Here is a 109,281-nt window from a genome sequence, read left to right on the forward strand (position 1 = left end):
CATGAGAGAGAGAGAGAGAGAGAGAGAGAGAGAGAGAGAGGACCTGATTGAAGATGATGCGTCCCAGAGGAAAGTAAAGGCAAGAGACGGAAAGACATTCTGAATCCCTGGATCCAGCCATGCCTGAAGCCAATACTTAAGTTAATACATTCCCTTTTTTGCTTAAACTGGGAGAGGCAGATTGTTCTGTTTACACTCAGGAAACTGATCAGGGCTCCCCCTCTTTCATCCTGTCCCTGGGGATCCCAAAACCCACCAAGAATGCAAACAAGGATTTGGCAATGAGGACTTTATTGGAAAGGACAGCTTTGGCTTCCAGAAAAGGGGGGGAGATTGGGACCTCGTAACAGTGACCACTCTGAGGAGGACCTGGCCCTGAACCCAGGGCTCCCACAGAAAGCCAGGAGGAGGCACCTGAGTTCCCTGGGGTCAGGGTATCCAAAGGCACCATGGCAGTGTTCAAAAGGAAGTTTCATTGAGATTCTTCTTCGGAGGCATGAGGGGAGCCCCAAGCCCCGTGGAGGGCCGAGGGGCTGGTGTTGGTGGCCGGCGGGGCTCTGGTGCACTCCGCACGAGTTCCTGGCAGCGTTCCACGAAGCTGCCCCCACGGCGCCGTACCTCTGCCTGCGGGGGGCTTGGGCTGCCACGGCGGCCAGACAGGGAGGTGTTGCTGGAGGCTGAGTGTAGACTGAGGGGTGGGAGAGTGAGGGCCGGCATCCGGCAGTGGCCCCCCAGGCCTCCCCGCTGTCCCCTCCCTCACTGCAGCTACCTGGTGAGGGAGGCCCGGGGCGAGGCGCTGGGCAGAGAGCCCCGAGAGGAAGCCAGGGGGGCCAGCTCGCACTGCTCCAGCTGTCCCATCAGCTCTTCCTCTGTCAGGCCACCTGCTGAGGGGCAAGGACGCAGGGTTCAGGGGAGACAGGGCCTGGGGGGCAAGGGGCAGGGCCACACTGCGAGCATCAGGGCTGGACAGGTGGGAGGGCACAGACTGATGGGCAGGGTCAGTGGCTGAGGGAAGGGCATGGAGGGGTTGGCAGGTGGGAAAAGGGGTCAAAGGAGAAGGCAGGGGGCCAGAGGGCAAGGGCGTGGGCAGGGAGCATGCCAAGGAAGGTTCCAGATAGCCTGGGCGGGTGAGGGCTAGCTGGGTTTGGGGTAGGGTGGCGAGTACCAGGGGCCTGGCCAAGGCCGTCCATGGCGGTGGTCAGATCCCACATGGCCAGGCTGCCGTTGGCTTGGCCAGTGAGCAGGTAGCGCCGGGGCCGGGAGCCCAGCCGCCGGGAGCCCTCGCACTCCAGCACGGTGAAGGCGGTGGTGGGTGAGCCGTCCACTGAGCGCACCGAGCAGACGCTAAGGGGGTGTAAGGGGCGAGTGGTCACCCTGCACAGCCAGATCCCAGCTGGGTCCCTTGTCCCCGCATCCCTTTCCCAGTGCCTCACCACATAGCTTCAGTTCCTGCCCCTCCAATCACCACCCCCAATCCTTACGGCTGCCAATCCATGTTTTCCTTGAGCACCAGTGGCCTCTTGGACACCCCGGCCTGCCCACTCACCATGATGCCCACTGCGCCTCAGAGTCTCCCCAGATCTGCTGCTTGTCCCTGTTCCTCTCTTCAAGCCTCATCCAGAGGCCTCCCCCACCTGCTTCCCGCTGCCACCTGGCATCTCTCCACACCGGCCTCCTCCCTCTTGCACCAGGCACCCGGGTCTTGGCCTCTGGGGCGACTCTTGTTGGCCCTCAGGTCCCTGGGGCGCTCCTACACCGGGATGATGCCCCGGCTCTTCCACATGACTGACAAGACCTGCCCTCTCCTGCCGCCCACCCCTCCTCAGGCACCTGGCCTTTGGCCTTTGGGTCTTCTCAGTCCTTGCCCTCCTGCTTCCTCGCCGGGCACACTGTCTCCTGCCCTTCTTTCCTCTCTCCTGCTCAGAGTCCTCTCTTCAAGCCACCCTCCAGGCCGGAGTGAGCAGAGCTCTGGGATCCTACAGCTTCCTGGGCCCCATCCGGCCAAGACTCTGCCCGCCCTGTCCCACCCTTGCACTGGCCTGAGAATCCTCCAGTTTCGCCTCCCCAAGGCCTCTCACACCTTTGATCCCTCCAGTCGCCAAGGCCACCGGGCTGTTCGCCCTGCCAGCCTTCACTCCTTCCATGGCCCTTGGCTAGGACCGCTTTCTGGCCTCCAAGACCCAACTGCACCTTGTCCTCCCCTTGACCACCTCCCCATTTGGCGGACCCGTCTCACCGCTGTCCAGTGGATGAAAGACGCACAAAGAGCTGGCTGGCGTTGGGCACCACCTTCTGGATGAACACCTGCTGGTCGTCCCGCTCACCGTAGGGGCCTGGGTAGGCAGAAGCAGGGGCAGGGCTGGCCAGGGCCCCCTGGGCCTCCAGACCCTAAGGCTCTGCCCCTTCCCACTGTGGAACACCCTCCCAGACCTGGCCCCACCCTCAGGCTCCTGCGTTGGCCAGGGTCTGGTAGGGTGGGGTAGGTCGCAATGGTCAGTAGAGTCTAGGTCCATGAGGGATCCTGGGCCAGGTGGCTGGCAGTAGGAATCAATGGGGATGACAGAGGTAAACGGGTATCATTTAGGAGTCAGCGAAGGTCGAAAGGGGTCAGGTGCAACTCAGTAGAGGTCAACAGGGGTCAGCAATCAATGGAGTGGAAGTTGACCAGGTCAGCTGGTGGGTCAGGTAAGTGGGTCAGTGGGAGCTCATGGGGTCCAGCACATTAGTGGGGAGGGGGCCAGGGGTCAGTAGGCACCAATGTCGTTGCCAGCACTGCAGCCACCGTGCCCATCGGCTGACTCTAGCGCCAGGATCTTGAAGGATGCGAGTGGGGTGGAGCCAGGCTGGGTGGAGATCATGCCTCGGAATCGCGTCACAGACCACGTCCGCACGTGATTGTTGTCGGCACAGACTGCGGAGACCGAACGTGTAAGGTCGGGCCTGGCTGTGGTGTCAGCCCTGCCCAGCCTTCCTGAGCCCCAGGATGAGCCCTGCAGGGTTGCCAGGATCCAGCCCTCTCCTCATTCTTCCCTTCCAGAGAATTTTCTCTCCCCAGAATTCCAAATGGCCAAAAAGTCCGCTGGTTCTTTCTCAAAAATGGTTCCAGAGCCTAATCTCATGTTAGTCACCCTGTCCACAGCCTTCACCCTGGTCCTGTCTGTCTCATCTCCTGCTGGACCATCACAGCAGCCCCCTCCCTGGGCTCCCTGTTCCAATTCTGTCCCCACAGTCTTCTCCCACATGCAGTTAGAAACGGCCTGGGAACACCTAAGTCAGCCACCTCCCTCCTCTGCTCAGGGGTCCCCCCATCCCCCCCCCCCCCCCCCCCGCCTGGCTGCTGTCTATCACCTCTCTGCCCTCATCTCGCATTTCCTTTGTTGCTTACCCCACCGCAGGCCCGGGGGCTCCCTGCTCTCCCTCAGACACATCAAACATCCTCCCACTTCAGTCTTTGCAATGCCTGTTCCCTCTGCCTGGAATGCTTGTCCCTGCTGCTCTGCACAGCTCATCCCCTCAAGTTTGCTCAAAGGTCCTTCCTCAGGCCCTGCCTGACCCATCCCTCTCCACAACCCCTGTGCGCTGGTGAAGGAAATGTGAAAGTTATCAGAGTGAAAACGGAGTCCCTGGGTCAACTCTAACAACAAGAGTAAATAAAGCTGGGAGGCCGTGAAGGAAGGGTTCCTATGGCTGACTGCCTGACAGTAACCATCACAAAGACTCTGGCAATCCCAGGGACTCCGGAGGCTGAGGCAGGAGGACCACATGTTCAAGGCCAGCCTCAGCAACTTAGTAAGGTTGGAAATACAGTCAATGGTAGGGCACCCCGGGTTCAATCCCCAGTATGGTGGAGGAGCTGGGAGGGGGGCCCCCTTGCTGCACCTCTTGGAATGTGCCTAGAGTTCACTAGGCCACGTGCTCCCAGTGCAATGCTCTGCTATTCCTCTCATTATTCTTTGAAGACTCTGTTTTATTTAGGTTGACATTTTATAGCCACATACCACTTCACCTTGCTTTTTGGTGACACTGGGGAATGAACCCAGGCACACTCCACCACTGAGCAACATCCCTGGCCCTTTTTATTTTGAGACAGAGTTTTGCTAAAGTTGTCTAGGATGGCCTCAAACTTGTGATCCTCCTGCCCCAGGCTCCCCAGTAGCCGGATTACAGGTGTGTGCCCCTGCACCTGGCTACCACTTCATTTTTATTCATGGCCCTTTTCGTCACCCAGGGCTTATTTGTTACTATTTAGTTTTGTTTCTATTTTTCTGAGATAGGGTCTTACTACTTTGCCCAGGCTGGCCTTGAATTTGAGATTCTCTTGCCTCAGGCCCCTGGAGTAGCTGAGCCACCATGCCTGGTTTTCTTTCCTTATTTAGCAATGTTGGGGACAGAACCCAGGGCCTTGAGCATGTCAGGCAAAAACTCCAACAATGAGCTAAACCCAGCTACATGTTTACTTATTTACCTCCTGTGCCGTCCCCACTGCAATCTTAACTCCCCAAGGGCAGAGACGTGATCTGTCTTGTTCGTCACTGTATCTCCTGTGCCTGGCACATATTAGATGCTCAATAAATGCTTGTTTAACTGCACTGCATCAAGTTCAATTCACTCCCTCTCAGGCCGGTTCCTTAACAGTCTTCTTTCACTTCTGCAATCACCCTCCCTGGTGGGTTCTCCCCTTCACAGCATCCCCCTCCCACGGAAATCCTTAGCTTCCCGGCTTCATACTCCCACCTGAGCTGTCGCAGGTCACCTGCGGGGAGACCCACCTGAGATGAGGTGCTTCTCTGACAGCATGATTTTGGTGACAGGGCTGCGGTGCACAGTGAAGGTCTGGAAGAGCTGGGGTCCTGAGCCCACCGTCTCAGGGTGCTGCACGATGACCCGTACTCCCCCTGAGCTGGTGCCATAGGCGATCTCAATCCAGTTTCCACTGTCACCTGGTGAGGAGCCAAGGACAAAGAGAGGCCCCATGTCATGGAGAGACAGAAACCAGGGCAGAGAGAAAGACACGGCACAGAACAGAGTCAAAGCCAGAAAGGAGAGGGCGAAGTGGTGAGCTGGTGTGGGCGACGGAGGCACCAGGAGCCAAAGGCCAGAGCAGAGACCCAGGGACAGAGACGGAGCCCGTAGAAGAGCGAAGAGAGGTGGGGAAAGAGAGGCGTGGGGACTGAGAAGTAGAATCACATGGAGGGTTACAGAGACAGAGACAGAAAAACAGAGATGGCTTTGGAGAAAGGGGCAGAACAGACAGACACGAGAATGTGGCCCAGTGAGTCTGAGGACTCCAGCTGCAGCCGACTTTCCATTTTGAGAGCCTCGGAAACTTAATGACCAAGTTAAGGAATGTGGGCAGGTAAAATGTGGTTTCCATATTTTGCATTCATTTTATACCCACTGGCCGTGGATTAGTGTTACACACAGTAACCTAGATAGGCATCAAACCTTGGGCAGGCCAGGCCGGGGTTGCCCACAACTGTAATCCCAGCTACGAGGGAGGCTGAGCCAGGAAGATCGCAAATTCAAGGCCAGCCTAGGCAACTAAGTGAGACCCTTTTTACCTGAGATGCAAAGTTCAATTTGCAACGTGGGGTAGGTGAAGATCAGAAAGCACAACCATTAAAAAAATAACCATTATGCTAAGTGAGAAATGCCAGATACAGAAGGTCACATACTACAGGATTCATGCCATTTACATGAAATGTCCAGAATGAGCAAATCCATAGGAACAGAGAGTAGATAAGCGGTGTCCAGGGCTGTCAGGAGGGAGGACTGGTGAGTTCTGGAATCGGATGGTGGTGACGGTCACACAACTTTCTAAATATACTAAAATGCACTGAATTGTGCACTTCAAAATGGTGAATTTGGCTGGGGGTGTAACTCAGTAGAGTGCTTGCCTAGCAAATCCCTGGGTTTGATCTTTAGCACTGCCAAAAATAACAACAACAAAAAAAGGTGAATTTTGTGGTATGCAAATTGTCTGAAAACCAAAGTCTACCTTTTTTCTACATTTAACATCAAGAAAACAAAACAAGCCAGGTGTGGTGGCAAACACCTGTAACCCCAGCAGCTCAGGAGGCTAAGGCAGGAGGATCAAGAGCTCAAAGTCAGCCTCAGCAACTCAGCGAGGCCCTGAGCAACTCAGCAAGACACTGTCTCTAAATAAAATTCACATACAAGATAGGGCTGTGTATGGGGCTCAAGTGTTGAGTGCCCTTGAGTTCAATCACTGGTACTCAAAAATAAATAAATAAATAGTACAAAAAAGGGGCTGGGGGGCTGGGGATGTAGCTCAGTGGTTAAGTGCCCCGGGTTCAATCCCTGGTACCAAAAAAAAAAAAAAAAAAAAACCTTTCTTAAATAAAAACTTGGATTTGTCCACTATAAAACATGCATCCTCTTGGTTTTATGAACATGCACATCATGCCCTGATCAGAGGTGGAAAAGAAATACAAAGATGAATGGCCAGTGGTCCACTGTGCCTCCGGCAGAGAGGCAGGCCGGTTCAGCACCTGGAATAGTGCTTATGTACAAGAGATACTTAGGAAATGTTTGTTGAATGACTAAATGAGAACCGAATCTGTCCCTCCTTCTGATAAATCCCATGACATATCACACAAGCTGGGAGAGAGCTGCAGGCTGGGCCTGGCTGGAAACGGCAGGGGTGGAAGCTGGTCAGAGCTTACTGGTTTTGGGAGTGAGGTAGACACTGAGGGCAGTGACCCCATCCTCTGCAGGGTCCCGGTAGAGCTCGCTGACAAGGAGGTCATTGTCCTTCATGCGCAGGGGGAACTTCTGCACATCTGGAATGGGCGGAGGGTGGGTTTGTTTGTGGGTGCCTGGTCTGGCCCTGCCCTCCCACAGTCAGGGCTGCCTCTGCTCACCCACGTAGTAGATGGAGCCGTTGCTGCATCCCAGGAGGAGGAAGGAGCCGGCTGCATCGTAGCTCGTGATGGGCTGCACCTCCTGAACCTGGGGCCAGGCAGCGCAGCGATGCAGGCCTGGGGCCGGCCCTCCTCCCCCGAACCTACCCGGGCCCCACAGCCCACTTCTCCCAGCCCCTCTCTCCCCACCTTCCTCTGGCTCTCCCTGTGACTGTCCCTGAGTGTCTCCTGGCCTCTTCTACTCTCTATTGCTGATTATGATCCATCCCCCCGTGTCTCTATGTCCCCTGTCCCCTCAGTCATTCAGTCCTGGCTTTCCTCTGTGCTCTCTTTCTGACTTTCTGTTTCTATTTGTTTCTCTGTCTCCTCTGCCTCCCAAACACTCAGTTTTGTAGGACAAAAAAAAAAAAAAAAAAAAAACTGCAGGTTTGTTGTTTTTGGGGGGTGTTTTTGTTTGTTTGTTTGTTTGTTTTTTGGTACTGGGGATTGAACCCAGGGGCATTTTAACCACTGAGCCATATCCCCAGCCCTTTTTTGTATTTTATTCAGAGGCAGGGTTTCACTAAGTTGCTGAGGTTGGCTTTGAACTTGGGATCCTCCTGCCTCAGCCTCCTCAGCCACCAGGATCACAGGCATGTGCCACCATGCCTGGCTGCAGATTTTTTTTTTTAAAACATTTTGGACATGGCCTGGGGTGAGTGCAGAGTGACAGTGCATGTCTCTCTCTGGGTTCCTGCCTCCTACATCACCTCCCAGCACCTGCATCCCCATCCAGCGCCCAGAGAATCCCCTCTCCTTTCCAAAACCATCCAGCCTTCATGTGAGCTCTGTCACCCCTCCTCGATGCTCCACAGGCCTTTATCAGACACATGCAGGCTCTGGCCCACCACTGGGTTTTCTGCCTCTCTCCAGGGACAGTGGGACAGAGAAGAACCAGGCCCTGAGTCGATAGAGTCTGGACACTTGGGAAGGGGACTGGGCAGAACTCTAACCTGCCAGTGCTTGGTGACAGCATTCCACACCCCGATGCGCCCTGTGTGGCTTGTGGCGATGAGCTGGTTCCCCACGAAGAACAAGGCCTCCACAGGCACCCCCAAGTGGAAGACCCCTGTGGGGGGAAAGGAGGACTTCAGCGGGGAGGAGAATGGCAGCAGGAACACAAGGTGCCAGAAGATTCCACCGCGCCACGGCAGGAGATTCCAGCAGGAGTCACAGGGGATCTGTGACGGATGTGGGACTCCAGGGAGCTGTGGACTTCTAACACACTGAGATTTCCAACAAAGCAAAAACCTCTAGTGGTGACAGAGGATTCTTATGAGGATTGTTTCAGGGGAAAAGACTGGTCTAAAAAGTCAGAAGTTCTCAGTCACACAGATTGTCACAGGCTGGGAGGGTCTACTGTCACGCAGCATTCCAGCACAGCAAAGAGATCTAACAGGGCAGAGGCTCTAATGGAGAAGAGAATTACACGTGGTGGATTTTCTGAATAGGCCAAGGAATGTCAAGAGGACATGGAATGCTGAAGGGTTAGGTTACACAATGGGGCAAACATATCAAACAGAGCATTCTTATGGATTGGAGAATTTGTAACAGGCCACAGAATTCCACAGGGCAGAGGGTTCTAGAAAAGGTCTGGGGTCATACCTATCTCAGAGCCACCACCTTCTGCCTGCAGAGCCCACAACAGGATCTCGCTGCCAGTAGCTGCGGCCACCATCTTGTCATGTTCACCCAAAGCCCCACCAGGCACACGGGCTGTGAGTGCCAGGCGTTCGATGGGCCAGTCCAGGCGGGGGCTGGAAAACACCAGCTGCCAGCCAGATGCTTCCTTCAGCCTGTAGGATTGGAAGGATATCATTGATCCTCACCGCCAGCCCTGACTGTCCATCCACAGTGCTCAGAGCCTCCTGGCCACCCCCTCCTCCCAGCACCTATAGCAGACAAGGAACTGGGTATAGGCCACCGCAATCCAGCTGTGGTGTCCACACACAAGGCGCACCATCCCCGGCTCTTCTGGTTGCCCTTGGGGGGGAAAGAGAAGGATCAGGGCAGGTCACAGGGCCTCCCAGGAGCCTACCAGCTTTCCTAGCTCCCAGGATAGAAACTCACCTGAGGGGGAGGGAGGGGCTTTCTCCTCCAGCATCCGACCCAACAGCCCTGCATTGCCCAGGTTGGGGGGCATGGTGTTGCTCCGTCGAACAGGGGCCGGGCGTCCCCCTAACTGCTGGGGCCCCACCAGGCTGTGCCTGTTTCTCCGTTTCACTGGGAACACTAGAGTGGGGGAAAGTGGCAGAGTGACAGTAATTGAAATCATGGCTATCAGGCTGTAAGCACTTGAACTCTCACAAATACGGGTTTCTCTACATATGGAGCACAGTATCCTGGTGCTGGGACAAGCCATTCAATGCCACTGAGTCTCACAGTGGGTTACTTATTTTTCAGTGTCCTTGAGTCCATCACAGAGCAAGCTCAGTTTGGTGCTGTTGTGATACTAACACCTCTTCAATATTTGCTAATCTTCCTCCTAATAAACAGAAACCTGCACCTTTGGCAGGCACCAGCATCTACCCGGAATCTAATGATGCTGCTGTGTTTGGGTTTTATTTTCATGTCTGCCTTGTTATTGATGGTATAAAAATAGTGCTATAAAGCTTTTGTTTAAAATGATATTTTTGAAAATGAAGACAAACCAAGGAAAATAATAGTATAAGTCTTACATTCAGCAAATTTCATGAAAGTAGTAGATATTGACTAAGGTCAGGAAAATAAAACACATATATTTAAATTTCCCCACTCTATTCCTTCTGCCAATCTGCCAGCAAAGCCTAGTAGATTAAAGTTCCCAACAACCTCTGAGCACACTTTTCACAACAGGTAGACTGGCTGATTTGGGGGATTCTAGTGGCCCCTTTAATATTGCTCCCCTCTATGCAAAAGACCCTAGTTCTTTCAAAGTTTCCCACAAGGAAATCAAGCCTGGACTACAATACCCATCAGGCTCTAGCACAGGTTTCGGAGTTTAGGATAACTATCTGGCCCATTGTCCTAAGGAAATTGCTGCTTCCTATTTCCTTTCCAAGAATCAGCCCAAGCATCTGATACAGAATAACAACTCCCATTATGTCTAAGGATCACAGAACAGTACCCAAGGGCTAGACTTGTGGGAAATGTAGTCTTTAGCCACCCCCTCTTCCTTCCATCCATTGGGAGTGCACACCTGGCGGAGGCAGATAACCATTGAAGAGAACATTTCCACAAGAAGATCGATCCAACTCCTCCCTCAGCTGCAGACGACGAACTGCAATGGAAGAACTCAAAGCTGGGACTTGTGGGGTATGGAGGCAGACCCCTTTCACCCCTCTTTACCTCGTTCTCCGCAGAACACTCCCCTCAGAGCCAGGGATAAATCTAATGCTCTCAGCTCTAATCTAACCCTCTTGCAGGAGAGAGTATCAAGGGCAGGGAGTATTTAGGAAGCTTCAGTAAAGAGCTGGTTTTCCATACAATGAAGATGCTAATTGGGGGTCCCCACTTACCCAGTGGAGTGAGTCCATAGAACTGGGCTTCATGGAGCAGGCTGGAACCATGGACACCCCTGGGTAGTAGAATTGACTAAAGATCAGAGTCTGGGGCATGGGAATGGGCAGATTTTTTTATTTTGTTTGTTTGTTCTTAATACCAATAATTGAACCCAGGAGCACTTAACCACTAAGCCACATCCTCATCCCTTTTTATTTTTTATTTTGAGTCAGGGTCTCAAACCTGGCTTTGTACTTGTGATCCTCCTGCCTCAGGCTCCCTAGCTGCTGAGATTACAGGCATGCACCACTGTGTCTGGATTTCTTTTCTCTTTTCTTTCTTTCTTTTTTTCTTACTTTCTTTCCTTTTTTTTTTTTTTTTTTTGGTACCAGGGGCACTTGACGACTGAGCCACGTCCCCATCCATATTTTGTATTTTATTTAGAGACAGGGGTTCATTGCTTAGCCCCTGGCTAAGTGGCTGAGGCTGGCTTTGAACTTGTGATCCTCCTGCCTCAGCCTCTCCAGCCACTGGGATTACAGGTATGCTGGTGTGCTGGTGTGCACCAGCCCAGCAGGGTTGAGAATTTTTAAGAGGAAGTTTTCAGAAATTGTATAGAGAATGATGAAGGGTAGCTAATTTTGACAGGATCAAGATTCTAAGGAGCAAAGATATGGATGGTGAAAATGTGTGGGTGTGTTGGGGGAATGCTAAATAAAAGCAATTTAAACCTGATCAAGACTCCAAATAATTCTAATAGAATGGAGCTTATGTGAACACTCTGAAAGGGAGAAAAGACTTCATAGGAGGCCTAGACGGCGGGGGAACTCCCGGTTATTCACACGGACCTGGGATCCAGCTCTTTGGTGCGCAGAAAGTTGAGGATTGGGGCAAAGACGGTGGGGTCCCTGTCGATGAAGATCTGTGGGAAAGGGGGACAAAGGATGGACAAGGCAAAGAGCAAAACTGAGTGGGGGCCCTGTTCCTCCTCCAGTAGGCCACCCCATTTCAGCTCTTGCCCTACTCACCGCTCCGGTCTCATCTTTCAGAGTTGAGATGCGCCCGCTCAGAAGACTACGGGAAGGGGAAACAAAGCAGGTGTCAGGGCCCGGGCGGGGAGGTGACTGAGCGGTGGCAATTAGGGCTCTCCACAACTTCCCCTTCCAACCTGCCCCAAACTCGCTCTCCCGTTCACCTGGAGAAGAAGGAGTCTGGGATCCAGGTGAGAGTCTGGCGAGAGGTACTGAATCTAAGCGGGTAAGGTAAGTGGACGCAAGACACGACGGTGGTGAGGGAGCGAGGAACCGTGCGGACTCGCGCCAAATCCATTAGGTCCTCCCGTCTCCCAGGTGTTTTTCCAGGCTCCTCGCCTCCAGAAGAGGGCGGAGCAACTCTTGATGGACAGGGATTCCCCCCAGGAGAGGCGGGTACTCCCACCACGCTCCCAGCTGCCAAGGGTGAGGCCTAAAGGAGTTTCCCACACTCACCTCTTGCCTCCCACATTCAGATGAATCACTTCCCCTGGAGGCCCGCGAGCCGGGACCCCCTCGGCTGCAGTAGCCACCGCGGCCATGGCCCCCGGCGAGCCAGAAGGCCTGCGCCCACTTCCGGGTGTGTACCTAAACCCCGCCCTCACCGCGTCTTCATTGGACCGGAGACTCCCCGAGACACCGGTGATTGGACAAAAAGCTTGCTCATCGCAGTTAAGTTCTTCGCCTCCTTAAAGGAGCCGGCCTTTCCTGGCCTTTGACAGGGCGGGCAGGGCAGTTCCTTCGGGGAAGTTGAGTTACTTCTTCGTCCCGTTTTAGGTATGGCACTAGGTGATTTGTCCATGTGCATGCATATGTTTAGAATCCAAAATTAACCCATACCACAGGGTACATCTTGATGTTCTCTGAATCCCACCCCCAACCCCGCCACCTGCCCATCCTTCCATCCTCAAGGGGCAGCCCAAGAAATGCAAACAAACCAGCATAGACCGTCAAAGCCAAAGGGTTTATTATAGGTACATACAGTGTGCGCCCGCCACACCGTCCCACACCCCGGGCCCCAGCGGCTTCTCCAGGCGGCCATGGGGGGCTGCCCACAACCCGGTTCCCCCAAGTCCCAGGGAGGTGCTCCAGCCAGAAGCATGCAGGGGGGGAGGGCTTCCCCTCACCCCTCCCCTCGTGAAGTGTCATTTACAGTGGAGGGGGGAGGAGAGAGGAAGACAATTTTGAGCTTTGACGCCCCTCCCGTTAAAAGCCTTCGCGGATGCGGGGCGGGGGGAGGGGGAGGTCGACGTTTTGCAAAAATAAACTAAAGAATTAACCGCATGGCTCTGAGGCGACAGAGTGAAGGGGCTAGGGCCCTTCACTCCCCCCTCCCAGACAGAGATCAAGGCAGCATTGGAAGTGAGGTAAAGGCAGGGAGGGACTGTCCCCTCCCCACCCCCTAGCACCCTGGATGGTCCAGGGGACCTCACCAGCGCCCCCGTGCCCATCCTTAGGGCGGAGAGGAGGCCAGGAATTATCGCCCCCACCACCCCAGCTTCTTGGGGCAGGATCTGCAGATAGGGGCAGGGGGCTTGGCTCAACTGGCCCCCTATCCGCCCCCACCAAGCTCAGTTATTGCATAAAAATAATGGAGCCCCAGCACCTGGGGTAGGGATGTTGAGCGGGAAGGGGCCGAGATATGGCTATAGGGGTAGCAATCCCCCCACCACATTTTGGGGTGCAGGAGAAATCCCCTCCTTTCCAGTGCCCATCGTGGCGCGTCCGCAATGCTGGAACTAGGGACCCTGGCCCTGCCCTTGCGGAAGAGAAAGTGTCTTTGTGCCCACAGTGCAGAGAGGAGGGGCGGGGAGACTTGTCAGGTCCTGGGGGTAGGAGAGTCACTTCCGGCGCCCGCTGGCTCTGCGCTCCCCTCCCTCGCGCTTGGGGTTGCCCTCGTCTGTGGAGGACGTTGTGGGTAGTGTCTGGCCCCAGCGTGCAATCTCTGCGTGTTCTGTCACTGAGGCAGCCACAGCCTCTAGCCAACCGTTCATTTCCTCCTGAAGGAAAAAAATAGGGCACAGAGTCCATATTTGGAAGAGAGGAAATGGAGTAGATCAATCTTGAATCAGACTGCCTTCTCTGAACTTCAGTTTCTTTCTCTATTAAACTGAGGTAATAATGAGGATGCAAATAGTTAAATAGCAGGTGCCAGGCTCTGTCTAAGCACTTATGTGGATTCATTCACTCAAACTTTTGCAATAGGTAACTCCCACTACAAAGGTAAACAACAAAAACAGGGATAAGTACATTGTCCAAACACAGCACAGAGCACAGACACTTACCAAGCAATGTGCTAAGTGCTCTACATGTATCAACTAATTTCTCACAGAAACCCTATGATAAGAAACTATTTTTATCTCCATTTTACAGATAAGTAAAAGGAGGTAGGCAGAGGATAAGGCCTACTTCATAGCTTCCTATAAGGACTAATTGAGATAAAAAGTGTTATTTATTATTCTCAACATTTCCTGAAACCACCTCCATGCCTGATCCTTCCCCCTGACCTCACTCCTTAGCCCAGTTCCAATGTCCATTTTTGTTCTTATCTCCCTTACCTCTTCCCTCCTTTCCCCACAGGCCTGCATGTTCCAATTCTGTGCTTTCTTGGGTCCTGCCCAGCTGCAAGACAGGCTCCCCAACCCCACTGTTACCCCCTTCAATCTACCCTGAACCTAGTAATTAAAAGGATCTTTATTACCCATCACTTCAACCTTCCTTGGCTCAAAACTCTGCCATGGCTACCCAGTGCCCTTATAACAAAAATTCAACCTCTTCCAAGTGGCTCATAACAGGCTGGGAGATTCAGTTCCTGGGATCCTTTCTGGTACCATTTACCTCACTCCTTGAACTCTGTCCTCCAGCTGTTAACCTTGGAATTCACCATCAGGGCCTCCTTGAACTCCTCTTCACTACTCCTGGCCTAGGAACCTCCCCTCTGGGCTCTCACTGCGCGTGGGCTTTCCCATTATATCCCTGAGAATTTTTGCGGGTGTGCTTCCCTTCTAGAGCCCATTACTCTGGGCCAAAAACCAGCCAGGCAGTTATGTCACTTTGAGGTCACATATGGGGTTGAAAGGACCAGATCTCACCTCATCTTTAGCCTGGAGCAAAAATTCACTGCCATCCTGGGTCCTACAGGAGAGAACATAGGACTTGAGGAGATCCCAAGAGGCCAAGCCCCAGCCCCCAAAGCAAATGTGCTCCAAGGGAGCCAGGGTCCTGCTGGGAGGGGAAGTTGGGCCTGGAATCCCTCCCTCCTGCCCACTGAGGGACTCACTGGAGCTTGAAGACATGCTTCTTTTTCTTGTAGTCACTAGCCACCTCGCTGGTGGCCTTGTGCAGGCTGAGCAGTGGCTCCCCACCATGTGTTCCCCCTGATGCTGGGCCTTTGGAGTCCTTGTAGAAGCCCAGCTCCCCCTTGCTGAGGACGCAGTACAGGCTCACCCACGACCTAGGGTAACAATTCAGGGCTCAAGGCAGAGCTGTAGCACTCTGAAGGAGTACTCTTCATTAACATATTCATGGCCTAAATATGCTGAGACTTCCAACCTCTGGGACTTTGCCTTAGCCAGTGAGGCCACATGACCAGGAGGCTCTTCCTTATGTCTGTCCCTGATCTAAGCCTGATCTGAGAGGTTCATCTAAAATTCCCAGAACCAAGCCTTCACCCAGGATGGCCACTGTTGGGCTTGCTCTTCCTTTTCCTCTCCAAACTGAATTTCCTGAAGGCAAGGCTTATCTCCTATGTAGCTTTTGTTCCACTCATCCCACACAAACCCCCACCCCATTCCTCCACCCCTACGGAGTTCCTTCAAGGAAAATCTATTGGTTTACTGTTTGGAATGAGGAATTCCTGCTCCCTATCTAACCAAAGCCCCAATCCAGGAGAAATTTATCTTAGAGCAAAATATACCAGATGCCCCTGTTTATTCCCACTTTGGCCTAGGGACAAGGAAGAATGACTCCCTCCAGACCCCATCAACACAGTCTGAACCAGCTCTGCCCACTTCTTGTCTTGGGTCTAAGCCTCACTCCACTCACTGGCCAGTCCTATCCAGTCTGGCTCCACCTGTCCCCAGAGTTTACCTCCAGTTGGCCAAAAATGTGTTGGACAACCAGAAACTGGAATCCAAGAGTAAATACACACACACACACACACACACTGTTAAGCCCTCATTTGGAAACCTATTTCAGATTACCCCAACACACTCCACTCAGCCGAGAGTTTGGGCACCGCCCCTTCTCAGACACACCTTCCCCACTTAAAACCATCCCACTCTGGGTGGATGAGATTTTGAGGCTCAATTTCACACAACATTGGCACTTGATTACTCACTCCAGCTTACTCCTCAGCTGTACTCAGCTCCTGGGTTGGTCGCTATAAGAGTTGGGTCCCAATTTGTTCACTTTCATATTACCGTCCCTCTTCCGTTTAAGCTCCCCTACTCAGCCCGAAAACGCCTTAATCCTACACCGTACCACTCACGTACACAAGTTGGATTCCTTGAAGTTGAGCCCCTCCCTCCCTTGGGCTCCAACCTAACCCCCGCCGGTGGGAGGTTCTGAAGCTGAGCCCGCCCCTTCCCTGGCCCGACTATTCACTCATTGGACACTCTGCGCATGGCCCCCACCACCATTTCCCAAAGCCCCGCCCACGCGCTCACCGGTTGGATGACTTGCGGTTAGCGTCGAGCTCGCGCTTGCGCAGCAGGAAGCCCTCGTGCTGCACTGTGTGAGTGGGCGGTGGCGGAGGCGCGGGGGCGGAGCCGCCCTGGGCCGGGGCGGAGCGCGAGCGCCGGCTTCCCCCGCCCTCACCACCCTCTCGTGGCCGCGGCCGCCGTCGCGGCTTGGGCCGGTCCCGGGCCCGCGGCCGATCCGGCCGAGGTGTCCGCTCGGGCGGCTCAAGCCCGTTGGGCAGGCGGCCAGGGGGAAGCTCGCGAGGCTGAGGCAGCGACGGCTGTGTGAAGGGAGGGGGAAGAGGGGTTCTGTCCATGGGGAGGGGCTTCTGTCTGGGGGAACCCGTGGGTCTGGGGTCCCATCCGTCTGCAGGGTCATCTGTCTTGGAGGCGAGTATGGGAGGACTTCTGGGCTGGAGGCCCAACGGGTCTTGGTATCGGTTTGGACTTCCTCTCGTGGGAGGAAGACGCTACATCTAAGAGGTTGGGATGCTAGGAATTCCTGTAGGGAGAAATCTGGGCCTTCGGTGTGTATGTGGCCATCTATGATGAAAATTGGGACCCCTCTGGGCCGGGAACTAGACCCTGTTTATGTATGTGTGGAGGGGCGGGGGAATGGAAGGGTTTCTTGGATCCGTGGTCCCATTTTTCTAAGGGAGAAATTTTCAGAATTGGCAGGATTTCTGGGGGTCCTGAGAGTCCATGCTGACTCTGCAGGGTCCAGGTAGGAGGATGGGCTCAAGGCGAGGCACTGGTTACTTCTGAGAACCTGACTCCTGCTCTGAGGGTCCTCATACCCCCACCCATCCTCTGGTTCAACTTACCACCCCAACAGGGAGCCCCGGGCCCGCCTCTTTCTCCTGCAGCTGCTCCACAATGTCAGCCAGGGTGGCCTTCCTGGGGGAGGAGGGGACAGAAAGACCCAGTGGAACTCAGATGCTTTCTCCCAGGGACTTTCTTGGCTGTACAGAGGAGGCTTCATGCCTTATCCTGAAATGCCAAGACCTTGTTCACTTCTCAGCTGTCCCCTGCAGATGTGCACCTTACACTCCATGAGTGTCCCAAGCATTGCTGCTGAATGGAAAACTGAACTCCCCCCACTTTTGAGTTTTAAGCAGCATAAAAGCAAACTAGTTCCTTCAAGCTTTTGAACACAGTCACATTTCTGCATCCGCCTCCTGAATTATCAAGTCTCCTGGATTTCCCCCCACCCCATTCTGGGTCGTCACTGTCTGGTAACAAGTCTGCTTCTCCCACTAGACTGAGTGTCATGAAGGTAGGACTGGGGCTAGTTTGGTCACTGTTATCCCCAGCACATGCCACCCAGACACTTGTAAATGTTCATGAAACAGGCATTTTTTAAAGGGTAAAGAAGTCATTGTTTCCTGTCCTCCTGGGACATAGCAGGTTGGATTAATCTGCATATTATACTCTTGTTAACATTGGAATCTGAAAGACCTGGGCTCCAGCCCTGATTTATACAAGTTGAATGACTGACCCTCTTTGTGTCTCAGTTGTCCTATCCATTTAATGGCAATGACAATATCCCCCAATTCATAATGCTGTTGAGAGAGTTGTAATAAGGGGTCTTCTCTCCAATTAAGGCAGTGATGGTTCCACCCAGTGGAGAAACATAATCAGTGCAGAGGACAGAATTCAGGCCAGGGGATACCCAGGGGATTTGATGCAGGACCCAGTGGCTGAAAAACTGCCCCTGGAGGAAGGCACTCTGCCTTTTCATTCTGCAGGAAGAGCTGCCCCTGTGGAACAATGGGCATATCTGCTACCCTCTTTCAGCCTCAGTTTACACCTCTGCAAAGTGGATACCAAGAAGGTCTGGACCCAGAAGCCTCCCCACTGGGCCTTCGCGGCTGTTGGAGCTCTTGCTAATCCCCTTCCCTGGCTCCCCGGATATAAGGGGCCTCACCCTTTGGCCAGCTCTCCTCTTATGGGCGTCTCCTGTTCGCTGGACTCCTGCCGCTCCAACCGCCGCTCGCGCCGCTCGCGCCGCCTCTCCATCTGCTCGTAGCGGCCCAGTGTAAGGCTATGTGCCACCTCGTGCTCCGCGGATTCCTGTCGTTCTGGTCTCCTCCTCCGCGCAGACTCCTCGGGTTGGTCAGCCGATTCTTGGCGCTCTGGCCGCCGCCTCCGGGGCAGCTCCTCCGCGCGATCCGCTGACTCCTGGCGCTCCGGTCTGGGCCGGACCTGCTCCGCAGCCGCAGGGGTCCCGGGAGTCTCCGCTGCAACGTTCTCCGGTGCGGCCGGAGGGGCCGCAGGCTCTACCCTCCCGGGGACCTCCGGCAGCCGGTCAATGCGCGGCTGGAGGCGCTCGGGCTTGAGCTCCTGGCGCACGTACCCCACCCGGGTCCGCACCTCGGCTGATAGCGTGTCCGAGGCCCGGCGGGCCAAGGGCTCCAAGCCCCTTTCATAGCCCCCTGGCCGCAGTAGAGGCGCCGCCTTGGCCGCCAGTTCCGTGGGGTCCCCAAAGAACTTGCGCCCCAACAGGGGAGTGGGTGGTTGCTTGCTTTGTTCCGCCTTGAGTTTCTCAATCTGGGGACAGAAGGACCAGGGACAGGATGGGGTGGGAAGGTGCGGAGAGTGAGTGGTCTGACAGGCACTCTGGGTTTTCTGCTTCACCTCTAAACCTATTAGTTCCTTGAAGAAACAAGATACCCAATGCCCTGCCCCACTTTCTGCCAGGAGCTTGATCCCCGTTCTTCCTGCAAATACCTCTTGCTCTTGTAGGAATCAGCTAAATCAACGTTCTCTCTGGGTGCTTTTCTAAACTTCTTCCTTCTTTAATGTTTCCCACCCAGGAACTCAAAACTTTTTATTACAATGGTCTCTTTGCCTCATCTCTTGCCACCCATGTCCTGGGGATTGAACTCAGGATGCTCTACTACTGAGCTACATATCCAGGCTTTATTATTAATATTATTATTATTATTGGGTACCCGGGATTGAACTCGGGGGCACTCAACCACTGAGCCATATCCCCAGCCCTATTTTGTATTTTATTTAGAGACAGGGTCTCACTGAGTTGCTTAGCCCCTGGCTTTTGCTGAGTCTGCCTTTGAACTCAGGATCCTCCTAGTCTCAGCCTCCTGAGCCCCTGGGATTATAGGCATGCACCACCTTGCCCTGCTTATTGTGTTTAATTTTGAAACAGGGTCTTACTAAGTTGTGGAGGCTGGTCTTGAACTTCTGATCCTCCTACCTCAGCCTCCAGAATCACTGAGATTACAGTCATATGTCATAGCACTCTGCATTTCTTAACCGTGTTAAGTCTCAGATGGGACTCCCCCAGGCCAGGGCAAACATTTCTAGGCTCCCATGGTGCCCTATGCCTCCCCCCATTCTAGCCCTTAGCCCTCTGCCTGTACTTCTGCATCACATTCCTGACCCTCTGTACTGTCATTGTCTAGTGTCAGGTCTGTCCCCCAGCCCCACTGGGAGCACAGTATAGATCTCTTAGCCCTCATTCAACAAGGGACTAGGCACCAAGTCCAGGTGTGTCTCTCTCATGCAGGATGGGTGTGGGGCAGGAGGGCAGGATCTGGAGTGCTCACCGTGGTCAGGCGTCGCAGAGAGCTGAACCTCTCTTCCCAAGCTGCGGCTGCCTTGCGGAAGGCCTCATGTCTCCGGATAAGCTGCTCTACCTCATCCACACTGCTGCCCAGCTCCCGGCTCTGCAGGAGTGGCTCCTGGGCTGTCAGCCAGGCATCAGCCACCACTGCCTCCTGGGCAAACTGATGCACTTCCAGCACTAGGGGCAGACACACAGGGTAAGGGCACTGGGAACACACAGGGACCATTTTGGGGGCAGCAATTGTCCTCCCTGGCCCTCCACACCCTGCAGGTTCCCCATCCCAGTCCTGACCACTGTGGGCTCTGCAGGAGTGATAGGGGCTGGGGTTATTTTGAAGGTCCCAGTTTCTCCCCTAGGAGTCCGCCATGAAGGATTCAGTGGCACCCCATCATCCACCCTCCCAGGCCTTTATGTTCGCTTCTTGGGTGGTGTGCAAAATGTGGTCATGTCATCCTCTGGGCCTTAACATGCTGGAGCATGTCTTTGTGTCCTTGAGCCACATGTGTCTGGATCCCCACTCACTCTGCTGCAGCCACTCCCAATGGCGGTCCCATTTGTCTGACACCTCCTCCTTCCTGGTTCCCAGTTTGTCCAGCTGTGCCTGGATCTGGGTGTGGTGGGTGGGTGGGAAGGGGTGTCAGGGGTGGCTTCCACCTCAAGGAACCTGGGGGGCAGAAGAGGACCCCAGGTGCCCCCCCCTACCTCATCAGCCATGGCACTCTTGTTGAGCAGAAGGGAGCGCCCCAGCTCCTGGCAGGCAGTCAGCTCAGGCACCCGTGCCTCCAGCTCAGTCTTCAGGCCCTGGTGGTAGTTCATGAGCACCTCCACCGATGACACATCCCTGCAGTGGGCAGTGACAGGGATTTGAGCCACTGGAAGTCACCCTCAGCCCAACCCATATATGCAGTTCCCATCAATTCCCTTGAGGCTGATGCTTCATGGCATCTCAGGATACCTACCTTCTATGGCCAAGTTCTGAGGGTCCAATGGTCTTCACTAAATCAATGATTCCAATTTTCCAAGGTGTCAAAGTTTCATACTTGTGATTCTAACCTTCTAGGATTTCAAGGTCCAATTTTTCTAACTTGCTAGAGCTATGCTTGTGAAATTTCCACCAGCTGATGATTCTAACCCTACAACTCTGTGCTGTCCAGTGTATTAAACACTAGACACATGTTGCCACTTGAAATGTGGTAGTTCTGAACTGATGTGTTAAAGTGCACACCAGATTTTGAGGACTTAGTGTAAAAATGAATATAAAATATCTTATTAATATTTTGTTTTGTTTTAGAGATGGGGTCTTGCTATGTTGTCCAGGCTGGTCTCCAACTCCTGGGTCCAAGCTGTCCTCCAATTTCAGCCTCCTGAGTACCTGGGACTTCATGCCCATACCACCACTGCCAGTCTAGTTAACATTAATTGATAATGTTGATATTGACTATCTTGAGCACATAGGGTCAACCAATATGTATAGCTGCCTAGGCACAGTGGCATATGTCTATAATCCCAGTGACTCAGGAGGCTGAGGCAGGAGGACTCCAAGTTTGAGGCCAGCCCCAGCAATTTAGTGAGATCCTGTCTCAAAACAAAAAAATAGAAAGGACGGGGGATGTAGTTCAGTGGTAGAGCACTCTGAATTCAGTCCTCAATACTACGCAAAAAAAAAAAAAAAAAAAGTATTGTTGCCCAGCAGGGTGGTGCGCACCTGTAATCCCAGAGACTCAGGAGGCTGAGACAGGAGATCAGGGTCGAGGTCAGGGTCAAGGTCAGGCTCAGCAACTCCAGGAGGCACTAAAGCAATTTAGCAAGACCCTGTCTCAAAAAGGGCTAGGGATGTGGCTCAATAGTAAAAGCACCTCAGGGTTCAATACCCAGTACAAAAAAAGAAAAGGAAAGTATTGCTAAAATTCATTTTAATTTGCTTCCTTTTACTTTGTTAATGTGGTTACAAGAAAATTTTTAATTATATATGTGGCTCACATTTGTGGCTTGAAATATATAACTATTGGACAGGACCATTGTAAACTATCCAATGTCCAACACAAATTCTAAATTTCTGAAGGTTCCACCAGTTAGCAATTATAGTTTTATAATAATGTGTCCAAACTTATTTCTGAAGGCCCCACATTGTAATGAATTTTAATTTTAACATGTCAAGTGACCTTTCTGATTCTGTCCATCCCACAGATGTGCTCTCTCCTCTCCATCTCAGTAGATTCATCTATCATTCATCCATGACTAGTCATTTCCTTTTCTCTCCCCCTTGACCATCAGAGAAGACTGGACACTTATAATTTTAAAATATATGCTGTGAAATGATACAAAGCCTGAGATTTGTTTTGAAACAACACAGCATAAATGGAGGGAGAGTAGCTGAAATGAGACTGGTAGGATGTTGATTATTCAAGTCACATGTTCTCAATTCCCATGCAGCTTCACTATGTTGTTATATCTACTTCTGTATATTGGATACTTAAATTTTCTCATCATGAAGACATTTTAAGTCTGAAAATCGAGATTTCTTCTTCATCTTGACATAAACACCACTCTGGCTCAAGCCACCAATGGCTCTCACCTGGACCAGCTGGTCTACCTGTCTATTCCTCACTGATGCACTTTTCACCTTCCTCCCTGCTCTGAACTCTCCCATGGCTGCCAACTCAATCAGGGAAAAGGCAAAGCTTTTCCTGGTCTCCAGGGCCCTACTGGCCCTCTGGCCTCACTTCTTGCCACTCCTCACTCCTCCTCCTTTCCTTCCCTGCAGCCAAGGTGAGACTGTGGCTCCTGCTCAGACATACTTAGTCCACCGTAGGGTCTTTGGAACTCTCCTTCTCCCCCAAACCTAACCTGACTCACCCAGCACTTCAGTCAGGTCTCCCTCCACTCAAACATCCTATCCTCAGAGAGACCTTGCCAGTGTCACCTGGTTCCCTTACCTTGCTTTATGTTTCCTGATGGCACTTCTCACTCTCTGAAATGATATTAGGGGCTTGCTTGTTTACCAATTTGTTGCCTCTCTCCGCCCTTGGAGGCCAAGGGCTTGACCTTGTCCACTACATGGCCCACAACAAGTATTCAGTAAATATTTGCTAGGGGCTGGAGAGGAACGGCTCAGTGGTAGAGCATGTGCTTAGCATTGGAGGGGCCCTGGGTTCCATCTCCAGCACCTAATAAATATTCACTAAGTAAATGGATGAAGGCTCAAGGCCTTACCAGCACAGAAACAATACCATATGTCACCCTCTCCAGGTCCTTTTCTTCTTGGGCACACTGATGGTCTCAGCCTTCAGCCTCTCTGGGAGATAAACTGGCTAACTTACCAGCAGCATGTGAGACCCTCCTGCTGTCTTTTTCCCTTTGAGAGGGTTGAGGAAATGACCCCCAGGGCCAAATGGCAGGATCCTGGTTCCCAATCACTGTGGGACAGGTTTGGCTTCTGCTGGACACTGACATACTGCCATTATGTGAGCAGTAAATCAGTGCCTACTAGGTTAACCCCAAGATATGGGAATTGTCACAGTGTTCCTCCACCCTGACAGGGACCACACCTCCCCTGCACCCAACCTGGCCTCAGCCCATCCCATACTGTAACACCTGGAGATGGAGGGCAGTCTTAGGCACCTGGGAAGGACAGAGAGCAGGAGGCTGCCCCATGCTCTGAGACGCCAATGCCAGTCCCCAAAGGGGTCCAAATGCATGTGAAGTTTCTAGAACAGTGACAGGCACATGGGGTGCCATGCAGATACTGGCTGTTGTGGTTTCCTATGGGTAGGGGATTGTTGGTGGGCGGGGGACAGCTGAGAGAGGCTGCCAGTGGCACGTAGGAAGCCCGAGGTGGGATGAGGGGCACCTGGGCTTGTCAGCTGCCCCGATCTGGCCCGCGATGCCGTCCATCCAGGAGAGCAGGTCGCGGGCCTGGCTGTGGAAGCGCAGGGCGTCGGCCGTGGAGCTGACGTGCAGGCGGGCGTCCTCGCAGGCTGCCAGCAGCTCTTTCCAGCCCTGCAGCACCTCTTGCTCCCGGCTGGCGATGGCCTCGGCGTGCTCGCCCGCGTACACGGTCCGCAGCTGAGCAGCGCCCTCCTGCAGCTGCCGTACCTGAAGGGTGAGCCAAGTCTGGCGGCAGCCCTCCGCCCCGCCCAGGCCCCGCCCAGGCCCCGCCCTCCCCTTCTCGCGAGCGACCTAGGCTCCACCCTCTCCTTCCCCCGTTGCAGACGGAGTGCGGAGCCTGTTGCGCTCTGAGATCCCAAGACCCGGCTTCCCTCCCACCTGCTGCCTGATCCTCTGGCCTCTGCTCTCTGACTTCTTGTACACTCACTACCAACTACTCATGTCTGCTTCCTGATTCTTCTTCTGGGTTTTGACTTCTTTTAAATCTACCACTGCCTGATTTCTTTTGGTCTCCCACCTATTTTTTCAGGCAGGCCCACCTCTCTCTTGTTTCAGAGCAATCTGATTTCCCCAGGAAACCCCTTGCCGCCCTGATGTCCACTGGGTATGTTTCCCAACCTGCATTCTATTCATTCAGACCCACTGCTGATGAGTAGACCAGTTCCTTTAGAAACACTATTCAATTTATAGTCTCCTCTTCTCTCTCCCTCTCTTTCCTTCCTCGGCAGTGCTGGGGATGAAATCCAGGGTCTTCCTCGTGCCAAGCAGTGCTTTACCACAAAGCCATATCCCCAACCCTTTTCATTTTTTATTTTGAGACAAGATCTCCGTAAGTTGCCCAGGTTGGCTTCGCACTTGTGATGCTTCTGCCTCTGTCTCCCAGTAGCTGGGATTACAGGTGTGTGCCACTGTGTACTGCTTACCCACTCCACCCCCATTTCTAACAGATCCATCACTTAATTGCTATCTCTCTGAGTCCTATTGTAAAAACAATTGTCCAATTTCTATCTCCTTTTAGGCCTTCAAACCAGTTGCCTTCAGTCCTGCTGCCTGAGTTCTATTAGGCCCACAACTTCATTTCCACCCAATTTCTTAGGTCCACCTCCCAATTCCTCTCAGACCCTCCGCCTAATTTCTATTAGCTCTGTTGCCTTTTCCATTCAGCTCTTCCATATCAAAATAATTTCAGAAAAAATATTTTTAGCAGAGACCTGCTGTCTAATTTCTATCTGCCCACAGCCAAATTTCTCTTAAATCTCTCAAAATTATGCTTTAATCCTCCATCTAAATTTACCATACTGGGATCTTACCATTCACTTGGAACCACTGCCCAACTATATATGGAAACATCATATCTTTTCCACCAGCCCTACTACCTCATTTTTTTCTGTCACTACCCCATTTCCATGCACCATACAATCAGTCCAATTTCTTCCTCTTCTGAGGTCTACTTTCTATTTGTCCCACTGCCTCTTATGATCTCCTCCACAGCCTGACTTTTGTCTGCGTTGCTGCCCACATGCCTCCCACCTTGCCCAATGGCCACCATCGCCCCACCTGGGACACGAGCAGCTGCAGATCGTGCTCAAAGGCTCGCAAGGTCCTTTGCATGGAGCTGGCACTGGGTCTTGGCTCAGGTGGGGCAGTAAGGCGAGGCAGTCGCCTCCGCTTCTCCTCAATTTGTCCTTGAAGCTCTCGGGCATCACTGAAGAACTTATGTAGCTCCCGAGAAGCGGCCAGCAGCTGGGCCCGAGTACCCATGAGCTCCAGCAGCTCGGCCCAGGCCTCGTTCAGCCCATCCTTCCACTCAGCCATGGTGGCTGCTGCCGTATGGCCACACTCGATCAGCTCATCCACCATCTGGTTCACAGCTGCCAGCCGCTCACGTCCTGCCGTGCCCGTCTCACTGGCGAACTCTGAGAATTTCTCCTGCAGCACCTGCCACCAGGATGTATGGGGGGGGGGACACAGCAAGTGGGCAAAGGTGCTGCATGTACCCGTCCCCTCCAACTTGCTATCATGTGAGGGGCATGAGTCATTAAAAAAATAAATATCATTATAATAAAAAATAACATCCAATACTCTGTAGCAATAATAGAAATGACAATAATAAAATAGTAATGATGGTACAGTATTAATAACGAATCCTGTGCAAGACCCTGAGTATGCTGTGCAGGGTTCTAAGTCCTTTACGACATATTAATTCATTTGTCTCACAGTGGAGCCATGAGGTGAGTGCTATTACTATGCCCATGCTACAGATGGGGAAACGGAGGCCCAGAGAATATTAGGAGCATACCCAGTGGCCACTGTTTTTCCTAATGATGCTTACTTACCGAGACATGCTCGAAGTCCTGGCCCAGCTCTGGTGAACCAGCCACCACCTCCTTCTCAGCAATCCAGTGCTCTAGCTCATCCACCTGGCGACTGAGCTGGTACAGCCAGTACTGCTGCTCCAGGCCCACCCTTCGTTCCTCCCCAAGCTCCTTGAGCGCCACGTACAGGCGGTCCACCTGAGACTGCCGCCGGCTGATCTGCTCGCTAGAGAAGGGGGGAGGGGCAGGGGAGAGCCCCCTGAGACTTCTGGGGCAGTGCTGTGACCTCATCTCCCCCTCCCAAGGTATTTCCTCTCAGCTTCCCTCCAGCAGAGCTGTTTTCTGCCAAATCTCAGATTCAATTAGCTCTGGACTGGATCTCAGCACCCAGAGAAAGCTCTGCCTCCAGAGCTTGATAAGCTCACCTCCACTCCCCTGGAACTGCCTAATTTATTTTATGCTTTTGTCCTTTTTGTTGTTGTTGTTGTTTTGCCCAGTTTCTTATATCTTTGATCCCTTGTCCCTCTCATGCAGTGATATGGGTGGCCAGCCAACCCACCCACCTCCGGTCCTAATCTCGGGATTCACTGGAACAAGGCTCCTGCTCAGCGCCCCTCTTAGATCCCACCCTTAGAAAAAGATTTTCAGAGGCTTGGTCTAGCCATATCAGGAGGTCTCAGGTCCCATCCCCATGTCCAATCTCAGCGTTCCAGGCTTTTCTGTCCTCCCAAACACTGCCCAGACACTGGGTAGAAAGAGGACTTTCCTTTCCCTGGCTATGACTTCTCTAACTCAGTCGCCTCCCCCTTTACACCCAATAAGGTCCATTACAGCACTCAAATCCCAAAGCTACTGGCCCCGCCCTCTAAACCATGCCTGTGCAGTGCCTCTTTATTCTGGTTCCTCCCAGTGGCCAAGATCCGAGGGCGCCAGCCCCAATGTCCAGTTCTGGCCCTGCCAAGAGCTAACCTTTGGATCCTGATCCTGCTGGACCATTCCCTACAAACTGGCCCCGCCCCTAACTGGCCCCGCCCCCGCCCGCCCACCTGTCCGGGTGCCCCATCTCCAGCAGCGCCCGGCATTGGCGCGACAGCTGCGCGATGCTCTCTTCGTAGTTCTCCACGCCCTGCTCCAGCTGCAGGTGCTTCTTGAGCAGCTGCAGGGTGCTCTGTTCATCCTGGGGACACATGGCACCCGCGATGAGGCGGCAGAGGCCGGCCCCGGGCTCCTGCGCCCCCAGGCCCCCAGCACCCCCAGCCTGGGCGCACCTTGCCCTTGTCCTCACTCATCATGAGCAGCTCCTGCTCGCCCAGCCACGCCTCCACCTCGGCCACGTCGAAGTAGTACTGTTCCACCTGGAAGGCGGCGTCCAGCACCTGCTGCCTCCGCTCAGCCGCCTCGCGCAGTCCTGCCCAGGCGCTCTGCAGTTGCTCCAGGCCACGGCGCACGGCCTCCGCCTCTGGGCTGCGCAGCGAGGCCAGCGCGCCCGCGCGCTCCAACACCTCCTCCAGGCGCGGCCCATGCGCCTGGATCTCCCGCCGCAGGCCCTGGGATTGGAAGGTCCGAGTGGAGACCAGGATTCAGAGATTCCTCAAGGCCATGATCACCTACCTCTGTGACCAGCATGGGCCCGCGGAACAATTAGCAAATATTCCGATCGCTTACCAGATAGATACACAGGCCAGTTACAATATAAGCGTTTTGCCGTTACTCGCTAACTCATACCCCCATGTTGTGGGTGGGAAAGCAAGCAAGGAGAGAAGCTAGGATCCCAAGAACGAGTAGCTAGTTAAGGCTGCCAGGATTTGAACACAGAAGGCTGGCTCCAGACTGCTCCCTCAACCAATAAATTTGGTGATACAAGACAGCATCCAAAGGTTGAAACAGAGGCTTGCAAACTAGGCTGAAGTATAATTTATAAGTAGCTGCCCGTCCATATCTGTCGATCCTGCATGTGTAGCTCAATCAATGTGAGCTTCGATGATTCCCTTCGGCAGCCCCTGTAGATCCAGCACTCCCGTTGCACACACAGCCCAGCCCAGCCCACCCCCCGCCCGTTTTAAACATTAAGTGCTCTTAATTGGGTTTCCTCAACTGTGACAAGGGCCATGCAGTTCTGTTTGTTCCCAACACTGTCAAAGGCATGCAGTATTTTCATTAAGATAAAAAAGTAAAGTCTAAGAAAGACTCCAATCTCTGAAAGAACTTCATTTAATGCAACACAATCTCATGATCATGAACTTCTCAAAAGAGTTTGTGGCCCCACCTCCCGATATCCTTCGGCGTTGAATTCTACCAACTTATTTATGGGTAACATGGGGGAAATAAAATGACAATACCTGTCTCATAGGGTTGTTGAGGGAATTAAGTAATCCACATATCCCCTGCCATCATTCCCAGTGGGCAGTTCTTAGTACATATTAAGTCTTTCATCAAATATGATTACTATTATTTGCCTTACTTTGGGCTTTAGTCCTCTGCTACAGAGTTTGAGAACCTCTTTTCTAGACCAACTGTCCTCTTATTTGGATATAGAAATGAGGTCACAAGAGGTGAACAGATATCCAGAGATTTGGGGGGGGCTCAAATGCTCCTTCCCCCAATTTGCTCAACTTAGGGGTCAGCACCTGCTCTCTGATTATCTATATCTTTTGCCCCTAAGGACATTAAAAATTTTTTTTAGTTGTAGATGGACACATTACCTTTATTTTATTTATTTTTATGTGGTGCTGAGGATCAAACCCAGTGCCTCACTCATGCCAGGCGAGCCCGTTGCTGCTGAGCCACAACCTCCCCTATGGGTATTTTGAGGTTTTGTTTGTTGAATTTTTTCCTTGCCCCAAAGCCATTCCCCTTATTTCTAGTCACAAGACCTTCCTTTTCCTTTGGGGAACCCCCTTGTCTCCTTCTCAGGCCAGGTAATTTAACTGAAGCTCATTCCACCAGCAGGTTCCAGGCCCTCAGCCCTAGCTAGACTAAGGAACCAACCAAATCCCATCATGAATAGCTGGGGGCAGGGGGGGTGTCACATGACCCAAGTTGAGCCAATAAGAGTTATCCCTGGGACTAATGGAAATTTTTGAGAGGAAGAAATTCTCTTTGGTTTTTCTGCTGGGATGTAATCTGAACCTGCTGGAGGCCTTTCATCACCAGATAAAGAGAGGAAAGTTGACCTGAGAACAAAGCTAATATGAAGGGAAAAGAGAGAGAGGGAGAGAGAGAGAGAGACACACACACACACACACACACACACACACACAAGGCACCTGGATGTATCTGGACCTGCTGTCCACAGTCTTTTCAATTACAAGAGCCAATAAATTCTTTCAGGGGTTTTTAGCCACCTTGAGTTGTTTTCTGTCACTTGTTATCCAATTGTGTCCTACCTTCTCCCTCACCTGGCTCAGCTCACCTGGTTCTTTTTGATGTGCTGCTGGACAGCCTGTAAACCACTGCCTCGTTCTGTCTGCATGGCCAGTGGCAGCCGCTCCTGAACCCATGCCTGGAGAGGACACAAGGAGTAGGTCAAGGGGAAGATGCACCCAAAGACTGCTGTGTCCCACTAACACTCAAGCCCTCTGCGTGGCATCCGGTGGCCTTCCTTGCCTGAAAGCTCAGACACATCTTTCGCCTCCTCTAGTGACATGCTTTGTCTTGCTCTCTGCACTTGGGCAGCCTCCTGCTCACTGCTGGCTCTTGCACATGCAGGTCTGGCTTCCTGGAAGTCCCTTCCCATTCCTCCTCACTTGTGCTCTTCCTTCAGGTCTCAGCTCAGACATCCCCTCCTCCAGGAAGCTCTCCCTGACTTAGAACTTTGGTCAATTACCTTCTTGGGCTTCTACTGCTCCTTACACTCATCATCATGATCCTAACCACCCTGGGTTGTCACTGTCTGGGACAAGTCTGTTTTCCCCTTTGGATTCTGAACCTTCTATGGCCAGCAGCAGGGTCTGCGCTGGTTACCTGTGGGCCCCAGGTCCACAGGCTGGGCCCGGACTGATAAGTCAGTAACAAATTAGTCAAAGTGAATGAATGAACAAGCCAATCAGGGAGTGATTGAGTGAGGAAATGAATAGAAACGAGAAAATGAGCGAATAATGAGTGATAAGTAAATAGTGGAAGAAGAAATAAAGAATCAACTGGTGAGTATATAAATGACTTCATGAATGAATCAATGAGTGGTTGAAAGTGAGCATGAATATGAAAGAGTAAATGACCAAGTGAATGAATGACTGAGTCTGTCGGTGCCCTCCACTCTCAGACCCGCCCCCGTCCCCTACACCCAGCCCCCGCTGGTCCTCAACCTCGAGATCCCGGGTTCGTCCCACACCATTCTCGAAACTCCGCCCCTGATCCCGCCCAGGGTCCTGGCGCCCAGCCTCACCAGCTCGTCGTCTAGGTCGTGAGCCACCTGATGCAGCTCCTTGGAGGCCAGCAGCAAGCGGCGGCGCTCCTGCAACGGCTCCAGCAGGCGCACCAGCCGCTCGCCCACCGCGTTCTGCCGCTCGCCCACCAGCTCCTTGCTCGCCGGCTCCAAAGGAAGCGCCGCCGTCTGCGCCTGCAACTCTCCTACCTCGCGGTACCACTCCTCCACCTGTGACTCCATCGACTGCGGGAACAGGGGCAGGGTCAGCGGGGTCCACCTTCCCTCCGGATCCTCCTGTGGCTCTCCAGTACCACTCGCCTCCGCCCACCGTTCCACTCAGTCCCCTGCAGAAGCGCCACCATCCATCCCGGGGGCGGGTGGGGAGGGGATCCTGCAACCCCCTAAACTAGCTCCTGCCCCAGGGCTCGGCCTTATCTGCTCCCTCTGCCAGACACACTCCTCCTGGTCAGTCAGATTTCAGCTCAAATATTACCTTCACAAAAAGGCTTACCTGACCCTGGGACTCAAATGGTCCATCCATTCATTAATTGCCAGAACAACCCTTCAAGGTTGATAGTACCCCCGTTTTACAGAAGAGGAAACAGGCCCAGAGAAGTTAGGTAATTTGTCCAAGAGCTAATCTTGCCAGACATAAAAAATAAATACAAAGCTAGAGTGGTTTGGATGGTCGATGTGCCATAGGGATAGACCAAAAGTGCAAAAGCAGACCTAAATACACAGGAGAATTAACGGTTTATAGATGCCATTACAAATCCCCAAGGAAAAGATGGGCAGTTTAGTGAACGGTCATAGGCCAACTGGCTAACCAATTTAGCTGGATCCCTTCCTTGCTCTTTATACTAAAAACAGTCCCAGATGGATTAAAGACGTAAATGGAATAAGTAAATCCACAAGAAAACCGGGCAAGTTGCACTGATAATCTTGGGATGGAGAAAACTTTTCCAAGCTTAAACCCATAAAGGGAAAGAGTTATAAATCTGACCACATAAAAACCAACAAAATTTTTATAGATGTAAGTTAGAAGGCAAATTTCAACCTGAAAAAATATTTGATAAGAATTAGAACAAGGAACTGATTTCTTTAATCAGATAATTCCCCTGCATTCTGCTTACTCCGCCTCCATATTTACCACCACCATTCCATGACTGTATTTACTCATGTGCATCATGATGATGATGATGATGATGATGCACATGAGTGGGGATTTAACTCAGGAGCACTTTACCATTGAGCTACACCCCAGCCCTTTTTTATTTTGAGATAGGGTCTCACTAAGTTGCTGAGGGTCCCGCAAAGTTGCTGAGGCTGGCCTCAAACTTGCAATCCTCTTGCCTTAGCCTCCTGAGTTGCTGGGATTACTGAGGTGGGCTGCTGCATCTAGCTACTCATGAGCTTTTAATTGCTCTCCTGCTTCTAGAATGTGACCTCCCTGAAGACAGGGGCTGTGTCACATTCACTGCTGCATTTCTGAGTGCCCAGAACAGTGCCTGGCACACAATAGGCCTCCATTATGATTTATTCAAAGTGGGATATCAGCAAAGAAAAAAAGATGATAAATATTAAAAAAAAAAAAAAAGGCTGGGGATGTGGCTCAAGCGGTAGCACGCTCGCCTGGCACACATGTGGCCCGGGTTCGATCCTTAGCACCACATACAAACAAAGATGTTGTGTCTGCCGATAACTAAAAAAATAAATATTAAAAAAAAGAAAAAAAGATGGGACAAAAGAGAAACAGGTATCAAGGCTGGTGGTTGTGGCTCAAAGGCAGAGCGCTTGCCTAGCACACAGGAGGCACTGGATTCAATCCTCAGCACCATATAAAAATCAATAAGTAAAATAAATGTATGTCCACCTACAACTAAAAAAATTTTTTTAAATGTTTAAAAAAATAAGCATCAGATGCAAACAGGGAACACACATGTGAAAAGATGCCCAGTCTCTCCAGTCATCAGGAAAAAGCAAATTAAAACAAGATATCCTCTTGTACTCATCAGACGGGCAAAACTGTAAAAAGCAGATAATATCTAGTGTTGGCAAAGATGCAGGGAGAAGAGCATGCTCTGCCACTGTGGGTGGCAGTATAAATTGGCAGAGCTTTTTTGGAAGACAATTTGGCAGGTCCTATCAAAATGTAATATATGCATACAACTGACCAACACTTGCACTTCCACTCTTATGAATCTATCTAAAGAAATACTGGCACATATGCACAAAGATGTGTGTCCAAGGATTTCACCATCGTGAAGTTTATAATAGGGGAAAAAACTAGAAACAACCTCATTGCCCATCAAGAGTGAAATGCTTAAGGCTGGGGTTGTGGCTCAGGGGTAGAGCACTCCCCTAGCATGTGGGAGGTACTAGGTTCCAACCTCAGCACCACATAAAAAAAGTAAGTAAAACAAAGGTATTGTGTCTGTCTATAATTAAAAACAAATATTAAAAAAGAAGAGTTAAATGGTTAAACAAATCTTCATGAGTAAGGAATAAATAAGAAGAGTTACTGTGAGGAGGAAAGAACAATTTAGATCCTCCATATGATATAAATTTGTAGTGAATTGCGCATGCATAAAAATTCCCTGGAGTAAACAAGAAATTAATAACAGATGGTATCTATCGTGGAGGCATAAGAACCTAATGAAAAGATAACGGGGATAGAAAAAAATTTCATGTAGGATTTTTTTTTTTGTATGGTTTTTGATGTCTGAAGCATGAAAATTTATTTATTAAAAAATTCAAATTAAACATGAAAATAAATAAAACACAGGCACATTTGTAAATACATAGAAAAAGATCTAGGAAGATGTACACAAAATAATAACTAGGGTTCCTTTTGGAGTATAGGATTTGGAGGTGAATATTAGCCTCCTGAGTTGCTGGGGTTACTGAGGAGTGCCGCTGCATCTAACTATTCATGAGCTTTTAATTTTTTTTGTATTTTACTGAAGACTTCTAAGTTAGTAAGACATTTTGCCATAAAGAATATATTTACATATTATGTGATTCTAAACAGATGAAAGAAGTCTAGAGAAGAAAACAAAATAATAATAAAATTAAGTGGTAACAGATTACAAGAAATGATCGCAAACCAAAACTCAAGAAGCAAGGCAGGACTTTTACTCCAAGGTTCTGAGTGTACAGCTGTTGGCTTGTCCAACATGAAGTCCCTCCTTCCTAGCGCCTGGGATCCTACTCTCAGGTCCTGAGGAGCCAGTGGAATCTGGAGTCCCACTGTGGCCCAAGTGGGGCCAATTGGAACAATGAACTCCCCCTGGCCCCCAGGATTGGGTCAGGAATACCTAAACAGGGCCAAAGAAAACTCTTCCAGCTTCCTTAGGGGCTGAGGGAACCCTGTGGTCCAAGGACAGTCATGTGACTCAGGCCCGGCCAATGAGAACATGGAATCGCTCTGGCCATCAGACTGACGTAGCTGGGCATGTGACCTCAGAAGAGGCAAAGGAAAGTCTTCTCACTGTTGCTGGGAAAACTGTGCATCACAGCCGAGGCCCTCTTTCTTCCCGTGGGGCTCCTAAGCTGAGAGGATGGAGGCCTGCGGTACTAGGGACTGTCTTGTCACCAGAGGGAAGAGACCCCCTGAGAAAGAATGAGCCCAACACACAAAAGTGGGGCTCAGAAGTGAAGAGATTCCTGAGGCTATAATTTAAATGATCAATCCACCCGAGAGTCCCAGCTGATAGAGTTCACAATTCATAAGGAAATAAAAATGGGTTTAAAAAAATCAGACTTTATAACACATCAAAACCACACAAGATGGAAATTTAAAAGGTGCAATTACAAGAAGCAGAAGTGAAAGAAGGAACAGTCATCTTAGGATCTCCTTCACAAAGGATTGTTCTTCCTAAAAATCATCATAGTGATGAGTAGAAACAATACAATGTGTTAGAATTCAGGAAACTTAAATATGGTCTGAGATTTCATGGTTATAAGCTCCAACTTTTCATTAGAAGAAAACCCTCCGGCAAGTGGCCTCCTGACTTGAGATGGGATAATTTCAGGGACTGATACTTTTCTACTTCTGCAAAAGATGCTACATTTCTTTTAATGCTACATATTTTGAACACCCATTCAATGTGTATCCTTTTTTTTTCTACAAACATGAGTATAAGATTCATAATACAATGGTCACTAAATACACAAAAAGACACTCAACCTCCACTATTAAGGAAAATGCTAATAAAAATAATAACAATAGCTAAACTACAGAACCAACCTAGGTGTCCTTCAATAGATGAAGGGATAAAGAAAATGTGGTATGTATATTCAATAGAATATTACTCAGCGTTAAAGAAGAATGAAATTATGGCATTTGCCGGTAAATGGGTGGAGCTGGGAACATCATGTTAAGCAAAATAAGCCAATCCCAAAAAACCAAAGGCCAAATGCTTTCTCTGATAGGTGGATGCTAATTCACAATAAAGGCAGGGGCGGTGTTGGGAAGAATAGAGTTACCTTAGATTAGGTAGCAGGGAGTGAGGGGAGGGGAGGGGTGGAGATGTGGGGATAGGAAGGATAGTAGAATGAAAAAGACATTATTTCCTTATGTACATATATGACTGTATGATTGATGTGATTCTGCAACACGTACAATCAGAAAAATGAGAAATTATACCCCATCTATGCATGATATATCAAAGTGCATAAGTGCATCCTAATGTCATGTATAACTAATTAAGACATATTTAAAAATTCAAAAAAAATCACAAGCCAGGATCCCACCTCTCAAATTGGCAGAGATGAAAAGTTTGTGTCTAATGATGGTGAACATGTGGGGAGAAGACAGCTCTCAACCAACAGGTGTGGCCACTGTCTTTTCAGGAGAATATTTGGCAATATTGATCAAAAAAATAAAATGCATATCCTTTTGGTCTAGAGATTTTACTTTAAGGATCATTTTATACAGAAACACTTACTTGCACATGGGATCAAATATGTATGGACAGGAATGCTTGCTGCAGAAGGTTGGAACAGCCCAAAGGTCTCTGAACAGAAAGCTGGTTAGACAGACTGTCAGGATGGAGGTACAGCACTTGCCTAGCATGTGTGAGGCCCTGGGTTCCATCCCCAGCATCACACATGAGAGAGAGGGAGCCGAGAGGGAGAGAGAGGAAGAAGAGGAGGAGAGGAGAAGGGAGGAGAAGAGAAAGGAGGGGAGGGGAGAAAAGGGGAGGGGAGGGAGGAAGGAGAGAGGAGAGGAGATTGTCAAACCACCCTGTGGAATATTATGCAACAGTTTAAAAGAACAGGGTCCAGGAATTAAATTGACTACATTATGTTATGTACATAGGCCACAATGAAACCCACTATTCAGTATAATTATTAAGCACCAATAAAAATTTTAAGAAGATAAAATTTGGACCAAGGAAGGATGTCCAGGATATTTTGTGAAGTAAGAAAGGCAAGTTTGGGCTGGGGTTGTAGCTCAGAGGCAGAGCGCTTGCCTAACACATGTGAGGCCCTGGGTTCGATTCTCAGCACCACATAAAAATAAAATAAAGATATTGATTGGGTCTAACTACAACTAAATAAACAAAATATTTTAAAAAAGAAAGAAAGGCAAGTTCTAGTATGGGATACATACTGTGTGAGTATGTGTGTGTGTGTGTGTGTGTGTGTGTGTGTGTGTGTATACATGCACATGCATGGAATATTTCTAGAAGGACAGAGAAGAAAGTTTTCAAAGCCAATAAACCCCTGAGGAGTAGGACTACACATGGAGGATGTCTTACTTTTTATATAATATCCTTCCATTTGAGCTTCTCACCACAACACTGAGAGAAGGCACCACAAAAAACAGTAAAAATAAGAAATAAAAGCAGAGGAAACAGGAAGTAGTGATTCATCCTACAACATGGATGACCCTTGAAAACATTTTGTAAAGTGAAAGAAGTCAGGCATGAAGGACCATACATTGCTTGGTTCCATTTCTATGAAATGTCTAGAACGGGCAAATCCATAGAGATACAAATGACACTGGGCGGGAGGGAGGAAGATGGGCTGTGATCGCTAATGGATATGGGTTTCTTTGGGGATGATGAAAATGTTCTGCGATTGCTAGTGGCGAGGGTCGCACAACTTTGTAAATCTACCAAGGACCACTGAATTGTGAGCTTTAAAACTTGCACTTTATGGTTATCTGGTATATACAATATAAACTTCATGTTCATTTTTTGAAAAGACATCGAAGTTTTAAAAACACAACAGAATCTGAAAGGTGAGATTCTTGCTTACTTATTTTAATTTGCATCATCCTTAGTGGCAAAGGAAGCTGAACATTTCTGTGTGTTTTTAATGACCATTGTGCTTCTGAATCTTTTACCCATGTTTGAAAAAAAAAAAAAAAAGACACACATTAAATAGGTGTTCAAAATGGACAGCCTCAGGTGGGAGGGACACCTTAGGTAGGACACAGCAAGCCCTGACCCCCAGGTCAACCTTATTCCTACTTGGGCCCACCTTGCTGCCTTCCCAGTTTCCAGTTGAAGAGACCGAGGCTCAGAGAGCGGCTGGCCCAGAGTAGAAACTGCCAGAGTCAAAATTTAAACCCAGGACCATCAGAGCACAAAACTCAACCTTCTCTATAACTGGGCAGTGTGGCTCATAGAAGTGTGGTCAGTGCCCTGGATCACACAGTAGGGAAATGGAGAGTCAAGCCCTGGATCAAGACACTGAGCTGGACATAGAAAGTGGGACAGAGAAGGAAAAGGGGCAGAGGGGGTTTCCTTGGCTAGAGAAAGAGCCTTAGGTAGGTTGGAGGTGGGCGTGGCCAGGGGTCTCCAGAGACTCCGCCCACCAGCCTCAGAACCTCCAGTGGATTATCCTGCTGGTGCCCCTCAGATGGCCGGGGACCAGCCCCCAGCCCTCCAAGCAGGAGTCTTTGGCTGAGCCAGACCAGCTGGCCGGCCCCTGAGGGCTGGGAAGCAGGACTTGGGGCTCCACCATCTGGTCCCGCAACCAGTAAAGGACAGTTGGGCAGGGGCCCCTGAGAGAGGACTCTGGGTCACATGGCCTGGACCTGGAAGGTAGGGTCCCTGCTGCAGTGGCTGAGGGGACAGAGGGGAGCCCAAAAAGGATAAAAGGGGATCAAGGGAGGGTGGTTGAGACAGAGAATTCAAATGAAATGAGACAGAAGAGCCTGAGAAAGCAGAGTGGAAGGAAGAGACACCGAGATGGAGGCAGAAGGACAGACTGAGTGGGGAGCTGGGACACGGGCCAAGCTGGACGGCCAAGACCTCCCTCCTGCAAACACCCAGTGCCTGGGCCTGCAGGAAGGCCCCAGGGGACAGCAGGGCTTTAGGAGGCCCCTCCCTTCCCCAGTGCAGCTCCCAAAGCCCAGCTGGGCTCCATCTGGGGCCAGTGGCCCACTGGGTCACTCTCTGCCTTGGGCTCCCTCTGCTGGGGAAAAAGCCCGGGAGTCCTGTGCTGGAACTGCCTCCGGCCCCCGGGGCTGTGACTACTGGCCAGTCCTTTGTCCCATCTTCTTTGGACAAGGAGAACCCCATCTCATGGGCTGCTAGGTTTGGTTGGGACTAATGCTCCCACCCCAGAGTACACTCTGGCTGAAACCAGAGACCTTAAATCCCCTTTCTAAAACCTAAGGGGCCAAAAAGAGGGACAAGGATGCCCAAGTTCACCAGGCCTGAAAAATACGCAAGTGCAGAGGCCACAGTGAATGATCACTGCCCACCCTCATACCCAGGAGAATCTAAAAAGTCTGATGATACCAAGCTTGGCCAGGATGGAGGAACCGGGAGCACCTGCACTTGGGGGCGGGGGAGAGCCTCAATTGGCAGAGGACATGGGCATGGAGAAGGGGTAATGCCCTACATGGGATCTGAGCACAAACACAGTAACCAAGAATCACATAAATAGAACCAAAGCAAAGGTGGGGAGATGAGGAACTGAAGTAACTTCTGGATACCATATGGCATTGTCATACCCTCAGGTTGAAGGCAATTAACCTCAAAGACCTCTATACACACACTGAATCTCAGACTTGCTGGGGCTGCAGTTCTGAAACTCTATATTCTGCATTCTCATCTTCCCAAGGTACATAGGAGGTCATGACCTTTATGAGTGTGTCCATTTGATTGAAGAAGAAACTGAGGCACAAAGATAAGTAATGTCTCTAGGCCATGCAGTTGGTGAGTCCCACAGTCAGGGCTTGACCTCAGGACAGCATTTATGCCCTTGACTGTGATGTGGTATGGTCCACCACAGTTCTAGTGTCAAAGGGTGGGTAAGTACTGGGGTCCTTGTCACTAATCAGAGGAAGGGCCTGAGGCTCAGAGAGAGAGGTAGTCACTTGCTCAGCATCACACTGATAGGGGTGGAGCCCAGTCAAACACAGGCCTGCCTGAGTCCTGAATCTGTGCCTGCAGCCACTATCATATGCTGCTGGAGGAGAATTAGTGATTGTGGCAAAATAAGCAATAACCCTAGAGATAATGGTTGTCAGATGTCTTTCTTTGCCCCTTTTGACCTGCAGTCTAGCTTTCCACACTGCTCTCTGCCCAGGGGTAGGGGGAGAGGAAGAGACGATTCCACTATTTGCAAGGCATGGACTGGCTCCTGGCTCTGGCCTCCAGGTAGGCTGGACTCCGGATTGGCTACAGCAGTTGCAGGGTCCAGTGCAAATTGAAAATGCAGGATCCCTCGTTCAAATAGCACTAAGAATTTTTAACCGGACGTGGTGGCGCACACCTGTAATCTCAGAGGCTTGGGAGGCTGAGGCAGGAGGATCTCAAGGCGCTAAGCAACTCACAAAGACCCTGTCTCTAAATAAAACACAAAAAGAAAGGACTGGGGATGTGGCTCAGGGGTTAAACGCCCTGAGTTCAATCCCATGGGCTGCTAGGTTTGGTTGGGACTAAAGTGGCCAAAAAGAGGGACAAGGATGCCCAATCCCAGGTAGCAAAAAAAAAAAAAAAAAAAAAAAAAAAAAAAAAAAAAGATGGGACTCGGGAGAGCCCAGCAAGAGACAGGAAAGAAACAGGAGAGTCAAGTGAGATATTATTTCCCGGCTTTTCCCTGCGGTGGCACCCTGGGCTGGCTGCTCTGCCTGACTAAGGGTCCCAGCTTCTGTCTTGGTGGCTGTCTTCTTCCTAGTCCTGGAAGTTTCTTCCCTTCCTTCTCAGGAGGAGGTCAAGGCTCCTGGCTGCTCTGCCTGTGGCTCCCCACCTGTCTTGCACCTTGGCGCTGTACTGTGTCCTTTCTGTGCACAATCTCACCTGACCCGGGGAGCCCCACACAGGTACAGTCAGTCCTTTTTTGGTACCAGGGATTGAACTAGGGGACACTCAACCACTGAACCCCATCCCCAGCCCTTTTTTGTGTTTTATTTAGAGACAGGGGCTCACTGAATCGCTAAGCATCTGGCTTTTGCTGCGGCTGGCTTTGAACCTGTGATCCTCCTGCCTCAGCCTCCTGAGCTGCTGGGATTACGGCGTACACCACTGTGCCAGTGATACAGTCCGTCTTAAGGTGACAGATGAGGCTCAGGGAAGGACAGACACATGCCGGAGCTGAGACTGGAAACCCAGTCTGTCTGTCTCCTCCGTGCAGGCTCTTGTCCTGTGGCCTTTGGCAGCTTTTTCCGGTTGCACGCTCCTGTCTGACCACCTAGGCCACTGGCCACTCTCACCTCTGCCAACATTCTAGAACATTCCCTCAGAGCAGACTTGTGTCTGAGTTACCCCTGTGTGTCCACTGCCTATCCAGCCAGTGGAGTCTGCACCTCCATATGACTGATTTCTGAGACCAGTAAGAGGGTCACTACAGTTTCGCATTGTGGTCTGGGAGTATCAAGGGAGAACATGGACGGGAACTAAGCATGGTACTGAACGGTCACTTGGTAGCTGTGTGACCTTGGGCTAGTCATGGATCCTTTCTGTGCTGTGGCTTTCTCTAGGGTACCTGAGGATAGCAGAACCTCCCTGACTGGGCTGCAGCCAGGAGAGAAGGGTTTGCAGTTATCTAACTGTGGTCTGGGACCCCAGGGATCCTCAAGATCTTTTCTAAGCCTCTGCAAGGTTACAACTATTTTGATAAAATTACTAAGGTGTCACTGGATTGTAGCATTCTCATTCTCTCACGAGGATACAGTGGGTTTCTCAGAGACCAGAGGACCCAGGCGGTATCAATGACTGGGTCTTGCAGCGGGTGGGAGAGGCTGGCTCTTCTATTCCAGACTTGCGAGTTGCCAACATAGAAATGCCAATCTTCTCACTATCTTTTTTTATTTTTGGAAAATAAAGTTCTCATCTATGAAAGAGGGCCATTGGGGTTAATATGATGGATTTTAAATTGTTTAAAGTGAATCAATAATTGGAACATTTCTGTTTCCACTCTTCACCTGGTAAATATCAATAGGTCTAATCCACACAAACAAGGGCTCTTTGAAGATCTGCTAACTCTTGAGTGTCTAGCGGAGGAGATAAAGATGTGAGAGCCTCGTTGTATCAAGTCCTGACCTCAAGGGCCACCACATTCAGATCTGGTTTTCTCTGTGCTTCTTTGCCCGTCTTCCTCACCAGGACACGAGCCCTGTGAAGTCAGTGACCTTTCATCCAATTTATCTCCTGCTGTATTCCAACACCAGTGGGGGCCTAATAAATATTTGATGCATAAATGAATAAATAAATACTAATCAGTGACTTCTGCTTTTATTATCAGTCTATTTGTGTTCTTTTTTCTTTTTTATGGGAGGGAGATTGAGCCCAGTGGCATTCCGCCACTGAGCTAATTCAGCCCTTCTACTTTTTTTATTTTGAGACAAGATCTTGCGAAATTGCCCAGGCTGGCCTTGAACTTGTGATCCTCCTGCCTCAGACTCCCAAGTCACTGGGATTATGAGCACACACTTGAGGTTTTTTCTTTTTTCGGGTACACTCTATGCCAAGTGCTTCTAGTGCAGAGGCACATCCAGAAGGTACAGCAAAGAACTGAGAGACCAGGATTGGAATCAGAGCTCTGCCACTACGACCCCAGGCTAGGACAGCCCCCTCTCAGGTCCTCGGTCTCTCCTTGGCCACAGCCAGGCATTGCTCCTGCATATACAGACAGGAGCCAGCACACTTCAGGAGGGAGAAGCAACACCTACATTCACACTTTAAGACATATTCCACATCAGACCATCGTGCCCTGGGCATCGACCAGCTACCAAGCTGTGACTGTCATGGGGCCAAACATTTCACCTTCTGTGCCTGTTTCCCCATTGGTAAAATAGGGCTAATAATAGTATCAGTCTCCTAGGATTGGCGGGAGGGGTCAGTGGGGACTCAGTGCTTAGGCTGACAAGTGAGGAAGCTCTTGACTATGTTACATGATCCTGGGCAAAGCCACTCCCCCACCTCTGGACCTTTGTTTCTCCACTCGTGAAATAGGGCCAGGATCCTGAGAAACCTTCAGTGTGCTGATTATTTACCCACTGCTTCTTGGCTCTCAATGGCCCCTCTTTCCCTTGTGCCCCAGGCCCAGGTGGGGGATGGATGCTTCCCACAGTTCTTATTAGCTGGATCACCTCGGCACTCCCTTTCTGCTCTTCCAGCCCCGTCCACACACTTGAAATAGCCTCCTGCATTTAATCCCCTCAGTTTGAAGTCTCTCTGGTAGGGCTTGACCTTTGCCTACCCCACAGTGGTGCACGGAGCCCCCAGCTGGGCACCCCGTCCATACCTGCAATTTCTTGAGCTGGCTGTTGACAGTAGCCAGGTCCCCACCAGGGTCCACATCTTGGAGCTGGCTTTCCATGTGAAGGAGCTTCTTGTCCAGCTCCGCGAAGCTCTGCACCAGCTGGTCTGCCTTGCTGGCTTCGAAGAGCTGCCGGGCCTTGGCCTGGGTGGTACTCTCCAGCTCTGCCCAGCACTGCCGGATCTCACCCAGCTTCTTGCGCACGGAGGCCGCCAACTCCGGCTTCTCCTGCATCAGTTGCTGGCCCTCCTGCCCCAGGTAAGCAGATAGCAGAAGGTGAGGAGAAAAGGGCAGGTGATGGGGAGGGACAGGAAAATGCGGAGGGGGGTAACGGGACACAGGGAGATAATGGGGAGAGAGAGGGAGGCAGGGAGTTAGGGACAGAAGTGTGGATACAGAACTCAAAGCTCACTTCCCAGGCATGCTCCAGCCTGTCTCCTCGACCTTCTATCTTAGATACCCCAAGTGGTGTGGAAGGAAGTCTGGTGGAGGAGGTCATGAGAATGCATAAAAGAGTTAACAAACAGGAGGCTATAAGCAGCACCATTTAGAAGAGATCTGGCCATTTTATAGATAGGCAAACTGAGGCTTGAAGAGGTTACATGAATCACTTCAAGTCATATAGCTAGGAGCAGACAGGAAGCGGGCTTGAACCAGTTCAGGGGTACTGGGGCCAGCAGGTCAGCAGTAGAGAATGTAGGAAGTGATTCATGAGCTCCCGGTAGGCCTCCAGCATGTGGACCAAGAGGCCCCTCGCCTCCTCACCCTCTCGATCTTCTCCAGCCACTCCTTATTCTGAGCCAGCTCAGCCATGAACGCCTGGTGCCGGAGCCATCGCTTGTGCAGCTTGTGGCCGTCTTCTCGAGAACCATCTCGCGCCATCAGCATCTTCTCATGGATCCAGCCATCCAGCTAGGCAGGGAGGGTAGGAGGGCTAAGCTGGTCCCCCTCCCTGCCACCCTGGCACAGCCCCCCTCCCCTTCAGGAAGTCCCAGGTCCAGGTCCTGGGGTGCTAGGGGTGGGGAGTGGGGGGAGGAGGAAGAAATGGAAAAACTTTGGCAAGTGAGCCTTTATGTTGTGGGGCGGGGGATTTAAGCTCTTCTTGGGGAGGCCCCCAAACACAAAACCCTGTGGCTCTCCTGTTCTGGGGGCAGCATTCCTCTACCCTGCCAGCCCCCAGGTGGGACTCCTAAGTCAGTCAGCCTCCTATCACTGGAGGGACATCAATCCCCAAGATAAGTTCTCCAGTCCTAGTTTAGCTAACTTCCCATTCAGCCCCAGCCCCACCCAGAGTAACATTAGACCCTTCAACTCAGTGTTAGCCACTCCTAATGAGGACCAATTCAAGATCCTCAACCCCTTCCTGAGAGTATCAGTTGAAGTTCCCACTGAAGAATCCAGCCTCTGCCCTCCATGATGCCTAGATCAACTCCCAGAACAACCTCCCAACTATTGCCAAACCTAGATCCCTAAGAAACCAGGCTTCCAATCTGGAGTGGGATCATCTCCTAAAATTAAGATCCAGTACCCCTAATGAGTATACAGGGCACTCCAAATCTAGCCCTGGGATTTTAAGGCTACAGTTCCTCAAACCATGACCAGTTCATGCTTCTAACCTAAGCCAGTTCCCCAAATGTGAGTGACAAGGATGCCTTCCAGATCCCTGAACCTGCCTACCCCAAAATCTAGTCCTGGACTTCCCAGTACGGATCAGATCAAACCTCATAAGACAACCGACCCAAACCTAGAGCTAGTTCTAGTCCTCCTGTCCACCAACAAAACCCATCATCCAAAATGCAAGCTCTGAGAGTGGCTCCTGTCACTACCTACAAGACCAATCACAGTGCTGCTTTCTGAACCTCCTTCCTATCAAGGAAAAACTTGTTCCCCAAGCTAGAACCTCCCCACTCATGACCAAACCTGGCACCTGGGGCAGTTGGCTCCTCCCTCTTCTCCTCCCCCCTCCAGTCACAAGATACTCCTCCTCCCTCTTGGAAAAAAAAAAAAAAAAACAGACTCCAGCTCAGCAGTCTAGGGAGGCAAATGCAGTCATAGCCAAGGACAAACCCCAAGCGGTCCAAACCCCATCCCATATCCTGGGCACAGGGCTCCCCAGGGGTCCGGGACAGCTTCACACTCATATAAAACACACACACACACACACACACACACACACACACTCCAAATTAAATGCTGAATTCCCGAACTCAATTCACAGGTTCCCAACAGGCAAGGAAAAGTCCATTGGCAACCACAGCCCACAGTGACGGCAAAGCCGCTAAAGGGAGCTAGTACCCCGTCCTCAAGGTAAATCCCCCCAAAGCAATTGCCCCTCTCATCACCAAAGGCAAAGTCTGACTCCCCAACAACCAAGGAAAAGCCCTCCAAATCAGAGCTCCTCAGACCTGGAGCAAATCCAAGACTTTCATAGCCCAAAGAAGAGCTCCGCAAAAGTGACTAGCCCCCAACATCCAAGGCTGACAAACCCCGAAGGAACCAGGAATGCAAGTCCCCACAGACCGAGAATCCCCCAACTCCAGGGCAAATACCAAGCCCCTGTCATTACTCGGAGAAGTGCACCCTACAGACTCGAAAACCCCCTCGGCCCCCAGGGCAAATCCAGACTACCCTGGGAGAAGCCTTGGAAGTCCCCCCTGTTCCTCTTCCCTCCCCTGGGGTCCGGCCCCTCAGTCCTGCCAGCACCAGCACCAGCACCGCGGACAGCTCCCGGCGTCCTTGCCCCTCCCCCAGGGCGGGGGTCCCCGCGCCGGCCTGGCCCGCCCCCGCGCCGCCCCCGCCCCTCCCTCCCGCGGCCCCGGCGGGCGGGCACGCGCCCTGAGCCCCCCTCCCCCGCCCATCTCGGCGGGGGCGCGCTCCAGCCCCCTGCCCTCGCGCCCCCGAGACCTGAAGCTGCGGAGGCGTTGGCGGGGCGTCCCTGCGGCGGGCGGGCGGGCACTCGCCCCTCCACTGCGACGGCGGCGGCTGCGGCGGCGGCGGCGGCGGCGGCGGCGGCGACAGCTGAGCCTCCGGCGGACGCGCGCCCCCTCCTTCGCCCCCGCGCCGCGGCAGCGCGCCCGCCCGCGCGCGCCCCCTGCCTGCCTCCTTGCCCGCCTCATTGCGAGGCCCGGGTTGGGGGTGGAGGAGGAATCATCACCCTCTCCGAAATTCGGGTTGGGGGGACTTCTGCACCATCTCAGATCATTGCTCCATGGTCCGGAATAATCTCATGGCGAGGGGGGCCTCCTGGACTAGTGGCGGGAGCGGGGCTTGAGTCCCGGACTATCTCAACCATGTGAGGGTGGGGACTCTGAATAGCAGCTGGAGGGGCCTCCCGAACCATCTCTAATGGGATGAGGCTCAGGTTTCTGGCCACCATATGGGGGTAGGGAATGGAAGGGCGACCTGGAATATCTCTTATGATACTTCAGTTCAGAGCAGTCTCCAGTGGGAAGAGAGGGAACATGGATTCCTGGACTCCGCTCTAAGGGCTTCAATCCTGGCCTCCCTCGGCTATGGGGGAGGGGCGTGGAGGCACGAGTCTCTTTCATGTCTGGGGAGAATAATCTCCCATGGGGGGTTCAACATGGAGAGGGTCAAACCGTCTTTAGTTAGGGGTGGAAAGAGGGCAGGGATCTGGTTCCTGAACCATCTTTGGTTGGAGGAAACTTGGCTCCTGGGTCATCATGGGGGAGGAGATGATCCTGGGTCACATAGATAGAGGAATTGGGGGGCAGGCCCACCTCTTTTCGTGGAGTTAAGAAAATGGCTAGTGGGCCATCTGATGTGGCTGGAGTCCAGAATGGTGTCTATGGGAAGGAGGGGAAAGCAGCGAGGCTCCTGAACAGTCTCCACTGGGAAAGGGAGTTTGGACCATCTCTGATTTTGGCCCATTCGTGTGGTGTGTGTGTGTGTGTGTGTGTGTGTGTGTAGATCATCCCTAAGGAGAAAGAGCTTGATTCCTGGAGACCTTTAAAGGGGTTAAGGCACTGTTCAGGGCCATCTGTCACAGAAGTGCTCTTGGGAGCTAGTTCACTCCCAAACTCCAGAGGCTCCAACCCCTACTCTCACCCCCACTCTGCCCCTCTCCTGGAGCAGAGCACTTCTCACAGATCTCTGGAGAGAAAAGTGAGATCAGCGCTCGTCCCCGCGGGACCCGTTGTCGCGGACGCGCGCCGTTGCCAGGGGCGCCTGGGGCCCCTCCCTTTCTCCACCCCAGAGCCCGCGTAGGCGGGCTGGGATCTGTGGAGCATGCGCATTGCGCCCCAGCTCCGCGCGCCTCCTGGCGGCAGAGAGTGAACATCGCACTGCGACCCACTTAGACGGGGCGTCCCCGCCCCCCACCTCTCCCTGGGAGCACTTCTCTCCCTTTGAAAGGGGGCATCACTGTCCCCAGCACAGCTAGAGGTCCTACCTCGTGGCAGTCTCGGAGGAAGTGCTGCAGCCCAAGCTGGTCATGGAGCTTCTGCATCCACTGCTGAGCCAGTAGCTGGTTTTCTTGGCTCCTGGGGATGGGGAGAGAAGGGCTGGGGAGAGGCCCAGGTAGAGGGAGGCACTGGCAGCAGGACCACAAGGGCAGCAGGTTGGGTAGGGGCATGGCAGAGAGGGGAAGAAGAGAGCAAGGTGGGAACGTGGGAAAAGGCAAAGAAACATTAGTGGGATAGAGCCAGGGACAGGACCAGAGAGAGAGGAAAGAGAGGGAGAGAGAAAGAGATGGACGTCTGCAGAGAAAGTGATAGAGACAGAGATAGATTGGTAGACAGAGGCCAGGGATAACAGGTCTTGAGACAGAGCAAGAGATACTCAGAGACAGGGGCTGAGGAAGAGTGCTTGCCTAGCACAAGGAGACCCTGGGTTCTATTTCCAACATACGTGCGCGCGCGCGCGCACACACACACACACACACACACACACCCTGCCCACTCCTCCCACTCTGCCCCCCTCACCCACTCTGCCATGACTCTAGTGGCCTCCTTGCTACATCTTGAACAAGCTGCTCCCAGATCAGGGCCTGGCACAATGTCTAGTCGAATGCCACCTTCTTTGAGAGATCCCTCCTGACTACTCCCTGCCACTTTCTGGTTTTCTTTCTTCAGTTTTCTCCTTGGCACACTGACACTGTCTAACACACTGTAGATGTTCCTTTGTCTCTGGTCCTTCTCCCACAGTAGGGTGTCACCTTCCTGAGGGCAGGGATTTTTGACTGTTTTGTTCACCATTGAAAGTCCCATGCCTAGAAAAGGGCCTGACACATAGTAGGTGCTCAATATATCTTTGTTGAATGAATGGATGCTGGAAGGAAGGCAGGCAGAAGAGACCCAGAGGCAGACAGGAGAGAGGAAAAAACTACAATATCTAAAAGAAGCAGCAGAAGAAAAGACAGATATGCAAATGAAAGGAAATGGAAATGGAGCGGGAGGAAACAGACACAGAAATAAACAGGGCAAAGAGACGGTGTGTGGGAGACACTTCTGGAGAGCCAGAGGCAGACAGGAAGAAGTAGCAGGAAGGGACTGGGAGATCACAGCCTCCTGCCCTGGCTCGGCTCAGGAGGCAGGAAATAGGAAATGCCTCTGAAATTGATCTGCAGTCAATCCTCCAGGGCTTCACCTGCCAGACTGTCACACAGCAGTTCTAGAGGTGAGGGAAAGAAAATCCTCCTCTCCATGATGCTGAGACAGCGACAGTGGCTAGGCCACATCCTGGCTGGAACCTCGAGCAAGCTACTTCCCCTCTGAACCTCCTGAGCAGAATCTGTAGCTAAGAAAGAGACCTCACACACTGGCTTGGCCAGGTCCCCAGAGAGCCGAGGTGCAAGAGACAGTGACTCACCCTGAATCTCAAGGGTTGTGCACCCAGCGCTGCCCCACACAGGGCTGGGCTCAGTGCGTTTAACTGATTGAAGATTAAGTGAATAAGCAGAAAGGTGGAAGGAGCAATTAATGAATGACTGAAAAGGAATGAATGAGCAGTCAGGGACTGACAGTCCCCTGGGCCCCTCCTGCTCATTCTGCAGAGCCTGGCATACACAGGTGCCCAAGCAATGTGGGTCAAAGGAAGGAAGGATCTGGGGCTGGAAAGAGGAACCTAGAAGACACGTCTGAAACCCCAGAGCCAGGATCCCCATAACAGTGTCCCTTAGATACCTCCAGCTTTAGACCCCTTTATATGCCTCTCAGAGGCATTTGGGGGGAAGAATGCCTGAAACAGAGAAGAACTCAGGTCTCAGGTCCATGAGTGGTGGAGTGAAGCGATAAGGTTCCTTTGCCATTAGAATTAAGGAAGACCGAAGTAGGGGCACTGGGCCCTCTTACAGCCTGGATCATGCCATAGAGAAGACAAATCTGGGGCCACCAGGGGGGCAAGGAAAATTAACAGTGACAAGAGAGAAAGAGCTGGGCCTGAAGGGAGATGCTAGGAAGCTCTCTCTGGGAGGGCAAGGATTTGAGAGAAGCAGTGGTACTGTGTGTTCAGGCCCAGAATAGCATCTGGGAACAGTAGATGCTCAAGAAATGAACTGCTTGATTGGTAAAAGAACAAAAAGGGCAGTGGTGACAGAAGCAGAGAATTAGGTGCAAGAGAAGTGTGAAAGAGACACATGGAAACACTCTGGGTGCTTCCTAGAGAACTGAGTGCCTGGGGCCAAGGCAGGAGCACAGTCAAAATATTTGACAACCAGCATGACCAGGGACATCACCATCCAATCACCATCTGGAAAGCGGGAACCCACTCTAAGGTGGTCTCTAGTTATGGGATCTGGAGAGCCAAGGGGTTCCAAGGGAGGAAGTACTGGGGTTGAATTCAGGGGTGCTCTACACTAAGCATCACCTCCAGCCCTGTTTTATTTTGAGACAAAGTCTCGCTAAATTACTGATGCTAGGCTCGAACTTGTGAAATTGCTGGGATTACAAGCATGCATCCTGGTGCCCAGCTAATGAGTTCACATTTTAACCACAAGTCGGGATTTCAAGTTTTGGAGAGAAACTTGGCATTGTATATCCTCTATATCTTTCCGGTTTACAACTTCCTGTTACCTTGTTACAAAACATCCACTTCGATGAAATCTAAGACAATATGGAATTAAATAGAAATAAGAGAAGGGCAGAGAAGCAGAAAACTGGAATGGAAAGGAGGCAGATCCTGGTCTACCTCACTCCTCCCCTGTGCCAAGACCCCACCTTCCATGCCCCTGGGGTCTGGGGGACCTACTTCTCCAGCAGCCGGGCCACAGCCTCCTGGGCCTGCTCCCCGTAGGCGTTGCCCTGCCTCAGCAGGCCCTCAGCCGCCTGCACGGCCACCTGCATCTTCTGCTGGTTCAGCTCCATCGTGGTGAGAAAATCCCGGTGCCTTTTTATCGCCTCCTCCACAGACTCCACGGTGCCCGGGAGCTCCACACCAGACAGCGCCACCTCCTGGGAAGGCGGAGGGGTACGCAAGTCAGCCCCCTCCATTCCAGAACCGGAGAGGCTGGCTGCCAGCCTGGCTCGCCACTCTGCTCCTTCTCTGCGCTGGTATGGAACGTGCCCGGCATGGTCCACCTCAGGGCCTTTGCTCACGCTGGTCCCTCTGCCTGGTCATTTGTCCCTCCTTTCCTTTCTTCAGGTCTCTCACCACCCGGCCCAAACTGTCAACACCCCACTGGGCTTCTTTACCCTGCTTTATTTCTCATCTCCTGTAACGTGTAGGCGTTGCTTGTTTACTGTCCCCCCCCCAACACACACACACACACACACACTTGAATGTCAGCCCTATGAGAGTGGGACTTTGTGATTTGTTTCGTTTTTTAAAAAATGTTTTGGTAGTGCTGGGGATTGAACCCAGAGCCTTGTGCATATGAGGCAACCACTCTACCAACTGAGCTATCTCCCCAGCCCCCTCCCTGATTTGTTTCCTGAGTTGTGTCCAGTGCAAAGATCGTGCCTGGCACAGAGGGGACACTTGGGAGACTTACGTGGGTGTGTTTGTTTTTGGTGGTTCTCAAGATGGAACCCAGGGCCTTGTGCTTGCTAGCAAGCATCTTACCACTGAGCCACATCCCCAGTTCATCAGAGAATCTTTGGTTAATTGATGAGGACTAAAAGGGAGCTGTGTGACCTAAAGGAAAGCCCTCCCCTCTCTGGGGTTAGTTCTCTGACTGATGAGTGAATCTGAAAGGGCTTCATATTTAATAACCTCATGATTCAAGTGATGTCTAGCATTCCCCCTGCTACCTTCACAACACTCCCCCTGCGTGGGTCAGCATCGCCTAGATAACCAGCACAGGAGGTCACCCAAGATCACCCCTAAATATTAGGGTACTTCCTTTTGGACAATCTGAAAATTGGGTGTTCTATTGCCTAAATCCTTAATCTAGCTTGGGAATCATTCTGGTTTCTCTCCCAGAATGATCCCCAAACTGGAACAGCTGTCCCCAGATAACCACAACACTTAGTTCCTTAAGCTAGTCACTCTCTCCAGAGAACCCACCATTGTCATTCCCAATGAGGACAACTTGCTAACTTGGGCACCCATGACCATATTATCCACAATCAGTTACTGACTCTCCTAACCTCCCACCTTGCTACCTACCTCCACAATCTAAGTCCTTTGTTATCTACCCCAGGTCATTTTTTAACCCTATTTAACCATTACCTACCAACCTCATACTCTTATTTCCTTCCAAATAATCCACAAATCTAGGGAGCCATGCCAATAAATACCCCAATGCACCACTCATTTAGAATCGCCCACAAACTCACCTCCCATAAGCCCCAAGCCAGCCCACTCAACGTGAACCTCAAATTCTGTTAACTTGCCGCCCGTACTCACACTGGTTGATCCAAAATCCAGTCTTTCGGATAAATGGCTACCACTCAACTCCCACCCATCTCGAATATGCCTTGAGCCCAGTGGTCCCAGCAATCACACCTCCCAAACATTTCCTGCCCCCACAATCTCCCGAGGCCTTGGGTCCCCCACCCCGGAGCACCGCCAGCGGGCACCTGGTTGCGCAGCACAGCCAGCGCTTGGCGTAGGTCGCGCAGGAAGAGCTGGTAGACGTGCGCCTGGACCAGCGCCTCCCTGCGCGCCTCCCACAAGCCGAGCAGTTTGTGCCAGCCAAGTTCGAGGTGTGGCAGCCATTCGTCGAGCGCCAGGCCTGGGCCGAGCTCGGCGCCGTCTGCCGCCAGCAGCGCTTCGCTGGCTGCCACAATGCGCGCATAGTCCTCCTCGCGCTGGTCCACCTCCTCCTTGAGCGCCGCGTGGCGCGCCAACAGCGCGTCCGCCTCTTCCAGGCTGCTGGGCAGGGGGCCTTCCCCGCCGCCCGCCGCCTCCTGGGCGCGCACGAGCCAGTCCAGGAAAGCGTCCAGGTCGTGCAGGAAACGCTGTAAACGTCCGGCCGCCGCCACCGCCTCGCCGCAGGCCTGAGCTGAGCTGGCCAGGGCGCCCCACTCGGCACCCAGCTCCTCCGCGCCCTGGTGAAGCCGCGTCGCCTGTGCGGGGAAGCGCGCGGCCAGCAGGGCTGCCTCCTCCAGAAGGGCCGCCTGGCGCGGCTCGAGCGCTTGCAAAGCAGCCTCAAGGCCGCTGAGGCGCCACTGCAGGGCGCCGCCAGCGCGGGGTGCGCTCTCCACGGCTCGCCGCTTCTCGCGCACCTGGGCGCGCACCTCGGCCACCTCCAGCACGTGGTTCTCCACCAGCAGTACCGCGCTCATCTCCTCTTTGCGCTGTTCCACCAGCTCCACGATGCGGTTCCACCTGCCCAGGGGAGAGAGGACGACTTGAGGAGGGTAGGGACTCCTCTTGGACGCAGAGGACCCAGCCACCCACGGTGGAATCCAGTTCCTGGCCGGCCAGCCACTGTGCGACCTTGGAAAGTCGCTTTATCACACTGAGCCCCAGTTTCTGCCAGTGTAAAATGGAACCCCACCCTGCACATGTGCTTAGAGCAGTGGTTCTCAACGTGTAATACGAGAGGAGTCCTACGGTGGGTCTCCACGGTCACCCCACAGTTATACCACCAGGCTAAGGACGCTTCACTCTCTTTTCTCCCCGTGTTCTGGTGCGGTCTTCCAGAGGCTGCATATCAGAGAACGAATGCAGAAGCAGCCCTGAGAGCCGAGCTTCTTTCTCTTCAAGCCAGACATTAAAGAGATTTGCCAAAGCACAAAACAGTGCCACTCTTTTCACTATATTTTTGTGAAATACAAAATAATTTAAAGCAAAAAGTGATAGAATACTTGCCTAGCAAGCCCCAGGCTCTGGTTCCATTCCCAGTACCAGAAAACCACAAGTAAATTTATGTATTGTTTATTTTAGCTGGGTAGGGTGGTGCATGCCTGTAATCCCAACTACTCAAGAGGCTGAGGCAGGAGGATGGGAAGTTGGGAGGCCAAGACCAGTCACTTAGCAGGACCCTCACTTAGTCACTTAGTGAGACCCTGCCTCAAAATATAAAATAAAAAGGCCTGGGAATGTAACTCAGTGGTACAACACTCCTGGGTTCAATCCCCAGTATTCCTCCTGAAATAGGTTTATTAATTTTTAATGACAACAGTTTAAAATTTCTCAGTATTACGTTCTAATATGGTACCTATTGAGAACTTGGTGGCTTACCACATCAGGGTCCAACAAATAGCTATTGAACACAACACCTACCTACCTCAGAGGAACATTGTAAGGGTCAAAAGAGTTGCAATTTATGAAATGCTTATAGAAGTCCTTGTTGGCTACCATTATTGAGTGAGGATAATCTCTAGGAAGACACAAAGCCCTTTTCTGCCTCAGGCCCTTTGCTTTTAGGCTGTGCTTGCTGCCTAGAATATTCTGTGCCCTCCCTTGCCTTCCCCCAACCCCTGGCATGCTCTCCCCTTTCTTCCATAAAGCTTTACTGTTCTCTAAATATCTTGTTCATTAATTAGTTTATTTAACTGTCTGTCTAGAATGGACACACTAAAAGGGCAGAGATTAGGACTCTAAATCGGAGGGACTTGAGTTCAAGTTCTGTTCTGGCCAGATTTGCCACATGACCTTGGGTAAATAATTTCCCTCACTGATCCTCAGTTTTCTCATCTGAAAAACGGAGACAATAATGTCCTCTTCATTTCATGTTGAATGAGAGCATATGGCTAGCACTTGGCATATAGATCTCATTAAATCTGTAATTTAGAATTGCTGTTGTCTTTTTAGGTCCTGATGCTGTGGGACTGTCAAAGCTACAGAGGCTTTTAAATTTCTTGATATTGGGATCATACAAGGCAGCAGTTAAGAGCAGTCTTTGGGGGATGGGGGCCTACCTCAGTGGTAGAGCACTTGCCTAGCATGTGAAAGGCCCTGGGTTCCATTCTCAGCACCAGAGGGGGAAAAAGCAGTCTCTGGAGTCAAACATATTCAACTTCAAATTCAGCTTTCATCCCCTAACTTGCTGTGTGACCTTGGGCCAGTATCTTCATCTCTCTGAGCCATATTTACAGGCTAATTTCTATCCCATAGGGTTGCTGGGAAGACTGAATATATGTGATAAAGAACCCCAGCTCTGGATTCAGACAGAATTGGGCTTGACTCCTACTTATTAGACTGGTAATCTTTGATGAGGATTTCACTTCTTTGGGTTTATTTTCTTCTTCTTCTTCTTTGTTTTGAGACTGCATCTTACTCTGTTGTTCAGGGGCCTAGAACCTCTGGGATGAAGCTGTCCTCTTGCCTCAGCTTCCCCAGTAGCTGGGACCACAGGCATGTACCCCCACCGGGCTGGATTTCCCCTCTTCAGATCGGCATCTCCATCTATGAACCACATTCACATTGAGAGGACTGCTGGTTGTGTTTCAGGAGAGATCACTTCATTAAAGAGTTCTAAATTCCGAAGCCTTACTATGGAAATTGGGATACTGGGAGATAAAACAAGGTATCTAACGTGCCTGGAAAAACTCCTGGCAGATAGTGGATATGCAATAAATCCTTTCTGAACAAATCAGTTAGCAGTCAACTGAAATGCATTATATCTTCATTTCAGTACATCATCATTAGCACTGGGTGTTGCTTTTTTTTTTTTTTTTTTGGTCAAAATTTTGCTGATTTATCAGGTGGCCATTAACATCTCCGGTGTTTGAAATAACACATCTTTGATTTCTATGATTGAGTGACTGGTATGAGATACCAGGAAGGACTTCCAGCCCCAGCCCCACCTACCTGCTGTTGAGGTGGTCCTGGCAGGAGCGCACCTCATCTGAGCTGGGGTGACCCCCTTCCACTAGCTCCTGGACCGTGTGGTTCACATCCAGGACACGGCCCATCAGACTGTTCATCTCCTGGTCCAGGCTCTCGAATCTGCAGATGGAGGATGGAGGTGCTCAGAGGCCTGGCCCCTGGGGACCTGCCCACCTCTTGGCTTGTGCAAAACTGCCTTCTCCTGGTTGTGCTCCTAGCTCTCCAGCCTCGCTTCTCAGACTCCCTTGCTGGCTCCTCCTTTTCTACAGGCTGAGGAAAGTTAGATTCCTCAGCACTCTGTCCTGGGTCCCCAGGCTTTCCCTTACACCTCCTGGTGCCATCCCACCCATCCCCAGTCTCCACCCAACCCCTGAACCCATGACCTCCACATCTCAGCCTCAACCTCCTTCCTTGTGAACTTGTCTCCAACCTTAAATACCTCCCTGGGGCTCTCATACCCACTGTGACTCAACCTGTGACAACATCTCCCCACAATCTTGAGGGCATTGTCTTCCTCTGGGCCCCCAGCTAGGGGACAGTTCCACTATCTCCCAGATCTGACCCCTGGGCTTTGTTTTGGACAATAATCTAGCCTATCAGCCCATGGCTTGTCCTCTTGGCCTCCTGCTCTGGCCGTCCCCACCATCTGAGTCCCCAACCCAATTGTTTCTCTGGGTTCCCAGACCCTCCTCTCACCCCCTCCAGCCCCCCTCCCCATGGCAGCTTGGGAGATTTTTTTTTAAAACGGGGCATAGTTCTCCCTGGTTCAAAACAGCTGGGCAGCTGTGGATGCAGCATGGGCAAGGGGCAGCCCGTGTTCCCAGCAACGCCCAGCACAAGACCTGGCGGGAGCAGGCACTCAGTCCACCCCTGCTGAATGCATGGGTGAATGGATGGACAGGAGGCTCAGAGAGAGAGAGGGAAAACAGGCCTTGTTCACCCATGAATTTATCACTGGTGACTAAGTCAGCCAGCACAAATCAGAGTGTGACATGTCACGGGGGAGGGCTATGACGAAGTGTAAAGTAGGTGAGAGAAGCAAAAGTGACAGAGGTTGGAGCTATTTGATTAGCTAAAGATGACATTTGTGCAGGGGGCAGGCTGAGGTGGGGTGTCTCTGGAGGACTTCAGGTGGGTAATTTCAAGACAGGTGAATATAACCTCATAGTAACAATAGCAAATGCTGTGGGTGGGTGTTCCCTGTCCCCCAGGCACTGGCTCAGGGTTTCATAGGTGTGTATGTGCTTCCTGTTCATCATGAGCCTGTGACATAGGACTATCATCAACACCATTTTACAAATGGGCGAACAGGCTCAGAGAGGTTGGGTGAGTTGCAGAACTGTCACAAGGCTGGTTAAGGGTGAAGCTGAGGTTGGAACCTCTGGTTCCACCTGAGAGAATGTGTTCACTGTGGACCCCAGGGAGGTCGCAGCGGGGACAGGAACCCGGAAGTGCCACAAGCGCGTGCTCACCGGTGCTGTACCACCTCCACGTCGTCCAGCGAGTCGGGCACACGCATGGCGAGTAACCACTGCTCCTTCTCACCGATCCACAACTCACACGCGTGCACCTCCCCGAACATTCGGTACACGGCGAGGGCGTCCCGTAGCCACTGGCGCCGCAGTGCGGCCACCTCGGTCACCTCGGCGAACAACTGCTCGGCCTCTACCACACGCACCTGTAGTGCCACCACCAGAGGTCCGGCCCCGCTGGCGCCCCCCAGTGTCGCCAGCTGGCGCCGCAGGCTGCCCACCGGCCCGCGATGCGCCTCCACCTCCCCGGTGAGAGCGCGGTGTTGGCGTGCCAGGCGGCGACTGGACGCTTCGTCGTGACCGAAGTCGCCGGCGGCTGCCAGGCGGTAAGCGTCGCGGAGCCAGTCCAGCAGTGCGTCAAGGTCGGCGCCAAACTGATGCAGGGCCCGCGCCTCCTGCAGCCGCCTCTCGCGCCGCGCCGCTGCCTCCTCCAGCCGCTGCCAGCGGCGCCGTGCGCTCGCCGCGCGCTCCGCCAGACCCGCCAACTGCACGGTCTCTGCGCCCGGGCCTACGGAGCCGCCGGCCGCAGCCAGCTCCTCGCCACGCCGCAGGGCCTGCTGCAGCAGCGCCCGCCGCCCGCCCAGCTCGCCCTGCAAGATCTTGTGCTGCGCCAGAAGGCGCGCGGTGCTGGACAGGTCGTGCGCGCCACCCGCCGCGCCTGCCCCGCCGCCGCCGCCGCCGCCGCCCGCGGCCTCCAGGAGGCGCTCCTTGTCCCGGGCCCAGCTCTCTGCCTCCTCCAGCTCCTGCAGCAGCGCCCATAGGCTCCGCGAGGCCTCCAGCTCCGCGCGTCGCCGCGACGCCTGCTCCTGCAGCTCCGCCAGACAGCCGTGCACGTGGTTCACGCGGTTGCAGATGACCTGCGGGTCGCAGGGTTGGTAGCCTGGGCCAGGAGAAGGGGAGGGTCCCAAGTTGAGCACCAGCCTAAGGGGAGGTGGTACGGTGGGGGCTACCTAACCTGCCCTTGGCGTGATTTCCTCAGTGGCCATGTCACGCCTCCCCTCCTTCAGGTGACTTTCTTGAAACCCCACGGTTGTCCTCTGAACTTTCAGTTTCTCTGCTCCCCCCATCCCAGCCTGACTACTTGGTCCCTCCCACTGTTGGGAGCTTTCTTGAGTCATTCCCACCACTGTCCGTCACAGGTTGGAGCCCAGTTGCAGCCTAGTCAATAGGGTGACATATGGCTGAATGATAGGTGGATTCTGAGCATCTCAGATTTTTATATTAGAGAGTAAATTGTGCTTCCATCGGAGCTGGGCCAAAGGAAACTTTCTTGCTCTTAAGCCATGTTTCTGGGTTCTCTAAGTCACTATTGCCTTATCTACTAACCCCAGTGATGACCTCAACTTTCCTTTTTTTCTGGAATATTTCAGAAAAAAAAATTTTTCCTCTTGGATCTCTGGTTTGTAACTAGACAACTCTGAAATTTATATAATGAGTCATAGCCAACTTTTCTTTAGTGGATTAGAATAGAACAAATAAACAAAATCAGGATTCAACACACAAAGTAAGGAGAAGTATTGAATAATAATAATGATGATGATGATTAATATTATTGGCACTGGGGATTGAACCCAGGAGTACTTTATCACTGAGCTACATCCCCAGCCCTCTTTATTTTATTTATTTTTTTTTGAATTTTGAGACAGAATCTCACTCAGTTGTTGAGACTGGCTTTGAATTTGTGATCCTTCTGCCTCTGCCTCTGAATTGCTGGGATTACAGGTGTGTGCCACCATGCTCAGCTAGTTCTGTATTGTTTTATAAAACTTTTGTATCAGTGTGTGCATTTGTGTGAACTCTGGATAATAAGGGAGGTGCATTATGGAGTCAAAACAGTGTGGGGAGACAGTGCCCTAGATGGAATGCAGCATTTCTGTAGTTATGGACATTCACTGATGTTTGCAAAGGTCACGGCATCTGACTGAAAAACAGTTAAAGCAACATCCCTTCCATGTATCCAGCCCTTACTCTGATACGCAGTCACTTGATCCTCACAGCCGTCCTAAGGGACCAGTATCCTTGTTGATTCCATTTTATAGAGAGGGAAACTGAGGCTCAAGGGAGAGAAACAGCTTGCTGATGACCAGGTAACAAGTGGCCAATCAGAGATCACACTCTGGACCACAAATCAGGCAGGGCTGCCTCCAGGCACAGGGACAGCACATGCTCCACCCTGCTGCCTTCTCAATGCTACTTGAAATTCAAAAGGAGAATGACAGAAGGAGCCTCCTGGGACAAACATCCTTCAGACAAAGAAGGTCGCAACAGCCTCCCCTGGGGTTGTGATGCAGGTGAGTGGGGGCTAAGCCAAAATGGGGAGATCCTCTCCTGGACTCGGAAGGAAACCTCAACGTTTGTTCTTAGGATGTGACATGGCCCCAGGTGGGTTAGGAACCCTCAGCACCCACAGCTGATGAGTACCAGGAATCTCGCAGAACACCATCAGACAAGGCCATCTGTGATGGCAGGGAGTGGGACAAAACCAAGCCCATGCCACAGTCATGCCTGGCCACAGACAAAACCCAAGTCACAGAGCAAACCACAAAAGTGACCATGTATCTCCCTTGCCCTACTGAGGCGAATAACCACCACCAATCAGGTGCACTCTCCTTCTGTTCCTCCTATGGTTCAGACAAAATGATTAAGATCTGGACCACTTGATTCCCCCATGTCCTGAGAGCTTCCGGTTCACTGCAAAACACACTGCATTGAATCACCTTCAAGTCACCTAACCCAACCCCAGAGCCTACCAGCAAGCCCCTGTAGCATTCTCTTAATGAAATGTCCCAGGGTTCCCTGTGGTAGATACAAAGACCCAACTGGGAACCTTCTAGAGCCAGTCCTGGTTTTGCCCATCAGCACCCATACCCTCCATCTTACTCTTTCTCAGGCCAAGTCTTTGAGGGGCTGATACCATGAAGATTGGCTGAGCAATGGGGATAGAATTCAGGGGGCCAATGAAAGCTGTCCTTGGACCTTTTGCTAGAACAAGGGAAAAGGGGCTTCTGGTCTGTTAAGTTGTTGGGTTATGGACATGAGGCTGAATGATCCCAGGTTTACAGCAAAAGGGGAGGGACTGGCCAACAGCGACACCAAAACAGACACCAGGGACAGAGAGAGGGTCTTAAAATCAACAAGAACCATTCCTGGATTCAGCCATGCCTGAAGTCCAAGCATCCCTTCCCAGACACTTTAGTTACATAAGCTAATACCTTCTCCACCACTCCTTAAACCAACTGAACTGAGTTTCTATCACTTGCTGCTGAACCGGCCCTGACTCTACATTACTTTACAGAGTTTTTCTGGTGTCTGTTTTGCAGTGCTGTGGACCAAATCCAGGGCCTTGAGCATCCTAGGCCAGAGCTCTACCACTGAACCACACCCCAACCCCTTACACCATTTTTTGTTCCTCTTACACAGTTTTTTTTTTTTAATGGTATTCATCAAGCTGGTACACGTCTGTAATCCCAGTGGCTAGGGAGGCTAAGATAGGAGGATCATGAGTTCAAAGCCAGCCTCAGCAATGGCAAGGTGCTAAGCAACTCAGTGAGACCTGTCTCTAAATAAAATACAAAATAGGGCTGGGATGTGGCTCAGTGGTCAAGTGCCCCTGAGTTCAATTCCCGGTACCAAAAAAAAAAAAAAAAGTATTCACTAAGATCAGGCCATGAAGGGCCTAGTACATAAATGCTCAATAAATGTGATATGTTATTGCAGAATCTCAAAGCCAGAAGAATTTGAGTACTACTCCAATGTCCCACTCAGGGCACTAATCAGGGCACCAATCCTGGCTCCATGATTTTCCTAATGATGTGTGGCCCTCACCTCCATTCAGATGCTCACCCACTCCTTGCTTCCGCCTTTCAGAAGTCATCATTGCCTCTGTTAGCACCATCCTGTGAGTCTCCATCCCGTCCCCTTCCCCGGACTCACCCTGCAGCTGGGAGAAACGCAGGGCTGCAGCGTTGAGAGCCTCCACCCTCTCGCTCTGGGCAGCGATGTCCCCCTCCAGCAGGCCGTGCTTCTGCAACAGGTCGTCCGCCTCCACCAGGTGCTGCCCACACTCCCGGGACAGCAGCTGAGCCTGCAAGTGAGGGCAGTGTTACACACACACTTCTGACTGGCTCTGCCCTGGCCCTGCCCCTGCACCACCGCCAGCCCTCTGCTGCCCGACCCGCTGTCTGGAACTCTGATCCCTGTCTTGTGCTCCCTGTGGCTGCCTGCTGTCCCCTGTCTGCCTGACTCTCTTTCTCAATGCTCTCATTTCACGTCATCTCCACATTTCTGGGCTCCATCTCGGTCCCAGTGTCCCGTCTCTGCCTTCCTCTCTCTCTCTCTCCCCATCTCTCTCTGCTCCGTCTCCCACTCTGTCTCCACTCCCGTGTCTTTCTCTTTGTTATTTCGTCTTTATCTCTCTCTGCTTCCCTCTTTTTCTCTCTCTCAAACGGTCACTATTTCCCTTTGGATTAATCTGTCCCTGTTCCTGGATTTCTCCATTTCTGTATCTCTCTCTCTCTCTCTCTCTCTCTCTCTCTCTCTTCTTCCTTTCCTGGCTTTCCCTCTCCCCCTCCATCTCAACCTCTCTGCCAATCCTTTCAGGGTCTACACCCCTCCCTGTGCTCCTGGCACCCACCCCCATGCCTGGCCCTCACTCTCACCTGCATCTCCTCCATCCAGTCCACCATGTAGACCATCTCCTGGAAGACCTTCTGCAGGGCCAGGTTCTGCTCCAGCCGGGTCCGCCGGGCACCTACCAGCCCAGTCAGCAGGGCCCACTGACGCAGGACGCTGTCACGCTGGGCTGCCACCCGCCGGGCATCATAGTAGCCTTCAGCTGCCAGTGCCTGGGCCAGTTCTGCCACACCCTGCACCCGCTCCTCGTAGGCTGCAATGTCCGCCTCAATCGCTTCATGCTTCTTCATGGCTGCCTCCACTGCTGGCAACTCATACCCAAAGTTGTCCTGGGGCAGTGTAGGCCAGACTCTCACCTGTGCTGCCTCAGCAGGCCACCTGTTACCTTGACCCTGAGAGACCCTGGAACCTCTCCCCTTCATTGCTCTAGAGGGACCAGGTCTGCCTGCTTCATTACCCTGGAGACCAGCCGACCTTTCCCAGTTACCCTGGAGACCAGTCCCAGCTTTCTCTGTCACCCAGAGAAACAGCCAAACCCTCTCCAGTTACCCCTAAACTCAGTGCCACTTCCCCTTCTACCCTGGAGATCAGTCCTATCCTCCCCTCTTACTCTAGAGACCAGCCTACCTTTCCCAGTTGCCCCAGAGACCCATCCCACCCTTCCCTGTTACATTTCTAACCCTTAACTTGTTACCCAGGAAACAGACCCCATGTTTCCATTGTTCTGGAGACTGGGGACCAGATCTGCATTATTCTATTACTTAGGAAACCAGTTCTACCCTCCTAAGTTACCCTGGGCAACAGATACAACCTCCCTTCTCACTTCTGAGCTGAGTTAAACACTTCCCTTATTTCCAAAGAGATGAATTCTGCCCTCTCTAGTTACCCTGGAGACCAGCCTCACTCTCCTGTTACCTTGGAGATCAGATTCCCTCCCTTTACCCACCATTCACTTAGGATTCCCTGCCTGCCCTCATCTGTCACCTAAGAGACTGAACCAGCCCTTCCCTGTTGCTTAGGAGATCAAGTCTCCCTTTCTAGTCACAGAGACATCAGCCCATCCTCCCTCCCTTTCCCCCGGAGCCAAGCCCTATACCTGTACCTGAGAGACCAGGCGCTGGTTCTCATTCAGCCAGCTCTCCCTCATGGCCACCTTGTGGTCGAACCTCTGAGCCAGGAGTTCCAGCTTCTCCTGCCGGATCAGCTCAGCCCGTAGGGCAGCCTCCCGCTCATGCTCGGCCTTCTCCAGTTGGCCCCATGCCTAGAAGAGACAAGAGGAGGCACGCAGTCAGATTTCAACAACTCCCCCCAGTTTAATGAGCCTCCTTCTCTGACTGAGGCCATTAATAGTATATCTCTGGCGACTTTATGAAAAATATGTTGCTTTCTCATGGAAAATTGTCAGAACAGTAGACAATCCATATTATCTACAATGTTATGCCTCCCTTGAGTAGTGCACAACATAGACAACTACACAAAGCAATCTTGGTTCTCTCCTACATCCACAACCTCACCTTGTCGATATCCCAGATGCCACAGCCCTCTCGAGGCACAAAAAGGCGACGGTTGCAGGCACGCAGTTTGCTCTGGATGCTGAAGAGCAATACCTCCAAGTTCCCTTTTTCCTGAAACCTGAAGGGGCATGAGCTCAGTGGCCTTGTCCTGAGGCTTCTAGCCGCCACCCCCGTTCTGTGCTGGGTCTCACTTGACGGGCTTCTCCAGGGTGCAATAGGCCGTGAAAGCCTGCAGCTGCTGCTGCACCCCACTCAGCGAGTTGGCAAACTTCTGGTTGCTGATGAGGCCCACGGTGCGGTGGATCCAGGCCAGCAGCTCAGCCGCCAGCTCCTCGTAGCGCTCTATGATCTTCCCCACCTCCAACACCTGGTCCAGAACCTGACCCGGCAAAGGAGTCTCCTCAGCCCCATCCCACATGTTCCTCCAGCTGGGGCCCACCCACCCCACCCCTGACTCCTCATACCTTCCCAATCCGCTTGCCCTCTACGGCCAGGGCCTTCATCTTGGAGAAGTAGTGGTAGAAAGAGACCACATAGGTGATGATAGACTTCTCATCGGGAGCCTCCATGTTCACGTCTGGGGGGCGGGGGGGCACGATAATGACTTTTTCTAGGTGTGTGACCTTGGGATCTCTGTTGCTCGGTGTTTGTATCTGCCCAATGTGCCAGGCTCTGAGCACAGAGTACTGCTCTCAGAGGCAGGGTAGAAGACCCACTGAGACCATGAATTCTGGGGTCATTAAGCCCTGATCACTACTTTTCAATGTGACTCGGGGAAAGTGACCTGACTTCTCTGCGTGTTCGATTCTCCGAGCCAGGCAGCAAGAGGACGAAAGGGAACAGTTCTGGTAACATCCCCAGCCTGTGCTCGGCACACAGTTGATGCTCAGAAAAAGGGAGCGGCCATTACCTCGGAGCCAGGGTTGGTGTTGGGAGTGACCATAGACTGGGAGTGAGGCTGAAGTCAGGGAAGGGGTGAGAAGAGACTGAGGTTGGGGAAGAAGTCGAGCTGCGGATCAGACTGGACAGGCACTGAATAGGGGAGTAGGAATGGAGTTGGAATTTGAAGATGGGGTCGGAGGATTGGGTTGGGTCAGAGATGGTGTTGGGTTTGGAACTGGGATTGGGAAAAGGGGGGGGTCGGGTCTGGGGGAGATGGTTGAGGACGAGGTTGGGTAGAAAACTGGTGATGGGGAGAAAAGGAGCTAGTTGCGATGGGATGGGATGGGGCTGGGGTTGAGGCCAGAGAGGGAGAGGTGTGGGTATGGGAAGGGGGAGAGGCTGGAGGTGAGGAAGGGGCGGGCTTGGGGAGGGCGGTGGATTTGGAATGGCCTTAGGACTTGAGATGAAGGTAGCCATGGAGTTGGGCATCCTCCAAAGCAGCAGCCTGGGCTAGGGTCATGCAGGGCTCACCTTCGGGGTCCAGCAGCCGCGCCAGCCCCAGGTGCTGCTCAGCTGTGCGGAAGGCTCTCTGCAGGTTGTAGTTGGCGTTGGATTTGGTGAGTTTGCCGAAGTCCACAAGGTCAGGCCTGGGCAGGGACACAGAGCGGGCAGGCAGCAGGGGGCCTCCAGGGCCAGTGGGCAAGCAAGTGAAGAGTGTCCTCATCTGACCCACCATGGGCGAGGGACGGGAGTGGGAACACCAGCAAAGGGCAGAGCTGTGCGTGCTGGGACAGAACTGTGCAGCACTTCCTGTGTGTGAGCGACCTGCGAACCTGTGTGTGTGTGTGTGTGTGTGTGTTTGCATTCGTTACTGGACACGAGTGAGCTGGCCTATGTGCACAGGTGTGTGGAGGGTCAGCCCTTGTGCTCTTGGAATAGACTGAGCCCACATGGCGCCTGCCTGTGAGTGAAACGACCCAATTGTGCAAATGCCTTCAGCCTTGAGGTGGGTCACGTAATGGCCAGGTACATATGCCGCACACACGCCTACCTACATACATTAATATACACTATTGTGTAGTGATTACAAGTGTGAGGTCTGGAGCCGGCCCGTTGGTATTTGAGCCCCAGTTTGGTCACATCTGCACTGTCAGCTGGGCACGTGCCTCATTTCCCTGGGTCTTGGTTTTCTCATTTGCAAAATATGAATGATAATAGTAAAGGCCAACCATCGACTGGGAGGCTGAGGCAGGAGGATCCTGCGTTCAAAACCAGCCTCAGCAAAAGTGAGGCACTAAGCAACTCAGTGAGACCCTGTCTCTAAATAAAATACAAACAGGGCTGGGAGGTAGCTCAGTGGTTGAGTGCCCCTGAGTTCAATCCCCAGTACCCACCCCTCAATAATAATAATAATAGCAAAGACCTTGTAGGGTCTTTAACTGCTCAATGACTTGGTGAAGAGCACTAGAACAATGCCTGGTATACAGACAGCGCTGGGTAAATGTTGTTAGCATGACCCAGGTTACAGCTTGTGAGTTTCCGTGGGGCAGTGAGGGCCTCCCCATGCAGATGAGTATGTGTCCACGTGAGAGATGGAGGTTGAGGGAACATGTGGTCCCAGCAGGAGAAGGTGGGCACTGGCTTCTGCCACACATGAGCAAGCTCCTCCCAGCCTCTGGCCTTGGTTTCCCCAATCTGTCATGGAGACGATCATGACATGGGTAATTTTTTGGGTGCCTGACCCTCAGTCAGTCTGGGCCGAGCCCTGAGGTATGAATATGTGAGTAAGAACCAGGAAGGGGGATCTGGCGCTCCCCTCGAAGAGGGACTTCATTTTTTAGATATTTTTTATTTGTCCTTATTAGTTATACTGGCAGTAGAATGCATTTGACACATTACACACATACGGAGTGTAAGTGCTCATTCTTCTGGGCATACGTAATGTAGAATTAAGTTGGCCGTGGAATCATATATGCACATAGGATAGTTAACAGCCAATCCATTCTACTATGTTTCCTATTTCCACCCCCCTCCCTTCCCTTCATTCTCCTTTGCTAATCCAAAGTACCTCTATTCTTCCTCACCACATCACCCTTATTGAGTGTTAGCATCCACATAACAAAGAAAATATTTGGCCTTTGGGTTTTGGGGATTGGCTTATTTCCCATAACATGATATTCCCCAGTTCCATCCATTTACTGGCAAATGCCATAATTTCATTCTTTTTTATGGCTGAGTAATGTTCCATTGTGTATATGTACCACTTGAGGAGGGACTTTCTGATGGGGAAAGCACTGCATATACACCAGAATGGACAGATCACAACATCGTGAGCTCCCCACTCTGGGACATCTAAGCAGTAGGTTCTGGCTGTGTGTGTGTGTGCGCCTGGGCAACTACATTTGTGTGCACATTCTGTGCAACAGCACACGTGTTCATAGGGTATGTGGCCTAGACAGGAGTGTGTGTGTGTGTGAGTGTGTGTGTGTGTGTGTGTGTGTGTACCTGTGTGAAAATGTGAAAGGCAGGTACATAAAAGGAAATAAGTGTGTATGCATGCCGAGAGGTGGAGGGACGAGCCCTCTGTGTGTGCAATTGTGTACAGCAGTTGTGGGGACATGGGGCAGGGTGCAGGGCGGGGCCGCGCTGCCCCAGGCCAGCTGGTACCTGTGCCGATGAATGAGGGCATTGAAGGCCAAGCCGTCCCGCCAGCTGGTGGTGAAATTCTGAATGTTTACCTCGGGGTAACTGGCAGAGAGGGAAAGAGTCAGGAGAGAGGGAGCGAGGATGTGGAAAGACGGATGGATGGACACACAGGCAGGAAGGACAGGCAAGATGGATGGGAAGAGGCGGGGAGATGAGCAAAGACAGGAGGACAGAGGAAAGGAGGCAAAGGAAGGTAAGGAGACAGGGACGGCCATGTGGAGAGAAGGGAGGGAGGGGGAAGAGGGGGTGTGGGGAGAACAGGGAGAAAAGGGGGGACTCGTGGGGAAACAAAGGGCATCACAGACGGACAGCCCCAGAGGAATGACAGCTGAACAAAGCGCAGCTCCACCCACCCTGCCTGGCCGCCTTCCTCTCCAGAAGGCACCTGAGTTTCAGGCCACTGTCCACCCCGTAGGACAGAAGCCTGGGACCTAAGGGAACATGCCCACTAGAGCCTGTTCCCACCCCCACCATCTCCCAGGACCCTGAACGTGGCTGCCCAGGCTGCCCCGGCCGTGCCCTCCCAGATGGAGGGGTGGCTGTTTTCAGGGGTCTGTGGCCAGGGCTTGCACACAGGGTGCCACGCAGGTGCCTGTGAAATCTCCAGAGGGGCCGGATGAGAGGGGGAAAGAGAGAGAAGGCAGAGGCCAGGGACAGCTCCCCACTTGTGTGTGTGTGTGTGTGTGTGTGTGTGTGTGCGCGCACACGCACGTGTGCTTGTGGATTTGAACCCAGGGCCTCAAGCAGGCCGGACAAGCGCTTTACCCCTGGGCCCGTCCCCAGCCCTCAGCCCCCCAGTTTCCTGCACGGCTCTCTAAGGAGCCTGGGAGTTCCACACTTGAACCTGACCTTCGGCTGTTTGACCAGCTCAGAGAAGCGGACAGGCTCTTCTACCAGTTCGCCAGTTTCAGTTGTCAGTTTTGACACTCAGGTCATCGCTTCCAGCTCAAGCTCTTGTCTGAAAGGAACCCCAGAGGCCCGCCTGCCCCTGAGGAGGGGGCTCACCCAGCCGTCTTCATCTGGCACCACAGGAGCAGAGCGTCCTTGGCCGAGCGCGTCTCTCTGTTGTCCTCGGTCTCAATTTTGATGACCTGAATCTGGAAGGACACAAAGAAATGGCTCCTAGAGCCTGCAGGGCTGGAGACCACCTGATCCCCGGCCATGTTGCTATCAGGGACAGTGGCAGGTGACAAGGAGGACAGGGACGAGGTGGGGGTTCAGGAGTGTGAGCTCTGGAGTGAGCCAGGAGAGACACAACTGTGGGGGGGGTTCAGGTCTCCATATCCAGGGAAGCTTCCAAATTGAGTGTCTGGGCCACTGTCCTAATCCAAGTTGCCACCCTGTCCCACCTGAGCTAGTGTGGTGGCCTTCATCCTGATCTCCCTGGCCCTGGGCCACAGTTTCTGCCCAACATGGCGGGGAGAGGGGCCCTGTGGATTCTCCCGTCAGACCCTGCTCCTCCTCCCCTCAAAGCCTTCTGAGGCGCCTTCCACTCAGCGGGGAGGGAAGGCCCTCCTGACCTCTCCCTGCTCAGGCTGGGCCCGTCCTCCACAGTCTCTCCACCCCACAGCCCCCTGGCCTCCTCGCCAGCTCACCTGGTCTCCAACCTTGGTGTCTGCACACTGCTCCTCCCTCTGCCTGGAACATCCTCTTCCCCCAAATCCACAAATCCCTGCACGGCTCACTCCTCCTTCAGGTTTTTTGTTTGTTTGAGGTACCAGGGGTGCTTAACCATGGAGCCACATCCACAGCACTTTTTATTTTTTATTTTTTTAAATATTTTTTTACTTGTGGTTGGACACTATACCTTTATTTTATTTATTAATTTATATGTTGTGCTGAGGATGAAACCCAGGGCCTCACCCATGCTAGGTGACTGCTCTACCGCTGAGCCACAACCCCAGCCCCTATTTTTAAAAAATATTTATTTATGTACTTTTTTAGTTTTAGGGGGAAACATTATTGTGTCTTTATGTGGTGCTGAGGATCGAACCCAGTGCTTCAGCATGCTAGGCGAGTGCTCTACCGCCGAGCCACAACCCCAGCCCCAGCCCCTATTTTTTTATTTTTAGATAGAATCTCTCTAAGTTGCTTACAGCCTGGCTAAGTGGCTGAGGCTGGCTTTGAACTCTCGATCCTCCTGCCTCAGCCTCCTGAGCATCTGGGATTACACGTGTGTGTCCCCACGTCCATCTCAGGTCTTTTGTTTGTACTTTTAATGTTTTTTTTTTCAGTGCCGGGGTTTGATCCCAAGACCTTGCACATGGTAGGCAAGAACTCTACCACTGAGCTACATCCCCACCCCTTTTATTTTATTTTGATATAGAGTTTCACCAAGTTGCCCAAGCTGCCCTTGTCTCAGTTTTCCTGAGTGACTGGGATTATAGGCTTCACACCTGGCTCTTCCTCTCCCTCAAGTCTTCCCCCGCGCCCGGCCCCGGCCCCAAACCTTTGGTACTGGGGATTATACCCAGGGGCACTTAACCACTGAGCCACATCTCCAAGCCTTTTTCATATTTCATTCAGAGATAGGGTCTCACTGAGTTGCTGAGGCTGCCTTTGAACTTGGGATCCTCCTCCCTCAGCCTCCCAAGCTTCTAGAATCACAGCATGCACCCCCGGTGCCCAGCTCCCCCTCAGGTCTTTACTAAAATATCACCGGCTCAGGGAGGCCTGTGCTGGCCACTTAGTTTTCAATCTCAACACACCTCCAGATCCCACACCTTCCTCGCCCGCTCTGTTGCCTCCTCCCCACCCCCACGTTTCATTTACTCAGGAGGTTTACCACCTCCCATGATGGGTAAAAGCTCAGGGACCCTCAGAGGCCACGTTGATCTATTCGGTTTGCTGCTGCATCCCACTCCGCCGGTGTTGGGTAAAGCGCTAGTGGCAGAGAATCCAGAGCAGGTTCTAGAGCCTCGGGTGGGATTCAAGATTCCTGGATTCAAACTGAGGGGGTTCCAGACCTGCTGCAGGGCTGTAGCCACCAGCTGTGACCTGCCCCCAGTCTCATTCCCCCATTCTGCACAGACACCTCCAGCCCCTGCCTGCCCTCTGAGATCCATCCCAGGATGCCACGGCCCGATGGAATCCCTCCCTCCCCTGAATTCCTAGATCCACAGTTACCGTGTCCCAGATGGGCCTCGGTATCTTCCCCAACCTGTTCCTCCTTCCTGTCCTGTCCCAATGCAGCCTTACCATCCCCTAGTCCCCAGGCCAGAGCATCTAGCAGGCCACGGGGTCCTGGACACCTCTCCCTGTGGCCTCTCCACTCCATCTTCCAAGTGTCCTCCCCTCCTGTCCCCCCTTACTTCCCTATACCCCACCCTGGTCTAGATCTAGTCCCTTCCCTGGGCTCTTGGCCACCAACTTGGACGACCACCTCCAACCCAGGGGATGTTTCTAAATCTGATTATGCATTTCCCCTTGATAAAACTCTCCAATGGCTCCCTGTCTCCAAATGACTAAAACCCAAATCACTACCACAAATCACCCACCCTTGACCTCGTTTCCTCCCTGCCTCCCCCTTGCCTCCTCCTCCCTAGCCACGCTGTTCTTCCTTCTGTACTTCCAACATGCCAAGTGGTTCCCACCTCAGAGCCTTCGCATCTATTTCACCCCCTGCCCAGAGTGCCTTCTCCCTTCATGGTTTCCTGTTTTGTTTTTCTTGCTTTCTTTTTTCTGGTACCGGAGACTGAACCCAGGAGCACTTGACCACTGAGCTTTCTCCCCAACTCTTTTTTACTTTTTAATTTTGAGACAGGGTCTAAGTTGCTGAGGTCGACCTCAATCTCACGATCCTCCTGCCTCGGCCTCCTGAGTTGCTGGAAGCACCCTTCCCCTTCTGTCATTCAGCCATCAGCTTCTCAGCCAGCACTTTTCTGACTACCATGTCTAAAACCGCAATACCAACCTGATATTTTATATTTATATTTCTGTTACTGATTTTTAGTTATTTAATCTTTTCTGCAAAGCTTTTTGAAATTCTCCTCTGCCAGCTGGGCGCAGAGGCACAGGCTTGTAATCCCAGAGGCTTGGGAGGCTGAGGCAGGAAGATACAGAGTTCAGAGCCAGTCTCAATAATGGTGAAGCACTAAGCAACCTAGCAAGACCCCGTCTCTAAGTAAAATATGAAATATAGGGCTGCAGATGTGGTTCTGTTGTCCAGTGCCCCTGAGTTCAATCCCCAGTACTCCCCCCCAAAAATATTTCTCCTCTGCCTAGAGTTATCTTTTCCTACGCATGTCTTGTCTATTTATGTATTTATCATATGTCCCCCTTATTACAATGTAAGCTCCATAAAAGCGATAAATTTGTCTTTTTCTTTCTAAACTGAAGCAAGATTGTGTGGATCTGGGGTCTAGCACGTGTGAGGCACTGGGTGCGATCCTTAGTACCACATAAAAATAAATAAAATAATGGTATTCTGTCCATCTACAGCAACATCAACAACAACAAAAGATTGTGTGGAGCTGATTACATCTCCAATCCCACAGAATACGTGTGACTTTGAGTATATGACTTCACCTATCGGTCATCTCATTGGTAAAATGGAATAATAAATAGGATCTAATTTATGGGTTGCTGTGTGAATTGAATGTCAAGTGCTTAGCACGGTCCCTAGAATGAACAATACAGAAATGATGATCACATTGAAGGGGTGGTAATGACAATTTTTTTCATTATTTTCATCCCTACCTCCTGGAACATATTAGAAATGCTTTGGGAAGGTTGGGTAAATGGGTGGGGGATGCACTCCTAAGGTCTGGGGGCGGGGCAGACTGGGCAGGGGTTACTGGGGGATCACCTGGAAGCGCAGGATGATGGTCCAGACCAACCCCAGCGTGAGTCGGTGATTCCCGTCCACGATGTCATGCGAGCCCACGTTTTCCAGGTGCACACGCTGCTCCTTGAGGAACTGCAGAGCCTTGTCCACGTTCTCCAGCGAGTGGATCCGCATGCGGCCCCGTGTGGGCCTCGGCTGGAGCAGCAGGGCGTTGGGCAATGCGGGACTGGCCCAGGGCCACGCACCCTCGCCCCGCCTCTCACATAGCCACGCCCCCGGGGCTCAAGACCAGGCCACGCCCCTGTCACCTTCTCTAAGATCCAGGCCCCAATCTTTCTATTTCTTCTCATAGCCAGAGCCCTTCAAGGGTCGCATCCTTTCATGCCTGACCTCATCTCTTCCCCTAACTCTCACCTCCAACCTGATAACCACACCCCTGGTCGTGAAGCCCCGCCCCTTCCACTGGATGGCTGCACCAATTCACAAGAGTTTCCAGTAATCCCGTGAACACACCCTTCATTGCCTCCCTTTCAGGCCCCTGTCTGGAGCTACGTCCATCCCAACCCAGCTCCGACTCAGTCCAGGACTCTTCCCCTTGATCCTTCCAAAGACGCGAGTTGCTCTGCAGCTATAAGCCTTGACACTGCAAGCCCCGGGCCCTAGCTCTTCAGTGAATCTCAACCCCATCAGAACCCCACCCTTTGAGATGAAGCCCCATCCAATCCCAGAAACTCAACTCCAGCCCATACAACAAGCCAAACCCGTGACCCCCAGGGCTAGGTCTCACCCTGCCACCGAACCCTGCCTCCAGCTTCAGATCGCTGCGCCCTCATCCACTGACATTCACCACTGAGTTGTGCCCTGATGGCCCAGCCCCTTGCAATCTAATAACCCTGGTGGTGCCTTCTAATAAATCTCCTCCTTCGTCACTAGCCTACTCCCTGGGATGGAGCCCCAGCACGGCCCCACTCCTGGCGATTGGGTGCCTCCCCTGAACCACTGCCTGCTAGTGGGATCCTGCTTCTGCTCCAAACCTTGCACCCAGGCTCCTCCATTCCAAGCTCCACCCCTGAGCCACAGCCCCACCCATCAGAATCCAGGCACCTCTTACCCACAGTGCCCTTCCATGGTGTTCTTCCAGGCCCTTAGCCGAGCCCCTTAGAATCCAGCCATGTCCAAGCCCCACGGTGAGACCCCAGACCCATGCCCCTTCCCCAGCCCTTCAGGGCCTCACCAGCTGCTCCCCTGATAGCACTTCCAGGAGCCGAGTCAGCACAAAGCCATCCCGGAGGTCCGCATAGAGGTCCCCGATGTGGCAGCCCACGCGGGCGAGGTGCGAGTTCACCCACTTGGTGAAGGTTTTCTTCTGCACGGCCTCCCGCTCGTCTGGAGAACAGGCCTTAATGAGCCCCGTTCCCCAGGGGCCGCAGCTTCCCTTCCACCGTCTCCCACCCCCCAGCACCGGCCAATCCACTTCCAGGCCCAGGTGTTGGCACAGGCAGCTCCTCCAGCCTAGGACGCCTTCCCCTACCCTCGGCTGCCCACGTAGCAAGAAGGTCCCTGTCCTTCCAAGTTTTCATGAGCTGCCACTTGCACAGCAAGCCGTCCCTGTTTTGCCACCATAGGTGGCCCTAGTCATTCCTTGGTTCATTCAATATTTGAGTAGCCTTTCTACTCCTGTTCAGAAAAACACATCAGTGAAAGCTGCAGAGCTGTGTAGGTTAAGGAAGGAGAGGGTGTTGTCCCCCAAAATGGAGTGTCCCCCAAAAGCTCCTGTGTGAGCCCATACAAGAAATTCAGAGCTGAAATGACTGAGCGGTGAGAGCCTGCACCTGATCAGCGAGTTAATCCACTGCTATGGATTACCCCGCTGGACTGTGGGCCCACAGGGTGTGGCTGGGGGAAGTAGGTCACTGGGGCCGCCTCTGGGGTTTGTATTTCACCCTGGTGAGCACAGCTAGCCCTCCCTACTTCCTGATGGCCATGTTCTGAGCTGCTTGCCTCCTCCCTGCCCTTCCCCTGCCATGTTCTGCCCCTCCTCAGGCCCAGAGCTATGGGGTGGCCTTCTACGGGCTTAGACCTCTGAAACCTTGAGCCCCAAATAAACTTTCCCTCCTCTGTGTTCCCTCCTCTGGTCACATCTTTTGGTCACAGCAATGAAAACAGAAAACAAGGATGAGAGGTGTGATTCAGGTGGCTGTGTGGGGAGTAGAGCAGAGAGGGGAAGAAGAGTGGCCAGAAGCCCAGGGAGAAGATTGGGAAGGGCGCAGGAAACAGAGATGAGACTGGACCAGGGCAGAAGCAGGGGAATGGGAAGAGGCAGGCACCTTGGATGATTGATTAGAAACTAAAAGTAGGACAGAATGGACATGTAGGGGAAAGTGAAGCCTAAGAAGGAACAAGCTAGATCAAGCTGCTCCTGAAGACAGGAACGGTTCCTACATCATTTAGCAACAGTCATGGGAGAGCTGACTACAAATCCAGCCACCCCACCCCGGGGGCAAAGCAAGGGGAGTGGAAGGAGGTGCAGCTTCTCCCTCGCTTGCTTATAAGGAAATTGCTCAGGATTTTTCTTGCTTTTCTCGTTTTTTTGTACTCTGGATTGAACCCAGGGGCACTTAACCACTGAGCCCCATCCCCAGCCTTTTTTATATTTTATTTAGAGACAGGGCCTCGCTGAGTTGTGTAGGGGGCCTCACTAAGTTGATGAGACTGGCTTTGAACTCCCGATCCTCCTGCCTCAGCCTCCCAAGCCACTGGGATTATAGGCATGCACCCAGCTTCTTACTATCTTTTAAAAAATTAGTAGTAGTAGTAGTAGTATCAGGGATTTTGAGATAGAGTCTTGCTAAGTTGCTTAGGGCCTCACTAAACTACTGAGGCTGGCCTTGAATTTACAATCCCCGTCTCAGCATCCTGAGTTGCTGGGATTACAGGCCAGGTCCACCATGCTCGGCTTTTTTTTTTTTTTTTTTTTAATGACAGTTTTACTATGAGCTATAATTCACATACTACAAAAATTTCCCTTTTAACATGTAAAGTCAGTAGTTGTTAATATATTCACAGAATGATGTGACCATCAGTACTAACATCAGAACATTTTTATTACCCTAAAAAGAAACCCCAGACTCGTTTGCACTCACTCCCCCTTGCTGAGAGCCATTGCCAAGTAGGAATGAAGCATGGCAATTTCTTTGTCAGCCTACCCCATGTTGCTTAGAGGAAGGACTCTCCATAGTGGACCCAGGTCATTTGCAGTGACTTTGCATGAAAGGTGACCTTGCTCAAGGACCAGGGCGGATCCAGGTTTGGGGCGGATCCGGGTTTAGGGCGGTTCCAGGTTTAAGGTGATTCCTGCTGGGAATAGGGCGTATCCTGCTGCCTCAGGTGCCTTGAGTTCCTGTTGAGTTCTCATGGGATTCAGAGAGTATTTGGAATTCAGAGCACGGTGGAGAGTGTGGATTTCCCCCAGAACGTGCTTGTAGAGTGCTGGTGGATTTGCCCAGAACGTGCGTGTAGAGTGCCGGTGTGAGTTCAGGAATAAAGAATTGCTGTTTGAATCTACAAGGCTGTGAGTGGCTCGTGATTTTGTGCCCAGCCAGATTGCGGCACCCCCTTTCCTTCCCCTGGTCCCTGGCAACCACTAATCTACTTTCTGTCCCTATGGATTTGCCCTTCTGGAAATTTCCTATAAATTAATTCGTATATTGGGGCTGGGTTTTGGCTCGGTGGTAGACTGCTCACCTAGCCTGCATGAGGCACTGGGTTCAACCCTCAGCACCACACAGAAATAAAATAAAGATATTGTGTCCACCTAAAACTAAAAAAGAAACTTTAAAAAATAAATAAATCATACATCATATGGCCTTTTCATGTGTCTGGCTTCTTTTCCTTAGCATAGTGTTTTAAAGGGTCATCTATATTGTATCTGGGATCAGTATTGTATTCATTCTCAAGGCCAAATAAGATTCCATGGTATGGATAATCTACATTTTATCCATTCAGCCAATAATAGCCATTTAGGTTACTTCCATTTTTTAGCTATTATGAATAATACTGTCATGAACATTTGGGTACAGATTTTGGGGTGAAAATAAGTTTTTAATTATCTCAGGTATACATTAGTGCCTCTTTATCCACAGGGGATACATTCTGAGATGCTCAGTATCAGGCTCCCAAGTTGCTGGATTACAGTCTTGCGCCAATGCACCCCGCAAGGCAATCATCTCTCTTAAGGACCTCAGCACCTCGTCAACGCCCTGCTACCTCTCAACACTGCTGCATGGAGGACCAGATCCCAACGTGAGTCTCAGAGAGGATCAGCTATATTCAGACCCTAGCGGGGACCTCAGTGTGTACACAACCTTTGATCCATTCCCAGGGATGGACAACCAGGCTGCCCTCGACCTTGAACCTCCTCCCAGCAACAGATCGCCCTCACTCAACATGCTCACATGGCTCCTTGTGAAAAAAAAAAAAAAAGCCTTTGGAAATGTGCACACAAGTGGCCAGATTGCTGGCTAATGGGGAGATGCTCTAATTTCATTCCACCTAGGGGCGTCAGGTAGCGTTCCGAGCAGCTGTGCCAGGCTCTTCTCCCCAGCAGATATGAAGGCTATGACAATACCACAGGGGTACCCTATTTGGTGTCTTCATTTTCAGTTTTTCTCCAGGCCAATGGCCAAACACATGATTTCACATATTAAGTCCCTATCTTTTCCCCCTTAGCCAGCAATGAATGAAAGAGTAATCATTCCTTTGCTTTGTACAAGTCTCAAACTATTAAATATATGAATAAATTTAATAAATATATAAATAAAGCTTTATTCTAAGGACATCTATTTTCCTTGTGATGGCTGATCACCCCAGTGGAGGAAAAATAAGTAAATGGCAAAAATCACTCAATATGAGTGCAAGGGCGAAAGTAGGACAGTTGTCATTTGTCCTGGAGTCTTGACAACCCAAAGGTAACTGTGTCAGTTAGGGTTCTGGCAGGAAGCAAATGGCTTCCCTCAAAGCGGTGGAATTGAGGAGAGTTTAATGAAGGGACTATTTACAGAGGGGTGGGCAGGGCTGAGGGAACCCACTAGGGCCAGGGAGACCCCCCCAGGGACTGGGGCAGGGGGGAGGCTGAGAAGAGGGGAGGGAGGCAGCCATCTTGGTAGGAGCTTGGGATGGAGGGAGAGGAACCAGGCAGTGGCGGAAGTCGGTCAGGCAGGGAGGGAGCAGGGAGTAATAAATCCCTTGACTCCGCTCTCCTCCCCAGTGTCCTGCTGGACAAACCCAGCTGGAAGACTGAGGGCCTCTGCGCAGTGGGGAGCCCATTCACAGCAGGGCAGCCTACCAGGGCCTACAGCAGGTGTGCAGAGCGGGTGGTGGTACCTGAGGGACAAAGACACCCCCCCATGGTGCCTGATACATCAACACAGTACACATTCAGTGTCATCTTAGGTCAGAATGGCCCCCGGAGACATATTTGTTTGCCCTCCTCCACTGTGTTGTGTAAAAATGTGCATCAGTTGCCAACATTTAAAAATAGATTTTGTCTTTTTCAAAAAATCCAGATTTTTGGCCTCTTCCCATGATATGGTCACTAATAGCCAAACGAGGCTGCCTTCCTGGAGCTGAGGCCACCGCCCACTTTGGGGATACCCTTCCTTCTCTCATGAATGGGCTTGTCTGGCCTCATGGGCATCTCCTCTCCTGACCCCTGCTTCACACTAAGGAGATTGTGATCACAAAAACCAGAGCCTCACAGCACTGTCCTCTATGAAGTTGTCATCCAGGTGCCCCAGGGTAGGTCTCTAGGGACTTTCTTTGGGCAGGAGTGAAATCAAATTACATAGCAAAAAATGCTGTCATGGATCTGTCCCCCTCAGGCCTAGATCCCAAGCACCCAGGGATCCAGGACCCACTGAAGAAATTTAGATCTTGCCTAAACCCCTCTATTTACAAATGTGGAGACAGAGGCCCAGAGAGGAGTGATGACCTTGAGATGACATAGCTGGCCACCAGCAGACGCAAACCTGCATCTATTTGTTCTCATTCTGGTCCACTCTGGAGATGACTCCACTTTGGCTTTACTATTAGCCAGAATCTGTGATTTGGCATTAGCATTGGCTATTAGAAAGCAGAATAACAAATACCTAACTTAATGTCTTTTTTTAATATTTATTTTTTTAGGTGTAGATGGACACAACACAATGCCTTTATTTTTATGTGGTGCTGAGGATCGAACCCGGGTCCCACCCGTGCTAGGCGAGCGCTCTACTGCTGAGCCACAATCCCAGCCCCTAACTTAATATCTTTTCGTCAAAAAAAAAAAAAAAAAAAAACAGATCTGGGGTTGTGGCTGAGTGGTAGAGTGCTTGACTGGCACGTGTAATGCACTGGGTTCAATTCTCATCACCACATAAAAATAAAATACACAATTTGATGTGGTTTTTTAAAATTTTATTTTTTGTAGTTGTGGATGGACAGAATGCCTTTATTTGTTTATTTTTGTGTGGTGCTGAGGATCAAACCTAGTGACTCACACATGCCAGGTGCAGTGGCACATGCCTGTAATCCCAGCAGCTCAGGAGGCTGAGACAGGAGGATTGTGAGTTCAAAGCCAGCCTCAGTAATGGGGAGGCACTAAGCATCTCAGTGAGACTGTGTCTCTAATAATACACAAAAATTCGGCTGGGGATGTGGCTCAGTGGTTGAGTGCCCCTGAGTTCAATTCCTGGTAACCCCCCAGGGGGAAAATAAAAACAGATCAGTCAATGTATATTTTCTACTGTTAGTGTAAAATGCAAAACTCAAGGGTATAATAAAATGCATCTATAAAAAGGTAATTATTGAGAGATTTCAAATGATTGAAAAAAGTAGACATCTTTATTTCTGTATGAATAAAAACTAAATAGTTTTAGTATAGTTTTATACTAAAAACTATAACTATTATTTGGTAATGAAATTTTACCTGTAACTGTATATGTTAAGCTGCTATAACAAATAGGCCTAGCAATACAGTCGCATAAAAGAGATATGAGCTTATTCCCTCATCCTGAACAGTTCTAAAATGAGCAGCCCAGCTGTCAGGGAGACTAGCAAGGATGTCAGTGTGGATTCCATGTTCCTTCCATCCTGTACTCTGTGGATCTTGGTGCTTCAGCTAATAGGAGTCAGGGAAGAAAGGAAGGCCAGGCAACAATTTTTTAACTCTTTTTTTTTTTCACAATATCTTTATTTAATTTTTATGTGGTGCTGAGGATCGAACCCAGTGTCTCACATGTGCTAGGTGAGCGCTCTACCACTGAGCCACAACCCCGGCCCTTTTTAACTCTTTTTTTGGTACCAGAGGTTGAATCCGGAGTCAGTCTACCACTAGTCCACATCCCCAGATCTTTTCTAAAAATAATTTTTTAGTTGTCAATGGATCTTTATTTTATTTATTTATCTGCAGTGCTGAGAATCTAACCCAGTGCCTCATACATTCTAGGCAAACGCTCTACCACTGAGCCACAACCCCAGCCTCCAGCCCCAGCCCTTTTTATTTTTTATTTTGAGAAATGGTCTTGCTAAGTTGTTCAGGGCCTTGCTAAATTGCTGAGGCTGGCCTTGACCAGGTGATCCTCTTCCCTCAGCCTCCAGAGCTGCTGGGAAGGTGTGTGTCATTATTCCTGGCCTTTAAGAAAAAAACTTAATTATGAAATAACTACAGGTTCATAGGGTGTTTCAAAGATAGTACAGATGATTTTTAAAAACTCAATTTAAAAATGGACAAAAGAGGCAGGCGGATGGTGCACGCCTGTAATCCCAGGGGCTCAGGAGGCTGAGGCAGGAGGAGGATTAGGAGTTCAAAGCCAGCCTCAGCAACTCAAGGAGACCCTGTTTCTAAATAAAATATAAAAAAGAGATGGGGATGTGGCTCAGTGGTTAAGTGCCCCTGAGTTCCATCCTCAGTACCAAAAAGAAAAAAAAAAGACAAAGATTTGAATAGACTTTTATACAAAGAAGATATACAAATGACCAATAAGAACATGAAAATATGCTTAGGATCATTAGCCATTAGGAAAATGCCAATCAAAACCATAATAAGGACTGGGGCTGGGGCTCAGTGGAAGTGCACTTGCCCAGCATCTGTGAGGCACTGGGTTTGAGTCTCAATAGCACAAAAAAAATAAACACTATATAGGTCTGTCAACAACTAAAAAAGTATTAAATATATATATATATATATATAAAGAAATACCACTTCATACCCACTAGGATGGTCATAATAAAAAGAGGGGATAATAATCATAAGCAAAGGCATGGGGTTGGAACACTTGTACATTGCTCATGATAATATAAAATGGTACCATGAGTTAGAAAAATAGTTTGGTGGTTCCTTTAAAAAGTTAAACATAGGGGCTGGGGTTGTGGCTTAGTGGTAGAACACTTGCCTAGCAGGCGTGAGACACTGGGTTCAATCCCAGGCACCACATAAAAAATAAACAAATAAAAGAAAGGTATTGTGTCCATCTACAACTAAAAAAATATTTTAAAAATGTTTCTTTAAAATAAAAAAAAAGTTAAACATAGAGTTTCATATGACCCAGGAAGTCTAAGTATCCAGTAGTCCCTATTTTTTCAGAATTTCACTTTCTTCAGTTTTAATTACCCCTGGTCAACAGTGAGCTGAAAATATTAAATTAGCATTCCAGAAATAGATAATTGATGTTTTAGATTACTTTCATTATAGCATATTGTTATAATTGTTCTATCTATTAGCATTTATTGGTAATCTGTTACTGTGCCTAATTTACATATTAAACTTTGTCATTGCATATATAGGAAAAAACTTAACATACACATGGTTTGGTACTACGGGAGATTTCAGGCATCCAATGAGCATCCATTTGAACTTCCCAGCCTCCAGAACCCTCTATTCTTTATAAAATACTCAGTCTCAGGTATCCTCTTATAGCAACAGAAAATGGACTAAGCAGGCCTCATGCAGTGTCTAGAAGCAGCAGATTAGATCTACTCATGGATCTCTATGTTGGAGGAGCCCTAGGGCTCAGTGCTGAATGAGAAAATAACAAAAAGAATACAATCTAGAGCATGCGAAAATTTGCATCAGTTACCAATACTTACATTCACAAACCCTATAGATATTTCGTCCCCAAATTCATGACAAAGTGACATCAAATTTAGTAGAGAAATCACAGCCTTCAATAAATGGAGCTGAGTCAACTCCACATGGGAGAAAAATGAACGTGGACCCACAATGTACACAATAATAAACATTCAGCTTGTAATCTAAATGTAAAAGGAATACAGTAAAACTTTTAGGAAAAAAAAAAAAACATGGTAGGCTATCTCTCCATGACTTGGGGTTAGGCAAAGATTTCTTTCTTTCCTGTTTTTTTGTTTGTTCATTTTTTTTATTTTAATTTTAATTAATTATTTATTTATTTTTGCAGTGCTGGGGACTGAACCCAGAGCCTTATGCATCCTAGACAAGGGCTTTACCATTGAACTACAACCCCAACCTAAAATAATTGTTTAATAATTACCAAACTAAGCTGGGTGTGGTGGCACTCGCCTATAATCCCAGTGGTTTGGGAGGCTGAGGCAAGATGATCACAAATTCAAAGCCAGCCTCAACAAAAGCGAGGCACTAAGTGAGACCCTGTCTCTAAATTTAAAATATATATATATATATATATATACACACAAAATAGGGCTGGGGATGTGGCTCAGTGAGTGAGTGCCCCTGAGTTCAGTCCCTGGTACCCTAAATAAATAAATAAATAAAATAATTATTAAACTTCATTAAAATCAAGACATTTGTTCATCAAAGGCCCCATTAAGAGAGTGAAAGACAAGCCACCAAGTGGAAGAAAAATATTTACAGCATATATATCTGGACTTGTACTCTTGCAAAACCACAAAGAAAAGATAATTTAATAAGGCAAAGGGTGAAAGACGTGAAAGGGCCCCTCACAGGAGGATATCAGAATGGCCAGTAAACTTATGCAAACGTGCTCCACCTCATGAGTTAGCATTAGTCACCAGGAAAGTGCAAAGAATGTCATAATAGAAGCCAGGCGTGGTGGGGCACACCTGTGATCCCAGCCCATCGGGAGGCTGAGGCAGAAGGATCACAAGCTCAAACCCAGCCTCAGTGTCTCAGTGAGGCCTTAAGCAACTCCACAAGACCCTGCCTCTAATAAAATATATAACAGGGCTGAGGATGTGGCTCAGTGGTTAAGCAACCCTGCATTCAATCCCTGATGAAGGAAGGAAGGAAGGAAGGAAGGAAGGAAACCACAAAGAATGCACACCAGCCCAGATACCTAAAATCAAAAAGACTGGCTATACCAGGGGTTGGATGTACAGCAAGTGAATCTCTCGAACAGTGCTGGTGGGAATGTAAAATGACATAAACCATCAGTTTCTACTAAAGTTGGATATATACTTACTCTATGACCCAACAGTTTCACTCCTGGGTGGATATTAGTCACCAGAAATGAGAGCTTTTGCCCACCAAAAGCCTTCACTGCAACCTCAAACTAGAAGCAGCTCAAGCGAACATCAACAGGTAAATCCACACTGTGAAAACCATACAGCAAGAAAAAGGAACAGCTTATAGAAGATATGAATGAATCTCTCAAGTATAATGTTGGGTAAATGAAGTGAGATACTGAAGCATGCACAGTGTATGTTTTCACTTATGTCCAGTTTGAACACTAGCAAAACAAGCCCGTGCTGTTAAAAGTTACAAGTGTTTACACTTAGGTTGTATTAATAGGAAGGTAATCCCATGGAACTTCCCAGGGACTGTCATAGTTCTTTTTATATTTTAATTTTATTTCTCTATTATTGTTAGTGGTAGCATTATTAATAATATGATTATCATCATCATTTTGATATTGGTGATTAAACCCAGGAGTACTTTGCCATTGAACTACATCCCCAGTCCCTTTTCATTTTTTTATTTTGAGACAGGGTCTCACTAAGTTACTGAGGTTGGCCTTGAACTTGCAAGGCTCCTGCCTCTGCCTCCCAAGTTGTTGGGATTACAGGGGTGCTCCCTTGTGCCCAGCCATATTCTGATTCTTGACATGTGCTGTGGTCTGAGTAAGGGTCTCCCAAAGGCCCGTGTGGTAAAGGACTGGCCCCAGATCATGGCCCTGTTGGAAGGTGGTGGGACCTATGAGAGGTGGAGCCTAGTGGAAGGTCTGTTGGTCCCTGGGTCCTGCTCCTGAAGGGAATATTGGGACCCTAACCCCTTCCTCTTTCTTTGCTTCACAATAGGCTCCTTACCATGACGTGCTTCCTCCCCAGCGGAGGCACAGAAGTAACAGGGCCAATGGACCGTGGACTGAAATCTTTAAAACCATGATCCAAAATAAATATTTTCTTATGATAAGTTGATTATCTCTGGCATTTTTTTACAGTGAAAGAAAACTGAATAACATAATATGAATGCTGGTTAAAAAGCAAGTGCTCGGGGCTGGGGATGTGGCTCAAGCGGTAGCGTGCTCGCCTGGCATGCGTGCGGCCCGGGTTCGATCCTCAGCACCACATACAAAGAAAGATGTTGTGTCCGCCGATAACTAAAAAATAAATATTAAAAAAAAAAAAATTCTCTAAAAAAAAAAAAAAAAAAAGCAAGTGCTCATTTGTGGAAATAGTGAGCACTCTTAATCTGGACTTTTTCTGCCATTCTGTGTGTATGCACTATATTATTATAATAAAAAAAATGTTAACTATACACACACACACATACCAGGCACAGTGGTGCACACCTGTAATCCCAGCATCTCGGGAGGCTGAGGCAGGAGGATTGCGAGTTCAAAGCCAGCCTTAGAAACTGAGCGAGGCCCTAAGCAACTCAGTGAGACCCTGTCTCTAAAAATATAAAAAAGGGGGGCTGGGCAAGTGCTCGACTAGCACATGTGAGGCCCTGGGTTCAATTCTCAGCACCACATAAAAAATAAATAAATAAAATAAAGGTATTGTGTCCAACCACAACTAAAAAATAAATATTAAAAAAAATACAAAAAAATGTCTGGGGATGTGGCTCAGTGGGTAAGTGCCCCTGAGTTTAATCCTCAGTACCAAAAATAACACCTATATACACATGTACATTAATTATCAAGACACATTTTGCAAAATCATCCACATGCAAAGGAAAGAATTCACATTAAAACTATTCGAATGGTTGCCCGTGGGGGAAAAAGGAATCAGGGTGAGACATAAGAATAAAAGAGAATAAATAAAGAGGAGAGGGGCCTCACACAGACCAATGATGACCGACAGCCACAAATCGTGGCTTCAGGAATGAAACTCTCTGAACCTGGGGTCCTAATACTATTTTCAAACATCTTCATGCATGATAACGTGGTAGAGGACTCCTTCCACAGGTCCTGCCTCAGTCTGAACAGACAAAACCCCTAAGAGAAGTGGGCAAAGAGATGCAAAAGAATGCAACTGGGCTGGGGATGTGGCTCGGTGATAGGCGTTTGCTTGGCATGCGTGGCCCTGGGCTCCACCCCCAGTGTGAAAAGAAGGGACAGAAACGCAGGCAGTGGCCCATGGCCTGCTTGCATTGAGCAGCAAAATGGTTCCAGCAAGAAGGGGGCTTCATGCAGATTGAGGAGGGCCATGCCCAGGTGGTTTCGCTGCAGAGGGATATGAAAACTCAGGCACAGGAGAGTCCAGCAGAGTACTTAAGAAAACTGTACTGCAATCATTTAAGTGGGCAAGGGAAAATAATTTTTTTTCCTTAAAGGGGGATCCCCACATTTCCTGAGGTTAGATGCTCTCTGAAGCATGCATGGGTCTAAGATGTGAAGAATGCTCAGTTCTTATCTTACTACATCCTCCTCCACTTAAAACTTTCCATGGCTCCCCAGTGCCCATGAGGCCTTAAGGTCTGGCTCCCACTGCCCGCTCCCTGAGTTTATTCCACCTCTCTCACACCCCTCCCAGCTGCTGTAGAGGCTGTTCCTTCTACCTAGAACATTCTTCTGCTCCAGAATTCACCCTAATCATCCCTTAGGATCTCCTCTTCCAGGAAGCCTGCCTTGATTTTTTAGGCTGATTTTCAGGTACCTCCTCTGGGTTCCTGTCCTCCCTATGTCTCCCCTTCATAGCCTTCTGCCTGTGCCTCCTCCATCCTGATCCTGACTCCTGGTCATTATTGGCTGGATCTGAGTCAGTCCCCACTGGACTGAGGACCCTGTAAGGGAAGGACCAAGGTTGGCTGAATGAACACCATGTCCCTGCTACTGCCCAGCATGGACCAGGCACAGAATAATACTGTCTAGAATTCTAAGTTGATGTTTTCCTACGTTTTTAGGGTTCTAAGTGTCCAAAAGTATAATTCTAAGTTTCCATGACTATATGTTTATATCAGTCTAGGTTTCCAGATCATAAAATGCTGGCAATCCATGGGTTGAATCTGGTTCATATTTTGTGGCACACATTTTTTTAATTGGGAAATTTTGGATCAATATCAGAACTAATGATTTTGGGCCCATATTTTCTTAAGGCTGGAGCTGGTGACCAGGGCCCAGTTGACCAGAGCCCCCAGTCCACTGACTCATGTATGTCACCAACTTTCCTAGAGGACTTTGAGTTTGACATCCTTGCTCAAAACCTTAGAAAATTCCATTAATTTCAGTATAATTTAGCCTCCTTATCCACTAATTCAACCAACCAGGGATTGAAAATGTAAGGGGAAAAAAAAACTATATCCATACAAACATGTACAAGACCTCTTTTCTTGCAATTTTTTCCCTAGACAATATAGTCTAAAAACTATAATGACAAGAAAATGTAGCTCTGTCACTGAGCTACAACCCCAGCCCTTTTATTTTTATTTTGAGACATAGAGTCTCCACTAAGTTACTGAGACTGGCCTCAAACTTGCAATCCTCCTGCCTCAGCCTCCTGAGTCACTGGAATTACAGGTGTGCACCACTGTGCCTGCTAGAGTTTAGGTTTCTAAGGCTCTAAGATCCTAGTGGCCAATGATTAAAATGTCTAAAATCTGCGACAAGGGTCTCCATCTCTAAAGGTCTCAACTTTGAAGAATCTCTGAGTGTGACATTTCAACGTCTTAAAATCCCAATGGTTCTGCATTTGGAGATCCCAAGACATTGCTTTCAAAGTCTCATGTGTCTGGGATTGTACATTTCAAAAGTTCTAAGGCTGTGCTGCCACACGCAGAAGCCATGAGCCACAAGTGGCTATTTAAATCTAATTTAATTAAAACTAAATAAAATGCAAAACAGTCCCCCAAGTGGCACTGACCACATTTCAAGCGCTCAAGCCATATGCACTAGTGGTTTCTCTATTGGATACCACAGATACAGAAAGAACACTGCCTGCACTGCGGAAGGTTCCCTTGGCCACAACTGGCCTGGAGATTCAGGCGCTAAGTACGACTCCTTTCCACTCTTCTAGCCATCAAGGCTCTCAGGCACCAAGATGCACAGATGCCACCCAGCAGCCTCCTCCCGCTTCCACTCCCCTCGGCCCACCCAGCTCTCCCGCAGGTCCCCAGGTACCTGCCAAGGCCTTGATCCGTGAGCACTCAAAGAGAGAAGCAGCTGCCGTGGAAGCAGCTGGAGGTTCCCGCTCCCAGCCCCGGTCTGGACTCTCCCAGCGAGCTGCAGGGTTGTTGTTGTTGGGGGCGGGCAGGCCCTCCATGTTGTCCACCTCCCCCGGAACCTGCGCCATTGGGGAAGATGAGGCCTGGGGATGGGGAGAGGCAGGTTAGGACTGGAAACGGGCGCGAGCTCAGAGAGCCCCCTTTTTTTTTTTTTTTTTGCATGTTACTCATTATTGAACCCGGGAGCACTTTACCACTGAACTACATCCTTAGCCCTTTTTATTTTTTTGAGACAGGCTCTCCATAAGTTGCTGAGACTGGCCTCAAACTTGCCATCCTCATTCCTCAGCCTCCCAAGTCACAGGGATTAAAGGCACAAACCATCTTGTGCCTTTAATCAGAGGATTCCCTTCTAACAGTGACTAGCTGTGAGTCCTAGGTCTCTCTCACCCTCAGTTTCTCTGTCTTGCAAGTGGATGATGATAATGTTAACCCCGACCACTTTACGGGACTGTAATAAAGTACTTGATGACTTAATGCCTGGCACAGGGTAGAGGCTCAGCAATTGTCACTGGTATTATTATTGGAACAATAACATCGTTAGTAATAGAACTCTATAATGCAGTAACAAGAACTATAATGAACATTTATTGGGCATTTGCCTTGTGCTCAGTACTTTACATGCGTTCTTTTACGTAATTTTCACAAGTGAGCAGTTATTACTAGGCCCATTTTGCAGAAAAGGAAACTGATGTACAAAGGGATTAATTTGTTTGCCCAAGTAACACAGCTAATAAGTAACTAGTTTTCAAACATAGGCACTGTGATAGAATGCTTGTATTAGTAGCCCTACTTCTTCATTCTTGAAGCCACACCCTTTGCTATTTAACCTTTCAGTGTCCTTGGTTAAGGCAGAAAAGGTATGTGTGTTTTGGGGGCATACCCCACCCCTTGATTCTGGGACTGACCATGTGACTTGCTTTGGCCAACAGAATTGGGTGGAAGTGCTGGTATGTGTGGAAGTTCTGAGCCTCATTCAAGATATCTTATATGCTTCTGCTTGTGTTTGACCATGGCCCTGAGAAAGACACGTTTAGGCTAGACCAAGTCTAAGACTACAGACATGCCAGCCAAGGTCAGCTACAGCAGCCCCCTACTGTGACCTCAACATGTAAGTGCACCAGCAGAGAGTCTAGCAGAACTGCTCAGCTGGGTAGCCACTGAACTCAGACTCCGGCTAAATACATGTGCTTTAAGACGCTGAGATCTGTGCTGATTTGTTAAGCAGCATTACTGTGGCCATAGCCCACTGACATATTATCTGAATTGAGAGTGTGCTTTAAAACATGCCAGGTTGAAAATATGAAATCTAAAGAGGTGGGTGATATCAGGTACATCTCTACCCTCCTGGACCTCTGACCTGGTTCTAAGACTAAGAAAGGAGGGGCACCCTTCTCAAAAGACCTGGACAGATGCTAACCCCTAGGTCTGGTTGGGTTTGGGTTTGGTTTGTTTCAGTACTGGGGATTGAATCCAGGGGTGTTTTACCACGGGGCTACATTTCCAGCCCTTTTTAAAAACTTGAGGCAAAGTCTTGACAAGTGGCCCAGACTGTCTCAAACTAGCAATCCTCCTGCCTCAGATTTCTGAGTTGTTGGAATGACAATAGTGTATCTCTGTGCTGGTCTTCTAACCCACTACATCTCAGGAAGGCAGCCAGGGCCTGGGTTGTGGTCAGTGTGGTAGAGATAATCCCTTTTGGTGGGCACACCAAAATCCATTGTTATTCTTCTCTTCTTCCATGGAAAGCTGTAAGTGGGGCACATGGCTACCCACCACCTGTGTGACCTTGGCCAATTCACTTCCCCTCTCTGGACTTCAGTTTGTTCATCCGTGAAAATCCTAGGAGTGTTTGAAGATGAGTTAATGATAGAGGGAATATGGTACCTGGTACACAGCAAACCCTCAATACATGTTTCTTGCTGTTCCTTTCCCCTCCTGTGATGCTGGGAATGGAACCCAGGGCCTCACACATACTAGAAAAATGATCTACCACTGAGCTACACCCCCAGCCCACTATTTCTCTCCAGTGTCTGATCACATCTTAGCAAGTCCAAGTGCCTGTTCTGGAGTTGGACAGAAATAGGTTCAATCCTGCTTTATTCTCGCTGTACTTTAACCTAGCCTCTCTGTGCCTCAGTTTCCTTCCCTGTTGAACGGTGGTCACAACTGTTTCCTCAGTGATACTTGGGGATGGGCAGGCACTTGGCACTAGGTGAGCTTTCGGTCAGGCCGGGAGAGCAGCTCCGGCCTTGACGTGGTGGTTGAATGGAGAAAGGAGAGAAGGCGAGGGGGGAGGTGGGAAGGGCTGTCCTGCCGGCCTCAGCAAAGGCTGGCGGGGCGCAGGGCTTCGGGTGGGATCCGATGCTTTAACCCTTCCGCGCCTCTCTGTCGCCGCGGTCCTGTCACCGTGCCCGAGGAGGGGGGCCTGGGAAGGACCAGGCCCCAGGGAAGACCCACGCATGGCGCGGAGGCTGGGCTAGGCTGGGGATAGGGGCTCGTTCCGCCTTCGATCGCCTGCCTGCACCCATCAAGGGAGACCCCGGGAGCTCAGGCCGTGCCCAGGGCGCGGGGGAGGATGCTCAGGCAGGTGAGGAGGTTCTGGGGGAGGGGCCGTGGGCCCCAACGCCGCTCACCTGAGCCCGCGGCCGCCGGTGCTGCTGTCCCCGCTGCTCGCCGCACCCGACAGCCTTCCCTGTGGGCGTCCGCGGCCCGGCCCGGCCCGGCTCTGCTCTGCCCCGCCGGCCGGCCGCTCCGCCAGATCCGCATGCGCCGCCGCCGCCGCGCCTCCCCCCGCTCGCGCCGCCGCCGAGCTCCGCGCGCCCCCGGGACCCCCTCCCGCCGCGGGCCCCGGCGCCCCGGCCGCCTGCGGCACGGGTCCCCGCACTGGCACACGCCGGGCCTCGCGTTTATACACCGCTGCGCTCAGAGAGGCTGAGGTAGCGTCACACACAGTCCACACTCCCACACTGCCACACACACGGGGTCACTTGCAACGTCACAAACACACTCTCCACATCCACACACAGTGTCACTCCCTCAGATGGAGTCACACAGGGTCAAACCTTCGAACTGTCACACGAAGTCACACACAGCGTTGCACACTATGACACACATGCACGATTCCACCACCACCAAGGTGGTGGTACACACAACCATGCATGTCACACACGGTCGCACTTTCCCCCCGGGGATCACAAATTGTTATATACTCACACATTATGCACGGCTTCACAATCACACAGTGTGGTGCAATTTTACACACGCAAACTTGTCACACCATTGAGTCCCATGGGGTGACACATCCTGCACTGCTACACACTCACATCACACAGTTACAAGTCACGAATAGCGTCCCAGCAACAGTAACACCCACAGCCACGTACTCAAATGGCAAGACACACACCCTTACTTGACACATGTGGTGTCACACACCGTCCCAATCTGATATTCTCACACTCTATTATAACTTACACAAATCTCACACCATATCACACAGGCTGACACACTGTCATCCACAGTGTCACCACAGGTTCCTGGGAGCATCAATGTTGACCACACGTGGATTCACAGTCACATTGTAACACAAGAATGGCACAAGCGGTCATCCACAATCATGCTCTCTCCCTTGTGGTTACTTAAGGTCACGCGGGCGCATAGACACTCATTACCCAGTGTCACACTCACACACCCACAGTGTCCTCCCTCACTTCTCCCCTTGTTTGTTGTAGGAGACCCTGAGCAATAGTGCAAGTACCACCACTGCAGGCGAGTCTCGGGAGAAGGGGCGTGAGCCCGGAAAGCCTGGTGGGCGGGGCTCGTCGCTCCGCCCCTGCCCCCCGGCGGCTGGAGCGCGGAGGCGGGGCACCGAGCGGCCAGCTCTCCTGACCCCGCCCACTTGCTCCCTTCCAAGCGGGAGGCGTTCCTCCAAGTATAAAGGGCGGTCTGAAAGGGTGGTGCTAGGCGGTAAAAAAAAAAAAAAATCTGCAAGTTGACTCTAGCTTTCCTCCCAGTGGAAGGCGTGGTCTGTTGCTTCCACCCGCCCACCCAATTGCCGGGAGCGGGGGGGAGGGGCAGAGGCGGCCCCTCCGAGCTGGCCCCGCCCTGTCCCTCCGACGGGGAAGGGCGGAGAGTACCGCCCAGCAGTCATAGGGTTCCCGCGCGTCCAGAGTCTCAGGCCTTGCACATCCAGGACCCCCGAAGCATGGCTGTCAAGAAGATCGCGATCTTCGGCGCCACTGGCAGGACCGGGCTCACCACCATGGCGCAGGCGGTGCAAGCAGGCATGAGCCGGGGCGGGAGGGGGAGTCAAGGGTACACCCGGAGAGCACTAGGAAGAGACATCGTGGGGCTGGAGCCGGGCAGAGGCTGGTTGGGGTCCTCAGTGTCCCAACCAAGTGTGTGAAGCTTCAGGGAGCGAAACAAGTTTGGGGGTGCCGGGGCAGAAATGGGTGAAACTGTGATATTCAGTTTTATGTGAGTCCAAGGCATAGAAATGGGCTATGGGAGCCTAGGGGACTCCAGTGACAGAGTAAATCCAGAAACTCTTATGAAATGTGATTGTGGTTGTGGTTGTGATTGTCATTAGCACACCCAGAGGGGGTTACTAAGTTAGCAAAGGCTTGCTGCCTAGCAGTGCCTTCTCACTACATGAGTTAAATCCAGGCAGCCCTCATTTTGGAGGGGGAACTTGTATTCCCTGCCTCCCTTGACAGATGAGAAAACTGAGGCCCAGAAATTCTGCCCCAATACCACAGCTGGTGAGTGGCAGTGCTGGGATTTGAACCTAGTTCATAGGCACCAAAAATGTCCATGGGCTTTGGGCTTGGACACCAGAGCTGGAAATAGGAAAGTTTAGGAGGCAGGTTGCTGTGAGCACCTAACAGTAAGAGGTCAAAGAGACATGAGTGAGTCAAGACTAGTCAAGACTAGAGCACTAGTCCTAGGTAAGTCACCAAAGGTTGAAAGTTCAGAGTTGCTCCAGAAGAGGGTGCAGGATCCTCGCATCTTCTGCCTCTCCAGCCCAGAGTTTACCCTCTTCCTGCTGGGCCTGGGACTTCAAGATATAGAGCCCCACCCCTGCAAACATTGGTGACTCTGAAGATATTGACTATCTGCACGACCCAAAAGGGTGGAGGCCACCAGAATCCCAGCCCAGCCCTCCTTTGGGACTCTTCTGAAACAGTTCCTCATTAGGCAGGCTTCCCCCCGCCCCCACCTTGTGAGGATCTTGACTTGTGGGGAGGGAGACCAGTAAAAACCCATTTGCTGATCAGCATTTCTAGGATAGGCTGGGGAAGGAAGAGGGAGAAGTTGAGAAGTGCTGAGTCATCCCGAATATCTGGATTTCCATGTTTCCTTCACCTTTAATCCCCAATACCACTGGGGCCCGCTTGCCCACCCTGCTGGTCACGACTGGAACTGCACCCAGGGGAATGGGAGTTGAAGTCTAGGGGAGACCCTGACCTAAAATTGAATTGAGATTTTATTTATCTCAGTGTAATTCAAGCAAGGTCAAGATTCCTGACAAGCCTAAACTAGCGTCATCCTGCCTACTTTCAGGAGTCAACACCTGTGTGACACTAAACACCTGTGTGACCGTATGCTTTGTCATCTAGAACTGTGTGCCTAGATATCTATAAAGTGGGGATGAAATTAGTAGTATTTGCCTTGGGTCACTTACAATGATTAAAGTAGATACTATATGGGAAGTGCTTTGAACAGTAGCCATTGAGCAGTTGGTGATCAATAAATATCCTTTGGCTGATTCTGTTTCCGTTATAGCCTAGCTCTGAATTCTTTAGGCTCTGGGTCAGACTTGCTTATGTATAAAATTTTACCTTCTCTACCTACTAGCTGTGTGGCCTTGGCCCAGTTACCTAAAATGATGTTTCAGTTTCCTATCCTCAGAATAGGCATGATAATAGCTACTTTGTAGAATTGTAATCTGGTACTTGTCAAACTGTAGGTCATATAAGTTTTGAAATATATAAAAGTTCCAACAGTATCAAAATGTATCACATATTGTTAGCTTTGTGAAAGTTTTGTTTTAATTATATATGTGTGCACTGGGTTAGGCAGTGAAATCCATTTTATACTAAAGATTGAGATCAAAACGCTTTAAAGGGGCTTGACCTCTGGAACTTATTCTCATAATCAGGGGGAAAATGTGTATTTCTATATATACATGTATAAATATATTTACATGCAAATGTATATAATTATGCATGTTATGTTTAAAGAGAGTGATAAAGCAAAAGCAAAATGAAGAATCTGGGTCTTGAAACTTCTTTATAGGTCATTTATTTCAAAATAAAATTAACAGAAAAATGTAAATAGGGAAGGGATTTATATATATATATATATATATATATATATATATATATATATATATTTTTAAAGGCTTGGAAATAACTAATGAACACTCTTGGGTTTTTTGGGGGGGAGTGGGGGGTACCGAGGATTGAACTCAGGGACACTCCACCACTCAATCACATCTCCAGCCTCATTTTGTATTTATTTGGAGAAAGGGTCTCACTGAGTTGCTTAGGGCCTCACTGAGTTGCTGAGGCTGGCTTTGAACTCACCATCCTCCTGCCTCAGCCTCCCAAGCTGCTGGGATTACAGGCATGTGCCACCAAGCCTGGGTCTTGTTCTTTATAAAGGGTAAAATGTGTGAATCCATTCTATTTGATATGGTAGCTACTGGCCACATCTGGCCCTTTAAATTTAAATGTGAGCTATGAGGCTGAGACAGGAGGATCACAAGTCAAGTTCTGAGATTCTGTAGTGAGATTCTGTCTCAAAATAAAATTAAACACTGGATTGTGACTTAGTGATAGAGCACTCCTGGATTCAATCCCCAGTACCACAAAAAGAAAAGATACATGTGAATTAAGTTATTAAGTTTTTAAAAAATTGTATGGTGCGGGGGACTTAAAAATTCTTTTTTAAAAAAATACCCCATTTATCTATTCATTCATAGAAGGAATGTAGCACAGCCCTTGGCATTTTGGGGGATCTTTATGAGTATTGCCACTCATCACTAATAATGTCAAAATCCACAGGGACCCTTATGCTGTGCCTGTGTTCAAAGTTCTCAGGATTGGGAGGACGTGTCTGGGTCTGTTTGGGTTTCTCTAACAAATACCTTAACTATGTGATCATAAACAACAAAAGTACATTTTGCACAGTTCTGGAGGCTGGAAATTCAATATCAAGGCCCTGCTGGTGCCTGATAAGGGCCAGCCGTCTCATAGCTGAGTCTTCACAGGGTGCAAGGGGCTTGCTAGCTCTCTGAGGTCTCTGATATGGGCACGATTCTAATTCATGAGAGCAGTACCTCCCAAGGCCCCCTTCTAATATCATCACCTTGGTGATCAGGTGCATTTTGGAGGAAAACAGAAACATTCAGACTATAACAACATGTTTCTCAAAAAGATATGTGCAGCTGGGCATGTTGGTACAAACCTGTAATCCCAGTGACTCGGGAGGCTGAGGCAAGAAGATCACAAGTTATCACAAGTTCAAGGCCAGACTTTGCAACTCAGACATAATTCAGTGGGACCCTGTCAGACCCTGTCTCAAAATAAAAAGTATGAAGAGCTGGGGATGTGGCTCAGAACACCCTTAGGTTCAATCCCCAGTATCAAAAAAAAAAAAAATTAAAAATATAAAAGATATATGCCCATCTGCAATGATGACATGTGCCTGTAATCCCAGCAACCCAGGAGGCTGAGGCAGGAGGATCGCAAGATTAAGGCCAGACTCTGTAACTTAGCAAGACCCTGTCTCAAAATAAAAAGGGGATAGGGGTGTTATCTTAGTGGTAGAGTGCCCCTCAATAAGTACTTTAAAAAAAGAAAGAAAAAGATATACGCACAACTTACTGTAACGGGGGTTCACTTGATGCTTTGACTATATCCCTTATGGCTTTGAAACTTACATTTTTTTTTTCTCAGCCTTTTTCTCTCTGATTTTCTCCTTCCTGATCTTCTTTTCCCTGATCTTCTCTTTCCTCTCTAATCTCATTTTCTCTGAATTACCTCTTTTAAAAAAATAAAAAAAAAAAAAACCCTGTTCCTGCTGATGGGCAGAATCACAATCTTTGGGACAGGAGTCCCCTCTGTTTCTCCTTTGCTAGCAAAGCAATAAACCGTCTTTTTTTCTTCTCAAAACCATATCCTTGTTGTTGGATTGGCTTCAGAGACAAAGACTGAGCTTTTGGCAGCATTACAAGGTTTCTGCATTTCCTTATTTTGTGTGGTGCTGGGGATTGGACCCAGGCAGTTAGGCAATGCCCACATTGGCTCCCGGCAAACCCCTGCTGCTCTCCTGTGTGTTATTCCTTTGTGAAAAGGGGGTCGTGGAGGACGGGTTTGCTGGGTGGGGTGCTCTCATTTCAGAGACCAAGAAGTCGAGTTTGAACCTGGGTCCCTGGGACGATAAAGCCTGAGTTTTCCTGTTTGTAAAAGGTCAGGGCGGTGGCAGTGAACTCGCAGGGCCCTTGGTTTACTGCAGGTCAGCAGAGGGAGAGCCAGGACAGAGGAAGCACAAGTGGCGGGGGGACCTGGGGAAAGCGGGTGAAGGGTGTCCCAGCAGAGGGATGATGTGTGCAAAGCCAGGAGGTGTGTGTGTGGGGGAGAGCAGCAGGTTGTGTTTGCGGAACTGAAAGAAATGCAGTGGTTCCCTGGAGGGGAGGAAAGGTCAGAACCTGAGAGCCCTGAGGCCATCACAAGTCTCTATTGTGGGCTTCAGGGCGGGTCCTGGGAGGCCTCTGAGCAGAGGCTCTTGGAGATGTCTGGAAAGTTGTGACTGCCCTGTGGAATGTGGTTGTGGGGAGCAGGCCAGGGCCCAGGAGCCTGAAGAAGACCCTGGAAAGGGCCAGGAACAAGACTCAGGGCTGGTCCAGGCCAAGGGGTAAAACTGTGGGATGATCAAAAGGCCTGACAGCAAACAATCAGATGATGCTTATTTCAGTGTTCAGTGCTAAACTTTTGGTTAATTTTGTCTTGGTTTTGCCTTTGTGGATTTTGTTTTAGTTTTGAGGTACCAGAGATTGAACCCAGGGGTGCTTAACCACTGAGCTGCATTCCCAGCCTTTATTTTTGTTTTGAGACAGGATCTTACTAAGCATTTTTTTTGTGTGTGTGTATGATGCTGGGGATTGAACCCAGGGCCTTGTGCATGTGCAGCAAGCACTCTACCAACTGAGCTGTATCCCCAGCCCTCACTAAGTTGTTTAAGGCCTTGCTAAATTGCAGGCTGGCTTTGAACTTGTGATCCTCCTGCCTCAGCCTCCCAAATGGCTGGGATTATAGGTGTGTGCCACTACACCCGGCACTTTTACATGTTTAACAGCACTATAGAGCCATAATTCACACACTATGTAATCCAGCCCTTTAAAATATACCATTCCGTGGTTCTCAGCATATTCAGAGTTGCGCAAGTATTCTCATAATCAGTTTAAAACATTTTGACACTGGGCACAATGGTGCACTCCTATAATCCCAGTGTCTCAGGAGGCTGAGGCAGGAGGATCGAAATTTCAAAGTCAGCTTCAGTAACTTAACAAGGCCCTAAGCAACTTAGCAAGACCCTGTCTCAAAATAAAAAGGGGACAGGGATTGTGGCTCAGTGGCAGAGTACTTGCCTAGCACATGTGAGGCCACTGTGTTCCATAGTCAGCACCACATTAAAATAAATAAATAAAATAAAATAAAGGTATTGTATCCATGTAGTACTAAAAATATATATTTTAAAATTTTTAGCTATAGATGGACACAAACTTTTATTTATTTATTTTTTTGTGGTGCTGAGGCTTGAACCCAGTGCCTCACACGTGCTAGGCACGTGCTCTACCACTGAGTCATAACCCCAGCCTCTACTACAATCCCCAGTACCAAAAAAAAAAAAGAACATTTTTGTCATCCCCAAAATAAACCCTATTTTCCAGCCCAACCCCTCTCCCAGCCCTAGGGAAGCACTTCCTTGCTTCTGTTTTTATGGATTTGCTGTTCTAAACATTTAATATTAATGGAATCATATAATATTGGTTCTCTTTTTAATGTTTTATTTTGGATATTGATGAACCTTTATTTTATTTATTTATTTATATGCAGTGCTGAGAATCGAACCCAGTGCCTCACACATGCTAGGCAAGAGCTCTACCACTGAGCCACGACCCCAACCCCATGATGAGGGTTCTTTGTGACTGTCATCTCTCACTTGGGGAAAAAAAAAATTTTTTTTTCTCAAGGTGCTTCTGTGTTGAAGCATATCATTCATTTACGTTGCCCAGTGATACTGCATTCATCCGTTAAGCAGTTGATAGATGTTAGGAATGATACTACTATAAACATACATGTGCAAGTTTTTGTGTGAAAAGCATGTTTTCGTGTTGCCTGGGCATACATCTGAGAATGCTGGGTCATATGGTACCGCTGGGTTTTATCTTTTGGAGACCTGCCAGGCAGATTGCCAAAGCAGCTGCACCCTTCTTTGTGGCCATCGGCAGTGTTTGAGGTTCATTTCCTCGCACGATCGTGGGCGTTTATCTCTATATTCTCCCCATGCGAGTGCGTGTGAAGTGATATCTCATTGTGGCTCTGATTATTTGCATTCCATGATGGCTAATGGGATTGAACCTATTTTCCTGGGCTTGTTGGCCATTTGTGCATCTTATTCAAAGGATGTAGTGTATATTTTTAGTTGACTCATTTATGTTTTTAACATTGTGTTATAAAAGTTCTTTTATATAAATGCAAGTCCCTTATCAGATAGGCTTACAAAATTTTTCTCCCATTCTGTAGGTTGTATTTTTACTTTCTTACTTTTTAAAATGTTTTTCTTGGTTGTTGATAGATCTTTATTTTATTTATTTATATGTGGTGCTGAGACTCGAACCCAGTGCCTCACACATGCCAGGCAAGTGCACTACCGCTGAGCCACTTGATGGTTTCTTTTGAGGGACAAAAGGTCTTAATTTTGATGATTTGCCATTTATCTGGTTTTGCATTTGTTGGCTGTGTTTTTGGTGTGGTGGTGTGTGCTTGTAATCTCAGCTACTCAAGAGACTGGGGCTGGTGGATCGCTTGAACCCAGAAGTTTGGAGCTTAGTAAGACCTTGTCTCAAAGAGAGAATAGAGAAAGGGAGGGAAGGAAGGAGGGAGGGGAAAAAGGAACAACTGTCTAGGGGCTGGGGCTGGGACTCAGCGGAAGAGCGCTCGCCTAGAACGAGTGAGGCCCTGGGTTCGATCCTCGACACCACATAAACATAAAATTTAAAAAATAAAGGTATTGTGTCCAACTACAACTAAAAAAAATAAAATATAAAAAGAAAAAGAAACAATTGTCTAATCCAAAGGAAGGGGCCTGGGACAAGATCTAGTCCTGAAGGGCGTGCCCCAAGACCCACTCCCTTCAACTGGGTCCCATCTCCCCCAGTTTCTACCACCTCCCAATAATGCCATCAAATTATGAATCTATCCTTTTACAAGAGCAGTAATGACAATCCCAGTGGCTCTCTAGGCAGAGGATTTTGAGTTCAAAGCCAGCCTTAGCAACTTAGCAAGACTCTGTTGCAAAATAAAATATGAAAAAGGGATGGGGGTGTGGCTCAGTGGTTAAGTGCCACTGGGTTCAAAGGAAAAAAAAAAAAAAAAAGAACAGTAAGCCCATCGTGGGGACCCTGCCCTCCTGGCCTCATCTAAACCCAATTGCCTCCCCAAAACCTTACCTCCAACATGAACTGGAGAGGTCACAAACATTCAGAGATCATGACTAATCATTTCATTTTAAAAATATAACCATAACAATACACCAAAACATTAAGTTCCTTTGCCACTATTAAAACAAAGGAAGAAATATGTTAGTTGTGAACTTTTAAAAAGTGTGTGTGTGTGTGTGTGTGTGTATTTATTGGGGTCTAGGGAGACAGAGTTAGCCAAAATTCTTTTGGGAGGGGACATACTGAGGTGATATTCAAATTTTTTTTTTACATTGATCAATAATATGTTTATCACGACCCTTAAAATAGGATTTAATAATGTTTGGAATTTTTTTCCAAATGATAAGATCAGTTACAGTCCTGTAGAATGTCTTGTTTTGATCACATACAGTACTGATTTGAATTCTTTGTTTAATTCTAATTTGTTATATATGACAGAACACATAACAGATCACATTGCACACATAGAGCACAAATTTTCATTTGTCTGGTTGTGTAAAAAGTAGGTTCACACTATTCATGTCTTCATACATGTACATTAATGAGCACTAAAGGAAGGCTGGGCCTCCACAAGTGAGGCCAGGGTCTGGGTCCAGTCTCAACACTGGTCACTTTTGGGGCAACATAGAGCAGTGCCCTGCCAGACATCAGCCCCTTCTGTGCTGGAGGGTGGGGGGTGTGGGGTGCGGGGAGCCTCTGGGTGAAGATTGTTTGTATGAGGGCATGAAGGCAACGCCCACAACTAGCTGGACATCAACTGTGAATGAACAAGCAAAAATGTTTGAAAATCACTGCCCCAGAACAGGGGACCTGGGGGATGAACTTGGGGGCTCATGGCACCCTCCAGGGCCCAGCACCTGGAGCCCGAGCGCCAGCCCGCAAGCCCACTGACCTGCCTCTCTTCTCCCTTTGCCCACAGGTTATGAGGTGACTGTGCTGGTTCGGGACACCTCCAGGCTGCCATCGGAGGGGCCCCAGCCAAACCATGTGATAGTTGGTGACGTTCGTCAGGCAGCTGACGTGGACAAGACCATAGCCGGGCAGGATGCTGTCATCGTGCTACTGGGCACCGGCACTGATCTCAGTACTGAGCCCCCCCTCTGTCCACGGCCTCTTCCTGTACCTCGACCCCCGGCACCACTCCCGCCCCCAGCCCCACCCCTGCCACCTCTGCCACCACCGCCGCCACCGCCCACCAGTGACAGCCACTCTCTGTCCCCTCTAAGGTCCCACTACAGTGATGTCTGAGGGCGCCCGGAACATTGTGGCGGCCATGAAGGCTCATGGAGTGGACAAGGTCGTGGCCTGCACCTCGGGTGGGTGGTGGTGTCACGGAGGGGGGCTGAACTAGAGGGCGGGGACTGGACGGGCCCTCTGAAAGGTGACATTGAAGCTGTTCTAAGTTGCCATGCTTTGTGCCGTGACCTTGCTGAATGATACTGTGGACACAGTGGTGACCCACACAGTCCTGGACTTTGCAGTTGCAGGACCCCAGATGGGAGAGAGGTGGTAAACTGTTCATGGTCACGCTGACATCCCAGATGAACAGGGCGGGAGGGAGAAGGAACAGGCAGAGGGTCAGGGCCAGACCAAGAGAAGCCTGAGGGAACTCTGGGAGCCCAAGGAGATGGCCCAGGAAAGGTTGCAGAATGGCAGAGCATGGCTGCACACCGGCTCCCAGTTATGGGGAGGGATGGACCTTAAACCAATAGTTGTCCTAAGGGGTTGGGGATTTGGCCGAGTTCTTGCCTAGCATGCGTAGGGCCTGGGTTCTGCCCCAGCACCACAAAATAGTAATAATAACAACAACAACAACAATAATAGTTGTCCTGAGTAATAAAAAAAGAAGGTTACAGGGTGCATAACAAGAACAATTAATGCTGAGACAGAAAGAGAATCACAAGTACAAGGCCAGCCTCAGCAACTTAGGGAGACCCTGTCTCAAAATACAAAAAAAATACAAAGGGCTGGGGATGTAGCTCCATGATAAAGCACCCCTGGGTTTAATCTCCAGCGCAAAAAAAAAAATTAAAGAGCAATTAATGCTAGCAGTATTTATTGAGCACTTACTGGATGCTAGATGCTTAAGAGATAAAGCCACTTAATCTTTGCAAAATTCCTTTGGGTGCTTATACACAAAGTGGCACATAGTAGGTGCTTAGGAGATGCCAGCTATTGTTATTATCGTCTCCCTGGCATAGCTCAGGAGCCATGGCACAGGAAGGCCATCTGGCTGGATCACCTAAGTTTACATATCTGTGGCCGGCAGAGCAGGGAGGGGCACCTGGCTCCTGTCTCCACAGTCCACCCCCCTCACCTGTGTTTCATCCCACAGATGGCCTCCTGGGAAGGGAAGTGGCGCAAGGGCAGGCTGTGTGGTGGGGGAATGGTTCTCCAGGCAGCAGGGGCAGCAAGCCCAAAGCCCTGGCAGCCATGCCCAGCAGGAGGGCAGGAGGCAAAATCATTTATGTCTTTTTTTCCTTCAAGCTTTGAAATGGAGAAATAATCCCAGACCTGTAATTTTAGAATGGTCTGCTCTTGATTTCTCTCTCTCTCTCTCCCCCTCCCCCTTTTCTTTGTGTTTGTGTGTCCTCGTGCCCACATGCACAGGCAACTTGAGATGAGGTCACATGATGTTGCCCAGACCAGTCTCGAACTCCTGGGCTCAAGTGACCTTCCAGCCTCAGCCTCCCAAATAGCTGGTTCTTCAAGCCCATGCCACCACATCTATCTTCCATATTTATTATTATTATAAATTTCTATTTTTGGTACTGGGGATTAAGTCCAGGGCTTCTCGCATGCTAGTCAAAGGCTCTACTCCTGAGCTACATCCTCCACCCTTTATTTTATTTTACTTTAAGGCAGGATCTCACCAAATTGCACAAGCTGGCCTCAAACTTGCAATATTCCTACCTCAACCTACTGGGATTATTGGTTCCATCAAGATTACCATCATGCCTGGCATATAAAAAAATTCAAACAAAAAAAAACCACAAAATAATAGAATGAATACTTATATTGCTGCCACCTCCATTCAAAAATTGCTGATATTGCCAGGCACAGTAGAGCACACCTGCAATCCCAGCAACTTGGGAGGCTGAAGCAGGAAGATCAAAAGTCCCAAGGCTAGCCTGGACAACTTAGCAAGATCCTATCTCAAAAGAAAATGTTATAAGGGTTGATGTAGCTCCATGGTAGAGTGCTGGCCTAGCATGTGTGGGGCCCTGGGATCAATCCCTAGTACTGCCAAGAAAATTGTTAAAATTTATCACAATTGGTTTATCTGTGTACAAATAAATGTACACAAGTATTTTTGTTTTTCTTTTCCCAAACTATTTGGTGTGGAGTTACATGACCAGGAAGCCCTTCAGCAACTCCTAAGAAAGGGACTTTGTCTTCTAGAACACAATGCTGTTGTCCTAGCCAAGTAAATCAACTCTAGGCCTCTTCTAGTCCCTAAATCTTAGAGTCAAATATTCCCTCCGGGTTCAAGTTTCATAATTAGAAAGACCCTTGTCCTCTTAGGAGCTGGAGTTAATCCATCACAGTTTGGGGAGAGTTGTTTTCTAAGGAGGTTTCTGAGAGGATTAGAAAGAAACCCAGGGTAAAAGACTGGACTTGTGGTTGCTCCCTGGGAGAGGCTGTTCTCAATGCTGAATGAAGAGGGAGGCCCTTATGTGTGTGTGGCCTTGGGACTTGGTTTCCTCATCTGTAAAGAGGGACTCATGCTGTCCATGAACCAATGGGACAATCACAGTAACCAGCGACTGAGTTTTGCTCTCTATCAGACCTCATCATAACCATTTGCATTAACTCCAACACTTTTTCCTTTTGGTCCTTGGAATGGAACCCAGGGCTTTGTACATGCTAAGCACCTGCTCTGCTACTGAGCAGCGTCCCCAGCCCCAACTCAATCTTCTATCATCCCAGTTTACACATGAAGAAACAGGCAGCTGGCCAGCGGGAGACCGAGAACTTCAACCCAGACCGAACCGAGCTCTTAATCATCTTACCAAACTGCTCCTAAAGCATTTAGCTTGGGGGTGGCCTACACCTGTAATCCCATCTGCTCGGGAGGCTGAGGCACTGAGGCAGGAGGATCATGAGTTCAAAGCCAGCCATAGCAACTTAGTAAGACCCGGTCTCTAAATAAAATATAAAAAGGAGCTGAGGATGTGGGTCCGTGGTTGAGTGGCCCTGGATTTAATCCCCAGTACAAAGCAACAAACAAACATTTAGCAGGGTTGGGACGTGGTTAGTATTTTATAAATGTGAGCCTCAGCTAGGCTATGGAATGCCTTCAAATATATGTACTGAGCACCTGCAGGGTTCCAGGCCCTTCTAAGGGCTGGGAATGGGACAGTGAACATGACAAAGTCCCTGTCTGTGGAACTAGCTTTCAAGGGAGGGAGGGAGATGGTATATTAGGCCCAAGGGTGACTTTGGTGTGAAAGCTGGGAAGGACACCAGGGGGAAAAGAACAGGCAGAGTAAAGGGGGTGGTCGGTAGGGCGGGTTGCAATTTTAAATAGGCTGGTCAGGGAAAGTTGCTCTGAGAGGCGACCTTTAACCAATGTGTGCAAGGAAAAGCAGGGAGAGGGAATCGCACCGGGGCAGAGGGACCAGCCCTTGCAAAGGCTGCCGGGTGGAGCGTGGCTGGCACAGGCCAGCTGGAAGGGAAATGCTGGGCGGTGATGTCAGGGAGTTGATGGGGCCAGATCAGCTGGGGACTCTGGGCTGAACCTGATGAGGACTTGGCTCTCACCCTGAGTGAGATCCACAGACAGGACCTGACTCAGGTGTTCATTGGCTCCCTTGGCTGGGAGGATGGGAGTCAGGGACAAGGAGACCAGAGAAGAACGGGAGGTCACAGTGGATAGGACCAGGAGGGGTGGGGAGAGGTCAGATTTAGAATCTCTGTGATCTGCAGACTGCTCGTGCTCGTACCTGGGGTTTGAGAGGCGGCTGAAGAGATCTCACCTTTGCAACTCACTGTAAGGCTGCAGTGAGCCACTGTAGCATTTTGTCCTGGCCCCAAGTCAAAACATCACAGGCTGACCCTGCCCTGTGTCTCCCCATCAGCCTTCCTGCTATGGGACCCAGCCAAGGTGCCCCCACGACTACAGGACGTGACCGATGACCACATCCGGATGCACAAAGTGCTGCAGGAGTCAGGCCTGAAATACGTGGCCGTGATGCCACCACACATAGGTGAGTGGAGCTGGGACCCAGCAGCCCTGTCACTGCCAGCTTGTTCCCATCTGCCCTCTGGAGAGATCTACAAGGCCTTCCTTGGCAATTGCACATCATAAAATTCCCAGTTCAGCTGGGTCTGGTGGCTCATGTCTGTATCCCAGTGACTTGGGAGGCTGAGGCAGGAGAATCTCAAGTTCAAAGCCAGCCTCAGTAATTTAGCAAGGCCCTAAGCAACTCAGTGAGACTCTGTCTCTAAATAAAATACAAAAAAAGAGCTGGGGATATGATTCAGTGGTTGAATGCCCTTGAGTTCAGTCCCAGTACCAAAAAAAAAAAAGAAAGGGCTGAGGATGTGGCTCAGTTTTGATCGAACCCTGGATTCAATCCCGGGTACCAAAAAAAAAAAAAAAAAAGGAAGAAGAAAGAAAGAAATTCTATTTCATATCCAGGTGCCCCTCCAAAAAACAACAACAAAAAAAAAGGCAAACATGCTTCCTACCCTTCTCTGCCTTCCCTGCTTTACTTAATCTCCCTTCTTAATCTCTGACATGCTGTTATCTCTGCTTAACAAAACATCTGAATGTAGAAATGTGAAACCACTACTATTGTTTATGGTGACTGTAACCCACTACTGGGAGGTAACTAGGCTCAATGGGTGGCTCTTTCTTGGGAGTCTCAAGTAGTGCTGTGGTCATATGGTGGCTGGGCCTAGTGTCAAGTGGAAGGCTTCCTCATAGATATGTCTGCTGGTTGATGCAGACATCAGCTGGATACTTTCAGGTGGCCTCCCCATGTGGCCAGGACTTCCTCACACCATGGTAGCTGGGTCCCCAAGGTAAGAGTCTCTGGAGGGGCCTTATGGAAGCCACATCATCTTTATGGCCTGGTATCAAAAGCCCCTTAGTGCTACTTCCAATGCATGTTGTTGATTAGAAGCAAGTTATTGCACTTGCTTAGCATGCCCAAGACCCTAGGTTCAATCCTCAGCACCCAGGGCCAGAGGGTGGGTGACACACAAGTTATGAGGGCTGACCTAAATCAAGGAGATGGGACTTAAACTTACCACACGTAGAAGATATATGCTTTCTTTATCTTATTGAGTATGTGTCTCCCTCACTGGAATGTCAGCTTTTGACAGCAGAGGGGTTTTTGTTTGTGGTGCTGGGATGGAACCCAGGGCCTTGCACCTGTTGGTCTGTACCACTGACTACACCCCCCACCCAAAGTAGGGGTTTTGTCTTGTTTGGATCACAGCTGTGTTCCTAACGCCTAATACAAAGCCTGGCATGTTGTAGGTGCTTAGTAGTTGTCAGATGAACTAAACACACTTGTGGTCATGTTGTAGAGCATGTTGGTCAACTTTTCATCACTGTGACCAAATACCTGAGAAAAGCAATTGAAAGAAGGAAAGGTTCATTTTGGCTGAGGGTTTCAGAGATTTCAGTGCATGGTCCACTGAATCCTTTATTTATATGCCTGTAAAGAGGCAGACATATCATGGCAGAGGAAAGCTGCTCAACTCATGACAGCCATCAACTCATGACAGCCAGGAAGGAGAAAGAGAGAGAGAGAGAGAGAGAGAGAGAGAGAGAGAGAGAGAATGGGGCTGGGGACAAATATATGCTTCCATCCAGGATGGTGGCACATACCTATAAGCTTAACTGCTCTGGAGGCTAACATAGGAGGTTCACAAGTTCAAGTACAGACTCAGCAACTTAGTGAGACCCTTTCTCAAAATAAAAAATAAAAGGGATGGGAAAGGAAGGTCAGGGGTAGAGAGCCCTGGGTTTAATCCCTAGGAGCTAAAAAAGAGAGAGAGAAAAAAAAAGGAATAAACTAGACCCCTCCAGATCTTGTCCTAGTGACATCCTTCCTCCAAGTAGACCCCTCCCAAAGTCTCTACCATCTCTCAGTAATGGCATCAAGTTATGAATCTAACAATGGATTAACCTCCTGATGGGGTTAGAGCCCTCAAGACTCAGTCACCTTCTTGAAGGCCCCACCTCAGCACACTGCTGCTCTGGGGACCAAGCCTTCAACATATGAGACTTTGGGGAACATTCCAGGCCCAAATCATAATGAAAAGGAAAAGGTAAAACACAACTGCACCTCTTTTCCCCTTCTCAGGTCTGGAAACCATTCTGAGAGCAGTTAAGTCAGGCCTAGGGAGAGGCTTATTCATTCAACAAATGCCTCTTACCTGTGAATGTGTGCCAGGTGGCATATAAGCGCTGGTGATGTGGTCCCTGTTCTCATGAGGCATACATTTCTCTTGGGGATAGATAAACAATAGAGAGAGAGACAGATGCATTTGTCAATGCCCGGCTCTATTATTCTACTTTTTTTAAAAGAATTAATATTTTTAGTTGTAGATGGGCACAATACCTTTATTTTATTTATTTATTTTTATGTGGTGCTGAGGATCAAACCCAGTGCCTCATACATGCCAGACAAGTGCTTTACCACTGAGCCACAACCCCAGCCCCTATTATTCCACTTCTTGTTTGAAGTGACTACTCAGAGATCATGCCTGAAAAGTAGTTAACACAGAGTAGTATATGTTGGATGTTTTTCATGTGTGTTTGTAGATTTTGTTTTTCTGGTGTAAGTAAAAACTTTTGAACCTCTAGAAATGTTGAAGGCATTAGAGATCCCTTTGTCTAGGTTTATTAGTTAATATATTGCCATGTCCTGAACCTCTCTCTCCATATATATTTTCCCCTAAATATGTGTGTGTGTGTGTGTGTGTGTGTGTGTGTATACATTTCTGAACTATTTGTGAGAAGTTTTCAGCCATGTCATACTTCACTCTTAAATACCTCAACAGGCATCTCCCAAGAAGAAGGATATTTGCATAAGAACTGTTATCACATCTAAGAAAATGGACATTAACTCTTTTAAAAAAATATTTTTAGTTGTAGATGAACACAGTGCCTTTATTTTATTTATGTATTTTTATGTGGTGCTGAGAATAGAACCCAGTACCTTAGATGTGCTAGGGAAGCGCTCTACCACTGAGCCACAACCCCAGCACTCCCCAACATTAACTCTTACATCATTCATTATCCACCCTATTCTCCAATTTCTCCAGTTGTCAGAAAATATCTTTTCAACCTGCCTCTTCTACTCCAAATCAAGATTCAGTTGCATTTCCCCTTTAATCTGAAACAATATCCCCTGCCCTTTAAAAAAAAAAATTCCGTAATATTAAATAAACCAAGTATTATTTTTATTTTTATTTTGAAACATTTATTTGTTTGTTGTGGTACCCTAGGGTGCTCAACACTGAGGTATATTTCCAGTCCTTTTTATTTTTTGAGACAGAATCTTGCTAAATTGGTGATTTCAGGCCTCAGACTTGCAATCCTTCTGCCTCAGCCTCCCATGTAGCTGGGATTTCTGCTGTATGCCACCAAGCCCAGCTCTATTTTTTTTTTTTTTTTGAGGTGGGATCTCACTATGTTGGTTTCCAATTCTTGGGCTCAAGAGATCCTCCCCTCTTGCCCTCCTGACTAGCTAGCACCACAGGCATGCATCATCACACCTGGCTCTTTTAAAATGTCCCATATTCTAGATTTTTCTGATTGTATTCTTTGATACAAATTAGACATTTTTGGCAGGAATGCCACATGGGTGAGTATGTTTTCCTATTGCACATGATTTTAGGCTGCCCCTGCACAGGTGATATCACATATGATCCCTACATTTAGTTGGCTGCTGTCAGATACAATTTTTAATTAACATAATGCAGCCACTAGATGCCCTCTCCAGAGTCAGGTTATGCCTGTCCTCTGTCCCTACTAAGGAAGATCTAGTTGGGCCTAGTAGAGTGTTTCTTGGTATGCACAAGGCCCTGGATTCTATCCCCAGAACTGCAAAGAATAAAGATCTACTTGTACCTCTGGCATGGAACATACCAATTCATTGTCACAGAATGTGTCTCTTCTTCCAGGGCCTGGAAAACACAGAATCATACTTGAGATCTGACACTCAGTCCTCCCAGTGAGGTACAGAGACAGGAAAGCACCCAGAATTGGGGGATCCATAGCAAATCCAGCCTTTACCACTGGAGAGTGACACTTTGCACGCCTGAGAGGTGACTTCCTCTAAGGCTCAGCTGGCCCATTTGTAACTCTAGGTCCCAGCCTGACCTCTGATTTTTCTTTTTCCTCTTAACATTGTCTCTTTTACTTGTTTGCTTTAGTTGCCTTTTTCTAATGCATGTCTGTCTGCTGGGGACAGAGATTCTCATCGGTTTTGTCCCCTACTAGGTGCACTGCACTGGTGCATAATAGGAAAGAAACAAGGAGTTGTTGAACAGATGAAGCAAACCGTACAGATAAGCACCTGCACATGGGAAGTCCCTCTGGGCTGTTGTGCTACCTGGGCAGGGCACAGGTGGCACGGCCAAGGCTTTTGCAGTCATCATGTGCTGGGGGTGGGAAAGGACATTGGCTTCAGCCATCCTGTCTGTCTTTACCTCACAGGGGACCAGCCGCTAACTGGGGCCTACACAGTGACTCTGGATGGACGAGGACCCTCAAGGGTCATCTCCAAACATGACCTGGGCCACTTCATGCTGCGCTGCCTCACTACTGATGAGTATGATGGGCACAGCACCTATCCTTCCCACCAGTACGAGTAGGACCCTGTCCCCATCTAGGAGGATGGTATTCTGGGATATGAGACACAAAGAAAGGAACAATAAAATTTGAGCCAAGAGCTTGAAATTATTCAGACAACCTGACAATGGAACTCTTCCTCTCTCTGCCTGTGAGAATTTCAGTGTCTCTGTGTACAATGTTCTAGGTACTCATTCATTCATTTGTTCAGTAAGAGTTTATCAAGTCCCTTCTCTGTGCCCAGCCCCTGTGCACAGAGGAGGTAGCTAGGACCCCTGCTCTCTCTACTGCCATGTATCTCATAGTGCAGTGAGAAAGACAGCCCTGCCACTGACAGTGACAACCCAGAATGGTCAGAGCTCTGATGCATAAAGTACATGGAACAATGGCATCCCTAAGGGGGTACCTGACCCAGCTTATAGAGCAAGAAAGGTTTTGTGGAAAAGGGATATACGTTCAACCTGAGACCTGGTTTGATAAGACTAATCCAAGAGAAGATTCTAGGGCAGAAGAAATAACAGGAGCAAAGGCCAGGAGGCCAGAAAGCACATAGCTTCTTTGAAGAGTTAAAATTTGTCCCCGACAGTTAATAATACTGCTGCTCTGAGGTGAGAAGGTCAGATACAAGAAGCTGGATCATGGGGGCTAAACTGTGCAAAGTCATTGTAAAAAGTTTGAGCTTTATTCTGAGCTTTCATGCAGGACATGGGTGGGGACAGTGAAATGTGTGTTTTTTAAGGCTTTCTTTGGCTACTGTTTGGAGGTGGATCTGAAGGAGGGGGACAGCCTTGGAGGCTGGGAGAGCTGAACCAAAGCAGGGGCCTTGGGGACAACAGAGAAGGTGGGAGGACCTCTCAGGAGCCTGGATGGACAGTCTATGGGGGAAGGGAGAGAGGACTAATCAACAGGGATTAGTCCACCCCCCCACCCCCACTCCCGCTCACTACCTATTTCCCCACCTCTGTAGCCTAAGAAATCCCTTCCAGGTCTGCACTGCAAGCAGCAAGATGACTTGATTGACAAATTCCAATGCGGAGAACTGACCTGAGGAGTCTTAAACCTCCTCCCTTCTATGGATGGCTAAAGAAAACACCTCCCCTTCCCCTTAGTGAACACTCCTGGAGGGGCTGGGGGATTGCTGGGGCAGACCACAGGAAGCCAGCAGGATTCCATTTCTGCCCTCCCATTTCTCTGTCACATTGCCCAAGCATTTAATGAACTTCCACTGTGTATGAGCTCTGTGGCCTCCCAACAAGATCATTACCGCTGCTCTTTGCTGCCACCTGATACCAGCATACAGGGCCTGGACCCAATCATGGAGCAAGACAGTCTGGCACGCCCCTCCCCCCCCACACACCAGGCCCCACTTTCCAGGGGGGGGGGGCTGCTGTGACAGAACAAACAGTGGGTGACAGAGATAACCCACAGCTCAGACAGTGATGGCCCAGGACTGGGTTGGCAAAAAGGTGGTGGTGGGGGGTGTCACAGGAAACCTTGGGCACCCAAAATTGGCCAGATCTAGCCTATGGGTGAGGACTTCTGGGAGGAGGAAACCTTGGAATTTTTTTTATGTTTTGCTGTACTGGGGATAGAACCCCCGGGGTGCTCCACCACTGCGCTACATTCCCAGCCCTGATTAGTTTTTACTTTCAGACAGGGTCTCACTAAATTGCCAAGATGGCTGCGAGTTGTTGATGAGTTGCTGAGATTACAGGCATAAGCCACCACCTGACTTGGAGGTGGATTCTTAGAGAGGTAGTCTACTTCAGGACGAGGAAACAAACTTAAAGAGCCCTCTTTCTCTCTCTCTTTTATTTTTTTTTTAACTTTTATTTATTTTTTAGTTGTAGTTGGACACAGTACTTTCATTTTATTTATTTATTTTTATGTGGCGCTGAGGATCGAACCCAGGGCCTCACACATGCTAGATGAGAGCTCTACCGCTGAGCCACAACCCCAGCCCTCTCTTTCTCTTTTCTTAAGTTGTAGGTGGATACAATGCCTTTATTTAACTTGTTTTTATTTTTATGTGGTGCCGGGGATGGAACCCAGTGCCTCATGCATGCGCGGCAAGCACTCTACCACTAAGCCACAACCCCAGTCCCCCATTCTCATTTTTGAGAGCTTGCTATGGAACTGTCATGTTGCAGGTACTGAAGATAAAGCAGCGAAGAAAGCGGACAAAATCCCTTAATTCGTGCTGAGGGAAGACTGGGGCCATTTCAGAAAAACTGAAAGTGAAAGTTTTAGAAAAACTGAAAGTGATGTCTCTAGCGTGGGGGAGAGGATCGTGAAGGGCTTTGAGGCAAAAGCTTAAGGAATCTGGAATTTTCAAGGCTGTGGGAAGCCATGAAAAGCTTCCAGCAGCAGAAGGGCATCCTGAGGCGAAGAATGGAGTGCCAGAGGGATTCCACGGGGGACCACCAGAGGCCGTGCTGACAAGTGTGCGGGATTAAGAAAGGGCTGCAACTTGTTACAGTGTCAGGCAGGGAGGGAGGACGCAGGCAGCGAGGGGGCGGGGCCGTGGTCGCCCAGGCAACACAGGCCGCGCAGAACTATTGGCTAGCGTTTAGCTACATCATCCGCCCCCCCCCCCACCTTCGCTACAGTGCCAGCCTTAGGAACACCCAGGGCGGGGCCTCTGCCAGTTGCTCAGCCCCGCCCGCCTGAAAAGCAGGGAGGGGGGCGGGTGCCTACCGGTCTAACTCGGCAATGGGGTCCCGGCCTGGTATAAAGGGACCGTAGACAGCAATACTGACGATCTTGGGCAAAGACCGTAGCTAAATTGAAGGGAGCGGCTTTGACTGCTCTCCACTACCCTCCGTCCTGGACCCTAGCGATATAGTTCTGCCC

At 50.1% G+C, this 109,281-nt stretch overlaps 3 protein-coding genes across 3 annotated transcripts; 1 reads left to right on the forward strand and 2 right to left on the reverse strand.

Moving 5' to 3' along the window:
- Window positions 1-274: 274 nt before the first annotated feature.
- Shkbp1 (SH3KBP1 binding protein 1) lies at window positions 275-12,017 on the reverse strand. The gene is made up of 18 exons (XM_076838766.2): window positions 11,891-12,017; window positions 11,599-11,652; window positions 11,432-11,477; window positions 11,252-11,325; window positions 10,421-10,479; window positions 10,102-10,182; window positions 8,994-9,155; window positions 8,816-8,906; window positions 8,529-8,719; window positions 7,877-7,992; window positions 6,885-6,972; window positions 6,687-6,803; window positions 4,770-4,940; window positions 2,756-2,911; window positions 2,237-2,333; window positions 1,166-1,344; window positions 770-884; window positions 275-688 (listed from the first exon to the last, which is right to left on the reverse strand). Exons 1-18 carry the CDS (start codon window positions 11,974-11,976, stop codon window positions 460-462), a joined length of 2,112 nt encoding a protein of 703 aa, XP_076694881.1. The 5' UTR covers window positions 11,977-12,017; the 3' UTR covers window positions 275-459.
- A 362-nt stretch (window positions 12,018-12,379) lies between these two features.
- Window positions 12,380-87,579, reverse strand: Sptbn4 (spectrin beta, non-erythrocytic 4). Its single transcript, XM_076837627.2, has 36 exons — window positions 87,520-87,579; window positions 84,780-84,966; window positions 71,462-71,613; window positions 70,249-70,422; window positions 66,447-66,538; window positions 65,403-65,483; window positions 63,267-63,382; window positions 62,318-62,430; window positions 62,045-62,232; window positions 61,854-61,971; window positions 61,442-61,600; window positions 60,366-60,668; window positions 59,641-59,791; window positions 55,648-56,587; window positions 54,158-54,295; window positions 50,977-51,727; window positions 49,205-49,407; window positions 46,410-46,500; window positions 42,764-42,910; window positions 41,984-42,247; window positions 30,290-30,514; window positions 29,318-29,407; window positions 27,174-27,452; window positions 26,952-27,082; window positions 25,927-26,131; window positions 25,148-25,528; window positions 23,553-23,797; window positions 20,405-20,543; window positions 20,225-20,309; window positions 19,683-19,879; window positions 18,041-18,663; window positions 16,938-17,010; window positions 16,102-16,394; window positions 14,715-14,888; window positions 14,527-14,569; window positions 12,380-13,434 (listed from the first exon to the last, which is right to left on the reverse strand). Exons 2-36 carry the CDS (start codon window positions 84,949-84,951, stop codon window positions 13,276-13,278), a joined length of 7,695 nt encoding a protein of 2,564 aa, XP_076693742.2. The 5' UTR covers window positions 84,952-84,966; window positions 87,520-87,579; the 3' UTR covers window positions 12,380-13,275.
- Window positions 87,580-88,985: 1,406 nt separating this feature from the next.
- Blvrb (biliverdin reductase B) lies at window positions 88,986-106,548 on the forward strand. Its single transcript, XM_076838563.2, has 5 exons — window positions 88,986-89,166; window positions 97,531-97,695; window positions 97,838-97,927; window positions 101,693-101,821; window positions 106,294-106,548. Exons 1-5 carry the CDS (start codon window positions 89,088-89,090, stop codon window positions 106,449-106,451), a joined length of 621 nt encoding a protein of 206 aa, XP_076694678.1. The 5' UTR covers window positions 88,986-89,087; the 3' UTR covers window positions 106,452-106,548.
- The last annotated feature ends 2,733 nt before the right edge of the window (window positions 106,549-109,281 follow it).

Source organism: Callospermophilus lateralis, chromosome 18, assembly GCF_048772815.1.
Source record: "Callospermophilus lateralis isolate mCalLat2 chromosome 18, mCalLat2.hap1, whole genome shotgun sequence".
NCBI lineage: Eukaryota > Metazoa > Chordata > Mammalia > Rodentia > Sciuridae > Callospermophilus > Callospermophilus lateralis.

What these genes read in the sequence shown, in the direction of transcription:
- Blvrb (XM_076838563.2), top strand. Translation starts at nt 89,088, where the DNA reads ATGGCTGTCAAGAAGATCGCGATCTTCGGCGCCACTGGCAGGACCGGG. An exon ending in GGGCACCGGCACTGATCTCA is followed by an intron (nt 97,696 to 97,837) that starts GTACTGAGCCCC and finishes GTCCCCTCTAAG; the next exon opens with GTCCCACTACAGTGATGTCT. An exon ending in GGTCGTGGCCTGCACCTCGG is followed by an intron (nt 97,928 to 101,692) that starts GTGGGTGGTGGT and finishes TCTCCCCATCAG; the next exon opens with CCTTCCTGCTATGGGACCCA.
- Sptbn4 (XM_076837627.2), bottom strand. Translation starts at nt 84,951, where the DNA reads ATGGCGCAGGTTCCGGGGGAGGTGGACAACATGGAGGGCCTGCCCGCC. An exon ending in GCCAGCTCAAGAAATTGCAG is followed by an intron (nt 30,515 to 41,983) that starts GTATGGACGGGG and finishes CTGTTCCCGCAG; the next exon opens with TCGATGGAGTCACAGGTGGA. An exon ending in CTCTGCGACGCCTGACCACG is followed by an intron (nt 18,664 to 19,682) that starts GTGAGCACTCCA and finishes TTCTGTCCCCAG; the next exon opens with ATTGAGAAACTCAAGGCGGA.
- Shkbp1 (XM_076838766.2), bottom strand. Translation starts at nt 11,976, where the DNA reads ATGGCCGCGGTGGCTACTGCAGCCGAGGGGGTCCCGGCTCGCGGGCCT. An exon ending in TGAAAGATGAGACCGGAGCG is followed by an intron (nt 11,326 to 11,431) that starts GTGAGTAGGGCA and finishes CCTTTCCCACAG; the next exon opens with ATCTTCATCGACAGGGACCC. An exon ending in ACCAAAGAGCTGGATCCCAG is followed by an intron (nt 10,480 to 11,251) that starts GTCCGTGTGAAT and finishes TCTACTACCCAG; the next exon opens with GGGTGTCCATGGTTCCAGCC.